The following is a 139,449-nucleotide window of genomic DNA, read 5'->3' on the forward strand; positions in this document are numbered from 1 at the left end:
TTGATACGGTGGCTCTGAAGACAAGAAAGGAAGCAGAGCTGATGATGTTGAGGCGGTCTTTGGGAGACACCAGGACGGATAGGATCAGAAAATGAGTCGTTTAGAGGGACGGCACCGGTTAGATGTGCCGGAGAACCCGGAACATGCAAACTGAAAGGCTTCCGGTGGGAAATCGAACCGGTGACCTTCTTGCTGTGAAGCAGAAGCGCTAACCACTGCATCACCATGTCGCCATCTGACTACTCACAGCATCATTTTCTTTAAAATGTGCAAATTGTAGAAGCACAAAGCTGCAAATCAGGAAGGGATATTTCAAAGTGGAGGGTTATGATCTATCCTATGGAGCCAGAGGTGTTGGCACAGCTGACATAGAATCTAAAAAAAGAAAAAAAGATTATTTTCTACTATTGTTTTGCGTTTTCCTAATCTTGAATTTTGATACCATGAAAGAAGAGAATACTGGAGCAACACAGAGCTGGAGACAAAAATGTACCGCTTGAAGGGTGACATAGTGATATATGAACTCACAACTAAAAACAGAGCAAAATAAATCAACTCAAACTTGTGGAACACAGCCTTTGCAAAAGTGAGGTGAAGTAAACTACCTGAATTTTCCATCTGGTAAAAGGTCTTTCAAAAAACTATGAACAAAAGGTGACCCTACATAGGTCATATACAAATCATGAGTTCTGGCAACAACAGAAGAAGACATTAACATTTAATATTAAAGGGAGTTAAAGGGTTAATTTGATGCTGGAAACAATAAACACCCACCCAACACAGACACACAAAGATTATGGCCATCACAAATTCAGGTCACATGTATCCATTAATCATTTTAGTTAGTTAGTCCTCTTGCAGGAAATGCGTAGAGCCAACCGTGGCTACCAGGTTTCTCCATTGGGGTCTGTCGTTGGCAAGTTGCCGTGCCTGTGCCAGGCTCACACCGCAGGCCCTGAGGTCTTGGGCCACAACATCAAGCCAGCGGGTGCGGGGGGCACCTCTGGGTCTTCTCCATCCGGCTAGCTGGGGATTAAAGGCCAAGATGGAGCTTGTGGGGTGTTCGGCAGGCAAGCGGATGATGTGGCCATACCAACGAACTCGCCGCATTGCTGCGAGGCGAGATGCTGGGGGCTGCTGGGTTCGATCCCTTAGGGTCTTGTTTGTGACATGCTGGGTCCAGCTGATGCCTTCTAATGTCCTCAGGGCCCTGGAGTCAAATCCATCAAGCCTGGCTGCCAGCGTGTTGTTCAGCGGCCAGGTTTCGGAGCCATAGAGGAGGACAGAGATGACTGAGGCATTGTAGACCCGGAGCTTTGTCACCCGGGATATGTGCCGGTGTCGCCACAATGGTCTCCACAGGGACTGCATGACTGACGCCGCAAGGGCACGGCGCCGGTCAATCTCAACTTTGAGATCTCCGGTGTTTGATAGGGTTGAGCCGAGGTACTTGAAGGAGGCGACAAAGTGGACAGGGGTGCCGTCGAAGAGGAGTGGTGGTGGATCAGGTCCCTCTCCTATATGCATAAGCTTGGTTTTTGGCCAGCTTATCTTCAGGCCGAGTTTCCTGGACTCCTCATCAAAAACATGGAGGGCTTCGCGAAGCTGGTCAGCGGTCTCGCTGAACAGCGTGGTGTCGTCTGCGTACTCGAGATCCCTGAGGGTGTAGCTGCCTATGGGGACCCCAGGGATCCGCTCAGAGACTTTTGTCATCAGATGGTCGATGACACAATTAAAAAGTTCTGGCGCAGCGACGCAGCCCTGCCTCACCCCGCTGTTGATGGGGAACCACTCAGAGTCCCGGCCATTCACACGCACACAGCTTTCGGCTCCTTGGTAGAGCTGCCTAAACAGTGTGGTTATTTTGGCCGGGACTCCGAGGGATGTCAGGATGTTCCAGAGAGAGCCGAGGTCCACCGTGTCGAAGGCTGCTTTCAGGTCGATGAAGGCGATGTAAAGGTGCCGATCCTTCCTGAACTCCCGGGCCTTTTCAATTATGAGCAATTTTTAATAAATAAAAATTAATCATTTTAACTCCACTAAAACCGAAGGGGGAAGATCTTAGACGGAAATATCTAAATTTGTCCAAATTGAGAGTGCAATAGAAGTGTAAACTGAAAGGACATGCTCATGGAAAAGAAGAAAAGCACTGTGACGGCCTCCCGCTGCTGGACTGTATAGGATATTAGTGAAGTGGGGGAGTTGCTGAGAGGTGCAGGGAGACGCTGGAGTGTTGACATCATCTGGACCAGACAAAAATGGACAGCGGCAACAAAAACTTTTACCCTCCAGAAGCCAAAAGCAACAATTCAATCAGTTTCCTACTCCCACTTAATGCTTTGCACTCGATCTGTTTGCAAGATGGACAGAGGCAGTGGCTCCCTGCTTCCGTCCCCCGATTTAGCTTCGCCGCTGTTTCCTTCCCTTTTATCTGAGCATAACTGGAAGGTAGAAAAACACACAAAATCCTCTTTTCGCCCAGTTGTTCCGATGGCAATTTATAACCATCCGTGAGCAGTGTTTCCCACTGATAATCTCTACAGGCGGCCCACCGCACTCTAATTTGTCTCTCCGCGGTCCCTATGAATGCACTCAAAAGTGTGCTTTCAACCCAATGAACCCGCATTTCATCACGGCGGGGATCGGAGCTGCGCTTCCAGGTAAAAACACTGCATGTCGTCGATTTGCAGGACACGGAAGTACCCTCTCGTTTGAAAAGTGCACGATATCATGACAGTTTGTCAACAATATTATGCCCCAATGGCCGTTCTTGATGATAAACCTGAGTTCTATCCCCGCCCCCGCACACACGATTTTTCTGGCTGACTGGTAAACACTGACAAAGTCAGATTGTGACATGGGCAGCAGTTGAGGACACAAAAGGGTAAAGTTCTGGCCGTCAAGTAGAACAGAACCGTAATGCAAGGTGGCAGGCACAATGTAACGCACACTGGTCCAAAGGAGGATGTTAATAGATTCTGAAAACAAAAAAATATACAACAAAATTATACATTTCATAGGGTGGCTTTATTAAAATCACTTGATTGATTATACCTAATCCTTGTTTGACAATTTGCACATTTTCTGCAGGACTTTTGGGAACGTGACAGACATCTTCTCCGGTGTTGAAATGAATCCACCTTGTTGCTAGAACACAAACTCTTTCAAATAAAATGTTATATATTCATTTTCAACTGTTTTTTTTTTTTTTGGCAAAGCCCTGCACTTTCTTCATTTTCCAGTGGGGTCAGAGTCAGCTATGACCTCTCCAAGATATAGCCAGTATGGAGCCCGTTCCGCAGAGAAGCTAGACAACCAGCTAGGAAATTAAAGTGGGCCTGAATAATAAGCAACCAGCACAGAATTGTCGGGCGGAGGGCGTATTACAGAATATTCTCACTGTAGACAGTCTACACCAGTGTAGAGCATAATCATGAGGGAGGAATACCTCCCAGCATTTCCTTTGGGCCTTGATTTACTCAAAGTGGCTGCAAGGATGCATTCTCACATACACTTGAGCTAATTGAGAGAAGGCATGGCCATGCTAGCCCTGATGTGATAGAGTGCACAGGGTTGATCGAGATGGAAGAACAGGAATGGAGAAAGCAACTTGAGAATTAACAAGCAAACCGAGATCGTACTTAAGTCAGCTATCACTGGGAAGAAGGGTTCATTTCGATTGAAACACAATTATCTCTGTGTGTGCAGCTGGTCCTGAGATAGTTCTTTGATTAAATTGAAGCACAGCGTCGAGTACATTTGCTCACTTTTTCTTCAATCGATTCATTCGGTAAAACTTCTCGTATCAGGTACGGCATCACATACATCCTGTGCCACTTGTGGTTCACTTTTTTTTTTTCCTTTTAACACGTCCATGATTTTTATACATCTCTTAATGAAAAAGAAATCTATATTTTGAATATTCTATTCAGAACTTCTCAGCACTCAAGGTTGCACAGATGCAACGCCGCACAGCTCGTGGAGTGTTTGGTTCCTGATGATTAAATACAACTTGGATTTAGTCTCTTTAATACCACAGCACGTATTTTATATCCATCTTTGAACTCAAACAGTGAGGGTGCAGGGAGGGGCATCGATGGAATAACAGGTTAGAAAAAGAGGAGGTAATTTTACGCTGCTTAACTCCACAGAGGAGCTTGCTCATCAATTGTCTCTTTAATTGTGTTTTGAGCTTTCATTGATTCAGCACTTGTATCCCTAATCTCATTAGGTGCTGTTTCCTAAAGGACAGTAAAGTAAAAGCATCCCGAGCTGCAACTGTGGTTGGGTTAGGTTTACAACCTTGATGGCCTGAAATCACAAGCCTTATTGAGGCAGTTAAGATTTACTATAAAAACACTGATCAGCAGGGTCGCTTATCTCTGTTTTCCAGTAATTAAAATGCAGCCAAAGTATATTATGTAATGTCTTTGCTTTTTTTTTTTTCATCCCTCTCTGCCCTAGCAATTACCACCTTTCTGCAAAGTACACGCATGAATGTGTCTTCATAAATTATTTACTCACTCTTTCCTCATATTATTTCAGCTCTGATTAAATTATAACTTGCTATCTGACATTTATTAAAAAAATGATTTGGACTGTTCTTTCCAGAGTCCTGCGTGCAAACGGTATCGCTGGGAAAAAAGCTAAAGCTGAAAAAAACAGCAAATAATAACCTGGTAGAGTAACTGACCTAAGGAAAGCAGTGAGTAGCAGCTGCTCTTCTTCACAAAGTGATGCTGATTATCTGTGACATTGAGTATATGAGATTTATAGAGATTCATTGTAAATCTGTGGCACAAATTTGTCATTCTCCTTGCGGCATACAGTAAATTTACTCAGAATGTGATATGGATTCCATGATACACTTATTCCTTCAAACTGATTTAACAAGTCAGATTTGATGATGGTGGCAATCAAGCTAAAACTGCAAACCTCGAGGATGAAACTCTATATCTTCATTTCTCAATATGATGTGCTCATGTTTGCAGCAGGAATAGCTCCAAATATCTGAAGGGATTTTTCATGATCGGTGGCCTTAGGACTGAAACCAAAGTCAATCAGTAGAGTCATATTTAATGTCAAGTTTGACTTAACTGCAGTTTGCATGGAAATCAAGATAGACTAACAGTGGATTTGTATTTAATCCATTTATAAATCAATCCACATGATACGCATCCATATTTAAGAAACAATACCTCACCTACTAAGCATTTCCGAGAACGAACAAGCAAATTCAATGCCTGTGACATAAAGAAAATACATCATAGCCTCACTGGTCTATCTATAGTGATTATATACTTCACACACATATTTCCAGTTATGATGCGCAATCTAAGACAGTTTGCTTGAACCGATGAACTTCTATGTAAGAAAAAAACAAGTGTTCCTAAAACGTTTCGCGTTTTTCTTTTAATATTGTAGCAAGCTCGCACTGCCACCAAAGTGTCATCGCCGGCATCAGCAAAGTAAATGTTTCTGGAGAAAATGCTTTCAACTCCCCTATGTAAAACACGTTGCCAGCAACAAAGAACAAATAGCGCATTTGTACCAAGTGAGCATACTCAGCATTTAGCACCTAAAAGATAAATTCATCTCTCAGGAGTTGGCAAGACCAGAAAAAAAACAATTTGAAGGGAATAAAAGAGAATACTTGATAATCACTCTCTAGGTGGATAGAGGTATTGATGACTTTCACTGGATCATCCAAAACACAAGGGCTGGAAGAGAAAATATACAAGTTTTTTCTGACCTGCTGAAAAAGCATCTTTCAGTGTAAATTATGGGTCATTTTATGTGCAAAAAAAAGTGTTTTTGAAAAATTTTGTACTTTTGTGTAAAGTGCAATGGATAGAAGTTTATGTTATACCATCAGCAGGCTCACCAGTGTCTGGACAGGTAGTTTTTGCCAGTCACAGACAGCTGTACAACTGTGACATCTTTTTTCTTTGTCTTATATATAATAACAAATAACTCTTGTAAAAATAAATCTTATATATATGTATACTTTTTTCATATCGTTTCAAAATCTTCACACAATATATTAAGCCCTAAAACTCCCGCCATTTGATACAACTATCATTTACCGACAATATGTGAAATTCAAAATACTGACTGTAAACGAAATGTAACAATTTGAACCTTCAGGCAGGGTCAAGCATAAAATCCCATTTGAGTGACAAAAATAGACACGATTCTGTGTTACAAAGTGATTCATTCTGTGCCACTCACTCAAACAACACAAATATACAAATACCGACTTGATGCACAAACTCAATGAAACAGCAGTTTTTGCTCCTTAATTTATCAGTCCACTATATTAATTCGATATCTATCTGAGTGCAAAATCCAGATTTATCATCCCATTGTTGTACCCGTGGAGCAACCAGGTGCAGACAATTTGGTGTTGTTTAGCTCACAGCCATTTTTTTGAACTCATCGCTCCAATGCGTGGTTCAACTCTGCGTTTCCCATCGGATCCTGCACTATAGCGACACCTAGTGTTCAAAAACGGTAATGCACCTCCCCAAAATATGTCAACGACATTGTCACGAATGGAGTGACTGATGGAATGAGGAATGTTGGAATGAATGATTGAATGACTACATAATTTCAGGAACTTAATAATGCTTTTAAACATGATTGAAAAAATGTCTCAGTGTTGGAATCAATAAAGTACTCCTTATTCTATTCTATTCATTTCTCCCACAAAGCTGTAATGGACTGCTTATCCTATCTGTATAGGGACAAACGGTCTATGACCGGGTCTGAAGAGACCAATAAAGAGCTGATGGAGCCACTGGGAAATGCAAAACCGGAAAAAAGACAAAAACCCAGAGTTAACAGCTTTGTTGCAGTTGGCAAGGCGCGCCTTTCACACAGCAGAGACATAAGTTATGAAACTGAAATTGGTCAATTGTCAAAGCTTAGATAAGACCCTGGAACATGTAGCATATATAACGACTGCCTCATAGATGTTTTCCAAGCATTTATTTATTCTCTGACCATTTTTCTCTTTGAACATCTCGCTGTTGATTTGAACTATAATCAATTCAGTTACGACAGAGACATGACTTCCAGGTGAACATGGTAATTACAGAGAAAATCCAGCATACAAACACTCCAAACACATGTCACCTATCAAGCGCAGCACAACAGAACAAAAAACATCCTGTTCTTATAAAGTTTGCAGGCTGAACACAGCATGACACGTCTGTGTTAATATGACGTGCAAACAGCACGACGCCACGTCCCACTCGGTAGCTTCCAGCACTCAGAGGAGCACCAACCCGTGGACCCAAAAAGACGTGACAGATCAATTTTCCCATCTGCACGGGGACTAGCAGCCCTTCTCTCCAGCTGGTCTCGAGTCCTCGTAATGCTCAACATGACAGATCGGAGAGCAGAACTGCAATCTCGTGTTCTTGCGGCGGGTGGGGAATGAAAAGTCTACTTTTTTTGCGAATTTACACAGTTGGAAAATAATTTGACGCTGAATTTGTTGTGATAAATGTATCCAGCAGTGCAGTACTGTGCAGACAATAATAAATCACAATGTTTAATTCACAAATTAGATTTTATCTAAGTGATAGCCCCCTCTCAGTATGTATTGCAAATGTTTCCTATTGCTGCAAAATAAGGGGAGGAAATCACATTAGAACTAACGTTTTGTTAAGTAAATTAAAAATCAGAGCCAGTATTTTGGGGATTGTGAAGCGTCTGCAAAAAAAAAAAAAAAAAAACAGTAAAGATGTGGCCTGAGACCACACTGAGCCTTCAGTCAGAAACACAGGAGCGCATCACAACTTACAGCACGCACTGTCACTACCATTCAAAGTATGTAAATATGTGATTAGACAGGGGGAAAGGGTTGCATGGTACAAACCAAACACAGTCATTTTAATTTTAATTCCATGTCATGAAAGCCTGCCTACAGCCTGAGATGGGAAAAAAAACAGGGAAAACAGCGTTTAACATTCATTTTACATTCATTTTCCTGTGTGGGCCAAGCCCTCAATGTTTCCGGCTCCTCTGCCAGAAAGGAGACAAGCACCGAAAAGGGGATGTAAATTCGTACTTGCTGTGCATTTCAGAATCAAGGGATAGAAAATTTTAGATACTAACATTTTCTTAAAATTTGAGATGTAATATTTGGTTCTTTTCCTTTGAAAATAATTAGGTGGTGAGCGGTCCGAGGGTTTTAAAAGCAGACCAGCAAGTAAGGAACTAAATTCCTCCTCGGGTAAAAGGGGGATTCGGTGGAGTGACAGACAAAGTGAAATTCAGGTTAGCAGAGAAGACTGTCAGATCACAAGCCCTGATTTCTCTGCTGTGTGTCAGGCAGACAAGCTGCTGTCCTCCACCTGCAAGATCAAGAGACCAGAAAGGGGCTCTCTGAACGGAGGGAACTCTTTCCTCTCCCTCTGTTCTCTTTATTCGGCGAAGAGCCGGGTTTTCAAACGAAGAAAAAAAAAACTGTCAGAAAAGAGGAGGGGCGGCAGTGGTGGAATCAACTTTCTATTTCATGTTCACATTTCAGAGGGAAGCACTTTTGCCATCAAGAGGTTTTGCACAGGCTTTTACTGCTTTTTTTATTACTATTTAAAACACATAAAGAACTCGATATAAGAAATTAAATGCAATGTTGGTTGTTACTAACAAACAAGAAACATTGTAAAAGCACCAGTGGAGTTTGACAATGACTAATCCATTGGTCCACTTGAAGATGAGTTGTTTTATTTATCAGTAAATATTTCAAATTATAATTTTCCCAGAGTCCCATGGTTCCAGCCAGTGACGTGCGGTGAGGTTCATGGCTGCAGAGGCACTGACGTCATCAGTCAGATTTACAAACATATGAACCCGACGGAGTAGTTTATTCACCATTTTACTGGCAGCAGTTAACGTGTTTTGTTTAAAATATAATATCAGCATTTTTTACACATACAAACTATGGCATCGAAAAAGCACATTAAAAAAAGTTATTATCTCTTACCTTTACTTATAAATGAAGTCCATGCGCCGCTGAGCGGTTTTCCTTTACTTTAGCATTGTGGATGCTAATGTTGAGTCTTTGCTGTTCATTCAAAGCCAAATCTATCCTGGACATCCCGAATGTTTTTAGCGCGATTTGACTTTGAATGTGAGTCGCCGCCCGCTCATGTTTGATTGGGTCTCTTTGCAGATTCTTCAGGTCACAATATCCCATTTGACTCCAGATATTGTCAGAAGTTGAGAAAAGAATGCCGGAAAACCAGAAAAGGTGCTTTCTTACTGGACAGCCACACAGTCAGCCTTTTTGTGTGTACCACTCCGTTTGAAAAGACCGAGTCTTCCGTCTCCTAGTCCGAAGTAAATCCGTTAGCACCGGCGTCGGTCTTCCCTTACTTATTATCTCCTGCTTCCACTGAAAGTCCAGTTTAGAAAATCCTTTCAGTTTAGCTATGTAATCCTCCATTTTGGAAATAAAGCCGAGCAAGAGGAAAAAATGACTGGATGGCTGCACTTGACTTGCTTACTGTTTACAGTAGCTTGCTATTGCAATTCTATTATTCTTTATCCGAGTAGTAAAAAGGCTCCCTGGGATCACCGGTGCCCCCTACCGTGAGGCCCCGTCACTGCGTGCCTCACTTAGTGTGTCTTCGCTGACGCTTTACCCGAGAAACACGTTACAGTTGTTAACGAAAAAATTATACACATCAGCTAAAGTATGGAAATTTAGTTCATATATTAGTGCTTAAAGCGTTTGAAAATTTTAATAGCGACACCCACAGAGACAGCAATACTGTCTCAGCCGCATAACATGGCAGCGCAGTTATTGTGCAATCTATAGCGGACTCCGCTGGCTGCCGCGTCACCGCATGGCTCTTCTTCATATTTAAATGCTTTTTTTTTTTTTTCAGCAATTTTGAAAAAAAACGACCAAAAATTGTGAAGTTAGATGGGAATAACTTTATGGTACAAATCACTGAATAGAACCATTCCATTTATTTTTTCATTTTACATTTTTTTAATTTCCATGATGCCAGGTGAGGCCCGGCCTCACCTGCCTCTACTGACTGTACATCACTGGTTCCAGCCCATTTTATCCATTACACTGATATGAATAATTACATTATTTCGACTGTTGGCTGGGCTATCTCTTTTCAGTTGTTTTTTTTTCCCTGACAAATCAATCTTATTTATTTGAAAAGAAAGTTCACAAAAAGTGTACCATTCTGAATTAGCCATTCAGATTGTAAGGTGTAGTTAATTAAATTCTTCAATGAATGATAGTTGAAATTGTTTGCCTTAGAAAACATACCATTAAAAGGACCCCAGGGCGAGTCAGAGACATAAGATAAGATAAAATAAGATAAGATAAGATAAGATAAGATAAGATAAGATAAGATAAGATAAGATAAGATAAGATAAGATAAGATAAGATTAGGTAGACCTTATTGATCCCAAGATGGGGGAAATTCAATTGTCACAGCAGCATTACAAATAGTGCAAATAGTTGTAAAAAAAAAAAAATGTATATATATACGTATAATGATTACATTTTTTATTGTGTCCAAGATAAGGTTTGACATTCCATGAGATTAAATTTGTGTTGGTTAAAAAGTTGCTCCTCCAAAACATAAACAGTGAGAAAACCTATTACCAGTGTTCAAGTGAGGATACAAAAACACACATTTTAATAAATATTCCAAATCAGTAGGGTACGGTGTTTTTCCCCTCTTAGGGAATGCAATATCCCCCTCGTGTCACCTCTAAAGCAACACAAGGTACAGGTAATTAAAAATAGGTGCCTCAGCCCCACCCACCCATAAATATTGCAGGCTGCACCCACAATGAAACATTAATATGTAAATTGAGGCTGGGGCTGTGATCACAGTGCTTTACTGAACCACTTATTAAATAAATTTCTCTCCAAACAAGCCAAAGGAGCTGCTGAGCTGGTCGTTGGGTTTCCCTTTTATTTGAGCATATTAATGAGCCTTTGACAATTTTACATTCATCGCAGCGGGAGGACAGAGAGGACGACGTATGCCAGTGCGGAAGGTCAACCCAATTTACAGTCTAAGCTTCTCCCTGGGTCTCCAGAGCAACCCCAAGACACAGAAGGGTCTGAATCTCCATCTCATTCTGCCGCCTCCCTCCCCCACCCCGTCAACTAATCTCATCTTTCCGGCTCTCCCTGTGCAGCGGCGCCGTGGAGGTTTGATCAAGTTGTTGCAGTGACAGCAACAGGTGATGTCACACGGCAGCTGAAATGCTGCAGTCTCAGAGGAGCCGCAAAGTCAAAACACTCCACTTCCTAATGAGAGCACTGTGTGCACTCCCAACACGTGCTTTGTGCGAAGCGAAACCAACACATTTCTGAAGGAACAAAGAGTAATCACAGTAAAGGGCCAGCAATTTCAACTGGAATTGCAGCAGGTGGTTTAACTTGAAGAGGGGCAGACTAATAACATCATTTTCATAAATAAGACGGTGTTGATTTTGAGCTTGTCGGGTAAATCCTCAATGATTTGTCACTCCGAGTAGCAATTTGAGCTTTCAAATTGAGATGCTCTTCAGAGATAACACATGCATGTATATGCTCAATCATTCATTCATTATCTATACTGCTCATTCTGCGCTGAGGGTTTCACTCTCATTCACATGTCTGATGAACCTCCTGCATGTTTTTGGTCTGTGGAAGGAATCCAGATAAAACCCACGGTGATACGGGGAGAACGTGCACACCCCAGAGAGAAAGGCCCCCTGTCCGGAACCCAACCGGGCGGAGGCGTGACCTCGCCGCCCAATCAGAAGAAAATTCAGAAAAAAAAAGGCCCTTTTTTTTTTGCATACAACATTACATAGCTGTATATCTTTGGAATAACAAAAAACAAAAAATATGACTGTATGAATATACTTCATTTCACAACTGGAACTGCTCATTTCACACATTTAATAATCTAAAAATCACTTCATTTGACATTTTTGCCCGTTGGTTTTTCATTATTTTTCTAAAGCTGAATCACTAACACTGCATCTTCTTCCACGTGAACCTGCACGCATCGGAAACTCACTCCCAGCTGACTGGTAGATACTAAGCATATTAAAAATAAACCGCAAACTGAAATAGCAAGCCTTCTGGTACCCTCATCTCTGCTCCTCTAGCTGTGGATTATACTTTAATATGCAGATTCTTTCTTACACCAATTTAACGGGCCCCTTAGCTGGATCCTGAGACGGAGCTATATTGAAGAGTCAACCTTACGCAGCTAGTTAGCGGTCATCTAAAATTGATGAGGAGAGGCGAAAATCTGCAGAGTTGGCCTCAGTTTTGCGAACATGATCAGTGCATCAGATACAGTTGATTTCATCAATAATGAAAGTGTTTCCTATCTAAAGGGCACTGCTATTTGTCTGGTGCAGCCCGTCAAATACATGACAAATTTAGAGTCGCAGCCCATGTAGCATTCCCTGCTTCAATATACCAGATACTCTTACTTAAAAGTATCTTATTTTTTTTAAACATTTGCCGGGGAAAGAAAACACTTTGTGAGCAATTTCTTCCTCCGCAATGATTTGACTTTACTATATGCACTAAGGTTTGAGTTATTATTTTGTCGTCCATCAACAGAAAAAAAAGAGAGATTCTACTAGCATCCACATTCTAAAGCAAGTGTCTTTTGTGAGCCAAATCGATACAAGGTAGAGGGAAGCAGGTTTAAAAAAAACATTTCCTCGACACGACACAGTATGTGGGTATGACTGGATTATTTTTCTTCACTTTGTTTTACTTGCTGCTCGCTTAAAGTTATTACGAGGATATCAGAGGTCCACTGCAAGCAATTATGTGCCTCGTGTATACTTCCTATACAGCGGGAGGAAAGGTGACGAGTGAAAAAAAAAAGCAAATAAAAGGCAATCAGGAGAAGGGAACAAATGAAGAGGGCAGGGTGAAAAAAAGAAAAATACAATGTGGCAGAGATGTGGGCTCTTAAGCCTAATTGTAAACACTAGCAAAGAAAAGTCTGGGAACAAAATAGCCTGTGGCTGCTCTTGAGCCCCCGAAATGTGCATTTTCTGCTCCGGTGGAAACATGGATTTCTAATACGCCATCTCTGTCCTCCGAGGCATAAATTTCAAATGGCACTGTGTCGCCGGCGTTGATGCTCATATTGGCAGATGCCATTCGACGAGTCGGCCTGGCAACACGACCGGGCCGAGTCTGGGGCTCGACTGATAAGAGTAAGGTGGGGGAGGTCACCGAGCTCACCGCATTGAGACATAACCGCCGGTCAATTCAATTTCCTTAAGGACACGGGGGTCCAAACCACAATCTGAACATTTCATATCGTACTCGGGTTCCTCTCGCCCTCTCCACACTCTCATCTGGAGAACAACAGAGAGAGCCGGAGGAGTGAGAGAGCGAATTGTGAAAATAAAGTGCGAAAGTATCACGCTCTTCTTGTGAGCAGGGGTCGAGAATTTCAGAGGTTACTGAAATTGCACAGGAACTCTTAATTTCCCGACTGTGTTATTGTAACCAGTCATTATGCTGCGGCCGATCTCACGCGGAGGAGGGTACGAGAAGCGGAGGATCATCAAAGAAAACATTCATAAACAAATTTGGCGCCCAGACAAACAGGCTCGCGCTGTTGCGAAGTCAAGTTGTTTAAAAGAGAAGAATCAGCTTCTCCCCAGCACTTTAATTATTTACATCAGTGTGTTCTTGAGTTTCAGAAGAGACTCCACAATGAGCACAGCGGATCAAAGACCTCGCCGACCGCAGAAGCGGATCCATCCAAAAAAGATGCCGAAAGCCGCCCTCTGATGCAGAGGAAGCGAGAGCTGAGGGAAATATATAAATGGGAAACTAAACCTGGACACCCACTGACGTGGGACATCTTACAGATTTAGCATCAGCTCTGCCTACTTAGAGCGTCGTAGCTTGATGTAGATTTGTTTTTGATCTGCTGTTTATACAGTTTGACTCAGTTGTGGGGCCGCGATGTCGATCGCACCGGGGGATTACGTCTCGGCGGGGGCGCTGGCGGAAGCTCCGGGGCTGAGAAGTCGTTTTTTTTAATGTTGCATCACCGCTGTGGTCTCAAGAAAGGACTCAGCCAATAGGACAAAAGGTACATGGTGAGCGGCGGCGGCGGCGGCCATGGGAGAATTCAATGAAAGGGAGGCATTTGCATTCAGTCAAGAGCAAAGGAGGAATTATAGAGGGATAAAACACAAAGAGCCAGTAATGTTGAGCAGGCAGAGGGATGGAAATAGCCATCTCAGTGGTACACTGTTCATTACAGGAAATAATTCAACAGGTCATTGGGATCTCCAGGCTGGAGCTTGAAAATATATCAGGGTGCAGAGACATAACCGAGGGGATGAAACGTTCACCCGGTCATGTAGGACGGACGGGTCAACCTGACAGATGACTTTGAAAAGCGATGAGCGCTGAGGGAGAATGGAGCCCGAAGACAGGGGTAACAGAAGGAGACCAAGAAGGTCAGCCGGACTTTGGGAGATGCTTTTGAAAGGAACGAGCACAGAGGGACAATAAAAATCTGTGAATGGCGGAAATGCCAACTGGACCGAACTGGATGCCCAAATGATGTTCTCTCTCTCTCTCTCTCTCTCTCTCTCTCTCTCGGCCATTATGTTTTTAACTGACTCAGCGTAGGAGGATCACTCATTTGCAAATCAGTAGAGGAACTCACGTTGGCGCCTCACAGCCAGAAGGATCCCGGTTCGAAGATGCTGACCAGCTGGAGTCTTCGCGTGCGGAGTTTTCATGTTCCCCGCTGGTCGGCACCGATTCTTTTTGAGTCCTCCCGCTTCTTCCCTCGGACCAAAAACAGGCCATCGGGTCAATAAGATTCTACTTTGGGTGAGAACGATTGGACGTCTTTGCATTTTGCCCTTGTGATCAACTGGCGCCCGGTCCAGGGTGCAACCCACCCCTTTCCAAATGTCAGTCCGGGAACGGATCCACCTTAGTCCTCCCCTGCAACGCAAAGTGCTGAATAAGGGATATAGATAATGAATGAACAAAAAAAAATAAAATCAATAGCTTTCGGGACTTTGTCCGATGGCACGGACAAGATGTTCACACAAGTGGGTGATTGAAGTGAAACTAGATGCTGAGACAAGTATAAATAAGTTCTGTGTTGTAGCAGCAAATTCATCAGCGCACAGAGCCAGAGATGAAAGGGATGACAAAAAATAGAGGATGAGTAGCAGACGGAAGAAGAGCGGCTGATTAAATCATTTGTGTTATAAAGTGACGAAAAGCCAAACGCTGACTCATAATCACAGGCCATGGAACCGCATGCGACTGCACAGAAAGCCTGCTAATTTAAAACGATCCAAAGACTCAAACACCGGGAGTGTGAATTTGCAAGGGCCCGAGAAGTGTTTGTGCATAATCTGTTTTCTTTCAAGAGAGCTTTCATTTTGCTCAGCATCGCCAATGTCTGGGGAGAGAGAGAGAGCACAGAGCGGCCACATCCTGTCCCTTTAGACTTTTCCATACAGAATCTGATTGTAAATGACACGTACAGCGACATGAGGGTCAAAGATTGACTTCGGTAAACGTAGGACACCAAATGACTGAAATGATGGGCTTGTCAACTTATTCCTAAAGGGGAAAAACCTGCAAACAACCTCAAAGTGCTCCTGAGAGGCGAATCTCTGGAGCTTTATTACCATCTTCTGCAGCAGCAACACATCTGTGAACCAAAAAAATGCTGTTGAATTTTTTTTTTTTTTTTTTTCGCTCTCATCTGGGCTTGTTTCTCCCCGCGCCCCCATTTCTCCTCCTGCTTGCCTTGTCAAAACTTTTCTCAAATAAATGTGACTCACAATCACCCTATTCACCCCTGCTTGGCCGGCCTCATGACTGTCTGTCTTATTGCACTCTGATGTTGTCAGAAGTGCTGCAACCCTTCTGTGGATCGCTGCTTTCAGGCTGACCTTGTATCCCACGGTCTGACAGATAGAAGAAAAAGGGGGCTGAAATAGGAGGGATACAAAAGTAAAGTGGCCGGCTCGTGAGCAGAGAGGCGAGAACGATAGAAAGTGAGGGAGGTTTTCTGAAAAAAAAAAAAATTAAGAGTCTTGCAAAGGAACCGGCATTTGTAGGACTCAAGAACGAGAAAGCAAGTAAGCCGGTGAAATATAAAAACCCCCAACAGGAGGGCTGCTCTCATACAGCCTTCCATCACACCAAAATGCAGTATCTGACCGCAGCGAGCAGGTTTTCCAGGAGGACACGGAACAGAAAAGCACGCGGTACATGTTTCTCCCAGCATGTCTCACACGAGCACGTTCAAGCATGAAATGGATTTGGAAGCTGGTGAAGTGACAAAAGCAAACTGGAAGCTAAATGAATCATTAAACCGCTGCTGTCATGAAAACATCATTTGGAATTTTGTTTTTTTTTTGTTTTTTTAGGGGGGAGGGGGGGTTGATGTTATTTTGAATCAGCACCAGCTAGTTCGTCATGTGATTATTCAAATCAATGTGTGTGTGTGTGATAACCAGCATTGGAAATGTAAGAAATTATTCACTCCATCCATCCACATGGGAGAGGAAGACAGGCAGGAATATCTGAGTGACATGGGCTTCACAATGCGGGTGGTGAGCTGTTGGGATGAGTGAGAGATTTAGGTTATCTGCATCCTGATCTTTGTTTCAAACTGTCTTTCAAAAGCTGCCACTTCATGAAAGTGAAGCTCCCTATTTAATGACTGTCTCTATCGCCCGCACACATATTTACAGAATCATGACATTATTGGGACAGGCATTCCTGAAAAACCTGACAGGGCGAAATAGGGTGAGACACAACCTTGTTTTTAATCTCAATATCAGCATTCATTGTTATTGGTGAAGGGAGGCAAACACATAGTCACCGTCTTAATTTGATTTTTATTCCTCCTGGCCGGTAAGATAACGGACATGGTAAGTAACATGAGTGAAATTCCATCTTTCAAATTTTTTAGATATAAGTTTGTGCGAAAGAAACAAAATTGGAAAAACTAGCTATAAAACTCCACTCTTTGTTCTGAGTTGTCAATAAAAGCAAAGTATGTTCACACAAGTCAAGGATGTTTTTAAACTGGTTGTGAAAGGTTCCATTTTCCTCAAAAGGGATGTGGGAGATGTTGATGCATAGAATAAAAAAAACTAAGAGTTGTTTGGAGGAAGTAAACTTTACTGAAGTATCACAAACCTTGACCAATCCCAAGAACTGCTTGAATCTGACTAACGTCTTGTGGGGAACATAAATATGGCCGCTCTTCAGAAAAGGACTGAAATCTTTCGGCTTTTACTCGGAGCAGGGCATTCCCGGTCAGATGACTGAAATCCAGGAAAACGAATTTTAAGCGACCCCATTTTAGTCTCTCCAATGGCCCCCCCTTCTATTCTCCCCCCATTCTTCTGCCTCTAAATATATCCCGCTCTCTTCACTTCCATGAATGTTAATTCCCCCTCACACAAATGAACACATGCATTTTCTTCACTAAAAGCGTCCAAACCAAGCAGAAAACTGGGCATGTAAACGTTTGGTCCCTGAACACGTCGAACATTCACACCTCCGTGTTCCATTCAATGAGAGGACGAGTCGATTAAAAAACACACAACTGATGATATTATCTGCTAATTGTGTCATGGTTTTCTAGTGTTTGGTATAGAAATGTTATTATGTTTAACTATCTGTTTTGCTTTTTCTCAATTTTGGAGCAAGGATGCATTTTTTTTTGAAACGTCTGTTCTGGGAGAGAGATAACAAAACTGTGGAAGTGACTATGAACCCCCTTTATTTGATTTTTTTTTGCCGTAATTTATGTCCTCTGAACTGCTCTCAAGCACTCTCACAACAAACTCGGCACACCAGCCAAACAAACTGCGTTGCTGCACTGAAAACTCAGCACTCTAATTATAGACCGTGCTTTTCATTAACACTGCCTCTTCAAATTGGTTTTGTCCCACTTTCTGAACAAATAATACATTTTCTTATGTAAGTATGCCGGAACACACACACACCAGCAGGAACCTGGGTTTCAGAGGAGCAGCATACGCCACCGTAAATGAGATCCGTACATCTGTTCCTCACAGGAGTCGTGGATTTAATTAACCTTCCCGCTGTCCTGTTTATTTCGTGCAAGTCAGCCTGAACACATAAAAGATGAAATGTGATATGAGAGTTTGTATATGTGTGTGTGTTTTTGTGTGTGTGTGTGTGTGTGTGTGTGTGTGTGTGTTGACCTGAACACATGTGCAAGTGGGCAGTCAGTGATGAATCATATCAGGCTTTATACATCTAAACAGAGGGATCCTTTCTGCAATTTAACCCTCATGCAAGTTAGGACTCCTTGGAAAAATCGTTAGTCTACCGGGAAACTTTCAAAGAAAAAAAAAGATCATTATTGCGGTGAGTTTACAAATTGTTTTTATATTCATATAAGATGATGTGCTCGCTTATAATATACATTCATTCATCCCAAATAAAGCCCACAGTGCCATTTCTAACTCAATCCGAACCGTTTTTTTGTGCATCTTTCACGGATTCAAAGTGAACGGTCATATATGACTCATTTTATCATTGTAGCTTATGAAAATCATCACACATTTTATTATGTAATATTTAAATGTATGCACTTGTCACCATATACTAACTTCATGAAAGACTCCTGAACATTATGATGTGTTTTTCATAGTAGGTCAGCGTTGTTGCAGATGTCTGTGTCTTCCAAATTCTGCCTCCCACCCCTGCTAATATGTCATACTTCCGGTTGGGACCCGTGGTAAACATTGATTCACACAGAGTTTTATTTATTCAAACAGCCCAGGGTGAAACAGTGCCTTCCAATATATTGGTGCGGCTAGAACAACTCTAATTAAATCAGAAACACAAAATAATAAGAGGAAAATAAAAATTTTAAAATTGAATATAGAATAAAACTATCTGTGGGAGATGTCAAAAAAAAAAAAAAAACCTCTGGGGGACTGAGTGTCGCTAGGATTAAGGTTAAATTGCTACAGAAAATGAAGATGTAAATTAAGGCAATTCACACTTGAAAAACTGAGAACAAACTGCCTCTTACATGACCGTCCCTCTCGGGGCCTAAAAGCCGCACCATATGCGAATATAATTGAAAGGGTCTGAAAGTAAAGGTGCAGCTATGCAATATGTACCGGTACTTCCTCAGCGGCAAAGCAGAGCTGAACCGCATCTCCGCCCACCCACAATGCATAGTGGGATATACCATAAACCAGACATCTGTATCTATAATTGGGTTCCATATGCCTTTTTTTCCTTGTTCTACGGCAGTGGACTTTAAGGCTCGCTATGAAGCTGTTTGTGCTCGGAGAGGTTTTGATGTCAGCGGAGAATAGCGAGATAATGAATCAGCCCCCCCCGCCCCGAAGTCCGAGCGGGACCGGCCTTCGCCGAGTAATATGGATATTATACTTTCATTTTATCTCATCTTTACTTGCATGTTTGTTTCAAAGATATCCACGTGATGATTTGGCAGAAAAAGGTTTTGTGTTTTTTTTTGGTGCACGCGCAGCTCATTTGAATTTCAATTTGGCGTGGAGGGAAGCAATAAGCGGAAAGGAGAGCGGAAAAATGTTTGGTGGTGAAGGGCAAAGCAGCGCCAATCACTCATAGAAGTGAGTCATTTGTCTCAGTCTGAGGAGCACTCATTCAATTATTTTTAACTGTTCGCTTTGACGGGGAGCAAATATCGATTGATTTCTCTTTACAACAAATCAAGAGAGTAGATGAAACCACGTGAATGGTATTTCCCTCCAAAATCTTAAATAGCAAACTAATACGCAGAGTGTACCCAATAATACAACCCGAAGAATAAGTCCTATTTATCATATATGCTTAAAAAAATCAAATTATAGAGTGGAAAGCCAACTTAAAAGCTGGTTTGATAAGATGCTCATTAACGTGGAAAGCCAATATATAGGTCAGTGGAAACGTCCAAGCCACCAATCACAAAAACTAACAATTGTTAAACACTTTATCGATAATCTGATGTCTTCTGATGGTGGACAAAAATGAAAAAGAAATAAAGGATTTGGTCTCCCTGGTGCTGGCGAGGAGAGAGGGGAGAGTTCAACTAATTTCCCTACACAAATGAATCATGTCAGCGTAGAAGGAGTGTTGAAAGGTGCACTTTCCGGTGTGTTTCCTAAGCGTTTCCCTATATGCACATGAATTATGCATGCTTCCGAGTGTGCGTTCTTCATTCGTTCACCGGTCGTGCACAACCATGAGCAGCAATGCGGTAGAGATAAATGAGTGGAGATGGAGGAAGTGAAAGCCGGTATCGAAGAATTGCAGCGGACTGTTAAAAAGGTGAGAACCGGCTAAATTGCTGACTCACGTCCACAGAACAATTACGCTGTAACACACGCCTATAACACCTGGGAGCTCTCACGCTTTACGCAGCAGTTTTAACGCTCGCTGAGACTATTAGAGGCATTAGGACACCTAAAATGCTGCAGTTTGGTTATTATAACTTTAAACAAAGCGGAGGCTCGTGTTCTATCTCCCTTGGATGTTTCTTGGATCTGTGCCTTGGCCTTCAATGCAGAGAGATGCCGCCGTTTTCTTTTTAAAATTCTTTTTCAAAAAATACTTCACGTCTCACAAAGACCTCTGTTGCTCGTCAAAGGCCAGCAATTCGGAAACTGACGCCAGAATGCAACAAAGGTGTAAAGGTTGTGTGATAGATGGCACCGAAAGGCACGACGGGTCGCAGATGGAATCTCGCAATTAATGAAGAAATGGCCCTGTGAAACTGAAAAACAAACAAAACCGGCACAAAAATAATAATAATGATAAAGTCATGACAGATTCCTGGTCTAGCATTTATACAAAAGCACAACATTAATACTTAAAACCTCTGGCGCAGAAATAGTGGGAATAGACTTTCTTGTGACATCGACCACTTCTACGTAATGTTTAATTTTTAGGACCTCGTCTTATGAATTAAATTTTTTCTGTGACTCCTTTCGCAAACTGAATCAATGTCTCCCTTTGAAATCAAAGTATACCCGTCTGATCCCTTCTAGAACCCCAAAACCATATCGATCTCTCGTCAATTTTTTTTACGGCTTTTTGTGGAACAAATACAAGAACGAATTAAAGATAACCTTAATTATTCCTGCATTTCTAGTATTCTTTCTCTTCTTGCCAGCGCTTGTATTGTGTGTGTTTCCTTCATTAAATCAGCATGCAGAAGTCAAGCCTGCTTGTGCACTAGACCTTCGCTAACACTTTCTCCAACAAACTGTCTTTCATTAATCCAAACAAACAAACTTTTCCATGTCTTCTACTAAGACTTGAAACCTTTGCTTTGTCAATGTTCCCCCTTTCGCCACATAAGCCATCTTTAGCACAACTTTGTTATTCAGGATGGTTGACTTAGCCGTGTTGTAGTGCTTGGCGAGATCTGTAACACAAACACCGCTTTCACGTTTAGCTGTTATTTTTTTCTTCAGATCGACTGTAATTAAAACCATCATCACTAGCACAACACAACTTTTTTGGGAGCCATAATGACGGCTAACTTACCGAAATAAAGCACAAAAAAGCGTTAGAAGAGTAGAACCCGAACGACGCGGAGTAGCGCACACGGCTGCCGCTACTCCACAACGGCAAAACACAGAAAGAGCCTGTGAGTTTGTTTGTTTGTGTGTTCGTGCAATGAGGGCTTGTGCAATCGATTCAAAATTTGATCGAAAACCCTGTTCGTAGGCCGATTTGGTCTGAGGTTCTACTGTATTCTTGAATTATTGGTTTGTCTCTGCAAACTGCAGCCTTTCAGAGAGGGTGAACGGTTTTATGTCTCTATATGGCAAATGAATGACAGGGTGAATGGTAATCGTTATTTATGTCTCAATATGTGGCCCTGTGATGGAGTGGTGACGGCCTCGGGGTGAACTTCGCCTAATATAAGCTGGGATGGGCTTAAACCCTTCCACGACCCTGAGTCCAAGGTTCGGCAGGTAGAGATAATGAATGAATGAACCTCAAAAATGCTTATTTATATATTTTTATCATCTCATCTTACACTGATTAACAGGAAAACAAATACATCTTGAATCTTCGGGGTTCTACTTTATTTGCAAGACAGGCGTCTCTTCAGTTGAGAAACAAAGGATGAGGGTTCATCTAAAACCTGCGCCACGTTGCTGAGATCCCTGACGACATTGAAATAGAAGATTCCACCAACCGGCGGGCAGAATTACAGGCTTTTCCAGCTGCATTCAAGTCTGTGACATAAACTGTCGCCCTGTTTAGAACTGCAGCTTTTAATTAGCAGCTGCTTGGAGCAAAATAAAATTGGCTTTCAGTGTAAAAAAAAAAAAAAAAAAAACCTGGGAAAAGCAGTGGAACTAAGTGATGTGAAAATAACAGATTTTATTAACACACTCCAAGAGCTATTTCAATGTTTAGATATATAAAACAGAGGCACTTTGGTCCGCTGGATGTCAACAAATACCCCGGAGCACCAACTCCGGTGGGGGAGTAGAACGGCATCATAACAATGCATCATAGGTCAGGCAGTAAAATGTCTCCGCATATTGTCCGCGCCGTTGATAAGCAAGCGTTGCAGCGTCACCCGAGATGGAGAGGGATGTAATCTGTTGAATGAGACACAGCCTTCAAATAAAACTCATTTCTTTCCCCTCGGTATCTTGCTTTGTCTGCAAAAAATGAAAATTTGCAGTGACTTCTCAGACACTCAGGGCCACTGGTGAAAAAAAGAAAAAAAGAGTTATTATGCACATCACAGTATACCACACACACACACACGCCGCACATACACTCAGGCACAGGCTCTTGCTCATCCTTTGCTACAGCGCCTGCTCCCGCCTGGTCGTTTATTGGTCCCCGAGCAGCTCCCGGGCTGCGTGGCTACGAGAGGTACAAGTCAGCTTAACAGCCCCTGCACATTCAACCATATTAGAAGGGCAAGATCGCTCAGACAGCGGGTGGGCGAAATCAAATTCAACACCTCTACTTGATTCACTGACTCCTGAGCTTCAGACGTGGCGAAAGCTCGGGGAATATCCACACAGAAGAAGACACAATTAGGTTACAGTCTAAAGCCTCTGATCAGAAAGGCCCCAGTCAAAACTCCCAGTGGCTACAGGGGCTGCGTTATGAAAATGGAATATCACAAATCCATGAAGCTCTTAAATTAGTTTTTGTCCACATGCATCACTGGAAGCCGTGTCAAATGTGCATCATAATTTATCCAATAGCGGACAGTTACCGAGCCATCAAAAAATGAGGCACGTTCACTGTCAGCTCCTGTTTTTGCCATTACAAAGTGAAATATTCGGTCAGAAAAGTACATTTTGAGGAGTATCTTGGGTGCAGGATGATTTAAAAAGTACTGTTTTGCAATTTATGGAGAGCATTTATAGAGTCGCGATATTAAAGCTGATCCTGTTTATGCAGAAATTTGATTTCCATTCAGAGAAAGTGCACAGGCGTCCTCTCTGCAATCACCTCAATTCTTAATCAGTTATAGATAAATGCACGGACCGTCTGGGAAGATGTGAACTTGATCATCTATAGAAGCTTAATGAACTAAGTATAGAATGGTAACTCTCCATAAGCCATCGCAACTGCCAAAGAAGTCGCAACTAAGGGAGTTAAACCATTAAAAAAGGAGGTTCATTTGCATACGGGTTTATGGATTAATTTATGGAATAATTAGGACCTACTTTCAGGATAGGGAGTGTTTAATTAATGTCGAGAGGTTTTTCAGACGTGCTACCATAATTTAAGCTGGACCAATTCGACAGCGGTTCCAATTCCCCCAGGCCTCAGGCCTCCCATATGACTTAAGTCTTTTTCTTATTTATTTTATATTTTTTTTGTGAACACAAGCATAAGAACTGTGACTACAGAGACGAGTCAGTCGGGAGGAAAATACAATCAGAAAAAAATAAATAGTAACAGACATATAAACACACACTCACAAACAAACACTCATATACATATAAATCCATACTGATTGGACGAGACTCAAGCTCTTATGTACTTATGTCCTAGAATCGTTGTTTTGAAATGTTATAATTGTTAAGGCTGCACTATTATTGAATCATTTCAAACTAAGATGACAGGAGTTCAGTTGAATGAGAGGCTAAATGTCAAAGTTCACCTCCCTGTTGAACCGTGGCAGAGATGAGTGGCAATCCTCAGGGACAGGAAAGCAAATAATAATTAAAGCAGAGATTGTGTGCGGGAGTCTGTCTGTCTGTCTGTCTGTCTGTGTGTGTGTCTAAGTGTGTGTGTGTGTTTTTTAGCATAGCATGATGGACCTCATTCGAAACGCAAAATGACAGGCATGTTTAATGTCTTCACAACAGCTAAAGACCGACCACAGTGGATCCACACTGACAAGGTTTTTCATCAGCGGTAAGTGCTTATGATGAACCAACAGACACCAAAGAAGATTTGCATATTCAGTGCTCCATGCAGAAGAGAAAAGATATACCTATCTCTCTATCCATCCATCTCTCTCGCTCTCTCTCTATCTCTATTTACGCTACATGTATATGTATATATATATATATATATACACAGTATATACACATACATACATTTACATAAATACATATGGGAAGGCACGGTGATAAAATGTATTCACTCATTCATTATCCTGCACTCAGGGTGTGGAGCCTGTGCCTGGAAGTACAAGCTCCGTCCCCAAGGTAACAGCCCGGACCGGTCGCTGGTCGATCACAGGGCGCCATATGGAGACATACTGTATATAACCATCCACACTCCCATTCGCACGACATATAGAGACATTCAACCATTCACTCTCACATTGATTTGTCACAAAGAGAGTTACAACCGTTCAGTCTCTCGTTCACATCTGTTCCAGAAATAAACAGCCGTTCGCCGTCTTATGCACGCGTCATATAGAGACATTCAACCTTTCACCATCTCAGAGAGGCCGTGCTACTGATTGGCAGATTAAAAATCAATAATTCAACAACCACTTGCTCATTTATATGCCCGGGCAATGTGAACCTCCTGCATATTTTTGAATCGTGGGAGGAAAACGGAGAAATCAATTTCATTTTTGCGCAAATTTACTAACTAAATAAATATCATAAGCATCAGCAAGTGCCAAATATAGCATATTCTGATATGGTAATATTGTTAGACAAAGGTGTTGTTGCAGATCGCCTCCCGCACCTCCAGAGCGATGCGAAGAAGGGGCGACTTACCGAGTTGCCCTGAGTTCAGCAAACATTGTTAATTCTTCTGCTCACAGTTTTCTGCCGTTCACAACACGGGACTGATCTTTTTATTTTTTCTGAAACTGTGTATGTGAATAGATGAAAGAGTTTCAGCCAAGGAAGATGAGTGTTTATACAGTGGCACACAAGGGAGCACTTCGCTATGCAACCGAAAGCCAAAAAAGCAGCCGGCTTTTTCTCCTTCCTTGTTCTGTCTGCCAAAACAGCATCTCAATCAATCCTGAGCAACAAACTCAAACCTAAACTCTTTCTCCCATCGCTCTTTTCACATCGTGTATCGCGCGTCGGAACAGGAATAGGTGTGTGTTCGCTTGTTTTTTTTTTCAAAAGAGGTCAAAAACCCACAAGTGTTTGTAACAGACAGCCCCTGTGATCGCGAGAAGTCCTCAGCTTGACGTTTATCCTCGGACAAAAGCTCCGGGCAGAATGAAAGAGGAAATTGGAGTGGTTGCTAAAGCTGCTAGGAGGGCCCCTCAGCGAGACACAAATTTGTCGTCGCGCTCTGCGCCGCACAGCCTCGACGTGGCTGAAGCTATACATCAATTATGAGTCACCTCGATGGGGCATCTTCACGGCCGCGCTGCCTTTTCTGGTTTACCGCCAAATTAGCATTGCATTTACTTTGCATCCCAGAAGTCAAGCGGTCGACACTTAATAGGCAGGTGAATTATATATCCGCTGCCCGTCCACGGGAACTAAGTGGCTGCTGACAGGTGCCTTTGGCATCTCGGGAGGTGAGATCGGCGAATCGGAGTGTGAAGCGGCTCGCTCTCTTGACATGCCACTACCTTGCAGGTACGTTTTTTTTTTTTTTTTTCCTTTCTCAGTTTTGTTAAGCCGCTCGAGCCGTTTTGTTGTTTTGTTTTGTGATCGCTCCCGGTGTTCATTAGAGAGGAAACAAATAGCCCCTACACTTTGAATAAGCTCTTACTCCGAAACCCCCCTTTCCAAGAAACAATTTGATTCTGGGCACTCGTCCATCGGAATTTAAGCACAGAGGGAGAGAGAGGGAGAAAGAGAACAAGATCAGCCATTTTGTCCAGCTTGCCTTCGTTTTCTTAGCTGGTTTCCTGCCAGGCCACCCGCTGTCACGCGTGCTGTCTGTGCTCTTACGCTATTTCAGTTTTCCATCGCGTTTATTCTATTCTCTAATTGATCGCAAGCCATATTTGCATTAGGAAACGTTATCGCCGCCTCGAACTTTCATTTAATACCCACCGTCCAAACCACGGGACTGCTGATATTTGATGTTTGAAATGTACGACACAGTTCGTGCCGGGTCGGGGGTTGGATGATAGACGGCTGACTGCTCATGCGTTTATGCAAAGTTGATTCCGTTTTTTTTTTTTTTTCCTTTTTTCCACAATTCTCTGTCAGCCGCAGATCATGTGCTCTCTGTATGTATCATGCATGCTTGCATAGCCATGCATGACGATTATAATGGAACAGCAGCTTGTCTGGGGGTTTGACTGGAGGTGGGAGAGAGTGCCACGCTCGCAGAGAAGCCAATTAGTTCTCCGAGCAATTGCTTGTTGAGCCGGGGTGGTTAGGAGGTCTTTTATAAAGTAGTATACAATTGCAGGCTTGCAAAAACAGCGCCAGTAAGTTTACTTAACATAGAATAATTGAAAAAAAGAATCAGCCTAAAGAGTCAACAAGTGGGCAAGATTGAAAAAGAAAATAGTTAAAGAAGTCTTCCGTAAGCGGTTCTCTGGACTAAATGGGGCCTGATTTGCCACCTCACATTGTCAGGTGTGATGCTTCACCAGAGACCCCTGTTTAATTGCCTCTCGCACGACTATTCACTGAACCCTTTGGAGTATGAAGAGGAAGAGAATTGTCAAAAGACACACTGAAGCACATTCACGCCAACCGGCTCTCGCACAGCTTTGTCTCTCGGTTGAGCGACCCCGCGCGAGGAGAGGAATCTCAGAATTCCGGACCAGATTTATTTTCCTCGCATGCTTCCAAATGCTGAGCGGCACTTCACCTGCCCGGCGGAGAAATGATGAGGGTTCAGAAAAACGGCTGCGCTTGATATCGGGAGGGAAAAGACGTAATCCAGGCGATGCTATCTGCAGAAGTTCTAAATCTTGCCACTTGCATATTTTACTCACAGTTCAGTAGAGTCCGCCTTTGAAAGCAGCATATGTAATGCTGTTTTAAAGGACTGTAATGCATATATTATAACTATCTCGTTAGACGGTCGTATTTTCCCATTTCTGAGCACCAGCCGGAGCAGAAGTGACGAGTGAAACCCGAACCGTGACAGCAGTCTCGGTCTCAGTTTATCAGTTCGAACCGGTGTCACCTTGCGTCCGTCTTTGTTCGGACTGCCGCTCCGTCAATCTGCCTGGTAAAATGATCTGGCCATACATAAAGATTATGTGCGGCGGATGGAGAGCGCACTAATTTGTCTGACCCGTTCTCATTGGAGGGGATTCACTGTATCTTCGGAGAGAGTGAATCTGCTCTAGGGTTGACATTTAATCCATGCCAATTTATCACTACTGCAGCCCACCCTGGAGGAAACTACTGGGTGGCATATTGCTTCAGGGTGGACCTCTGGCACAGACAGAGAGCAAATGGAAGGTGTATTTTTTTTTTCATTTTATGTCTCTATTTTTGTGCAGATTGAGAGCTGCTTGTGCTGCACTGGGGAGAGAGATTGGCTTGTTCATATCTGAATATAAAACTGAGGATGTTCATAAAGGAATCCATTGTTTGCACCTTTTATAGTCGCGTGGAGGACGGCCAAGTTTGCTGTCGTGCAGAGATACAGCAATGAATCTCCACAATAGCCTGAGGATGAAAAAAAAAAAAAATTACAAAGTTTCTTGGGAGATTCATTACCATATATGCTGCAATGCGAGAATATTTGATGATCCCTTTTTCTTTACGCGAGTAAGGCAAATGTCGAAAAGTGCGTGTATGTATGTAGATAAATGTGTGTGTGTGTTTGTGTGCGTGTGCATGTCAAAGAGTCACCTGTCAAGCAGCCTTCAGTGTGATATCCGGCGGACCCCTGCATCTCCCATGATAATAAAAACACAGATTATATTGTCTCATGTCAGTTTCCCTGCGCTCTTTATGCATCACTGCGAGTGAAATTCAGTTAATTTACTGCAGGACAACGTTCAAATACGCATCCGGGAGAGGAGGCGGCGCACCAACAAATTAGAAGACCTTCAATCTCTCTCCTATACAAATCCCACTCTAGGGTGACGCTGACATTCAAGTTCACTGACGTTTTCTCCAATAAAATGAAAGCGCCAGGACTGAATGTAAAACAACACTGAGGCGTGGGAGAATCTGCAGACCCCTCGGCTCGCAGTCACCACATGCAAACACATTTTTCCTCGTAGAGTTGAGCCAGAAAAGAAATGTAATTTTTAAAATATAAATTTGCGTTTGATATTGCAGGCGTGATGTGATTCGAGCCTTCGAATGCTCAGAGGAATCATCTCACCTGAGTTATATTTGCCATGTTGCATTATATCAAGCGCGTCATAAATAATTGCAACGATTCCAAAACGGCTCATCTTCAGGAGTGAGGAGGCCGATGCTATGTTTTTCCAGATAAACGTATCGCGGTGTACATTTTTCCCCCCCATACCCACACCTGGTTCTGCATCCTCATCCTTTCCGCCCCTTATCTACCTTCTAAAACCTATCTCTTGGGTTTCTGAGGCCCATGACCCATCAGTTCTGCTAAGACCTCTAAAGGGTCATTCATCACCGAAGCCGCGCTGTAACCTGGGGATAGATTTCCTCTCCTCTTCCCCGCTCATCAATCACCAGGAGCTACTGTGCATACCCAAGCAGGCTACAGGAGGCACGACGGGCCAGGAAATGTCACTCAGTAAAGGCCTGTTGGCACTTGCACAAGTACAAAATGCACCTGCATTATAATCCTGACAACATAAGTTTTGACATTTGAAACTCATTTGAGAAATAAATCTATAAATTTTGACTCACATTGTCCCAAAGGTCTTGTTTCCCCTAGCTTGCATTTCTGTGCACACATGCACAGTAAGCACTATTACAAAAAAATTGGCATTGCTCGGAGTTCAGGAAGTCATTTATTATGATTGGACGCGTAGCCGTCATTACCTTGCCGGCGGTATCGTATCGTATTAGGGAATCCACAGGAATGTGTTCATTAATTGTATTAATAGAGGTACTCTAAGCAGAAGTGACGCAAAACAATGCAAGGAACAATTGCAGAGACCAAAGAGTGTCTGGTCTATAGGGGAGCTCTAATTACTCCCACTACTGAGGAAAGTAGTGATGATGCAACAGGGTAGAAAGAGCACAAAAAGAAGAAGAGGGGAAAGCAAAACTGGTGTTGGATGAATATATAGAATCAGAGGCACAATCGCATGGTGCAGAGTCTCAGGGACGGAAGATGGTGCTGGTTTTATTTGTCATTTTTGATACAGAGGAGATGGAGCTCAGTGGCTGACGGGACAGCCAGTGCCATATGTCCAGCGGATGGCGGCTCCATTCCTCCAAGAGCCTGGCTTAAAAGAGCGACAGAGATGTAGCCACCGACTCCCCCTCAATTAAACCCGCTCATTAATCACTACTTTTAATAGAAACATGCTAGGAGCGCGCCAAGCAGGGGAAAAAAAAGATAAACCGCACATCTTTCCTCTGACTCACCATTTCTCTGGGCTCCCCTTTGGCATCCCTGCTCTCTCTTCACCGCCACGTTACCCAGCTGTCCCAGAATCAAGGCAAAATGCATCTGAGTAACATGTGCATGTAAATTGTTATTGTTAATTGTCATTACGTTTGAATTTTTATGGCATGGAAGAGAAAATAATGTATGTAAAAAGCACTCAGTGCAAAATATATTAAATTTAAAAAAAAATCATACTTACAGACCCCCTGCACAGAATATAAAGAAAATACATTAAATAGAAACTGTCATCTGCAGACCAGAATTATAATTACTTCCAAAGGAAAGTAGAATTATAAGTGATGTTATAACACAGTAGAGGTAGTTTTATAACTGTACATCCATAGAATGCCACCACCTCAATTAAGATTCAAGAATATATGAATAAGCAATTTTTTTTTTATTTCTCCAGTGAAAAATGTTTCCTTTTTCTCCATAAAGGCCATTCTCCTTTCAAGGCTTGTGGTCTTCAAAGAGTGAATGATGTGTTTCTATGTTAGGTATGAAAGAAGAAAATAAACTGTCTCTGTGTCTCTATGAGGTTTGAACCAAAGTGTGAATGTTGTATGGCTTTATATGACATATACAGGAAGAAGTGAATGATTTTATGTCTGTAAGATACGTGAAGGAAAGTGAATGATGTCAACTGTGTTATTGAAACTCACACATACAGAGCATTGAAATAGCATTACTCTAAGATCCACAGGTCAAACGTACAAAAAATTAAGAAAATATTTGTCAGAAAGACAAAAAACAACTAGTTATGTTGAAGTATTTATGGTTAAAGTGCCATTTACAACTAAATGAGCGAGTGAATGATTGTATAGCTTTCTATGACATGCAAATGAATGAGTGAATGATTATATGTCCGTGTAAGAGATGTGATTGAAAGCGTGAATTATGTTATGTTTCTTATGGTGTTGTGTCTCTTTATGGTGTTTGAATGCTTGTATGTTGTAAATGAATCAGTGAATAGTTGTACGTCTACATCACATGTGTCAAACTCAAGGCCAGCGGGCCAAATGTGGCCCGCCATGCCATTTTATGTGGCCCGCGAGAACGCCTTAAAAGGTCTAAAACTATATTACCCACAATTCATGTTACCTGTGAAGTGATGGCATCCCGCCATTAGATTGCAGTGTATCCACATCGATGCAATTTTCAAGTGGAAATGGAAAATACAAACGACCCCTAAATGTCCAAGAAGAGAAAAGTTGATGCGGATAGAAGGCTGTTTTAAGAAAGATGGGAATGCATATGTATCATTTTGGATTTGAATGAGTAAGACATTCACAGTTATTTAACATTAAGGAGTAGTTACATTGATTTTTCATTACATTTGGTTACATTCACATTGTTTCCGTTACATGTGGCCCTTTGGGGGCAACCATTATGCTGATGGTCTACATAATGTGTGAATGAGTGAATGGTCGTTTCTCCATGTTGGCCTGTGATTGGTCCAGGGGGAACCCCACTCTCATCTAAAGACAGCTATGATAGGCTGCAACCACCCAGCGACCCAAATCGCAGAATGAGCGGTCTAGAAACAAATGAATGAATGATAAACCAGCTGATCAGAAACACTTAAAAGCTTTTCAGTGAGGCCCTTCTGTCCCATCAGGTTCTCCTCAAAACTTCTCTGTAACGTAAATAAGTGAGTGATTGTATGGCTTAATATGACGCGTAAATGAAGGAGTGAAAGGTTGTGTGACGTCTATATGATGTGTGAATGGATGAACGCTGCATAGAGACATACAACCGTTCACCCTCTCATTCACACAGCATATAGAGACATCACAGAAAGACCCCAAGCCGGAATCGAACCAGGAATCTTCTTGCTGAAGGGCAAAGCACCGCGTCCTCCTGCTGCCCAAGATAGATCACAACGTTTTCACAAAGTTCATAAAGTCGCATATTGTACTCTTGAAAACTTGATTCGCTCGTGCTCAACATATTGTCCACAGTTCCCTGCATGAAAAAGATAAAGAAGGAGAACAAGGGTGAAGCATCAAGGGAGAGGAGAAAAAACACACACTCACACACACACGCATACACACACGCAAGAGGGTTTGACCAACGTAACTGGTCGAATTTGTGTCTCCATCCAAGTCAGCCTCCCCGAGCCAACAAATACATTACATCACACTGAGAAACTTCTCAAAAGTGGAGTGTAGGGAATGTATTTTGGTCGTCTGTATTTTCTCCCCGCAAAAAAGCTCATTAGCTTCTCTCGCCCTCGACTGAACCTCCCAGACTGAACTTCCTCACGTGCTGAATACAAATCCTGCTTTTACTACGACTGAAAGATCCGAATCTGGACAATGGTCATAAACCCTGACCCTCTCAAACCTAAATCAAATATTTCCACTTAATTACTTGAACTTTGTGAGCCGCTGCACGGTCGGAAGGGCGCGCTAGAGAACAAGCTTAATTCTGAACAGAAATTTCCCTGTAATGGAAACATGTTTAACTCTGCCATATCTCGGAGAAGAAAGCCGGTAACTTGAAAAAAGGGCCGTTCAGACGGGCCTGCGCGTGGAGAGCTGGGCTCCAGGAACAAACACTGGACTCAAAATGATACAGAAGAAAGCTCGAAGACAGCTAAGAGATCTAGGCGTTCCTTATCACAATAATTACTCCGTTTCATCACTTCTGTTTATTCTTACTATTCTTTTGTCGGACTTTTAAACTTCCCACCGGTGGCCCATTTGGTTAATCTTTTTTTTTTAATTAAACCAACCCCACCCCCACCCCCATGGCATTAATGTGAGATGTGGAGGAGACGAGTGGTTGAATGGCCTCATGTTTTTGTTTTTACCTCGACTCATTTGCCGCTCCCTGTGACTGCGCACAGCTCTATTACTCTATTACAGTGAATTTTTTTCTGATGCTTTGAATACATGGGCAGACTTTCTATTGTGTCTTGATGGTCAGAAGGACACAGGAGGCTCTAGAAAAATGTGTAGTGTGATTTGTTATTTTCTATAGGAACAAATTAGCTGTCGGTTGTATTTTTGTTTAATTTGAAGCTGTGAGTCAAGTTCTGGTAGATGCATAGGTGCGGTTGGTGATGAACGACGACTGGTAAACCAAGTCAAAAACTGCGAATTGCCTTCAATAACAATTTGGATTTTGTCAAGAATCATCATCTGATTAAAATTTAAGAAAAAAAAAAAACTTGGTTTTTGAAAAATTGACTTTTTCAGTTTAGCTCAAACATCTTGAGAATTTCCACAACACTTTTTTAATGACTTTGATCTCAACTTCACTTTCTATTTGATACATATAAAAATAAAAAAACATGATCACGAGTTTCATTAAGCTGCTACAGTAAAATGGAACACGGTACATGATTTGTAACAACAACATAATGATCTAATAATGAAGTTTATTATTGGTATTAGTTCTTGTTACATCTTAAGGACATCGACGACCCGATGAAACCACCCTTTCTGAAAATCCTGAACGACAAATAGCATTTTTTAAGCCTCAAATTCATATTACAGGGGATTTCATTGAAACTACCATAGCTGTTGATACTAGATTGGTAACCACCATGGAAAGCAGCATCTACCACTTGCAGGAGACATGCCAATAACCCCTCAGTCAGCGGGCGTTGGGGGGGCAGCCCGCCTCTGAAATGAGTTTCTTTTATAGGACGGCAGATCCGAATCACTGATCCCCTGCACCGCTCCCTTACCGTGCAGAACACACCCCTCCGATTTTAATAACCCCTCTTTCCCTGCCGCTGCCAGGTGAGGAGCTCAAAGCAAGGATGACTAACTTCATGCTTCCAGGCCCATAATCACTTGTGCTGCTGCAGCTTCACACACATGACTCACTGTCACTTTGCGAACAAAAAAAGGCATCAGGATAGCAGGAGCACAGATCCTTGCTGTGCCTGCAACACACCCTCATCTGCTTTATGATGCTTGCAAAGAGGGACATTGGATGAAAAGTAATTTAAATCCAATATAAATGGAGAGAGGGCTGAAGTTCTTATAATCAAGATTACATAATCCTGTTTTGGCAATTGCAATATTAAATTTGTAAAATCTACCATCCCTCTTCCAGGCGGTGATAATGTTAATTACCATCTATTTATTAGGCGCACCAAACACAGTCTATCACATGATGTGAATTCAAAACAATGTTTTGTTATGACTTCAAGGATCAAACCAGACAGCAGTGTGGTGGTGGTGTTTTGATTTTTTTTTTTTTCTTATTTTCACATTCTGATTTCTTTAGGGGTTGTCTCTCTAATTTAGAAAATTAAATGACACAACTTAATCATTGTTATCTGGTCATGTAGGATTTACTCAGGGACTAATGCGTTAGGTCTAAGTGTTAAAGCAGACCGCTAAGTCTGGAGTTTGTTTACCGCCAGCACCAGCATTGATGGCACCATTAAAATACTTTTGAGTGGTGGAGATTATTACACACTTTCGGATTCACATATCTGCCCGTGTCCTGGAAATGGGCTTCAGCGGAATGACTATCTGAAAAGCGAAGTAATAAACAGACAGAATATTTTCCCTCGAGTTTTGCCCCGGGAAAGAACAACAATTAATCAGAGGGAGCTTTTTTTTTTTTTTTTTTTTTTTAACGTGAAACTAGAAAGTTACAATAAAGAGTGTTTTCAAAGCAGGTGTAAAAGTGAGTTGTTCACAATTCATTAGAAAATCACAAACACTTTGAGTGGTCGCTGCAGAAACTCCAGAAATCCTTTCAATTGTCTTTTTTGTATATAATTGGCAAATACGCTGATTATCAAAAAGAGTAATTGACAAGCTCGGAGATTTCTCTCCATCATTGTTTTGTAGCATGGCAGCAGCCTGAAGCTTGAATTCTAAGTCTTTACACACCCGTGGCGCAGCAGACTGAGAAATAATTGCTTATTTTGTAATGACACCCGCGGTAATAAAGAAGGAATAATATATCACTGAAACTGTCAGGGTGGGGGGGCTGACAAGGAACACATATAACTGTAGCTTGTTTTCAACACAATGGCAGCTACAGGAAGCCTTTGCCAGGAGATGATTACTGGTAGTTTAGTTTTATGTCAGTTCTATCGTAATATTTAACTGACCTAAAATGATAATGCTGCCGGGTCAGGCTGTTGCTCATTAACCTCTCGGTTTTAACAACCAGGTTTTTCTTCTCCCGGCGTGTTAAAAGTGCAGATAATCCAAACGCAACCTTTACTGGACTCTTTTCGAATGTTTCCACCGGAGGATGGGAGAGTAAGTTGTTACGGGTCGGTCATTCATAAAGCAAAATAACCTCAAAACTCTCTTGAGCTACGTGGAAATGTTTTCATTTACCAGTTGTATGAGAGTTGTGGGTGCATTTCTATTAAGAAAGAAATTTGTATTCATTTGGACTTTAAACAGACAAAGACAGATAATATGTATTACTCCTTACATTTCTGTGAGATCATTGAGATCTGATCATCTTTTGGTCTGAGTTGCTAAATATCGGAGAACTTGACCCTCGGGCTGTCAGCCTTCCACTCAAAATGCAAAAAGGGTTAGAGCATTCATTCATTCATTATCAATACTACTTTTCCTTTGTTTCAGTGTAAAGGAGAACAGGTAATTACAAACATCTTTACATGTAATGAACTGTTCCTTTAAAAAATACATGACGAGCATCCTGAGATTCATGGAGAAAAGTAAGTGTAATTTCAACAACTCTATGCTTCAGCTCTATCTTCTCAGTTCTCCGCGCATTTTATTGTGTTTGATTTAATTTCAGACCAGGGGCCACAAAATATTGTTCATGATATTGTAATATTTTGAGATAGGAATTTTGAGTTTTCTTAAGATGTAAGGCATAATCAGCAATATTAAAATAATAAAAGACTTGCAATATATTAGTCGATTTGTAATGAATCCAGAATGTATGAATTTTTTGTTTTTGTAATTGCATTACAGAAGATAAAGAACTTGTTCACAATATTCTATATTTCTGAGACAGTCCTGTATATATATATATATATATATATACAATATATATATATATAATATGTACTATAGTACAACTAAAGTCAGTATATCCTTACTGACCACTTCACCCAAATCAATCTATAGAACAGATAGATGGATAGACAGACAGACAGACAGACAGACAGACAGACAGACAGACAGATAGACAGATAGACAGATAGATAGATAGATAGATAGATAGATAGATAGATAGATAGATAGATAGATAGATAGATAGATAGATAGATAGATAGATAGATAGATAGTCATATGTCAACAAAGGGGCTCTTTGTTTACACAAAGACACATTTGTCACAATGTAAATGTCACATTGTACAAATTAAATCACATTGCTTCTGATGGAGAAGCAAGACAATCCACTGTAATAGTAGATCAGATTATGGGCTTGTGGATGAAGGAGTTGTTGATTTCTAATGTATTGCCAAATGTCATCCGCATACGACGTGATTTTCATGAAGTGAGACTTCGACGTGAAGGCATCATCTAATGCGAGCCCTTAAATGAAAAGCAGCAAAATCCTAGAGGGGTTAATGGGCTTCCTCTGAGTGCCTGTTTGCAGTGAAAATGGATTTGATATTACTCCATCAGATTTTATTGTTATAAGTGGGTAAATTACAAAGTGTACTCATCCAGTTATTGAAACATGGCTGAAATCCAAAGTGATAAAGGGAGGTGAGGAGGGAGTAAAGTTTGGTCGTACTAATTAATTACACAAGATAATAAGTGGCCAAATATTTGGGCCCCTTGTTGAGTTTTGCGATAGTTAGTGTCCTTACTACATGTTTTCAGATATTCAAACTGGAGCAGTGAAAAAAGAGGCCACCATATTTTTTTGTAGAGTGGTGTTTATCTTAATTTACTGTCACAAGGGATTTTGGTAAGTTTTGAACTATCCTTGGGATTGTCAGTTCAGTCCTTCGGGTCTGATGTGTCAAGAATAAATAGAAAAGAGGTAAACAATAAGGATTTAAAAAATAGATGGGTCCTAAATGTAGGTGAATGGAGAGTTCAACGTTTGTTGCTTCAGTTAATTTATTTGGAAATGTGTTGTTTTGTTTTCAAATCCAAATTTCAATATGCAGAACCTTTAGTAATTGATTTAACTATTGAAATTAGTTAGTTTACTTTAAATACAAGTTGGGGTTGGATGTTTTTTTTTCTAAGACAGAAATAAGGGGAGTGATACAGGTATTCATTATTGCTGGGGTTATTAAGTGTCCAAACATCCAGCAGCCTATAAACCGGGGATTGCTGTCTAAAGCAGACAGAGGACGGGTTCGGTTTGGAAAAGTCCAATTAGGTTTCAATTTCCGGTGTGTTTGGTAATTACAGCTCCTGGGTGCCACCATGATGAATCTCTCGTGATGCTACGGCTTTCTTGCTCAGACGTACTGACCTGTCTCCCTGCACCTCTCTCTCCCGCTCTCTCTCTTCTCTCTGTTTTCTTGAACAGCCACATCCGTCGCCAAGGTGTCTTTTGAGGTCGTTGCGCAGGATGCATGTTCCAAACCACTGGAGCAGCGCCAGACTAATCCCTGTCATTAGGTGTAAGATAACAGATGTCACTGACAGGTATAGTAAACTGTGACAACCAGAGTCAAATTATCCCATCTCTCTCTTCTCTGCTTTTAAGACCTAAATGATTAATGACTCCCAAAGGACACGGAGCTGCCATTGTGGGTTTCTGCATCAAAGCTTGATAGTGCTCTTGCCACAGTCCTGTCAGTGAGATTTCTGCAAAGTTTCGCAGCTGATGCGGGTGTGGCCGGGAGTGTAAGTGAGTGAACACACAGCAGATACCACAACATCTGCCGCACCCCCCACTAAATGTGATTCACTGTAAATTTCCCCTTCGCCGTCCCGCCTGGCTCACCCAAGGTGCCAGGATGCAGTCTGTCTCCCATCTGTAGGCAGGCACAAGATGTTGGCTGGACCCAGTAGCCACGCTGAAATGCTGACCTTTAACGTGTCTTGAGAAACTAAAGCTTTGCATACAAATTACCATCCAATCCCTTATCCTACCAGTCATGCTCCCTGAGCAAGGCAAGCCCCATCACCCCCCGCGCACACACACACACACACACACACACACACACACACACATCATCCCCCTAAGCCTCCACCTCCCAAGATCTTCCCATCAAACACAGTTTAAATCTTGTTTTGGCCGAGTTTATTTTCTGTTGTCTTTCTCCTGTGGATAAGGTGAGTGCAAAAGTGGGGCGCATGCCAGTTTGAAGTTATTTAATTAGTCATTATAAACAGTTTGGGTTTGAAGCCATTGCAGTCTAATCAGGTATGCAAATGCATGGCCTATATTGAAAATATAAATATGCAGAAAGAAGTGTATAACAGAAATACTCAAGAAAAAGGAGCAACAGTGCCACCTTCTGAGTTGAAGCTGCACATACCCTGCATGTACTGCATGTACTTGTGATCCACGTAAAAAGAAGAAAAAAAAGTTTATTAAATTCTCATCATGGGCTGATTAGATGGTTTAAATTTCTGCCTTTGGCCTTGTTCCGATTAGTGTTTGATGGGGCATTCCTTAAATACGAAATCAAACAGAAGTTCCGATATTAATTTTGACCCATTAATACAATCTTAACCCCTCTTTTCTAAGTGGAAATTAAGTTACGTGTGCTATGTAAATATAAAAACATTCATTATATTAGACAATAGAAACTGAAATGATTCATTTAAATTCATGAACCGTCTGCAAGAAAAACGGTTATCTTCTAGACTTTAAATGCTCCATCAGTAGCACCTTACAAACATTTTGTAAAATATCTTGGACTTCGGGGTGGCACGGCGGCGCACTTAGATACGACATTTCTGTGTGGAGTTTGCTGACCCCCGTTTGTTCTCCCCGTGTCTGCGTGGGTGTACTGCGGTGTCCTCCCACAGTCCAAAAACATGCAGCAGGTTAATTGGAAAAAAATTGGGGAAATTTGCCCCAAATGAGTCTTTTTTTTTTTTAATGTGGCTCTGCAATTGACTGGCAACCAGTCCAGTGTGAACCCCGCCACTTATGTGATGACAGCTAGGATAGGCTCCAGCACCCCCCATGACCCCGAGTGCTAAGATAGGCAGTAGAAGATGGATGGATCTTTGACATATTTTAAATCGAAGAGAATGGTGATGCAGTTAATACCGAACATCCTATCATTAGCATGATTAGTTTGTTAAGCACATAGGTGTTAATTCCTGAATTCCTCAGTGATTAAAAACAAAGAAAGAAAGAAATAATCCCATTACCTTCATATTTACTGGTGAAATTATCTGAAAATATGCAGGAAGAAAAAAAAGAGAACATTTCAGAATAATTTTATATGATAAAAATTATTGCGACTGTTTAGCATCACCAGAAAGCAGAGGCCTCCTTTTCTCCTTTACTTGGTTTTACAGGAAATGTTTATGTTTTGGTGTTCATACATCATTAATCCGTTTCTAATTCAGAGCAGCGAGGAAAAAAAAAGAAAGAAAAAAAAAAATCCCCCTTATTTGTCCATGTGTAACAGAGCCTCTACCCAACTGCTCCAGACACAGAAATGACTGTTTCTAGATTAAGACACATTCTGACAAGTTCTCAAGGTTCTGGCTTCAGATTGAAGTTCACAAATAATTTGTTGACAGTCTAAATAGGCAAACAATCACGGTCTGAGATCATTTGCCTGGATTGCAGCTTTTTACCGTGGATGAAAATGTTCCTTCAAGAAATAACTTAGGAACCATTAATTCACAAAATCCATCAAGCTTTTATTGTCTAGGTTCAGAAATGACATTACCAATTCTAACTTTGACATGTGCTCTGGGTTTATTAAGTTTTGAAAAAAAAAATAATAATATAATAAAAGAGAGAAAATATCTGATATGCGAAAATGGTACATACACAATGCTTTTAACCAGAAAGGCACCAAAGACAAGTAATTCAAAGACAATTGCTTCTTGCTAGCTGCAAAAACACGATTAAAAACTGCTTGTCAATCAAATTTGAATGGGTGTGAAGTAAATCAAAATTATAAGAAACGTTTTTAGAGACCCTCGGTTTTCTACCGCGATGTAATAATTTTTATTTGAATGGTTAAATAAGACAATAGTGGTGTTGTGTTTGCTAAAACATATCTTATACATTAATACATATTCTTATTGTAGCACATTTTATGTATGGATTTATTTACTCCCTTTTGTGACTACAGGCTCTCCACTAAAGTGTGCAAGGCGGAGGAAAGAAAAAAAAAAACAATGTCCTTTATACAAAGTCCATCTTCTGTCAAACTTGAAAAAATTATCGAAAATACATATTTGTAATAAATTACATTAAGTATACAACTAAACAGTTATGTCCTTGTTACTTTTGCAAGGTGAGAAATCAACTTAAATGATGATATGGCTGTGATTGTCTGAACGATAAAGTGTTTAGCTGTGTGCGTGCACATGTTTTTGTAAAACGACAGACGGGCTGTCGACGCTTTCTCTGCCCTGAACTCGGTCACTCCCTAAAAGACACTCGCGATTACTCTTCCAAGCATAAACGAAATGAAGCTACCGGGCAAAATTGCAGGTGCTATTTAAGCGAGAAAGTGGCACGGTTGACACGAAAGAAAACTGCAACGGAAGCAGATTATGGTCTGTGGTCAGAGCGGGTGAGTTAAAAGTAAACAGGTGAGGTAAATTCCTCCTAGGTATTACTGATACTATCACTCAGTGTAAAGATGGCAGCAGCACTCACTTTTCTCATCCACCTTTACTACCTCCTCTATTCACATTCAGAGGCTATTGCCTTAATAGGCTATGAGACGAGGTGAGCTCTCATACCACGACGATGCCTAAAATCAATGCAAGTCTTGTTAACCAGAACCCAAAAAATGTGGATATGATTTTGAAGTTAAATACCACGACGGTTCAGGGGGCAGGGGTGACTGGGATCACAATAACCCAGGCTGGAGTGGTAAACCATGCTGTCGGCATCAATCTTCTGCCCATGTGAACTTCTCTTTTCAAGAAAAGAAAGCACCCGGTATAGATCCTCTCAGGAAAATAAGTGGTCCCGCCCGAAGTGCTGTGGCTTCTTCAAGATTGGTCCCATGGGAAGACTTGCAAATAGTTTCTGGTGGGGTCACTTCCTCAAGTGTCATTTGTTTAGAGAGATAGTGACATAAGATGTAGGTATGTAGCCTTCATCTCCATTGTTCCTACGGACACGAGTCCAACCGTCCCCTTTGTCTTCCTCAACTACGGCTAGTACTTCTCCTTCCTGCATTGAGATAGTGCCTTCACTGGCTCCTGAAAGACAAAGAATAGGCAAGTAAGCCAATCAGCTTTTCCTATTTCCTGCCTGCAAAATCAAGCAGTCCCCACTTTGGGTTAAAAAAAGGAGAGAACAGATGGGTCGAAAAACATTAAGGCAAAAACAGGAGAAAAAAAAAAAAAAGGAAAACTGATTTTTTTTTTTTTCTACAAAATGGAGCAGCCAGGCTCTTGGTGAATGGCAAGTGTAGCAGTGTGCAAATACAGCAAATGACATACCTGGGAAGTTGTACATGGCCGTGCATTTCCCAATGGGTACAGTCAGTTCCTCGTCCTCAAAGTCGTCATCAAACTCTGCGTAGATGGCTTGTGATGCATCCGGGGTGCTTTCATCGGAGTGAGCTCCGTCGGGGCTGGAGGGTAAAAAAAAATAAATTAAAAAAAATCACAGGTTTTCTGTGCAGATTAGACGACAGCTGGCATGTAGGCAATCATACAGGCCATTAACTGAGTGAAGTCTTACCTGTGTATGTCGTGAGCACCATTGTTATTAAATGCATGAGTTTTGTAGCGCAGCGTTTCCCCTCGGCCTCCTGCTTCAGCCAACCATGTCTATATTGGACATGAGGGTTACGGTGAAAATGTGAGAGGACAGAAATACATACGCACATTATTGTAAAAACGTGTTTTTCTAAATAGCAAATGTATCCAAGTTTTTTATTTGTATTGCTGCATTAAAGTTAAAATGTGCATTGGTGAATACCGGTAGTTAGGGAGGATACGTCCCCTCTAAGATTTTTTTTTTTTTTTTTGTGGCTTTGGGGTAAAGAAATCATGCGATTTAGGAATCATGGGCTAAAAAGTACAGGGAAGAAACAAACTTGAGAAAATCAGCCAGCTTGAAAATAGCACAAGATTTATGTAAAGAAACAGCTGTTATAAATGAATAAACAGCAAATGGGCTAACAATTAGAAATAACAGCTGAGGGCCCAATTACTTACTAGTGTTGCATAACAGAGCCACTATAGTGTGTTTACTTGAAAACAAGGAGCAACTAGTGTCTAATTGCTTCACAGCTAGAATGGCATGCTGTGAGCCAAACAGCACAAAACGTTATAATTAAAAAATGAGACGACAACTTTCTGTAATAGCAAAAGGAAATAATAAAAAACACATGAGCCTAATGCAATGCAGAGGTCAGGATTACCTCATACTTGTTGAGCTCCCCCCTGAGCCGCTCAATGTTCTGAGAGGTCTGGTTGATTTGGGAAGCCAGACTGGCAGGGTCTCCCATCTGAGGATTTTTCTCATAAACATCTTTCATTTTTCCCAGAGCCTCACTGAGGAAAGGATGAAAAGAGGCGGCGGAGGGGAAGGAAGAAGGACGGCGACTTTCAGTGAGAAGTTCGATCCTCGCAGAGCTCAGGGTAAACAATGCACACAGGTACGTCGGGGTTACTAAGGTGGTACTACATGAATATTATATCAACTCTCCCACCTGAGACATTCTAAAGGAGCTTTTTATGTGAGAAAATATACATAAATATTCACCTCGCCTCAGACACACACCCACCTCTGATCTACTTCCTTTTGCAGCTCTTTGCAAATTTCTTCTAATTTCTGTTGTAACCTCTTTCGGCGCTGCTCTGGAGGAAGATGGGCAAAGTCTTCCGTCACCGTGGGCTGTGAAAGTTCACAGGAGGGGAGGATTAGCGCTGAATTTTCAGTAAAAGCGCCGACAGAAGCAGCCACCCCAGCACGTGCACCTTGACTTCAGCTCGGGGTGACTGATTTGCTTATCGTAAATGTTTGAAAAGGGAATTTCAAAATGTCTCATCAGGCATAAATAGCATAATTATTAATATGGTACATAGAACAGTGAGCTGAAGTCAACATGTCAACCAACCACAGAACACACATTCACACACGCCCGGTAGTTTTTCTAATTCTAAACTTCCAGCAAACAAACCTGATCGGAAAATGTGACCCAAGTAAGTGAAGAAATATGAGGATATTTCAAAAATCATGTTTCTCTCAAATTGTACAACCACTTTTTTTGGGTTTCCATCCTGTTCTCCACCACCAGGTGGCCACCTCTTCAATACAAAACGCCAGAGTAGACTTAGGCTTCATTTACATGTTGCCTGATGCTGTCTGCGCTCCAGCGCACACAAACTCCAAAGATTTAGAGGGATTACAATGACTAAAGGACCAATTGCAATGGAAAGGTGGCCACTTGTGTTTCACCAAGTTGAGACCCCCAAACCAGCTATTTCTGTCCATTTTACCGTGATTCTTTCGGGTGTAAACTTCTGGGGGAGAAAGAGACAGAATGTGTGTAGAAAAAGGTTATATTGAAAAAAAATGTAGCTCTTGCCTTTCACTGAGTCGCTGTTTGTGTGTTTATAAGCACATCTAAACAGTTTAAAGTGCCTAAAAGCCATTGTTAGTCCTGAGATCTATGCTACATTTATTAGTCTTGACAAGTCTTGGGAGATAAAGATAATGCAAGGCCTGATGGGTGAAGGTCTCCTGGCTGTCATACCGCCTCTTCTGATGACTCACCGATCTCCTGAGTGTCCGGAAGGAAGAGATTCTGGGTTTCACTGTCTTATTGATCTCCTTCAAACAGTACGACAGGGGGTCCCGGCCAAACTTGGGGGAAGGGGGTCCGTTAGCAGGCGAGGGGGCAGGAGGGGTAGAGAAAGGTGGGAGGGTAGAGGGAGAGAGCTGGAGTGGGTGAGACCAAAGTACCAGGGCCGCAGTATGAGGTATGCGGGTAGGTTGAAGTGCAGGTGGAGTGAGGGCGGGGGGGAGGGGGTTGAAGAGTAAAGAACGAGGGAAGACAAAAAACAAAAGAGGGTGACAAGGGAAAGAAAAACACACCGTCAACACCTTGAAGCACACCAAAAAGCCAAGAAGACAATGCCGCAGCAAACCAGCAGACAGCATGAAAGCACACACGCAGCTGTCCCTTTGAGTCTTGTTGACAAACACACACACACACACACACACACGCTCGCACACAGACACTCACACAAACACCCGCGCGCATACATTCACATGGAAAAAGACAAAGGCCCCAAGAAGACCACAACAAGCAACTTCCCACTGCTTCCTTTCCAACGACATGCCCAAAAACTTTTCGTCAAACTCAAGCAAGGTTCCAAGGCACGCTGCGCCTCTCGAACGGCAGCTGCTCTCTGAGACCAAATTAGACCGCTTTGTGTTTGTTTTGTATTCTTTATAGGTGAAAGACAGGTCTGTGTGTAAACGAGGCATTTCACATTCAATTTACAAAAGGTGTATATAATACAAATAAAGTTTCAGCATCACAGCGTCCCCAGAGTGAAAGTTATCAGGAAATTACTGATAAGGTTTTACAGCCCAAAGAAAATAAAACCCATGAATTGGGAAAATTTAAAAAAAAAAAATTGTATTATCATGCTAATTACGGAGAGGACATTTGATCAGTTTTGAAACATATTCACGACTTACAGTAACAAAATGTCCATGAAATTATCAGTGTATTTTTATATTCGATGCATCACAACTTCTGAATGAAATAATGTGTGCATATATAAATATACATATTTTGTTTTCAAATCTGCCAAATTCATTTTTCAGTATTAATCAAGGTAGCAAAACCTTAGGTTGTTGTTAGCATATTGCTAATTTCAGCAGTATCATTCAAAGGATCACTTTTTTGCATTATCTTCTGATGTTTGGTTTGATGTTTAAAAGTAGCCAATGACCGATCCTTTCAGATAGGGAGGCTAAAACATTATCAGCGATATATCCTCTTCCAAAACAGTATCAACGCATGTGCCGAACATTATTTGTAAATTGAAACATTTGTTTTGAACGGATTGACCATGTTTAACGTGCATAAGGAACTGTTGTGCCCCTTGCTCAACACTGGTTCTCGGAGGCTGCCATCGCTTGAGAGGGACATGTCAGTGCATAGCTTTCAACATCATCCCTGCAAGTTGGCATTTGACACGAGTTCTTGTCTTTCATTCTCTTCCATTTCTATTCAGGATTCGAGGTAAATTTGTGACAAATATTGAGTTTATAAGGTCTGTGAATTACTGTCGTTACACAGGGCACAGTACTGTGAAAGTATCACATTGTGAGTTAGTAGGAATCCCAACCTCAATTTAAAAAACACCAGTCCTTTATTACTGATTTAAGTGCTTTAATTATTGATTTAAGAATTGCAATGAGTGTCTGAATTGATCAAGATTCACAAAGTCTTTGAGGTTGAGATTTATCAGCTTTATTACACAGGAGGCTGCTACCCTCCACAGGCCTGCAACATGGTCTCTTTTCCAAATATCAAGCACTGGACCTACACTATTATTATGTGAATAGTTACAGGGAGGGGTGCTACTTAACTCTAAAAGTTATGGGGATCTAAATACAGGAGAGCAGTTAAGAATGGCAATGTTTCAAAACCAGACATAAACAAGAAGTCCACCGCAAACAATATAGTAACTGCCTCCTATTCATACAGCCCTGTGCCTAATTGGGAGAGCATGACTGATGACACAGAGCCGTGTGCCACACACATACACAGAACAGGGAGAGTGCACTGCAGAGCACAGCCAGTTCAACATGCAGAGAGGTAAGCAAACACTGCAGGGGAGAAAGGGGGGAATGTTAAATGTGGTGAAAAGAAGGGTGTTGGTGGGGGGGGACCATTGGCTGGTTAGTAATCAGCCACTAAAATCACCAGTCTACACCTCAAGATGTGTGTCTTGACTTCGGGTCTATGTCTTCCCATGTATTTACTGTCTCTTAACACTAGGATGTATTCAATTCAATCTATACCACGGATGATGCTGACCCGATGTCATCCCAATTGTTGATACAAAGATTTTATTGTGATGTGAAACATAATGCTGGGGACTGGGCAGTATAATGGAAGCAGTGTGTTTGTGGATGCCTGTAGAGGAAAATTCAATGTTGTTCGGGCCCCGTGCTGACGAAAGCACAAGCACAGCAGAATGCTGACAGCAAGTCGACCTATTGGAAACCACACTGCCGAGAGGGAGGGGGAAAGGTCTATTCACAGTCAAGCACAGTCATGCAAAGAACCTGTTCTGGAAGTGTAGGGGTGCGTGAGTTCAGGTACAATATCATAAAACAGGTGCGTGCATGCATTTCACTGAGCGTCAGTGGTGGCAGGTTTGTGTGGAGGTCTCCTGCATGTGTGAGGCCACAAACACAAGTCTGTCATGAGTACTCTCACTGGAGGGGATTTCCTGGCTCTGAGACACCAAAATGGCCGCTGTTTCACGAAAATCAATCAGTCACCCCGAAATTTGACAGGCATACGGGCTCACTTATGGATTCTCTGCACAGCTTTCCCAATATCAACAGACTAATGCTTTCTCATATTGGCTATGTATCCTTATGGTTCTTTGCAATCACGTCGCATCCTACCTTACTCCTTTTGCTAAAGAGCCAAAAGTTTTTGCTTCTGTTCTTTCCGAGAAGGTCCATGGGGCCCTTAGGTGTGCCCAGGCTGCTGTCAGAGGAGGCCCTGTTGATGCCCTGACTGTAGTCCTCGAACTCCAAGTCTCCGGGACGCTCGAAGCCAGACTTGTTCTGCTCTATTACCACCACAGAGTCCTGCAGTTGTTAGATGTTTAAACAGGCACCAGATGTAAGTTGCAAACATAAAACAAAATTAAAAATAACTGTGGAAAGTGAACATGCTCGGTATGTTAATAACATTGTTGTGACCTACTCACATTTTTCTCATTTACATTAGTGCCGGCTTTAGTGATCCCATCTAAGCACTTGCCAATGATGGGCATCACATGCTTCTCTGTGTCTGAGAACAAGGCGTAACCATGCGCCAACTTCCGTATTCGCTTCTCATCCAGATCCTGCAATTTCTTGTGATCATAAAAGAGGCTGTTACTACCACTAGCAGAGCACGAAGCACTAAGGTCATCTCAATATCAACATCCTTCGCTATCCAGCTCGGATGATTTGAGGGGAACAACTATACATGTTTTCACAATTAAATAAAATACTTTCTTCTAAAAAAAAAAAAACTACATTTGACCATCCTTCAAAAGAACGCTGACAGAAGAAAGGTAAACTGACAATGCTTGAGAAATTCTCTGGCTTTTTACAGACAAGATTTCATGTCGTTTAATGATACTTGAACAACAGCAGTGATGGGTAGATGATTTTCTTTCTATTAATAATCAAAAAACTGCTATTTTGGCATCAGTGATAATGTTAAGCTGCCATTACTAATTCACTTACATTGAATATCTGTGGCATATCATTAAAATAGAACTGGTTCTGCTCCTTGTTGTACTTCTGGAGTTGAGCAGCGTAGTCATTCTTACACTCCTCTGCTACATGTGCTCTCATATGGGCCTGTTGTTTAGCCTAAAACCACACAAGACCAAATAGGTTACACCAATTATTCTGTTGCTTTCATTTTCACATTTCAATATGAAATATTGCTACCTTTTCAACATCTGCCTTCGTGGCATTGATGTCTTGGTCTGTCTTCTCTGCATACTGTGCTGCACGCTCTGCTTCTCGCCATTCTCTCTCAAAGCGCTTTTTGCTCTGGTGTGCAGAAAGAAAGAGAAAGAGAAATATAGAGGAAGAAAAGACTGTGGTCGGTTCATTCAGTCAGTTCAACAGAATGAAACCTGAAGGAACTGCTTCTTTGAGGAAAAACAGCAGTTTTCCAGCTAAGCAACATTCTCCAAATACCACCGAATAGACTTTCCAATGTATCCATCTCTTATTAGTCATATTTCAACCACCTGACCAGCCATGCTGAATGTGTAACCCTTCCCTGAAATAACTTTTTTTTTTCCTAATTGTATGTAATTAACCTATCAAAAGTAAGAATAAACTCAAAGGGACACATGGTGTTTCATATTAAGAGAAAAGTGGCATGGATGAGAAGCATCCCAATCCTTTTTACTGTTAATTTGACACTTTTCTCCAAAGTCTCATGCTTTGGAAAATTACATTTAACAATTTCATTGGCCTGATGCCGCTGGTCAAGCGGATGGCGGCAAGGAGAGGATGATTTAGATGCGTGACGCGATACACTGGAGAGAGTCAACACATTGAGCTTATCAACACCAGCCTCCAGCAAAGGTCAGTGTCCAGCTGAACCCACAAACCAAAATCCTTCCTACAGTGGGATATTTCCTTGTGGACATACCGAATAATTTAGAAATTAACAGAAACCACAAAGATTCGCCAATGTTCCATACAGTTGGTAACTGTGGTGACACTTCCCAACCCCATCAGACGGTTTAAATTGGCTCACACCTCAATGGGAACAGAAGAGACAAACTCGCACTTAAATGTGAGCACAGTCATACAAGAAATACTATACGTGAGAGTGTAAAATGTATAATCATCATGCAGGAATAACAGCACTTACACTGTCAAGCTGCTTGTAGGTACTCTCCAGACTCTGCTGGGCCCTCTTGCCTTCCATCAGATACTGCAGACATTAGTAAAAATAAATAGGGTGAGGAGAGGAGAGGGAAGGCCAAGCGCAGGAACAGGGAGGGGGGGTGAGATGACGCAGAGAAAGACAGCCATGTGTCAGGACAGAACCAGAACAAACGACGACCTCGAAAAAGTCACACAACATAACAGGCAGAACAAATGCCAGAGTCCGTGTTGACACATCATGTCTGCGGTCTGAACAATCCAGAGGGGCTGCGCCAAAACCCTCATGCAACCATTCCTCCCTGACGAGACCAAGTAAGGATTCCTCCCCGCAACAACAAGATCTCCCCTTCTTCACTCTCCTTCTAGCACTCGCACCCCCCCACCCTCGCACCCCCTGCCTTTTGATATGCCGGTTATACTCCAGCTGAATATGAAGCTGTGGGTATTCACTGCTTTACAAGTGCTCTATGCAAAACTTTTGCTTGTTGTGATTTAAAAATAGCACACTGTGATAAATTCAAATTTCTAAGCATTAATGAAACATTTGCAAGTGTCTTTTTCAACATTAAGCATTCATATGCAATTAAATGTCTGCAAAGGATTTCTAACAGAACTGTAGGAGCTTGGACAGTTGTGGCTTTTCAATACAATGACTCGGAAATAAATGTTTGAACATGAAGGTAAACATGAAGGAACGGCTGAAAGAAAAAAAAAATCAATTTTAAAATGTTTGGTTGAATATTTCATTAATAGCTCGTGAAAAAACTGGTTGAACTTTTGTGACTAATAAGGGTTTCCAAGGTTCAAATATCAGTCTAATTTTTAAGAATTTAGATTGCAAAGAATCGTACTATACAGGGCGGTCAGAAATTTAATTTCAAAATTTCAATTTTAATTTCAACCTTGCGTTCGTAACATTTATTTTGACTTGTGAGAGCCGAGGGGAACTTCTGCGCGTATGACGTGCGTTTCATCTGGTCCTCCACGAGTCAGCCTCACCATCTTCCGCTCCTGCTTGAGCTCTTGCAGGTACTTGGTGAGATCAATGCAAATGTTCATCATCATGTTCTCGGCTATTAACTCCCTCTGCCCGGCATAGTCATTCATCTCATTCAGGATGTCCAAAAACGACTGGTAGCTGGAGAACCTACAGTTTAAGACAGAAGGCAGAGAAAGGGCAGAGGGAATATGGAAAAACACGAGTGAGGCCACTGATAAGAAGATCCATACGTGGCCTCAAAGAAATTAACAGCAGGATAAAGCATGATAAGAAACGCCAAAACTTCCTTCTTCCGGCTTTCAACAAAAGATAAAATGAATGGCTGGGACAGCAGCACCACAACAGACAATAACAATGTCATTCTAAACAGTGGGAAGTTTTGATTTGCTTCTAAGGTTCTAAGTATGTGCTTGATAAGCTATGTGACCCTGGCTGACAATCCAAATTACCCTTGTGAGAACTCTTGATGCAAAATTATTGGGGCAAATTCACACAGGAAGTAACGCCAGTTTCGAAGGGAAGGGGCAAAAAAAATGAGAAAAATCGGAAATGTATGGACTCTTGGACTCTTGCCTCCTGTAATTCACTGATTAGTGAACACAAGTGTGGTATTGAGATCATAAGCACGGAGTAACGAAAAAAAAATGTAACCGTGACTTGAATGAAACTTGAAGTGTTTTCCAACCTGGGGTCCAGTTCTCCACATGGAGACATCAGAATGATTGATGGCGAACAATATAATTGAAATGCCGTGCAGAGCAAGAATGCTGAGTTCACTATGTGAACCAGCCACTAGATAAAAAAGTGGGAGCAATTGTACGCGGCACTGCTGAAAGATTTTTTGTTGTTGATGCAGACAGTTTAAAAATTTCACCGGTGCCTGACGAGTTCCGACTTTTTCCGATACTTTTTTGGTCCTGTAACGTTTGAGCATCAGTGAAGCTCACCTGCACTCTGGATCATCTTTGCTGCTCCGCTTCAAATTATATTTCTTTGAAAGGTTCCTATGGGAAGTGAAAGTGATGACAAATGAATGCCTTGGCAGATAGAAACTGTCAAAATGGAAACGAGGGTGAGAAGGGAGGGAATGCAGCTGAAAGGAGCACAAAGTGGAATCACTGGCTGTTTCAAAAAGATGGGAATTAATAACAGAACTCCACAATAAATGTGATAGAATAGCTCCGCTCCTCTTATTCTTCCTCCTTTTACTCTCTTTCTGACCACATCCTGTCTATCATGTGACAGTCTACTCCCGCTTCCTCTCCCCTCTAGCAAGCCTCAGCACTTCGACAGATGTGGGCCCGCGGACCGGGAAACAACTGGGAGAGGGAGCAGCATGGACGGTGAGTGAAGAAGTGAGGGAGAAACATACTGCCACTGGAGAATGAGGCCAGTGTTTGAGAGACAAGTTAGATTCCGTCAGAGTCATAAGACCCCACAAATATTTCATAAACAGCCTTTTAACATGCACTTGCACAGACACAAGCAGGCGCACACACAGGCACGCGCGCGCACACACACACACACAACCAAACACACACATACATACACACACACAGGCCGCTCGGAGCATGCAAACACAAACATTTGAGGCAGCTCGTGCAAGAGAAGGACAAGAACGAGGCCTACCTCAGTTGTTTGGCATAGTTTTGCTCAATCTCTGTCCTCTCCTTCACAAATTTCACATACTTCTCCACCAATTCCAGGCCAGACTGTGTGTGCCTCTCAATGATGTCATATTGGTCCTAGAGAAAAGAGCGGGGGAGACAAATAAGGAAAAGATATTAGGCAGACACACTGCTGGGTATACATCATGCATTAATGTCTGGCTTGTTCCCCCAGTTTCAGGTCAAGGTTCATGAACTGAGGGAAATAAACCACACAAGGTTCACTCCTGTAGGACAGATTCCAGGAATGCTCTTAACATACATGCTGATTGTCCCTAAACGTCCGCCTGCCTTAAATCAGGAGGCCCCCGTGTCACTGCAGAGAAGGCATTTATAGGGGGTCACTCCTCTCATGCAGGAAAAGGAGGTCCTTTTTTACACAGACGTCCTGCTGTATTGTGTGCAGTTCCATATTGAAGACAATCACCTTAAACCAATATGCAGTGCTTTGAATCATAATTAGTTTCAGAGGCTGTGATTGTAGATGTGAAAATATGAATTTACATGAAAAAACTTTGAACAAAGCACGTTTAGTTTTCCTTAGTATATTACCGGCATGCAGGACGTGCGTTCTCCCTTTCTTTTGTTCCTTTTAGGTAGAGCGCTTATGATGCCTTCAAGCTCAGACATGTCTGCTCGGGGCGAGATGGGATCTAAGCCAACCTTTTCACACTACACTCGTAGCTGTCTTTGCTCCCGCTGTTACCAACTCTAGTAATGAGGAGCGGGTGATATGAAAAGGGCTTCCTGACTAGTTGGGTCAAGTTCTTCTGTGTCCTCCCTGCTGTTGAGGCATAACAATAGAGCCAAAAGACAAATGAATGACACACTGTTCAGTCTAACTACGGAGCACAGTTGAAAGTTAAGACGGAGGCCTGCGATCTATCATGGAAGCAACAGTCATGAAACATTCAATCACCTCCGTTTTCTACCCAGAGCTAAAGATCAGCATGAAGACTCTCAATGGGGCTATGAAAGGAACTGGGAAAGACAGGAGTAAAGTTAATGGCATATATGTTTGACCTAATAACTATTAAAAGATGGAGCTCTGTGACGTATTATAGAATGTAAAGGAAGTTCTATACACATTTTGGCCGTGTTTTGCATGGGTAGGACAATATTTGCATGACCAACTGCGGACTCCTGATAAGCCTCTGGAAGAGTGCAAATGAATTGAAAAGGAGAACTGCAACAGTGGAAAATACAGCACAAATGTGACAACCACTTGGGATCCCACTCCAGGTTGCAGCCAATATTGTGCCAATATTTACATTTCTTTGAACGACACCCCTTTATGTCCCTCGGAGCAAATAAGAGAGATCGGGCCGGATATGCCTGACAATGTGTTAACACAATGTCATCAGAGCTCCTCTTTAACTCGTGTCCTTTCATTCTGGCTCTCTTGATAGCCAGAATTATGTTGCAGAATTATGTTGTAGAAATTCTAAAGCAAAGGCAAGTTCTGTATCACAAGGACAAATTCATTATTAACTTGGTTGTCTTTTAAAAAAGCAAGTAACTATTAGTGCTGAAAGAGGATTAACAGGTCTCTGTGTCAACAGTGGTTTCTCAGACCTAGCATGGCGTTGAGGGTCTGTATTCTAATAGACAACTCATTGTAAGCAGAAAAACAAAGGGTAATCATTCACCATCATTAAAATGAACGATGTAAAGTCAAAATTTTCTATCTCGGTAAATGATCTGCTCATTGAAATATACATGGACAAATGCATAAATATGGATAAATTAATATGTCATTTTTCAAGCTGTGTTACAAAAGTATTTAAAGCAAATTGAGAATAAATATAGAGAACATAATTGAAACTGACAACTATACTGAGTTGCAAACTCATTCTCAAGTGCATTTATCACCGAATACAACAAAAGGGCAGGTCACATCCAAGTGTTTGTGCTTTACAGATCATTTTGCTCACTACAACCGCTATAACACAGATTTTATAATGTATTATACAATTTTATATTCTAATATAGTAACAGCTGCACTATCATTATATAATGTGTTTTTATAGACTCTAGTAATAAAAACCAACTGCAGAGCTGCAGTTAATGGATGTCTTAATAAACTAAATTAAAATCTCAGTAACAATTTAATGTGAGATCAAAATCTAATGATTACTGTGTCGCATTCCATTTCATGGTGATTTACGCATTGTGACAGAAATAGGGGGTTACATGAAAAAGAACAACAACCAGGCACAATATTTTCAGTGTAAGTATGCTTAATTGTCTCTGATCAAAACAAAAAACAAATTGATTGTAATTTTATGATGTTACTAATAAAATTATAGATTGATAATCATTTTCAGCTCAACCAAATCTTAAAGGATTCTAATAGTATGAAATTTAGCCCATCAGCACTTGTTTAGATATAAAAACAAATTGACTGTATGGATAAAGGGACACATTAGTGATCTTTAACTAAGTGCATTAAAATGAAAAAGTGTCCCATAATGAAAATATTTTATTACCCTGAAAAGTCAGTGCATAAATTAAATAAAGAACTGAATTTTATCTTGGATTTTATACAGATACTGTATTAAAATTGCAGTAGCTCACACAGTAACTAAGTTGCTGGTTTGCTTTGCAAGATTGAAGGACTGGCATTGAAAAGAAAATACCAGCTGAATTGTAGGTATTAGCGGGAACAGGGATGAAGAAAACAGCTAATCCTTTATAGAAAACACTAAAAATTGCCATATAACAGCATGCAGCACTTGTGAATCCTACATAAAAATGAAAGTAAAAGAACTATTTGATGTAATTTCACTTGCACTGTCAGCACATCCATTTAAGTAAATGCAAGCACAAGAGTGTGGAAACTTCATTTTGGGGGTTTAAGGTCAAAACGGCTGATTTGGATCCCCCTCATGAATGCACACCGGACTGCTGCCATGTAACTTTCAAGCCCGCAGCTCATTTGATGGAAAGTTTTCTTGGTTTAACCCTTTTCATATGTACCAGTCGGGCTGTGCACGAATGTGTACAAGTGAATACCTCGTGGCGAGTACAGCCTAACTGGAAAAGAAAGCACTTTGGACAATCTCGCTGTGCTCTTTCTTCTGACTTGCACGCAATGTCAGAAGTTTTTTGCCACCGTATGATTTATAATGACAGCGGCCCCATATGAAAAGAGCCAACCTCATTATTACTGACTTTAGACACTTCAAAATGTTTGACAGAACATAATCGGTGTCTCCTCGCACATCAACATCTGTCACAGCAATGCGATTGATGACAACCTGTAACCGCTGTCGTCTAATTGGCTTTGTGGCACCCCACGGACTCTTTAAATATTCAAATACCTATGACATACACCATTGACTGAATAACAAAGGTCTAGTTTAGATTAGCCTAACCCCCCTCCAATGTCATTATTTTAGCTGTTTTTTAAATATATTCCAACAATAGCTACATGCAATGTAGTATGAGTAAATTGAAGATGCAAAGCTTGGTCCCTATTGAATTGATCAAACAGACATTAGTCACTAAAAGCCCCACCCACACGTCTAACGTAGTTTGACAAAGAGATTTTCCTTAACACTGCTACCAAGTATCTATTAGACAAAGAACGAAGGACCAGATTAACGGATATAAATGGCCTACTGATTAAGCTGCCAAGATTTTTGTCTATTGACTATCAAAATCAGTTGCCATCTGCTCAGACAACCTATTATTCATTTTTTAATGAAAAGTGTCAACATTTTCAGTGTTGTTCTATGTTCTCTTCAGCTTCAGTTTATGACGTGATTAAGGGATGTGGGCAAAAGTGCGACATTCAACGATGCCTCCCAGGGTCAAAATTTGATTAGCAGATTAGCTGATAATGAAGAAAGTTAGGATGGAAAGAAACGATAGGTAAGACTAAAGAGGGAACATAAATATGTAAAGAAGAGCTGTAATTCAAAGACAGTAATTATATCACCAGTCCTTAAAAATATATGGTGATATTTTTTTTCTACTCCATTGATGGCAACATCGGGGGCAGTCATAAAAGGAATTAAAAAAAAAACAATCCAACACCAACTACTCATACCAGAGTGAAAACAGGCACCGAGGGATTGCCGCATTTCTACCCAGGAAGTCACCAGGAGAATCAGCATCCTCCGAGGCTTGGGCGCATGTTTCAGCCCTGAGTCACCCTGTCTTCTAGAAAACTGGTAGCCTGTCCGTGCCACATCTGCCGCAGTGAAGCTCTCAGTGCAGCCTGCACTCACTATCACGGCTTTTGCAGAGACACCCATCTTGCACACTGCTTCTGTGCGCCTTAAAATAACCACAGGATTAACGACAATCAGGGGACAGATGCCATTGAGCTGACTTGGCTCCTGGGACGACTCTCCAGCCACATATTAACAGAACCAATTATGCCCGGGGGACATTTGCGAACCTGCCAGGAGAGGGTTGTAGCCAGAGAAACTAAACTCGATAAACAAACAATGAAGTATTTATGCGGTATTGAATGAAATAATGTGACCAGGAGAGAGCTTTGTGTTGACGGTTTCCTCTGAAAATCAGTAAAAACCACATCATGTTCTAAACAGGAACCTGTACCTCTGTTCCCGAACCTCTGATTAATACTGCGGTGTTTCTCTGACTCAAACAAAGTAGGGCAAAACTAATTAGGCTGTTGCACCAGCATGCAGGATACAAAAACGGGACAGGAGAAGGAGGCCTCGGGGGAAACTTCATAATGAGGTCGAAACCTCCCAATCCTCATCTTTGATACGTTCCACTTTACATTTTGTGGTTATGGTTCCGATTTTACCCGAGTGAAAATTTGCAAATGGGTACTTTTCGGTGCGGTGCTGTATGCGGGCACGAAAACATTTATTGCCATTTATCAATTAGTAGAAGTGAAATCTTACATGATGGTATATTTTAAAATAAGGTTCCACAAAGAATGACCTTGTCGTTTCCCCATTTTTATTCTCTTGACTAACATTTCAAACACCCGACTTTCCGGGCGCTGTCTGTAACAGCCGAGCTGGAGCAAATGACAGTCACCAGACTAAGTGATAAATACGTTTGCTTTTCAAGGAGTCATAATAAATTTGTATATACCTGTATGACTGTTTAAGTGTAATTCCTCCCGACAAAATGGGACTAATAAAGGAATATTTCACCTTGCTAACAATCAACTTATTTACTTTCTAAGAAAAAATACATTACTGCAAGGTATATCACCCACAAACTGACAGGACCATTTGGATAGTTACACGATCCATATTTAATTTCAGGTATAAATAGTAATTGATTTTAAGGGAACAAGACAGGCTTTCAATAAATTTCAGGAACAAAGACTGTAAGGATCAACTAGGTTTAACACAAAGTATGAGAATGATTACTAATTAAAGGATCTATTCATTAAAATGTGAAGGGGGAAATGTTAAAAATCGACATGTTGGCCCACATTTCTTGGACAATTAACATTGATTGAGTAAATGACATTAAAAACACTGCATGTTTTTCTATCCACACCCTTTAAGTCAGGATTGTTGTCAAGACAAATCATGGCATGTTATTTCACCTCTATGGCAGCAAGGTGTGCAAGGCCTTGAGGAGGAGGAGGGGGCTCTGACGTGCATGTTTGATGGATTTTTAAAATAAGATAAACATTGAGAATCTTCTCTAGGATAAGTTCCATCTCTTGGGGAGGATCCTGAATCATCTAAGGTTGGAAATGTTTATAGCCTGGTCTTTGTTGGTTCTGATCCAGTGCTTGATAACAGGTAGGTGAGCACCGAGGCAACTGACTCGATAAACAATTGTAACTTTATTTAGGAGTTTTTATTACTTTGTGCACCTTATATTAAATGGACATGATGTAAATAAAAGTCAAACGTCGGAGTTCCGCAAAGCAGCTCGTAAGTGACGATATCGAGCCGGGTCAAAGGGAGCCGGCCGCCTTGCAGGAACCGTGGCGGGGTTTCCGGACTTGTGGCGGAGAAAACCTCGGCCGGCTAACCCCTTGGACCGAGAGGCTGTCACGGCCGACGGGTGACCGCTGCCGAGGCCGTGTCGACGGACTCACCCAAAGCTCCGTGCCCCAGTCCATGTTCGGCTCGTCGGCCGAAGCTTCCCCGACTCTCCCGATTACAAAAGAACTTCTTCCAAAGTTGTCCCGGCGGGAGGGAGGGAGCGGAACCCCGAGGGCGGACGAGTCAGTCGGAAGCGCCGAGGTCGAACTTCCTTGGAGAAATATCGTTAACCTGTAGCATAATTAGCAATTAGCCAGTCGGTTGTTAGTCTTGGTTGTCCAAATATTTTTCATAGCGGGAGGAAAGAAGGATAAACTAGCTTTCATATCCGCGTCACTCCCAAATCCTAAATCTTAAAGGGGCAGTGCGACGAGCCTTCGCTCCGGCCGCGGCCTGCGGAGCCCCTCCGCCCGGCGCTTCTCGCTTTAAATGCCCGCTACTTTTTCACCAACTGGGCGCTTTTTTTCCTCTCTCTCCCTGATAAATGTGCCAAGTCTCCTCGGTCGAGACACGGAGGTCCGAGCGCCGCTCCCTCGGTGTTGCGGAACTGCGACCCCGCGGCGGCCGTCAGTCAGCGGCGGTGCCGGGACACTGTGGATTATCCCTCCCCGTGTGGGACGGAGGCGGCGGGTGAATAAACAAGGCTTTTGTCACAACTTTATTCACAAAAAAAAAACAATGTATAAACTGTATTGGTGATGGGTAGGCGGTTACTTTCTCTCATTTTTTTTCCCAAGTTTATTACACTAGCGAGTAATAAGACCCACCCACCCAATCCTGAATACTCAAATACTGAAAACTGTTGAGTCTCCTGGACCCTAGGATGCCCACGGATGAGAGAGACGTCTTGAAAATAGCAAACTGATGAGTTTCCACTGTATTAACAATACGATTGGTTTTTTTAAGCCACAAAATAACCAAATTGGCCATTAAGATGAATCTTAAACAGATTAAAAGATCGGATTTAAGATTGTTGAGTGCAACACATACACATGATGGCAACATTAAATTATGCAAGAACAGTCTTGCAAACACAAGACTTTTTCAGTTAAATAATAATGAAAATGCCTTTAAAAAAATCTTCATATTGTGCTTCATCGCGCTTTATGTGTCTGAAGCTTCCACTTCCGGTGGCAACTTGTATTCAGCTGATCTATTTCCCGCAACATTAAATACTCTGTTCTTAACTCCGAGCGGTCCTCAGTGGGATGTCTGCGTTGTCGTTGTTTCTAATGAAACTATATTGTCCGTATTTTTTCTTGCTCACGTTGGCAATGAGCAGAACGAGCACCACCAGCAACGCAACCCCGAGTGTGGAGATGACCGCTATGGTGACTGCGCTGAGTCTACCTGCAAGGCACAAAGGAGGAAAATTGACCCAATGTGCGCTGGTGGTGAGAATGTAACGCAACTCTGCATTAACATCAGAAAGCAATTCCCTGCATGCGCTCTCAGCAGGCTGCGGAGTCAATAATAATACCTTTCATGATCAGTGTGACGGATTTTGAAACGCTCCCAACTTTATTCGTGGCAATGCAGTCGTAAACACCGGCGTTGGTAGACGTGGCTCCCGTGACGCTGATGCTGTTCTTGCGCCCCCCAGTGGTCTCCCCCACGTTCCCCGCGGACGCGTACTTCCACGAGATGTTGGGGGGAGGGTTGCCCTCGGCGCTGCAGTCCAAGGTGAAGTTCTCACCCGGCCTTACCTCCTTGCTGTAGTTTTTCATCGTCAACACGGGTGGGTCTGCGTGGAAAAGATGTCAGAAATAGGATCTGTAGTATTGATCATTAAAACGCCGAGACGCTGCTGATATTTAACACCGACTTACACAAAACATCGATCTGCACTGTGTGGTTGGCGGTTCCGTGTTTGTTGACGGCTCTGAGAAAGTATTCCCCACTGTCATGCTTTGACCATCTCTCCGGGGGAGTCATCTCTTTTCCATCTTTATACCAGGTCGTGACAGGGGACGGTAACCCCTCCGCTTCACACATCCGGAGTTGACCATGTTCGGGCACATCGTAGTACTTCTTGCAATTGAAAGATGGCCTGTCTGTTAACATAGAACGAGATGTCGTGAATTCATTCATTATCTATACTGCTTATCATGCACTCAGGGTTGCAGGATTGCTGGAGCCTATCTCGCTGTTGCCAGAGGTGGGGTACACCACCCCACGGGGCCCCATTCGGAGACAGACAACCATTTGTCTTGGCAATTTGGAGTCTCCAGTGAGCCTACTGCATATTTTTAGACTGCAGCAGGAGGCAGGAGAACCCGAAGGAAATCCACACAGGCACAGGGTCAAACTCCACAAAGACCCCCTAGTCGAAACCAACCGGGGACCTACTTGCTTTGTGCCGTAGCCCCAACTGCGCCGCCCAATCAGAAGACAATTTAGAATAAAATGTTGATAAACAAAAAGAAAGGCCTTTTTTTTTTGCATGCAAAATTATATCCTTAGAATACCAAAAAATAAAAGTATGACTATACGAATATGTTATACTTCACAACTAGAACTGCTACCGAATGTCCCTTTTTAATAATTTTGTGACAGGGACTTAAAATGATTTATTACGGTACATTTTGCATTATAGAAATTAATGGGGTGTGTCATATAAACAGAAATATGCAGCGGAGCGGCTCTGATGCACTCACATTCAATCGTGATATCAACAGAGGTGCTGCTATTGCCGAGGTCATTTACCGCCTCAGCCGTATACTCTCCTGAGTGAGACCTGGTGAGAGGCTTCGACCCATTGATCAGTTCACCCCGATTGTACCAAAAAATGACTGGTTTTGGGTTCCCGTCAGCTTCGCAGGGCATCTTACTCAGACTGAATTCATGCTCTGCACCGCTGTAGCTGTCTGGACAGGCAAGGATCCGTGGCTTGTCTATAATGAAATTCAATCATGCATTCATTTGAACCCAGTCAAATCTCTTTTAAGGAAATAAAAATGAAATCAACCAATTGTAGAACTCACAGTGCACGGTGGAAATATAAGACGTGGAGGACACGGCAGCAGGTTGAACAGATTCAAAGAGCAGCTGAGCTTCGCATCTGAAATGAGCTCCATCGTAATCTTTGTCAGGTGTCAAAATCAAGGAATGGGACACGTTCTCAGGGGTCACAGTGGTGCTGTGAAATGTGTGATTGTGCACGCTCTCGTTGCCTCTGTACCACTTCACTGTGAGATTTTGCACAGGAGCCACATTAGTGATGATGCAATCCAGCGTGTATTCTTTGCCCTCTTCCATTGGGCCTTCATTTGGCAAAGAGAGTGACACGGTGTCTGGAGTTTCTGAAATGACACAAAGCAATTGGTGTGGAGGACATATATATCAACACCCCCCTAATGTAGGAGCACTAATTAGATATTAACATCATTTATAGATGTTTCCATAGATAGTTTCCAAACAACTCACTGTAAATTGTGATGGCTGGAGACACACTGCACCGGTAATCATCCCGGAAAATGGTATAACAGCTTGGCTTTATGGTCCAGGCTTGCAGTTTGTCAACAGTCCAATTCACAGAAAATTGCTCATGGACGTTACGTTCATGTGAAACATTCCAGGACAGTTCTAAAGCATCTCTTGCTGATGTCCTGCATTCAACTGAAACTTTATCTTCAAATCTCACCACAATGTCACTGGGCCTCAGCGTTAAAGGGCAACCTGTCATTCAAAATGAAATTGTCCGTTTTTCTTTTATGGTGGTACAAAACGGACAGGAAGGAACACAACACGTACCTCTTAGATATGGTGTCGGTGTGGTGGGGATGAGGGCTCCGCGGGCTTTCGGTGTGGTACTTTTCATCACATGAACATAAATATGTGTAGTTTGGTTCCCCAGTTTATTGATAGCTGTGCAACTGTAGGTTGCACTGCTTTTTAAGAGAGTAATATACACACTACTGCTATTCTTTAAAATCTCCACATCATCTTGGGTCCAGATGTAGAAAGGAGTAGGATTCCCGTCCATGTTGCAGTGCAGGGTGATATTGTCACCCTCCTCCACTTTGATAATGTCACTGTGGTTTTTGAGTTCCGGTGCATCTGGAAATCAAAAAGCACATTCATTTTGATATCACAGAAATATAAACGCTGATGGAGAATGTAGATAGTAAACAATTTATATGAAAGCATCAGTCGTGTCTTGTTTCTTTACTTACAGAGCACAGAAATACTGAGAATGTCAGAAGAAATTGGAGGCGGCCGTAGCTCATTTTTTCCAAAGTCTAGCTGAGCCACACATTTAATCTTAGCTCCATCGTCCTCTCTGCTGACGTCCAGAAAGAAAGTCCGATTCGCTGGTGTGCGGGTTTTGCTGTTGTCACTTTCCTCCGCCAAGAGCACATCGCCTTTGTACCATCTCACGATGAGATTTCGAACAGGAGCAACATTAGTGACATCACACTTAAGTGTGTTCTGTAGTACAGTGATTTCACCGTTTGTAGGATATAGGGAAACTCTGTCTGGATTTTCTACGAGGAACAAAAATAAACAACAAAGCAAATGTACTCTCTTGTTCTCTCAAAATCACCCAGTATATTAAACACATTATATATTGTCTGATTTTGATATACACTTACTGTATACAATTATCACAAGGTCTTTGCCGTATTCATTTCCTCCTTCCCTAATTTTGCACTGGGCCCTGACATCCCAGTCTGACAGTGACACTGTCCAGGGGATGAAGTTCAATTGGTCTTCCTCGGTGGACATTTTATTTCCATCCGTCCAGTGCATCCCATTATGATCATCACAGTTGCTTGTGCAGTTGACTATCACCAGCTCTCCATATTTTCCTATAATCTTTGGAGGATCCAGGGTAAGAGGGCTGGACCCAATTGGACAGGTGCTTTCTGAAACTGGTGAAATTTGTCGTCATCTGACATGAATACTGACGTTCTTAACCGGTCAACAGCTACACCAAGTGTATTTGAAGTTCTGTCCAGCCCATCAAACTGAAATACTGAGCATCCATCCATAGTCTGCTGCTTATCCTGCACTCAGGGTCGCGAGGGATGCTGGAGCTTATCCATGCTACCCAGTTAATCAATCGGAGGGCCACATATACAGACAGATAACATTCACTCACCCACTCATTTGGGACAAATTTCCCATTTTTTCCAATTAAACTGCTGTATGCTGTATGTGAGGAAACTAGAGAACCTGGAGGAAACATGCAGACTCCACACAGAAGGGTCCCTGTGTCGGAACTGAACCAGGGTCCTTCATGCTGTGAGGCCAAAGCGCTAAACCGTGCGCCACCATTCCGCCAATACGGAACATGTTACAAATTCAAAAAAAGGTCTTTTTGCATGAGGCGCTACTTAGGCGCTAGTATTGTAAAACAAAAACTTCTGAATGGACTGCGGCGAAGCATGTACGCACACACACACACACACATACACACACAATATACCCACATGTGTACATAGGATGGAGTTGTTAACCAAGGCAGAAAAAAAACATCAGATCTTAATTTTCCACCAACAAATCTTTACTTTAACCAGGTAAGTTCTGGAAGTAAAATGCAGCCTCCTCAGTTAGAGGAGAAGGAGAAGTTCTGGAATGAGTTAAATGAAGTGATGCAGAATATCCCCAGAGGTAAGAGAGTGGTAGTTGGCGCAGACTCCAGTGGACATGTTGGTGCAGGCAACAGAGATGATGAAGAAGTGATGGGCAGGTTTGGTATCCAGGATAGGAATGCAGAGTGACAGATGGTGATAGACTTTGCGAAAAGGATAGAAACGGCTGTAATTAATACTTAAGTAATACTACAGAAAAAGCAGGAACATAGGGTAATTTATAAGAGCGGAGGTAGGCGCACACAGGTAGACAACAACTTGTATAGATCATATAATCTGAAGGACTGCAAAGTAGTGGTAGATGAGAGTGTAGCCAGATGGTATAGGATGGCGATTTGTTGAATGAATCTGGTGACAAAAAAAGATGAAGAGGACAAAGGCAGACCAGAGTAGACAACATGGCGGAAGCTGAAAAGGGAGATGTGTTGTATGGTTTTCAGGGAAGAGTTGAGAAAGTTAGGGAGATCTCCCAGATGGCTGGACAACAGGGAGACAGGTAGAAGAGTACTTGTTGTGTCGTCTGGAAGGAAAGTAGATAAGGAGACTTGTTGGTGGAATGAAGAAGTGCGGGAATATACGCTGAGAAAGAGGTTAGCAAAGAAGAAGTGGGACTCTGAGGGGACTGAAAAGAGCAGACCGGGGGACAGAGAGATGCAACATAAGGTAGACGTAGCAAAGGCCAAACAAGGGGCATACTATTACCTGTAGGATAGGTTGAAAAGTAAGGAGGGAGAGAATGATTTATACAGGTTGTCAAAACAGAGTGATAGAAGGGAAGGACGTGCAGTAGGTTCAGGTAATTAAGGCGACAGGGAGATTCGTATTGACATGTGCCAGACAACTGACGGAAAGATGGAAGGAGTCATTTGAGGGGCTGATAAATGAGGAAAATGAAAGAGAGTGATAGGTAGAGGAGATGAATAGCAGAGATTAGTAAAAGTGAAGCGAGGAGGGCATTGAAGAGAATAAAGCGTGGAGAGGCAGTTGGTCCTGACGATATACCCGTGGAGGTATGGAAATGTCTGGGAGAGACAAAAGTAGAGCTCATGGTTAGATTATTCAAGAGGATCGATGAGGCGCCTGAGGAATGAAGAAGTGCGAGCGAACTCATTTTCAAGAACCGGGGAGATGTGCAGAATTTGTTAAAGTTAAGATTTTGAGGTTCTTTTTGGGAGTGACGAGAACGGATAGGACCAGGAGTCCATCAGAGGGACAGCGCATGTTAGATGTTTTGGAGAGAAGATCAGAGAAGCTAGACTGAAATGGTTGGGTCATGAACAGCAGAGGGATAGTGAATATATTGGTAGACGGATGCTGGAATTAGAGCTGCCAGGCAGGAGGTCTAGAGGAAGACCAAAGAGATGAATATGAAGTTAGTTGGTGTGAGAGAGGAGGGTTCAGAGAATAGGGTTAGATGGAGAAGGTTGATTCGCTGTGGCGACCCCTGAATGTAAAAGCTGAAAGGAAAAGAAGAAGAAGGAATAAAGTTGATGAGGAATACAATGAAGTTATGGGAAAGAGTTATGGAAACTATCCTGAGAGCAGAAGTCAGCATTTGTGAGTAGCAGTACGGTTTCATGCCTAGAAAGAGTACTCCAGATGCAATATTTTGTTTTAAGAATGCTGGTTAGAAGTACAGGACCGGCTGCAGAGAGAGTAACTGTGGTACTGCACCATGATGTTTGCAGATGACATTGTGATCTGTAGTGAGAGCAGGACCAGGTGGAGGAAAATCTAGAGAAGTGAAGGTATGCCCATGAAAGGAGGGGAATGAAGGTTGGCCGCAGCAAGACAGAATACGTGTGTGTGAATTAGAGGGACCCAATGGGAACTGTGAGGCTACTCCCAAAAAGAGGTGAAGAAGCACATTCAAGCAGGTTGGAATGGGTGAAAGGAAAGGTGTATAAGGCATGGGTGAACCCAACGATGCTCAATAGTTTTGCATGTTAGGTGTTTTGGAGGTAAGGTCAAGCAAGCCAGACGGAGATTTGGTCATCCACAGGGGAGGGATAGTGAATATATTGGCAAAAGGATGCTGGGGTTGGGACTGCCAAGCAGGAGGCCCCGAGACCAAAAGAAGATTTATGGATGTGGGGAAAAAGGACATGAAGTTAGTTGGTCTGAGAGAAGAGGATACGATGGAGGAAGTTGATTCACTTTGGCGATCCCTGGGGCGTAGAAGAGGTAAGTTCCCTAAGTCAACCTCTTGCAATTTATCATTAAAATAAAAGTTCACACACAGAATTTTCTTTTATCGTGGTTATCCATGATAGAACATCACAAATAGTCCATTTTTTTCAACATCACTTATTTCATTTTAATTTTTTTAGAATTATTTTAGTTATTATTATTTCAATACTTATATTGTTACTTAATTATGTATAAAAAATTTCATCTTTTTTTTTTGTTGAAACCGCTGCCAGTGTTAGGCCATGGATTATTAGAAAGTATTCAAAAGCAAGACATTTCCTCACTAATTTCAAATACTGCAACCCGAGAGATGACATGAAATAGTATAAAACAATTCAGCCCTGGGAGATAATGCAGAACATCATTATCACTCACCGTGCAGCAAAATCATAAGCATGAGTAGGCCCAACATCCTAGGAGACAGCATGCTTAACCATCCAGACAGGAGGAAAGGATGAACAAGGCTATGTGTGAATATGGATGTTTAAAGGATCTCCTGCATCAGCACCTGCAACGCCTTAGATCTGGCCTTGCCTGGAAATAATGTGTAGGTACTGCCCGCACCACAAGATGTTGAAAAGAAAAAAAGAGGAAATTCACAAGGCCGGTAAATAGGAACTTGTCAAAAAGAAAGGAAATGTGTCATCATAACAAAAGTAACCGTTATTTTCTGCGGAAACCACAAGTGATTCAGAGTGTGGTAGATAATGTTTATCATTTATTGACCGATACATTTGTCACATGAAAACATCAGCTTTGACAAGGCACCCATGTGAGCTGGATGCACGCCACTTAATGACTGCGAAAATACTTTATCGGAGCAGTAATTATACAGACTGGCTCCAAACTGTGCGCTGGGATTTATACACAAGCTTATTTTTCAAAATTGCGTATGCTTCTAAAAGCATAAATTGCTATTCCTTCTCATGCATTCATTATCCAAATGTATCATATGGGTTTAATCATCATGGATACTTTTTTTAGAGAGTAGGACCCCCCATGAAACTCTGCCCAGTAGACCCCATCCTGGTAACGGCTGCGGTAGTGTCCGCCCCGATACCACACCCCATTGAGATTGGAGTGTGCACACATGTGGTACCACCAGCCGCCTTTCTGGTAATGAGCGCAATTTCCTGATGATGACACAGCAAAAAGCAGTGTAACTGTCACAATAAGTAACCACAACAACATGTTGAACAACGGAAAATTTCAGGAAGAGGAAGGAGAACCTGTGTAGCTGTCCTTGTCTCGATCCAGAGTGGTAAACGCCTTATTGTTGTGCCATGAGAGGGAATCCCCAGCACTGCCGCTGTACTGTCCCAACCGCAGGCGATACCAGTCGCTCTCTGGCTCCACGTAGAAACTGTTATATTCAGCAAACACCTGCCGGCCCTGCCAGTCCTCCAGAGCAACTCGGAGCTTATATTGGGTTTGTTTGGTCAGCCAGTAGAGGTGCTCCAAGCCCAGCCAGTACTCTCCATCTAGATTCCCAAAGCCTTGCTGAAATACGCCAACAAGCCCAGATCAAGGGGAACAATTATGCTTTATGTCATTATGTTTGATAATCTAGGTTTTCAACTCTCATTCAAAAAAACATTCAAAACATCTTTTTTTTGTTCTTGCCTGTAGTGTTATTCATTTTAGGAGTTTATGTTTTGAGAAGGAATCAGTTCATTTAAACAAACCAAATTCCTAATCCTGCACAGATCACATTGCACAGATCAGGATCAGTGAATAATATTATTGAATTGAGCGCTAAAATTTGAGATTCCTGTTCTTTTTTATTATTTTTTTTAAATGCTTCATGTTCCTTTGTGCACTGAGAGAAATGTGTTTGATACTTCTACCATCACTGTCAGTAAATTTCAGCAACATTTGTGAAAATCGTCCAAATGATTAAGTTAGGGTCTTTTAAATCCACTTCACATCACCTTATACTGTTCCCAAGCCCTGAAGAAGTTGACCGACCCATCTTGTCTCCTCTGGATGACAGTCCAACCTCCCTCACCCTGATTCTGCTCACACCAGGCCTGTAGGAGTCGGTTGTCACTCTGCGGGCGCAGCAAGTAAATCCCGCTGGCTGTCTCCCCCGAGTCCAACACATGCTTGCAGTCTCGCCACGGCCCTGAGTTGGAACACAAGTAAAATCAAGAGTATTTAAAAAAAAAAAAAAAAACTTCAGGACAATTAGAGATGCACGACAACTTCAAATTGCATTTTTCCAGTTGGAGAATTTTTCCCTTGCATATGTTCACCGTCTCCTGTTTCGGTGATAAGACACTGAGTGGAGGAATCTGCAAAAAGAACATATGTACTTCGAGACATGTTTTCTACTCTGAGAGTTAATATGTCATTGTCATGATACAGAGGCACCCTAAAAGCCAAGTGCTTTATTAACAAGGCATTTTAGGAGGTGTTAAGTCACACACACACTCCTCGTTTTTGGGTATGTGAAAAAAAATCTGCGTTTTGTAATTTCGAACTCTCAAGTAAAGAGCAAAGAGAGCATAGACACTCTGGGAACTGCTTTGAATCATATGTGTTTACATGACTTTCCTCAGTCACTCTGCTCTGATAAGAGGTCCGACTGTGTGCTTGACATTGTTTAGGCATTCCTGGAGCGATAAGCCTCCTACCACTAGGTCACTGACTCCGTCTGTGACGGCTACTAATTGAACTGCACTGAAACAATTCTTTAAGAAAACGTACTCATTTGTGCATGCTCTTTTCCCATAAGCTTTAATCAAATGTACCTGGAGTTTTTGTGACAGGGAAACTAATGAAAGGATGGTCTGTAGGAGTGCTGGCTTGGGTGGTGGGGAGTAAATGAACCCCCACAGTATTTTCTTGCTGCTTTGGTGAAACACTTTGGTCTCTTTGAACGTCGTTGATCATTTTGTGGGCTTCCGAGCTGTAATTAGGATGCACATTAGACTGTCTTTTTGGTGTTTCAGTTGCCACCTGTGCAGACCAAGGGGGAAAAAAACAGAACAGCATTCTTAGCTCTTCAATTCAAATCCACTTGAATATCCAACAAAAAAGACTGCAGATTGTTCCCTACCAGAGGGGACTGGGTGGAGTCCCTACACTGGCACTGCTTCTCCAGGCGGGCAATAAACTGGTTCTGAGAGCTCATCATGGAGGTGAGGGCTCTGTATTTCTTTTCCAGCTCCCTGTAATTACTGGACACCTGTAGTGCCTGAGATTTTCCACAAGCCAAAGTAGACATTGGTAAATATTTAAGAAAAGGTGTAGTGCAGCTGCAGTGTGAAAGATCATCATGAGCTCAAAGTATCTACTAACCTGCGTTGTAGCATTTAGCAGGATGTTTTCCACCCTTCTCTGTTCCAAGGCCTGGTCTTTTTTGTGAATGACTTCCTGCAGTAGTTCAGCATAGAGCTGGGCAATGCGAGAATTCATAGTGTTGCTCTCTTTGCGCAGGGTTCTCACCTCCGTGCCGAGGGCCCCCTCCTGCTCCAGCTGGCCCTGCAACTTCTGGAGCTGCTCCTGCTGCCTTTTCAGCTCCATTCGTAACGCTGCCACCTCTGACTGATTAGTGGTACCAGACTGTGTGTTCAAACACAATGCTCCAGATAGTTTCTGCTGGGGAACTATGAAAGTGTAGGAGCACCGGCCTGGAGAACGTGACGAAGTTTTCTGAGTATACCCGCCATGGGCTTCATCTTTGTTTCCCCCAGCTTCAGGTATGTCCCAACAGAGTATTAAGAAAAGAGTCCGACCAATTGTTGTTAGTGTCTTCCCCATGAATTATCAATGCCTGTGGACACTCTGGAGGAGAGGACAGGATTATTATTTCCATAATAATTAAAAAGAAAACAGATCTCCAGTTTAACAGCTGATTCTCATGAAAAATGTCAAGCATACTGATTTTGTTTTCAAGGTAAACATGGGCTTGTTGGCACTACTGGCACCCACATGTTCCCTGGAGAAGTGGAGATAAACACTTTTCCTCCTCGGCTGGAATTTATTGTCAAGTCAACACAGAGGGAACAACAATCAACACAAACCAGGCAGAATCAACACATCTCCATCTCACACTGGGTTGAATCCTTTTAGAGTCAGAGCCCCATTCCACCACAACACTAATGGCCAGCGCCATAAATGCATCAGTCAAATATTGACAAATGCACAAACAAAACCCTCAGTGGACCGCTTGACTGCCACCAGTTGTAAATGTCTATCATTTAAATAGCAATTAAATAAGTTACCGGATGGTCTATTTTATTATATGATATTACTTTTCTGCTGATAAGTATAATGGGTTAAACTAAATATGTTTTGTTAGTGATTAAAAAAACTTACTGTGGTGGTTCTAAATGGTTTCTTCAGACGTCTGAAACGATCCAGACTACGATTCCCCCTCCAAAGGCAAAAAGTTAAAAAAAATACAAAAAAGTTGTAAAATTTAAAACTAGAAAAATGTTACTATACATAACCCAAGCTCCTTAAGAGTCCAATAAACAAGCCACTTCTAGGCTTCGTGTCTGCATTAATGAATATGACTGGAAAAAAAAAGGGAAAATGAGTAACGTGAAGAAGTAGGATGTCATCCAAGTTTGTCGGGCGCGAGTTCATCCCTTCCTCTTCAGAAGCAGTGTGTATAAGAACTTCTGGAGGAGCACAACTAATTACAAACTGTCCTAATGACACCTCCTCCCTGTTTAGGTCTATGGCTAGTGGAGGAATCCTGGAATGTCTCCTCCCTTGATTGTTTAACAGCTCTCCAAAATAAATACCCTTACTATATAAAGCCAATTTCATAATGAATATTAGTGTTTAAACATACCAATATATGAAGTGTGAGCTGTGCTTTTACATGGTTTAAAATCTCTGAAACACATTTTACTGTCATTTCTGGGCATTTATTTGAACTTTTTTGTTGAAGCATTGTCGCAAGTGTGATACTCTAGTAACCAAAAACAATGTTATGTCTGTCATGTATGCAACATAAAATAGTTCTTAACATTAATTTCTACATAAAAGTAATGCACCCTCTTGGCCTGGAGAATGATATTTTATTGTGATATGAACTTTTATTTCAATGCAATTTGAGCACCTCACATTGAAAGTGACACTGCAGGCTATTTGCTATCCCTGCTAACCAATCATAAGACTTTAGCTACCATTTATCTGCTGAACTGCAGAAATCTAATCCAATTTACTTACACTAGCAGTGCTGACATCATGGAGTCAGAGCACACTCTACTGGACAGCCCACCTCACACCTTTTTGTAATTCCGCCAGGTTATGGTTTGCTCTGTTGTAGGGACTGTAAAATATTTGTTTCCATGTCAGCACATACAGTATAAGCAAGTATACATTCCTGTCTCCATATCAATAGGTCTTGCTTAGGCCCACAACTCCCGTTAATATTGTCACGCTGTCATTTTAGTCTGGGAGTATCTAGATGGGGGTAGTAACTAACTATACATAACTTGGATCTGATCAGTCGATGATGGCATTTCCCCTCGATTATCAGAGTGAAAATCAATTTTATTCTATAAAAATATTAACCCATTAATTTGAATAAATTTTCAACATTGATTCCTCACCCAGGTCTTACATGGCTAAGACCAAGGTACAATGAAGTGGGACCTGATAGTGGGCATTGGCAAGGTCCTCTTTTACATTAAAACTACATTACATTACATTAAAAAGGAACTAATAAAAAAAAGGACCAAACTGCAGACGGAGCATAAAAATTTAAATTGTGGAAAAGAGGGATAGGAGAGGAGCAATCGCAATTTGATGAAATCTAGAGGATGAAATCTTAGGAGGACGAACTGTCACTGAAATCAAATGGCAACAGGCTGTTTTTTTTTTCTTTCTAAAAAAAGGACAAATAAAACAAAGATTCGGTGCTGCTATATTCTTGTTTTTGTGTGTATTTTGTATTTTAGATCATGTCCTCCTCCAGGTTATATAAATTGAGGAAGTATTTAAATATTGGTGGTGTATGCAAAGGAAATCTATGATGTGAATGGTGTAGAAGAGAAAAACATAACATAATTAACTTGGGATTCCAGGACACATATTAGACTATCAGGTGAGCAAGTTTATGTTTTGGAGGAAAATAAATTTGGATAAAAATAAAACTGGTGTGACTGGATAGCATTGAAGATAGGGATGGGTAAGAGAGTCAGCATAAGATGTTACTTTGATTTCCCAATATTAAAAAGACTATTTGAATGAGATAGGCACTCACTATTCATGAACTATACATATGGGGAACAAAAAAAGGGAATAGAGCATAAAGATTTTTTTTCTGGTAGACTTGTAGTAAAAATATTGAGAGAAAGTGAATAATTTCAAAATGTAGGTATGCATCCCAATGTGGGTTCCTTAAATTACAGAAGTAAGCACTATTATTTCCGTATCTAGACCAAATAACCATACTAGGAACTGCTGTAATCCGTGCTAGATTACATACACGGACATGTTAGTGTGTGACACCAACGGTGGACCCATGTGGACGGCACGTCCGTGACGTTGTATTGGAGGTGGTGAGGGAGTTATAGTTGAAGAAAACAGGAGGCGATGATCCCGTTTTCTCTCGCCAGCATCGATATAGCACATCACCGGTTGATGTTTTTAATCGATTGACTTCGCCGTTCCTGCGTCTCTTTAAGTAATGGGGAAATCGAAGGTAAGAAACAGCGTGTGCCTGCACATTAGCCTCCGAGTTAGCATGACCGTCTTTGAAAACAACTGTTCGGCTACTCGTGTATTTACTGATCACCACGATAGCGTCTAAAATTGATGTATTCAATCTATAGTTTTTACTCATAAAGGTCTGGTTGGTTTTTCACGTTATTTTTGTGTTTGGTGTTTCAGACTAAGAACCAGAAGAAGGCCCGAGCGACAGCCAACCATGTGGCCGAAGAGTCGTACGGCGCTATCCCGCACTCCTTCGTGTTCAACCGCGGCCAGATTGGCAAAAACCTCGGTCAGCTCATTTCGGACGTACGAAAAGTGATGGAGCCATATACTGCCGAGAACCTAAAGGTCTGAACCGTCCTAAAATGACTTTTTATTCTGGCAACATCAACGCTGCGACAATCGAAAAGTTTCACTCAGTTTACCTCTGATTTTTTTTTTCTTCCCACTGTGTATTTTAGTGTTTGCTGATGTTCATTTTTTTTCCCCTAATCTCACTTTTTGTTCCAATAACAGTTTATCTAAATACTTTGACTGTAAGATCATATTGAAATCGTTCATTTAAATAGTGGTCATGTCTTTATATCTACTTGAGACATTTTTAGAATCTAAAGTTCAAATACTGGTAGTTCAGTACTTGTTAACTTGGTTTGTTTTTGTATCAGGTCCGGAAGAAGAATGTACTGAAGGACTTTGTCGCGATAGCGGGGCCTCTGGGAGTCACTCATTTCGTCATTTTCAGCAAGACACTCAGCAACATCAATATGGTGAGTCTACACAACACCTTGAGAAATGAGGTCTCGGGATAAACATCCTAACGTTAGCTGATGTATTTATTTTTTTCAGAGACTGGCTCGGCTTCCCAAAGGCCCCATGCTTCATTTCAGAGTTGTCAAGGTAACCACCATCACTTGTAGTGAAAACCTCATGAAACTGATTTTGTGGGTATAGGTGATGAAGCTTGAACAATTGATTTTAAAGTGATACTTTTCAAAGTAAACGCACTGATCGTCCCACACCATAAACACAACTTTACTGTCAGGCGACTCTGCTTCAACTAAAAACTTGATTTTTTTTTTGTCATTCCTCAGTACGCTCTTATCAAAGATGTGGTTTCGTCCCTAAAGAAGCACAGGATGCACGAGCAGCAGTTCACGCACCATCCACTACTTATCCTCAATAACTTTGGAGTTGATGGAATGCAGGTCAAACTAATGGCCACCATGTTTCAAAACATGTTTCCCTCCATCAATGTGCACAAGGTATGGTTTAGCCAGCTAACTGATTGTGATACTGAGTCTATGGTGTCCTGTCGGTTAATTTGATGAAAGTATAGTCTTCCGAGTTCCCCTGTGACGATTTTGTCAAAAGTAAACGCTTTCTGATTGCCCGGTCATGTACTCCTCATTGACAGCTGAACCCAAAGTTTCAGTGTGAATGAATGTTCCCATGTTTCCCAGGTCAGCCTCAATAATATTAAGAGGTGTGTGCTGCTCAACTACAATCCGAAGTCCCAGGAAATAGAATTTCGGCATTAGTAAGTAAACATTTTAGTCAAATGCTGTGACTGCTCGTGTTAGAGTTGGAACAATTCATGCATAAACATTAAATGGATATCTTTTTATGATAACTGGAATACAAATGTGGTTATTATGGATGTTAAACATTAAATAAATAACAGAAATTGGGCTCAGGTGATGACAAATTGGGACTTGAGTGTTCAGTGATGCTTGTTCAAAGTAAACGCACTGATGAGCCCCTCAGAAACACCTGGCTGTTCATCACTTGTGGTTTTGATTCATGCATCCAACTGACGTGTGTTTTTTTTTTTTTTTTATTTAACTACAGCAGCCTGAAGGTGGTCCCGGTGGGAATGAGTCGTGGCGTCAAGAAGCTGATGCAAGAGAAGTTTCCAAACATGAGCAAATTAGAAGATATAAGTGAGCTGCTGATCAAGTAAGTGATGTTGCATCTGCTTCTATCCTGGGGCTGGCTGCTGTATTTTTTTCTTTTTGTTTGACTTACAGCAACTTGGTAACTGTCTGTTCCGCTGTTCTTCCTCGTAACCCACAGGGGAGCCAACCTATCGGAAAGCGAGGCTGAACAAGACGGAGACCACAATATCACCGAGCTGCCACAGGTCTACTCGGGTCGCGGCAACATGGCATCTCAGCAGAGTGCTGTGCGTTTGACCGAGGTATGTGCACTTTATGATTTTTCAGATCCAAAATACCAGGTGTTTGCGTGGTTGCTAAACGGTCTGTTGCATTTTTGGCAGATTGGTCCTCGAATGACCCTGCAGTTGGTGAAGATACAAGAAGGCATGGGAGATGGAAATGTCCTTTATCATCGGATAAGTAAGTACAGCGTACAGTTTCTCCACTGTATTATGAACCCTCGGATGTACATGATGACACTGTCAGTATGATATCTATGATTTCTCTCTAAAAGTAAACGCTTACTGATGCATCCAAAGTTTTCCTTTTTCATGTGTGTAGAGTGACTGACAGTTTTGCTTTTTAATAAGTACTTTTCCACACACTTTCTGTTTAGTCTCCAAGACAGAAGACGAAATACGGGACATCCTGACGCGAAAAGAGGCCCAGCTGAAGGAGCGGGAGGAACGGCGAAAACAGCAGGAGCAAAATGTCGCCCGAAAGAAAACAATACGGGATGAGAATAAGTGCGTTTGTTAATTTTCGGGTGTTTTTTTTTTTTTTTGTTTGGACAATGTGTGAAGATTTCCCCCCCTCATTTAAACAGGAAAAAGAGCCTAGAAGGAATTAAGAGAAAGAAAGACGCTGATGAGCATGACAGTGAAGTTGAAGATCCAGGAAGTCAGGGGGATCTAGCAGCTGCTGAGGAATCTGATGATGAGGCAGAGTACTACAGGCAGGCTGTGGGAGAAGAGCCAGATGAAGGTTTGTATTAAGTTCCTTATTAATAACCACATTTTGTGTTTTTTTTATATGATTCACTAAGAAAATACTTTGTGCGCAGGTATGTTCTCTGGGGCCAGGAAGAGGAGGCACCCGGGGAAATCTCAAGGCCCTGCCAAGAAAAGGAAGCTGTCATCTAATGAATCCAGTAAAGACAGCAGTGCAAAGTCCCCCAAAACATATGGTCCAGGAGGAAAAGCGAGAGCCAAGGCAGGAGCCAGGCAACTTAGCAAAGGACAGAAAACACCGGGGGATAGACCGAAACCATTTGGGAAGAAAACATCCCCTGGAAGCAAGATGTTTGGAGCCAAGAAACACGGCGATAATAAATTTGATAGGAAGAATAAATTTGAAGGCAAAAAATTTGGAAATAAAAGTAGAGACAAACAGTTTAAACCCAAGGGCCAAAAAGGGAATCTGGGCACAAAGAGGAAAGGAGCCGGAGCAAAACAGGGCTTCAAACAGAGGAAGGGGAAAGGCTGAAGCTCTTCTCTCCTAGACCAGATGTCAGATGCAGTAGTGTGCTGGAGAACTGGATGGCAATGAGCATCCACTATTGCTCTGTGTTCCAGCCTCTCAGGGCCTTTGGAGCGAATGCTGGTTCATTGCAACACTTGATGGCTGAAGATGAACCACCGAACTGAAACCAGCCTGTGTTATTTTCACACCATAAGAACTTATACTGAAAGATATTTAGCTGCTGACATTGGAGAAAAAATGGTGTACATTCTTTACAAGTGTCAGCTTCTTAAAGTTTCATGATCAATTCTGACATTATTTGTTCTGTACTTTGGAGCCCATATGATTGTATGCTCAAGGTTACTTGTCTACAAGTTATTCTTTTATATTAACCTGTTCTGTTGATCCAAATTGTCAGACAAAAATGTTTTGCCAGCAACATCAGCTTATTGTTTTGTTTTGTTTTTTTTATTTATGGGATCGGGAAGGAGGGGTTGCAATTCTTTTGTTTGAAATCCACAGAATTCTTCACTTCACATTCTCCTTGATGTGCTACTTCCAGATTAAAATGTGTAGTTTGAACACCCCAAATCACAAAGGGAGATTTGAGCATTATTTCTTGCCTTATTTGAACTTGCTGATGGACCGAGCCGCCCTTCACCACCACCCATATGGAAGGACGGTGGGATTGTCTTGGTAATCTATAAAGTCAATAACCGTCATTTGTTCAGAAAAAAAAAAGTAAACACTGCATCGCTCACAATCAGATTATGGAGGTTTCTCTGGGGAGATAGGCTGATAGTTGCACACTAACTTGAGCTAAGAAGCAATACAACATTAACATCAAAAAAAAGGATACATTGCATATGTTTTACATCTACAGTTACCCATCCTTGTAAATGGAGAAGTTTGTGTAAATCAATTCAAAGCTTCAATAAAGGTTTTTTCAAGTAGATGGACTGAGGAGTTTGTGAAATCACAAGTATTTTGGAAGTAAACCCCAGCCCTGGTACCCAGCAAATCTGAGTCTGGTCTAGAATCAAAGACTTTCAAGTCACAAAAACGGATAATGCAGCTCCTGTGTACTATGTGAACTTCTGCACTGACAAGATCATCCCGACCACAGCGATGCATTGTTTCTCAAACAATAAACCCTGGGTGACTAAGGTCATAAAGGACACTGAACAGGAAGAAGGCCGTATTCAGGAGCGGAGACAAAGAGGAGCTGAAGGTGCAGACTGAGCTGAGGGAGAAGATCACAGAGGGCAAGGACAGTTGCAGGAGAGAGCTGGAGAGCAAACTCCAGCTGAACAACATGAGGGAGGTGTGGAGTGGGTTGAAAACCATCACTGGCCATGGAAAACAACATCTCTTCAACCTGAGCCTGATCCAGATGGTTGTCCCTGACTGCTGGAAAACCTCATGCTTGGTCCCAGTGCCCAAGAAGAAGCATCCCAGCACACACAGCGACAACAGACCAGTGGCCATGACATCACACGTCATGAAGTCACTTGGAGAGGCTCATCCTGAGGCACCTTCGCACAGTCGTCGGACCTTCGCTGGACCCCCTGCAGTTCGCATACCAGCCCCGGATAGGAGTGGAAGACGCCATCATCTTCCTGCTGCACAGAGTCTACACCCATCTGGGGGAGGCAGGAAGCACTTTGAGAGTTATGTTCTTCAACTTCTCCAGTGCTTTTAACACCATTTGACCTGCCCTGCTGAACAGGAAGCTTCTGGACATGCAGGTGGATGCTCCACTCGTGGCCTGGATCGACAACTACCTCACAGGCCGGCTGCAGTACGTGAGGCTGGGGAACATCACGTCGGACACTATTGTGAGCAGCACGGGGGCGTTGCAGGGGACGGCCGTGTCTCCCTACCTGTTTACGCTCTACACCTCTTGGACTTCAGGTTATCCCCGCAGTCCTACCACCTGCAGAAATTCTCAGATGACTCTGCCATCGTGGGCTGCATCAACAGAGGCCAGGAGGAGGAGTACAGGAGCATGGTGAACAGGTTTGTGGAGTGGTGTGGACTGAACCACCTGCAGCTCAATGTCACAAAGACAAAGGAGCTAGTGGTGGATTTCAGGAAACAGAGGACCCACCTGAACCCGGTCACCATCAGGGGTACAGAAGTGGACATTGTGGACTTGGACAATAAACTGGTCCGGACTATAAACACCAACGCCATCTTCAAGAAGGGTCAGAGCCGCCTGTTCTTCCTCAGGAGGCTCAGATCTTTCAAAGTCTGCAGGACTGTGCTGCAGATGTTTAACCACTTGGTGGTGTCCAGCGTCATCTTCTACGCTGTTGTGTGCAGGGGCAGCAGGCTCAAGACAGCTGATACTAACAGACTCAAGAAGCCCATCAAGAGAGCTGGACCTGTCCTGGAAGTGGAGCTGGAGTTTGTTGTGCAGATGTCAGTGCTCCTCAGCATCATGGACAATGTTCATCACCCCCTGAATGCCACAGTGACGTCCTGTCAGAGCTCTTTCAGCCGTAGACTGATACCACCGAGGAGCTCCACTGAACGCCATAGGAGGTCTTTCCTACCGGAGGCTATCAGACTTTTTAATTCCTCTCCCTTCAGCCACAGGGAATCTTAAAATCTTAAAACCAAAAAAGGAAAAAAAACAAACAATTACTGTAAATTTTAATAATTTATCTGTATATATGTTCATAACTGCAGTATTTCATAACAGCTACATGTACAATATTTTTTCATACTCTTGTGCAATCCTTATCTTTCACTTGTTACTTAAGACCTTAAGACACTTTATAGTTTTCACTTGTGACTTAAGACACTTTATAGTTTATTTGTATTTTCTTTTTCCTTTTTACAGTTTATAGAATTTTCTACTATTATTAATTATTGTTGTATTTTTCTTGTAACTGGCACAACAATTTCCTTCGAGATAAATAAAGTTATTCTTATTCTTATCCTAATTATGTTGGAAGAAAGTTGTGTCAGTGCAAGTTATTGTGCTGAAACTGAAGTATATATCGATTACAAAAATACTTTCTCTGGCTTTTATAGGGAATAGAGATATTAATAATGCATTGCGAGGGAAAAATTGAAGCTTCAATAGTGCTTTTACAAAAGAACCGCCAGGGGACAAATAGTTTTTTGAATTTCAATTTGTGTGAGGTTTCAAATTGCGTGACTGCTCCATGTTGAATGGACCTGGGGTTTTATCATTACCATACAAAAGACCTATGCCCTGCAGCAGCTTTTGGTTGTAGAGAAGTGGCAAGCTATCTGGGTTTTCATCTACCTTGGCCCGACTGCGTCCTTTTGAATGTCCTCTCTTGGCCTTAGTCAATCATCTGCATTTTCTTGTCTACACATCACCAACAGATTTCTGAAAATCACTATATTATAGCAATAATGGTCAACAACATGTTTCCCTTCTTTGATCTGAACCCTCATATTGAGGCTAACTGTCAAAATCATAGGAATCATTCCAGCTTCCCTTGCTGTTGTCTGTGGTATTATTTATAAATTTTGTACTTTTGCACATGGGTCTAAGAGAAAGGCTATTTTTATTTCTCTGTATCTGTGAAACATGGCAGAACTGACAACAAAGTTGACTTTTACTTTATTTCATTAGAACCTCTTTTTTGTTCAAAATATCAATAGCATATTACACGAGTTTTTGTGCAACCATGTTGGTGAGTGTTTGTTTCTGCACTGATTTGTTGGAGCAAAAAACAGTGACGTGTAAAGAGGCTGGTGAGGCACACACACACGCACACGCAATACAAAATGGTTTCAAACACTACTAATTTTTATACTGTTAATTTTTTTGTTGTTTTTTAAAAATTTCAAATTCTGGTGCTTTAATCAATTTCAATGCAAGTTGCTTATCAAGACGATGACAAGAAAAAATGGAACTTGTTTTTTTACTGTTTTTTTTTTAATCAGTCTCATCTCACCCCCCCCCCCCCCCCCAACACACACAAAGAAAACCACTTGTCATCTTACCTTTACTTGTATACGAAGTCAATAATTCTGTCCTTCTCCACATAAAAATCTGATACTTTGGTAAAAATCCTTCTTGTTTTTCACTTTCTAACCTCAGCAGAGATAATAGCCAAAGATGGAAGGCAATGAAAGCTACACAGCAACAAAGCTAATACTGTTTCGTGTGGGAAAAAGCGAATTATCTTCTTTCTCCTAGTTTGAAGCAAACAATTTAGCTCCGACATTGGTTTTGCATTGGTTTTTACCCTCTGTTTTGATTGAAAGACCAATTTTGAGACATTATAAAGCTTTGATATATTATCCTCCATCAGGTGAGTCAGACGAAACGCAGCATAAAAATGGACAAACGTTGACTCATTGACTCAAGCTAAATGATTGCTGCGTCGATTGCTAATCGATTGCTAAATCGATTGCTAACCTGTCAGCTCACGTACACCCCATTCAGGCTGCGGCAGAATACTGTCTGCCTCACCTTATGACTTCAAGAAAGTCATGTCGTTTCATAATTTTTTTACTTAATCAAATGTTTATAATCATTTGAATCATACAGAAAATACATGCATGACACAGATCAATGGGCACATGTTAATATTTATCTTATGCTATCGTTATTAGATGCTCTGGCTCCCCATCGGCCTAATTGCTTGCACTAACCCGAATGGCAGTATTTGGTCCTGACATACAATCAACTCTTAAATGAAGTCTCTATCTGTACAGTATTGGTAAGAGTGTTTGTATTAGGTTATATTTTTAATATCAATGAGTTAATATCAATAGAACACGCACATCCGGTGCCCAGTTAGGGATGGGTGCAAAAATACACACTTTTGATCCATATTCCATATTTTTTGATAGCAAAAATTATTCTCAAAACGTGAATTTAAAAATTGAAATTAAGATTTTTTGATTGCACTCTTATTGTGAAATCACGTTACCGGAACTTCATGTTTCTGGCGGTTGGGCTTCGGTCTCGTCGTTCCACTCTGCGGTCCCGGGGGTTAGCTTAGCGGAGAGGATGCCGTCGACTGAGTACGACGAGTGAGTATTTTGACATCTTTACTCTGTATTTTGCATCCTCGAATACTGTTGCTTTCATATAAGTGTGTTTTGATCTTCCTTAGCTCAAAGCCCAGCTGGGCCGACCAAGTCGAAGAAGGAGATGAAGGTAAATAGCTAGTTAGCATTGTTAGCTTAGACTAGCACATCCCTTTTAGTATGGTGGAAAGGCCGGTCAGACGGTTTGCGGTTACACGTGGTTCCTTGATATTTTATTAGAAATTGAATTTACAGATGGCCGAGAGAACGGTTCACTTTTCATCTTAAAATCGTTGAGAATATGGTTATATGGCTTGCATGTACAGAAATACTTTTTATCAACTAATGTGGCCAATGCTTCTGCTCATTGAAATGACGTAGGCTGTATCACTCACCCAGCCCAGTTAATCGCTAGCAAGCTAAGCAAGTGTTAACATAAAATGTGAAAAATAGTATTATTTGGTTTTTAATTGCGAAAATTTAGTTGAGCAATGCCAAGCTAAATTTGAAGATAATGTTGACGGGTTATGGTCGTAAACCGGTAATAATCAGTGTATCGTGATCACTATTTCTGTTGTCAGTGTCCTAAACTTAACTTTTCAACATGTCATCTCTGAAATCTGCATTACGTTATATCAATTACATAGCTTTATCATTTTTCTGTTATTTAAAGGGTGCGCTCTTTGTATATGTCGCCTCTACGTCCAAAATAACTGACTCAATAGTATCTTTTTCACAGGGACGCTTCCTTCACCTAAGGAAACCATCAAAGGAAATATTAAAACAATCACAGAATACAAAATTGATGATGATGGAAAGAAGTTCAAGGTAACATGATCTTTTCCTAGGTAAAAGCCATCGATGCCTAATACAGGCGCTCTGGCCTTTAATAAATGATTGAACCATTGTGTGCTGTCATTTTGTAATTTTTTTTTTTTCAACTCTAGATTGTCCGAACATTCAAGATTGAGACAAGGAAAGCCTCCAAAGCAGTTGCAAGGAGAAAGGTTGGTTGTTAAGCAGTCAAAGCTTTGAAATAAGACAGAACAGACCCTGAATATTTTAGGGTTAAGGCTGTCGTCATGTGATGTATTCCTCTATTCTGTCAGAACTGGAAGAAATTTGGCAACTCTGAGTTCGATGCACCAGGTCCCAATGTTGCCACCACCACGGTCAGCGATGACGTCTTCATGACTTTCATTTCCAGCAAGGAGGTGAAGATTGACCTTAGACTGTTGCTACTCATTGTTTTACAGCATTTCACAAAATGTCCGGGTACATATGGCCTTACGTTTCACTTTGTGCCTTTTTTTCTTAAAGGATTTGAATGCCCAAGACCAGGATGAGGATCCTATGAGCAAACTTAAAGGACAGAAGATTGTGTCTTGCCGTATTTGCAAAGGTGACCATTGGACCACTCGCTGTCCTTATAAGGATACTCTGGGCCCAATGCAGAAGGAGCTGGCAGAACAGCTTGGGCTTTCCACCGGGGACAAAGAGAAGCCTGCTGGCTCTGGTACCAACATTGCACTCTTCTCTTTATTTCAACATAGCCGTGGGCATTTTTCAGAAAGTGTAACAACTGCTTTCCTGTTTTCCTTTTATTTCCGCCAGCAGAACCAGAGCCTGCACAGCCTGCTCAGAGCAAGACTGGCAAATATGTGCCGCCAAGTCTGAGGGATGGAGGCACACGAAGAGGGGAGTCCATGCAGCCTAACCGCAGAGGTGAGATTTAGGCAATCTACACGAATGAGAATGCATGAACATTTAAATACTACATAAACATTTCGTCTGCTGGAAATGTTTCCATACGCTTTCCGGCTGACACCTGGGACCCATGTTTCAGTTCTCCTGCCATCCTGTTTCATATGTTTAACTGCAATACCCCACCCTCCCAACAGCGGATGACAATGCCACCATCCGTGTGACCAATCTGTCTGAGGACACCCGTGAGACAGACTTGCAGGAGCTCTTCAGACCCTTTGGCTCTATTTCAAGAATCTATCTGGCCAAAGACAAGAACACCGGACAGTCGAAGGTCAGAACTCATTGTACAAAAGCATGTCAGGCTAGAAATGCAGAGGAGCGGTAATGCTATTAGGTTTCTGTGTTTCTAATCATGATCTATGTAGTTAGCTATGCTACTGATTCCATATATTTGTCTGAAACTTAATATAATAGGCTGCTTGCCTCATCTTTCTAAAGCCACTTATTCCAAATCAGAGTTCAAAACACTGATTGATAGGATGGGTCAGAAATGACATTTCTTAATTTAGCAATGGAAAGTATATGGGGGAATGTTTCATACTTATACTGTGTAGAATAAATTAAAAAAAGATACTCAAGGTTGAGATTTATACTTAGAAATTAATCAATTATGTAACCCCTAAACTTTGAGAGGCAATGTTTAAATTGCACAAATGTTTCGTATTGACTGAGAGAAGTGCCTCTTCATTGGTCTGATTAAGCATAACGACAGAAGGTTGAAGAAACAAGGCACGACATGTAATTGTTTGCATTTGATTAGACTCATAAGCAAAGTGTTGAAGGAAACTTGTCTTCTGGTGTCAAGTACATAACAGATGTGCTGTTTCACATCTTGTCTTATTCAGTTGAGCTTTAATAATTCCCTCTGTGGTGCTTTTCCTGGACATGCAGCTCTTCTACAAAGGCATCAATGTTGGAACAGTATTTCAGATTAAATATAGTGTGTATAATTTGTAAGTGGTGAGTTTCATCTGTTTTTAAGTGGATTTGTTTAATGAAGTTCACTTTGATCTCTGTAGGGCTTTGCCTTTATCAGCTTCCACCGTCGGGAGGATGCAGCCAGAGCCATCGCAGGAGTGTCAGGATTTGGATATGACCATCTTATTCTTAATGTTGAATGGGCCAAGTAAGTAATAGCCTCGTAACACAAAATTGGAAGATTTCATCCTCAACTGTATAGATAACTGTTAATTTTCTTTCCATTTTAACACTTTGCAGGCCATCAAACAACTAAGGAATCCAGATTATTCCTTATGCCATATTTTATGGGTTTTGTAAAATGTGGCTGTGAGCTAAATAAAGAAATTCCATGTTGTCAGTTTGATTTAGTTTTTTTTTTTTTATTCAACAGTCTTTGACTGAAAACGTGATGTCAAGTTGAAGTCCTGTGATAACCGATGAGCAATGTACAATTTCTAAATAACTCAAGTGTTAACATCAACAATTGCGGTTGGAAAACTTAAAGATACATTTGTGTGATTATCTACAATGATTTTTTTTTTTTTCTAAATCTAGTTTTTATCTGACAAGGTTCAAAACATTTCATCCAATGCTTTAAATTGATGTCTAAAATGTTTAAGTAAAACAACTTTGTCAGTGTTCCCACATCCTAAGAGTCTTGAGTTAAAGCATTTAATAACTTTCTCCTGAGGAAGGCAGGTCATTGTTTTTGTTTTCCATTAAATGTGTCCACTCATTCACAGCAATACTTGATTACAAAACTACATCGATAGCTGCAGCCCCGATGAACCAGACTAGGCACATCTAGAGCAAAAATGATATCCAAGACAACCTCTTGGCTTTAAAAATGTCCATGAACCAGTGTGTAATAGGAACTAAATGTCCTTATTACTTTAATGACTTGAAGAATCACCCAATTAACAGCATTTCAAACAAGATTAGAATAATATTCACTGCAGTGAAGTAAAATGCCTTTAATTTCAAATTTAGTGTAATCAACAGCTTGGTCCCCTCAACTATGAAGGAATAAACAAATCTATGTACATGACATAAGGGCTTTATTTGAAATATTACATATAAAACTACATACAATTTAAAAGTGGGCATATATTCCCCCATTGTAATGATTAAAAGCACATTTAAAAACACAAAACATGGAATGGCACTTAACAGAGTGTCCATGGTGACCACTGCATGCCAGCTGTGTTTTCCTCAGACGGACATATCAGTGTTAGAATCGACGGGACAGCTCAGCTGAAGGAGGAATTACTCTGAGATCTCCATCTTCTCCTGTTTGATGTCTATGGGAGACAGATGCATGAGTCCCTAGCTGAACTATCAAGTTCCTCAATTTGATATTCAAACAGAGGAGTTACCTGATCCTTGTTCATCCTTGATCCTCTCCATTACACACTTCTTTATCTCCCGACCGATTGCCCTGGAGAGAGGAGGGGGCACAGCGTTTCCAACCTGAAAGGAAGAATAAGGAAGTTGTGATTTGACAGCCCTCATTTTTTGGGAATATTCTAATACAAAAAGGGCAAGAACTTGCACTTGTGACTTATATATTTGGTTACCTGTCTGTGCTTGTCCAGTATGTTTCCAAAGAAGCGATAAGTGTCAGGAAATCCCTGAGACCGTGCACATTCCCTCACACTGACCACTCTGTGTTGCTCAGGGTGTAAAACACGGCCCTGAAATTTAAACAAGAGTTAATATATAAATATATATATATATATATATATATTAATATATAAAATTGTATAAAATTTTAGGAGTTTCTATCATCCGTGATTTCTTTTTTTATTAAATAAGACTTCAAATCAGTTATACAGCGTGGTGCTTAAGGTGTCTTACTGAAGAGAATCAGTGCCTAATGGCTCATTATTCAACAGTTATATACCTGCTTTCCCATTGGCTCAGGATTAGTGACAGTTGTGCTGAAGAAGCCATCCCACTCCAATCTGCCATAGAGCCCAGCCCAGTGATTGTGGCGGTTCCCGGTGTGAGGCAGACACCAGGGGATTAGGGTGTTAAATTGCCTGTCTGCAGGGTCACAAGGTTTTCCTGCAACACAGCAAAAGTTACATGATTTATCCTCTTACAAATGACTCAGTTACATTCATTCAAGCGCTTAAAAAAAACAAACTTGCGTACCTCCAGCACAAGTGCACACACCCCTGAGAGCACCAGTGCTACTGCGTCCGTTCTTTTTATCGGGATGGGCGTACCGCAATTTCTTAGTCATTGTACCATCTTTAAGGCGAACCTCGATGTTTGGCAGATCCCTCCAATCAGAACCTGGAGCCAGAGGGATGTGACGCATTCGACCTTCAACCAGAGCGCTCATGTCCTGAAATCCCAACAACAAAGCATCACGTCAGACAGTTACCTCTTGATCAGTTAAAGCAGAGGGGAATGTGTTTTTCTTTCATAAAAGAAACTATTAAGGCACTCACCTTACAGATGTGATCTCTGAGGATTGGCTGATACTGTGTGCCCCTAATCTGCCTCTGGAACCAAGATTGAGGTTCCCCGTTATAGGAAATTTCCAATGCAGCTGCACCATTGCGGATTTCTGGTAGATCAGACATGGTGTCTCTGACAGTGATGGTTCGGTAGATTCCTCCATTACCACTATATGGGGGGGGAGAAAATGTTTTTTTTTTCCATGTGCACAGACAAATTATTCAGATTTGTTGGAGGACTGCTTTTTGCTGAAAAAACAGGAGCCTATAAAGGAACAGACTTCAATTACCGTGTGACATTAGTGACGTATTTCTTTTCATCCACAACAACGCTCAGGGAGCAAGCTCTGGGAGCGAACACATGCAGAGGCTCGGGGAAATGTGGCAGCTTCTCTCCCGGAGCAGCAGCAAGAATGATTGCCCTGCGGCGGGTCTGAGCAACACCATACTGACCAGCCTGAATGAGAGAAGCATAATGAATGTTAGTAGCTCTGAATAGTAGAAACCAATCTGAAAACTTGTGTACATCTATTTTTAAATGAACAGCTAAGAATTGGCAAGCGGTAAATGTCCAGAATCCAAGAAGATAGAGCTGATACTGAGAATTTGTTAATCATGACTAATGTATCTGAAAAATGTCCTACAAACTTGACTGCAGCATTAAACCAAATTATACTGCAGCCACTTGAGGCACTGAGATTAATCATTTAAGACTATTAAACACAAACAGAAAATAGTTGACCTATGATGGAACATCCTGCTTTGACTTTACCCGGAGCTTTGTTTAAAATACTCAACTCCCTGATCCCGCTGCCTCTCAGTAGGTTATTTGTGTGAATTGATAAATGTAGTGTAGAAAAGCAATGGTAGGTGGCTTTTGAGATAAGATTGTGATATAAACCTGAATTCTAAGGAATTTTAGGATTAATGCAACTACATAGTGTTTCACCTTGCTGAGAGTTCTTGAAGGTACAACTGACGTTCTCACACCAGAAATTTGATTCTGAAATAAATAAATAAAAACTAAACAGCAAAAATGGAGGATTTTCCTCAGACCAACCTGAAGGACGCCAAAAGTACACTGGTAGCCCATTCTCACAAGACAACGCAGAGTTAATTTCAGGACCATGGAGCTTTTGAATGAAACAAAATTCCTGACATTTTCAAGCAAGAAGAACTTGGGTCTGTAGTAATCACAGTAACTGCGGAAGAAAAGAAAGGTTACTTAAATTTTGCACTTACTTGAGAATTTGCCACACTATGAAGATTAGTTAATACAAGTATGATCAAAATATCCACATAGTATGGCTATGTATACTTATTTACTAATAATAATGTAATACTTCATTACTAACATCGAGCAGCTAACAAAAAATAATCACCTGAGATAGGAGACCACCAGTGAGTTCTTGAATTTTGAGTAAGTGCGTGAGTTGAAGCGGTTCATTCCACTGAACCCTTGACAAGGAGGTCCTCCACAAAGCATCTCCACATCACCTTTCTGAGGAAGCTTCTGTCCAAGAGAGTTTGTCTTCTCACCAGACATGACCAGCTTCAGCAGGACGTTGCAGTCTTCCGTGAACACTGTAGTACCGGGATTGTTGAGCCGAAAGGCCTGAGCTGCGGGCTCCCACATCTCGATGGCCCACTCGGTCTCCGAAATACCTAAAAACAGTTGTTCTTTCAGTACGAATTTTATTTCTATGCAGATAACTACTGAACAAGTACCTACCAGCCTGATGAAAGCCTTCAGAAAGTCCTCCACAGCCAGAGAACACATCCAGTGTACGATACTTGGGCACTTTAGGTGCCTGTGGTTCATTCTGATTGTCCTGAGTTTCCGGGGCTGTTGAGGATTTCCCTTTGCCCTTGCCTTGTAGAATATAGACAATAAAAACAAAAACAGATGGTGTAAACATCCCAGGGAAACTAACAGGAGTCTGCATATTCAAATTTCTTCATGGCAGTGATTTACCTTTCCCTTTACCCTTTCCTTTGCCTTTATGTACAGAAGACCGTGCATGATTTGGAGGGTCTTCAAAGCTCTTTGATTTGGCATTGTAAGCCTGAGAGATGAGATTGAGTATGAAAATGAGAAAAATCATTAGGATTTATAGTGAAAATTAAGAGCCTTATTTGATCCACTGTGATGTAAAAATGACTGTTCCACAGTACTGCTGGCATCCTTACCTCCAGGAAATAGAAGCGGTCAGGTCCACCACTAGAATATTCTTGAACAGATTCATTCAGGTCTTCTCCATATTCTACTTGACAGCGGCCAAGCACCTCAGACATGCTTACAGTTACCTCTTCGTCACTCCAGTACAACTGATTAATGTCTGTGTGGTAACTAGCTTTCACGCCTTTGTGAGTGTTCTCAGGCCTGATGAGAAAGACAAGATGGTCGCGTCGAGAATTCAGATGGTTTTCTGTTACAACATTCAGTGAAAAACAACATTTTTACCTGTAGAACTTGTAGAGTCGCAGCTTGACATCTGACATGTCCGGTTTCTTGTTGCTACGCCGGTGACAAAAGATTTCCTTGATGCGTCCAATGCGGAAGGGCTCTGGAGCATCGAGGTTTGACCCCTTGATGTAGTCCGATGACTTTCTGTAATATTCTGGATACAGATCCTCATCTACGTCCTCTTTGCGATGGGAGCGTTTCACAGGACTAGCTGGTTTTACACTGAAATAAGGACAAGGGATGAGTTACGTGTGTCTCCATTCTATAAACCTTGGTAAAAGTAAACTCCATAAAATAATTCACCTGTGGTTAAATGCCTCCGGAGGCAGATAGACGCCGTCTCCCACCCGGAACTGTTCCCCTTTGAAGCAGGCAAGAGCGAAGAGAGACTTTGTGTCATCTTCTTCATCTAGGGCTTCAAATGCACCTGGCTTTTCCCGTTCGTCTCTCTCTTTATTCCTGGCACAGCTGCCGCAAAATCTTTAAACCGGCATGAAAAACGTCCAAAGAGAACAAAAGTTTAGAGAGAACTTTTTTTCACATTAATTGCTAAGAACAAACACACTAGTGGCTGATGCTCACTTGAACTTGCAATTCTCCAACGGATTGCTCGTGGGTGGCGTTTCAAAGCGGGCAAATTCGGTGTCATAGCAAAACTGGTAGAAGAAACTCTTCCCGTCATCATCAATGACCTTGATGTCAACATCCATGCCACCCTGAAATACAAAAGCAATGGTGAATATTGGGAGTAAAATAAAATTATTCGCTATTTATGTTGACATACCTCCATAGACCAGTTGTTAGACGGGGCCTTATACGTAACATTCACTTTGCCCTGTACATAATTGAGCAGCATGTCTTCACACTCATCCACAATAACAAGCTCCAGTGGGTCCGATGACTCCCCCAGCACTGTATCAATGCCACGAAGGAACCAGTGGGCATGAAACATCTTTCCATTGTTGTCTTCCCAAAGGGATGTGATCCTGGTTGTTTAAAATTTCAAGTCAATACAAGTCGGTCAGTATATACACATGGGTTATTTTGGCCAGAATTTAAAAAAATAAATAAAATTAAAAAAACAAAACAAAAAAAAAAACAAAAAAACAAATCATACCTTGCTAGGTAAAGAGGAATGGATGGATCTTCTGATGAAACTGAGACACAGTCTCCCACTTCCACCACTTCATCATTTACACTGACCTTGTTGTAATACTGCTTCTTACCCTCACACTGAAGGAATTGGGGGATGGGGAAGGAGAAATCAATTGTACCAGCTCACCTCATCATGAAAGACAGGAAAAAGGAGGGCAAGGGAATGTACCTGAACTGGTTCACCAATCCATGTCAGTTTGATTTCAGTCTGCTTCTTCCTCTTGGCATGAGACAGCTTTTTGGCCTTCTCAACAGGCATATCATCCTCTTCAATATTCTCATCATCTTCAGCCTCTTTTACAGCAAGGTTTGGGCATCTAGACAAGGTTTTATCCCATAGAAATAAGAAGCACTTGAAATTCTGGTCTTGGGAAAGAGGGGTGGGCTCCGACCAGAACATTCGGTAAATGCGTTAAGGCCACAAAACACACTTCACAGGCAGCAGACATCTCCAAACTAATTCTCACCTCCTTTGCTTGCAAGCCTGCTTGCTTTTGCCACCTCCTCCAAACTTGATCATATCTTTACAAGCAACACACTTGCCACAGTCAGGAGACTGGCACACCTGGGAAAAGAGGGAACGGTTATTACGCTATCATGAGAATTTTCAGAGGTTGCAAAGACCAATTTCTTAATGGGTGGAGTTAAGCAATTTCCAGTTGAGATCCAATTCCAAACACTGCAGTCATACACCCACGACAAATATGGACTCCTCATCCTCTTCCACTGACCTCACAGACACCACAGCGCTGTCTTTTGAGCCCACCACTCTCCTTATCATTCTGCTCAATCTGATCGGAGAAGAAGGTATCAAAGATCTGGTAGACCAGCTTGGTGGTTGTCGCTTTGGTTGGCCCCTTGCTGTCCTTTTCAATCTTGGTTGGGTGACGAATAGCCTGTCTCCTGGCAGCTCTCCTGTCAAAAACAGAAAAGGCTGCCATCAGATGGGACAAATACCAGGGGATGTTTGGTGCAATTTCATCACAAAGCCTCTGGCTGTCAACACACCACAGCATCAGGCCATGCAATAACAGTAAACAAGCAACCAAAATAGGCACAGTAAAGATGTACAATGCAGAGTTCCTTTTCGATGAGGACAGCACAATTATTTTGGCAATTCTAGTCATTAAAGAAGTGTTCAAATTTCAATCTGAATCTTTTGCAGTTATTTTTTAACCAAACCTTGGCAACCATGTTTTTCTTTCAATATGCCAATTGCTTACATTGGACATCTTTCAAGGCCACTTCAGCCTGATCTTAAGACTTGAGTCAAAGAATGCCTTTTGGGCAAGCTTAATTTGTTACAAGCTGTTCATGTCTCCAAATTTAGAGAATCATTTCTTCAAATAATGAATTGAATCATAGCCACTATACATCAGTGCTGTAACATTTTCTTTGTTCAGAGTTCTGCCCACTTTCCCTCGACACCTCAAGGTTATTAATCCATACAGGTAATATTGCCACCTTGGTACAACATTTAAGGGACTAAAAGTTCTCAACTCTGGAAATCTTAAAAATGGCATGGTTATTTTCAATTTTATTTGTACAAATAAGTGAGTACTTTTGCTCATAACGCCTTGAGAGAAATAGTGCTTTATTGGATCGAAGCTGACTGGCTGTTGAAAAATTTGGTCAAAATGACCACGGGCATAGGTCCTTACAAATAAGAATCAAATATGCCACAATGTAAAAGCCAAAAATAAATAAATAAAACCAGCAAGAACTCTGGTATGGTGTTTATCCGTATAAATTTAGGATGCTTCTCACATCACACCACCGTACAAGCTGAAGATGCATTCACAAGTCCTACCTACCAGTACAGCAGCATGCTGCATTAGGAAATGTCAAAGGAATGTTAGACATTGAGGAAAAGGAGCAGCAATACAAGCAAAAAAACACAACTGATAAGATCCTGAGCTGCAAAGAAAATTGAAACAAAAATCTAAATGAACCAGCATATTCGCTCTGCACCTGTTATCAATGGAGTCTGTCGAATCTATAAAACACTCATGTTCACGGATAGCGGAATAAGCATTATTTCAAGCTGTTTGAGGGATACTTCAGATTTCAAAGCATGAGACAATCCAGGCTCACATAACAGGAGGCCAACCTGCCACTTTTGTTTAATTTAATGAAATCATATGATGCATTTGTTAACATGAACATTTTAACATGCACACTATTCCACAAGTGCCTTACGCATTAAAGTATGCTGGTTGCAGCTACTTCCAGACATGAACTGACCAAAAGAGGGCCGTGTGCTACAAACGTACCTCTTCCCAAGTGTGACTCCTGCAAGCTTGATCAGGTCCCTCATGCAGGGTGTGACAATGATTGGCTGCTCATCAGAGTCACCGGCCTCATCATAGCTTTCCACCTGCTCCACCACAAACTGAGCGTGACGCAGCAGCGTGTCCTCAGTGAAACAGTTGAAATTTAGCCCTGCAGGAGGCACCGTTGTCTAGGCCCCAAAGCAAACAGAAATTGGTTAGTCTAATGGCTTAATGTTATATTGTAAGACAAGGCTGAAAGGGCCCCCTTCACTTCATTCATCAATGAGGATTTTAAAAGAGCCATGGTGTTCTAATTGTTCACACCAATTAGGGGTCAAAGACAAATCCAATTCCAAAGTCCTCACCTCAATCTTGTTGAGCAGGTCTTCATAAGACACGTCGGGATTTTTCTGGAGAAATTCTACCACAATCTTGCTCATATAAATTTTCTCCTGCATCAGCGCAAAGATGGGGGCATACTCCTCACTGGGATGCATCAGGATGTAATCAGCAAAAGCTAGATATTTGAGAAATCAGCTGTTAGTTACATAAGGACACTTTAATTTGGTAAATTTAAAAGTTTTAACAGTTACCTGTTGTGAAACCAATCAAAGCTTTCTCTCCACCATCAAATCCAGTGATCCACCAGGCATTAATGGGTCCAAGTTTCTTGGCAGGGACACCACCTAGAAACAGAACAAACGTAGGTAGATAGTTGGCCTCAGGAAAACTGAGATTGATAAGCTTCAGGTTCCTATTCTCTAAGTTGCGATACATCATTTTATATTGTAAAATATGGAAGTAGGAATCCTGACAAAAAAAAGCCTCACTGAATCTTCAAGGTGAAAATCTGTTTAAGTTGGCAAGGTGGAAAAAAGTGCATTTCTAAATCGTATTGTTGCTTGCACCAACTGGCTGTGTTAATAACCAACAGCTGACATTTTACTTCAGCCTACAAGTAGAAGACGCTTCACACTGGTATTCTTACCATCTAAGCAGGGGTTGTCATCGTAGATGGGTTTGACGACACAACTGAAATATAGCTCTACATTCTTCTCAATCAGCCCAGAGTCAAATGGGCAAAGATGACCACGCTTGTCATATACACTGCAAGCCAAAATAAGCAGAGGCTTAATTAATAGTTCAGGAAGTACAAAAACATAAAGAAGGCAAACTATTCTATACAAGTATCCAAAGTAATAAGGACTAACTGAAACTGGGCCCAGGCATGGGTTAATCTTGGAATCCTCACCTGAAGTTTGTGATCTTATGCTGCGGCAGATCCTCATAGCTCTCAAATCCATCCTCATTTGAGTCAAACAGAGAGAGGCGCTCATCTGTTAACATTTCCGGTTCATCCAGCTAAAAGGGAGTATCAAATTTAAGTAGTGCTTCTGGTGAATATTTGCCTCACGAACCCTTTTACTTTTTCACGTTCTCACCGCATTATCAGGATCGCCTTGAAAGAACTTGAGATCAGAGTCATCCAAATACTGTCTGCAGTCTGGACATTTTGGAGGTGGGGTCTACAAAGAGAACAAAAAAAGTGTTTTATGGCCTTTCAAAAATGGTTTAGTGTTAATGAATGGAATAATCCAGTGCATTACCTTTGCTGCGCCAACAGCCTTAATCTCAGTCTTTGATTCTTCCGGAGCACCACTGTGTACAGAGAAGTATGAGGAAATGCACTCATGGAAAGGTCATCATAAATGTTTCGAAAGCATATAGTTACTTGTCATCGGAGTCCACTTTAAGGCGTTTCTCCTCACGAGACTACAATAGGGGAGGAAAAAAAAAAAAAAAAAAAGAAAGAAATTTGAAACTGGTATCTTCATAATGGCTCTAATACTAAACACTAAACAACAAGCCTCACAGGTCAATCACAAATTAATTACCTCGTCAGCATCTTCCTCTTTCTTCAGTTCCGCTTGCCCATTTGTGGCTTCTCCATTTAAGTCTTCAGACTTACGCTTCTGACTGCAATAAAAACAATTCAAAGGAATTAAGACACTGGGAATTCAAGGAAATCGTTCCTAATGAAGAATGAAAATTTGGAAAAAAAAAAAAACCTGATACACGCACACTTTGGCAGAGAACACGGACAAGATGGTTGGTTGTTTTCCACCATTTCTGGTAACTCTGGAAGTAGCTGGAGACTCTGTAAGACGGTAAGCCCATTTAATTGACTTTTTTATGGGGGGGGGGGGGGGGGGACTTTAGTTTGTATTAACAGATAGAGTATCATGAACTGACTTTTGGCATCACAGCTCTGCTTGCTCTTTCGTCCACCTTTCCCTTTTATAGTCGGTGACTTTAAACCCTCATCTTCCTCTTGTACATCCATGGATAATTCTTCGTCTTCAATTTTATCTTTGTGGGAGCCATTTGTGAAGCCGTTAGTTTTCCCCTTCTGTTCAGTACCATCAGCATTTGAGCAATTTTCAAGATGAAGCTCATTTCCCAGCAAGGCTTTGACTTTGGAAATGTAGAGTTCCTGCAAGAGTACACCACTGAACACATGGCTTGTACTTAAAAAACAAAAAACTACATAATTTGTCACTTACCATTGAGATCTCAGAGCTTTTCATCTTTTCCTCTAAGCTTGTCAGCATATCCTGTGTCTCAACATGCAGGAAGTCCTGCACCAACCTGAGCTTCTCCTTCACATGATCCTGGAATGGCATTTTATGGTACATGCTAGTTTGTTCGCTTTTGCAAAGAAAAATTATGCTTAGGAATGGGAGGCCTTTCACGGTTGCAAAAAAACACCTATAACTTTATTTTATTTTTTTAAATATGCAAAGCCGAGAAAAAATGTAAACCCCAAACTAAAAATGCACAACATTGTATGTTTTTGTGACCTGTTGAGCGAATGACATCTTGACAAATAAGTGATAAACATACAATATCAGTAACAGGCCCTCGGACGGTCAGGATTAGCTTTATTTCATTCCTATATCGTCGTTGGAGATACATCACCTGCAGCTGCAGGAAATCAACGCGCAGGCAACTCGGAAACTAACAGAAACCTAACTCACCTCGTCTGTAAATTCGTCCGCGTCCAGCACCTGCAGCCTGTTAAACAAAGAACCAAACGCTATGGTAAGTTAGCATGACTACAAAGGGGAAATAACCCATAAAGAACATGTTTTCGATCGGAGGTGGCGTTTAAACTGGTAAAACTTCCCCACTGGCGCCAAATCCCCCAAGCGTTGTTCCATGCATTGACAGACGAGGAGAGCTAGCGCCCACAGCTCGAGCCATGGGGCTAATGTTAATGGTGTACTGCATTGGTCCCGATTGTCAGGTGGCATCATGCTAACGCTAGCTGCAGCGGCTTAGTAGGAGCACAAGGCAAAGTCGCTAACGGGTAACCATCACGACGCATGCAGGTGGTTAGCGTAGTTTCATTGTAGCTAGTTGAGCGAAGAAAACCAGCTACGTTCGTGCTACATAATTGGAACACTTTAGCATTCGGGTTATCAACGACACCGTACCTTTTCCTGACATCCTCCGGCAGTGACAGGGAAGTCCTGGTCGGCATGCTTGGCAGCTACGAAAACGTGTAAGACCGAATAATTCGATTTAAAAACAGTTAAAACAAGGTAAAAGCCGCCACCGCTGAGAAACACTGTAGCTGTGACAAAGCGCGTGCTGTTTCGTGGAATGGACGCTATAAGCGAATCGCGCGGGCGGGCCGTCTTTTCGCGCGGAAACCCGGGTGTTGTGGACTCTACCATTACGGAGATCAATGTGTAAAAACTCGTCAGACTCGAAACATGTTCTATCATGGCTAATGTATTTTAGATTAATTTAAACACACATTATGCAGTAAATTATGTTTTGAATAAGCTTTATTGTCACAGGCCCGTAAATTCCCGATAGTTTACTCTGGTGAAGTCACAAAAGCAGGTGAGGTCACCCCCCTTTTTTCTTCCACATGTAGTAGACAACTGACCAAGCGGAAGGAATCTAAGCGTTGTTTACTAGTGGCAATTTCAGCAATTAAGGCGCGTTTGAATTGAATCGGAGTTTCAGTTTTGAGGTTTTGAAATGTTGTTTTGCAATTTGTTTCTGAATTCATTCGGTGCATGACACTACGTTTGAAAACACCTCGCAATGTCATTGTGTCTGTGCACAGAAACAGCAGGAAATGACCTCCAGTTTTGAGTTCATTTATGATCCAGAGCTTGGCTTTGTGTCCTCCAGAATGCGTCGAATCACAGCCAGACGACTATAGATACATTGGAGGAAACCAAAATCATGCTGCTTTGAGAAGGCAGAACACCCTGCCCTCTGCATCTCATTTAAATAATTGTGCAAATTGTCTTCTGATTATTAAGTATGAGTTTTGTCAGTTCGAGGTTTCAGTGAGTCGAGATCTCATCATCTTAGCTCTTGTCAAACTAAACCATGCACCCACCACCTGTGTCCTGTGGATGGGGGTGTTGTATCCTTATAAAGATCATTTCCATCGCGATCGGAATGCCTCTTCACGATGAAATGAATGTGATCCGTTGGTAAAACTTTGTTTTATTGTCAGCGATCTTTATCACGAATCGACGAAAACGACTCTGAAAATGTCATCAAAATGCGATCTGCATCCCAATGGAGCCACATTACCTTTAACTAAATTCTACAAATACAGTACTCTTAAAAGTACTCTACTTTTTTCAGTTACTTGTTCACACATGCAGATGTATAAAACCGGTCTCTTTCATTAGAAATATTGGTACATTTCATTGATATTTTTTTATTTTATTTTACAATATATCACATTTAATCAATACACATTTGGCTGTGTATTTTTCACCCTCACTGTTCCTTGATGTTGCCCATTGTTATCCCTGATGTTGTTGCTGCTGTTGTTGTCGTTGTCTGCTGTCTATTTATCTGCTGTCCATTTATTCGTGCATGCCTTGCTATCTGTTTCTTCTGCCTTTCTATGTCCATTTATATTCATATTTATTTTCCTTTTTTGATATTATAACTGTTACGCTGCTGTGGCAAATGAACTTCCTCTATGGGGATCAATTAAGTTTATTTCATCTTATCTATCTTATCTTATTTCACTAAATCAATATGAAGACCATTTTCAGGGTTGCTTGTTCTCAATACCAGATCTCCGCATCATTTGTGATGTCTTACTTGTTGGTCTTGTAGACCAACAAGAATACGATGTAGAATACAATGTTAATTGAGCACAAAAAAACATTTTCATCAATTCATGTGGAAACATGTTGAGATTTTCATTTTACAAATCCAACCATTGAAATGAAGATTCTATATCCCTATACCCTTCTCTATGGGATTAATAAGGTCTATCTATCTATCTATCTATCTATCTATCTATCTATCTATCTATCTATCTATCTATCTATCTATCTATCTATCTATCTATCTATCTATCTATCTATCTATCTATCTATCTATCTATCTATCTATCTATCTAATCTAGCCATCTATCTTATTTTAACACCAGGTGGCACTATGACCCTAGTCTGAGTGGCCTGGCTGGCTTTCTAAGGTTAATCAATAATTTGATACTTGAGCTGTACATTTTTCATAACTGCCACATTCAGAAAGATGTCAACTGAAAAGTGGTTCATTTTGACAGTTTGTCTTTGTTGGTAATTCTTTATTGACATTATGACGACTCTGTTACAGGAGAACTCTTATGTAGGAATGTATGCACAAAATTTACATAGTCAAGTGTCAACAGTGGTCTGTATTTGCTTTTTCAAATTATAATTGAAGTAATTTAAGACTGCTTTGAGTGCGGTCTACTGTAAATATTTTTATGTGTGCAACTTCACCTACAGGTTTCTTAGTCCGATGTCATATCCTGCAAGGCGCTGGAAAGACTTGGCTAACTTCCCAGCAGCACAGCCTCCTGGGGCTGATTCAGCCAATGTTCCCACCCAGGAATCCTGGACGTCTGACAGGAAACAGGCCCAACTCTCCCAAGGCCACTATAAGTCAGTCTCTCCCCTCACAAGTCTCCCCCTACCCGAAAACCTCTCCCAGGGCCTTTTTTATCCTTCTCTCAGACAATCTTACAAACAAATTCTTCTTCATCACTCCCCAAATCTACTCTCTAACCTCTATTGAGGTTTCTGTGCAAGCCTTGTCATTCTTTTAAATCAAATTTAAGAAGGAGCCATGACTAATGACCAAACAGCTGTCTCAGGTACAATTTCAGACTTTCATGTTGCAGCTGTAGAACTTTTCTTACTTTGGCAGGATACATTTCCATTATGTGCTCTACAAACGTCTCTGTTCGAGAATTACAGGATTGAATGGTTCAGTGATAAGTATTTTTACTTTGTTGTAAAATCAAACTAATTTTCTTGGACTGGACACGATACACATTACATACACACACACACACACACACATATATATATATATATATATATATATATATATAGTCACCATACATATATTTCAGGTCCTATAGAAAATCTCAAAGCGAGTTAGAAGTAAAACACAAGACATATCTTTTCAATATTTATTTTATAAAAAGGGAATGTAATTAACAAAATGTTTATGTACCTACATTAGTGTTTCAGATTGTACCGATTGAACACAGGCAGCGTGCTACTGGACACACAAGGCTATTGCACACAGGACATTTTTACAACACAAATCATACAAACTGTACAAAGATACATACATACATACATACATACTTACAAACATAGTTATTCATATATTTATCATAAAAAATAGTTGCAATGAACTGATAGGTACACAGATTAAAAAACCTCTCCATCTAAAAACAATGAGGGAAAGCAAACATCACTGAAGCTGCCAAAGTGCTTTTCACCATTTTTACTTGGACATCTAAATGAAAAAAAAAAAAAAAAAAAATAGAAAAATGTGTGTCAACAGTAGGAAGGCTAGTGGGACCTTGAACAACAGGAAACAATGAAAAAACTTAAACCAGGACTTCCTTCTTATGGCTGAAGGAAGTTGTGTGTTGCTGGATGTTTGAGCATGAGGATGAAGCTGACCTCCCTGGGGAGGGGAAGATCCCTCCGCGGCACCTTTGAAACCAGATCTTCTCCCAATTTGTAGGGGAGGTGTTGGTCTTTGGAAAGATGAGACACGTTTGCATCTTTAGTTGCACAGGACATATGTCTCACAAATGAAACCAAGATGTTCATGATAAATTCTTGTTCATGGTGCTTTTTGAGTTCACAGTCAGAGTGACATACCCTGTTCATCCCACTCTCTGCTTGTCAATGCTGACTAATTCTAAAAATGATGATCAATAATACTGTCAATAATGGAGCATCTGCCCCAAACACTTCATACATACATTCAGCCAATTTCCTAAAGAGGAAGGCGCAAACAGAAACAGCACATTGCTACTACGTTGCTACAACACTGTTATTTAAAGCTGCCGAACAGCTATGACAGAGTGAAATTCATCAGTGCCTAATCACTTCAAGAAATGTGCTTTCTGGTTAGGTCTTCCTCACAGCAAACTTTTAAGATACAAAAGACAACAGTTAAAGCAAGAAGAAGAGATTATGGGCACCAATGAAGTAAAGGGTGTTAATGATGGATATTGGAGTGTGAATATAATTATACATATTAGCACTAACAAATGAGCAAGAGTTTCATGCATTAAATGTAAGCAGGCTACGTATGTTTGATTTAGTTACTCAAATGATTTTAAGCAAGGTTATTTCAAGAATATATTGCCCTGGATTTATTGATGGATCTCTCATAGTAATTTGGCCATGGAGTGCAATATAATGCGAAATGTCTCCCCGTCTCCGGCTGTCTGTACTGCACATAATCCAAAATGTACGTATAGAAGTGAGTTACATGGTTAATTTTTAGCAAGAGAAAACTGTTGAAATCTACAAAGTGCAATTCTGCAAGCTTTGCATTGCTGCTGGCTTCAAAAGGAACAGGAAAACGCACCATAGATGTGATATTAGCAACGTACATATTTGTTTTTGGCTTCTAATAAAGGCTTACATGTATATGAAAAACACAAAATGACAGGTATACATATGTAAATGGTTTTTCACTCCATAGAAAACTCAGTACCCCACAAAAGCTATTTTCACATTTCCAAAATTCTCACCCAAGATTTTGTTTCTCGGTTATGATGGTTCCCACTTTTCTTTTATTCATATCCCAGCACAGGTGACCTGATTGTGAAGTCACATAATTTAGATTGCAAAATAAATCTGCGGAACATGTCAACAGAACACTGTGTCCCATCCTTTTCCATACATCTCAGACAAGGGTGAGCTGTCTTTGTCTTATCACAGCCTAGATTTGATCTCATTCACATATAAACACTTGCGCTAGACATGCACACCAACGGACACGCACGCACACACACATGCACGCACGCACGCACGCACACACACACACACACACACACACACATACACACACACACACACACACACACACACACACACACACAAACAAACACAAGGATTTTGATTTAATGCCACCACATCAGACACAAGTGGTGCAATCCTGCATGATTGGGGTGGTCTGGTGTTCGTGTTTGTTCGTGCAGTGTTCCAGAGAGCTGGAGCTCTTCAGAGGGACCAGACAGCGGTCAGCAGGTCGGCCACTGTGTAACACCCCCCAGCAACATAGCACGCGTAGAAACTCTTTTCTCATGTCTTTGCTGCGTAGCGTGTAGATCAGTGGATTAAGTGCTGAGTTCAGAGTGGCAATGCCAAAAAAGATGTTTGCTTGTGACAAGATTGGGCAGAACTGTATCCTGCAGGATGAATCTAGGAGAAGGATGGTAAAAGCAGGCAGCCAGCACATGATGAAGACCCCCAGTACGATTGTGACTGTTTTTAAAAGGGCATAGGCTGGGGAATTAGTTGCCTCCTGGTGACTAGAGCGTACAATCAAGTAGATCTTTACATAAAGGATGACAATGGAGAGTAGAATGAGGCTAAAAATGGTGACCACAAAAAGAATATACTTCTTTGAGTACAGTGGCAGTACGGCTGAGCATTCAGGGAGGTTGTTTATGCAGTTCCATCCGATGATAGGAAGTCCTCCAAGCAGGATGGAGGTAACCCAGCAAGCTCCTATAAGCAGGAACATGCGGCACGTTTTCGTGGAGCCATACACCTTGACCTTGGTGATGGCAATGTAGCGCTCGATAGCTATCGCCAGCAAGCTGAAGACTGAAGCGGCCAGGGCGATGAATGCGGTGCCCTCTCGGATGAACCAATGCACAGGCATCAATTTAAAGGTCCTTGACCCTGATAGAAAAATGTTGGCTATGTAGGCAGAGCCTGCCAGCAGATCAGAAAATGCCAAATTTCCGATGAAGAAAAACATTGCAGAATGGAACTTCTTGTTGCGGAAAACTGCAATGAGCACCAGCAGATTCTCCAGAATGATGATGGTGCATATTACTACGATGATAATATTGAGGTTGGTGAGCGCTTTTTTACCCTCAGCTTGTGTACCCAGCTCGTCCTTGGTCATGTTCTTAGCAAACGCATAGTAGGAGCGGATAAGACTACTGTTGTAGTAGTGGGAGTACTTGCTCTTCATGGTGATGCGGGGAGCAGAGCGCAGTGGCTTCACAGCAAAGATTCACTCACAGGCTTGTGTTGGGCATCTAAGCAGATAGTCATTGCCTTTGCGTAGGGACAGGAAGGAGGCCAGAGGGTGGGAGGGAAACGGCCTGTCCTACAGTCACGTCTCAGGAGCTCTATGTGGGTCACCTGCAACAAACGAAGAGACAAGAGGCTGCGTTACAGAGATGACGTTGTTCGAGAAAAGAGAAGAAACTGTGACCAGCAGACATGTGTTTTTAATAAAGCTAAACACTTGCCAAAGTCAAAATGAGTCTGACAAGAGAAGTATGTAGGCAACACCTGCTCTACAGCCTTCTTTTCTACCACCTGCTGGAGTGGCAATGGAAATAGAAATAAATATTATCCTCAGGTGTTTAAACAATGACAAAACCAGTCACTTTTATGTTAACTCTAAGACCACAAGGTGACACTGCACTGTGCCATTCTAGTACATCCTCAATTCAAGATAATTCTCCAAGTCCCGCAGCAGGAAGAATGCATTTAACTTGCATTCTAAGTTACATGGGCGGGTGAGTTTCATTCAGTAATAAATGGAATGTGACAATCCAGTGGATGACTGGATTACATGGTTGCATGTCATCATAAACAGAACTCGTCGGGGAAACGTTGCATGTACTCTGAATATTAGCATTCAAATTTTGGACAATGATCCCATACGGGATAGAAATCCTCACCAGGTGGGACAATAAATGCATTATCAGGGAAAGTATGGGCATGTAGACAAAGGGCTCCTCTCGGAAACTGAGGGGGACATTCCAGTAACCCTGTTCGAGCACTCTGCTGTCAACACAGAGCATTGTTGTGGGGGGAAAAACCATTCCACTCCAGTGAGTTATCTCTTGAAACTTCAGCATAACTTGAGGATCAGCCAGTCTCTTCGGTCGGTCCACAAACACAGCGGCCAATTTTTCTTTCATTCCGACTCCTACTTTTCCAGTACCGTGGTGCATTCAAAACCAATTTTACAAGCCATATACATATTATATATATATATGTAACACAATAATAGTTTACACATGGCTTTTGCTTTATGTGTGAAGTGTCGTATCCAATTACAGAGGTCAGAGACAGGCTCACCAGCTTTAAATCTAAGCAGAAAACCTTTGACCTAATTAGTTGCACACACTGGAAACCATTGTTGTGGGTAAAAATGACTAAGATTAGTTAAAGGGAGAAACCTGTAAACAATAAAAAAATAAAATGAAATTAACTCAAGCAATGGGGATGAAGACAGAAAGTTGGAGGCTTTGCAAATTATATTAGATGTGGGAATAGTGTCTTAAACCTGTCAAAAGTAACAGGATCCCTCTGCGGACCAACTCCGGACGAAATTCAACACCGACGCATCAATGTCTGTCTTCCAGACTACGACCGGATGGCTAAAGCAGCTCTTAGCTGGAAAGCTGTTGTGGAAACTGGACGGAGCTGAACCTCTGCTCTGTTCTGCAGGGCTTTGACTCCAGCCCAGAGAGCCTGAAGGATGGAGAGTCACAAAGCCAGACAGAGAGCATGCATGTGGAACGGCATCTGGACACAAAGGGAGGAATCTGAAACATGGCTATGATGAGTCTGCACACACATGCACACAAACACACGCACATACATGCACATGCGCGCAATTGCACATGCCATTTGATGAGTTGCGCCATTCAAAGCCTTAGATACGTATACAAGTCTTCTTTCACAGATGTTTGTGGCAGTCATGTATTAAGGCATCTTTCTACACACACGAGCAAGCTCCAAACACTGTTTGATCGGTTGCCAGAGATGACAACTGTCTCCAAGAGCTAAAACAAAGAACAATTGTCTCCTTCAGTGTGGAGCGCCGTGCCCGTCATACTTGTTAATGGGAGTGCACACTGAAATTTGTGCGCCACATCCGTATCGGTACAGAAATATATTTATTTGAGCACTCCTTTATCACCCTTGCAGTTTCCTTCATCCTTTTAGCTCCATTAATAGATGCAAATTGGAGGCTTGAGGGTGAGCACATTTGCCAGCACAGACAGCATAATAACATTAGGTCTCATTACCGCTGCCTGTCATGATTTTATTCACGGAAAGTCAGCTGATATAGTCCGACTTCTGTATCTCTGCAGTCTCCAGTCAGCCAAGATAAATTTGCACTGGGTTTTTAATCCTCTCAGCTCTGCCAGTTCTATTGTTTATATAGTCTAGGCATCTCAAGGTCCCCCTGTCACCAAGGAGTCCTTGGCATCTGTCATCGAGAGATTTCACTGTGTGCACAGACCTGAAACCTGATGGGCTGGTTTGCTGGCAGCCATGCCCCCCCCTCCTCCCCACCACCACCGCCCTGTCCCTCTACCTGCCATGTGTCATTCAGATGTTTCCATGGTGACTGGTCGACAGGAGAGCAGACTTCCTGCTATTCAACACCTCTCTTTAGAGCACCCGACAAAGTGTTGCCCCGTGTTTGACCCAGACACCAATGTAACACTATAGTACGACAGACGCAACCAAATAAAAAATACCAGGTAATTTATTTTTCTCAAATGAGCACAATGGATTGCATTGTAGTATTTAAGAAATATTCACATTTTGCTAGTTTTGACAATTTCCTGGATGTATTTTTTGTTGTGATATTTTCCACACATTTGTCTATTAGTGTCAAAACACGTAGTAACAAACTGTCCCAGTAGTTTTTTCGACTGTACCACTTGTTGAACGGCAAAATAAATATATATATACATGCAGCGAAATATTTTTGCGATGCAAGCGAGCTGACAAGGTTGCCTGTTTGGACTGAGAGAGGGTCTTTTAAAGAATGCGTTGAACATTCTGATATGAAACAAACACTTCACAGTGAAAACACCACTGCTTCTTTGCTGGTGATTTACTTAAGTTTTGTGTTTTTATCTGTATTTCTAATCATCTGCTCAGGTTTTTAGTACATGGCCCTTTTCATACATCTCATCTTGGAGCACACATGCATGGGTACGCCAACTTGCTACTCATTGCAAAATAACATGATGCTGACATAAATGTTAATCTGATATCAGTGTTTCCTCCAAATGACCAGCTTTAGAGCCTCTCTCTTGTCAAAAGACATATTTTGTCCCTAAACTCAGTAAACTTACATCCATATTTTATTTCCGACCTTTCAGTTTGATTAATTGCATCTAATGTTTTCTCAGGCACATATTTAACATTCCTATACCCTGTGGAATATTTGCAGATATATAATTTATTATAATTGAAATAAAGTCGGACATGCTGCACTCCCCTGAGTTCCATTCTATATGACATGTTTTCAGGATAATCCTGACTGTGTTTTTACCTGTATTTAAACAATCACAACCCCCTGACTTTTCTGCCTAACTTTTCTAACTCTTTCAAGAAACCTCTCTGAATTTGTTGTTTCTCAACTTCTGTCTTCACTTCCTTGAAGTAATTTTCCATCCAGTTGTAATAGCGTTTTTGCATTTTTAACAACCTCCACTACCACACCGTCCTGCAACAGTGTGTTAATGTTCTAAGTTGAATTTATTGATTTATTTGTTTGTTTGTTTGTTTTTTTCTCCAGTGTCACTTCCTTTAAGCAGTTTTCCATCCAATTGTCACTGCATTTTTGACAACCTTCTCTGTCCTGTAATAGTGTGTTTAAGATGGATTTTTTTTAAACCCCCAATCTTACACAACTCTCACCGCTATCTTTGGCAATATTGACTTTAGGTAACTCTCATCACCCTCTCTTCTCTCACTATCCAAATTCAAAAAAACAAAGCTAAATTACCAATCTTCTATTACACTTACTGGCCTCCTTATTTTTTCCCCATTTATCTATCCTCCTTAGAAAACTCCATCTTTATAGCCATCCGTCTCCTTTTTTAGCATCCGGCTTGGTTCCTCTATGAAAGTTTCAAGAATGTCTATTTATCAGATGTATAAAAGGTAACATCGGTTAAACGATTTTCCAGAGGCCCCGTGGCACGCCTAAGGCAGTAAGTCTTAAATTCAGGTAGAAAACGAGCAGGCTGAGAGGAATTGCACCGCCTAATGAGGACAGCAAGAGTGACCCGCCGACGGCTCAGCCGAGCAGGAGACAACGCCAGCGGCCATCACCTTAAAGAGTTTTAAGATGTTGACTCAGTTATCAATGACTATATATGCAACTTACGGAAAGCACTGCTGGAGTTTCAAACCACAACCACCTCACCAGTGAAACTGGGCAGAAAGGTCCCCTGAAAAAAAAAAGGGTTGATACCCGGGTGTTGTTGAATGATGAATGGAAAGGAGAAATAAATTAAAAGAAGGTGACAAAGACTAGACGGGTCGCCAGGCCTTCGGATGATCCTTATCCTCTACAATCAATGACGACAGGAAGCGCTGGATTCACACGTTCACTCAGCCAACACATCTACACATCCGCCAAATTTTCATAGCAATACTTTCATAGTTGAATTGCGCACCTCAGCTACTTGCGTACACACACACACACACACACATACACACACCCCACAGATTTCTTTGCAATCAGTAGAGTGCCAAAATTATTATCAATTCACTGCTGAAAGCTGACTCTCCTCTCCTAATCCGAGCTCCACCTCTCCATCCCGACAGTGAAGGTTTTACAAAAGCTTCAGGTATTTTTTTTTTTTTTACCCAACACCTGATAAGCCTCAATTAGCTGAGTGTCTGCTAAACGAAAACCAAAGCAAGACGGTCCTGACGCGCCACCTGTTACCTGTCACACTCTATTCAAACCCAGCCCTGCTTTCTCTGGGGAAAAACCCAAAGAACAAACAAAGAGAGCTTAGACACATCAATTTTTCATCCCCGGTTGAACAATCTAAGGAGCATCCTGTAAAACATATGAGTGCAAACATGTAGCAGCAGTGTTGGACGCAAGTTAAACAACTTGATTCTAGTTGGAAGTTTCAAGGAGTCGAGTATTTATTTAAAACACCGGACTTCTTTTTAATAAATCACAAATAGGATTAAGAGTGTTGAAGATTACAGAAAGCAAGGAATTCACAATAGTGGCCTTGTCATAAGATCCTTAGACCATTTTCCATATGATGGTAACATTTATTTTATCATTAAAATTCATATTTACTTTAGTTTCCTATGTGCTGCTTCTTTTGGTCAACTAGGAGCACATTACCTGTGGAATAACTTGACTTGATTTTCTTGACTCGTGAATCTTCTAACCAAAGCTAAAGCCAAAAATACGACACGATACTTTAAATGCCGTGATTGTCACGACAACGGTGTAAAAATAGAAAAACGGAGGCACAGACCTACACCACTGCGTTATCAACTCAAGGGATGCAATCCAACTACCTTGCAAAAGTCACACTTAAGGCAAAATGAAAGTTTCTATACACAAACAGGATATGCTCAGAGAAATACTTTTGTTTTTATAGAGCGAATGCAATTCTGCAGAATGAAAGTATGGGAGAGAAACTACAGGTTGAAGTGACGGGGAAAGTACAGGCAAAATAGTGCAACGTCATCGCAGTGTTTTATTCCCTCAAGTTTCGAAATGCTTTGACGCAGAACACAAAACCAAGCACTATTACAGTAAATCTTATGAGCTATCCCAGGAGCTCCACTTCTGAAGAAATAAACAATGAAATATGCAACCTTTTAGGGACACAGTGTGTATCTCCTCTGTTTGGGATACATTATTGGCTGCCTCCTAATATTAACAGAGACAGCGAAGCACTCTTGTACACAGTCACAAGCCACTGCACGCATGGAGCCATGAATGCAAGCCCGTTTGACTGGAGCGTCCGCGCGCAGACCAGAAAACATAGGGAAGGACTGTGTCTGCTGGCAGGTGGCTCCAGTGTCTCTCTGCCATTCTGGCCATCACTGAGCCCCGGGGGCTCTGTGTGTGGAATCTTTTCACATCAGCACAACATAACTATTGATCGTCCACGGTCAATTTCCGGGAAAGAAAGCAGTAATGTTTCCAGGAGCGCTGTAACTGAGGGACAGAGGTTTTGCATTTCTGCTGCGACATGATCGAGCTGCTGATTCTTCAAATGACCTTGGCCATAACAAGGGCAGCGATGAAGAACAGTAACTCGTTCTCTTTTAAATAAGGTCAGAATAACAGGTCCTACATCCTTTATCTATCTGCTTGATCTTAAGCTTGTCTGCCTCATAGCAGACAAGCTTCCTGATAAACCGACAGGATAAACAATAGTCATAGAGTTACTGACAGCAAAACAGTCTTTAAGCAACGCTGGAGGATCAAGTCAAAGTCACTGTATCAGCAACTCTATGGGACTAGATATAGAATTTGTCACCCATGCGTATTGCACCTCAAAAACCTCAAGACTGAACTTTCTTCTAGTTTGGGCAACATTTGGGTTAAATCCCCACAGCTGTTCCCCTTTTTACAGGCTAAAACACATGACTAAATCTGTTTGCTCTTACTTTCCAAACACTGAGGAACAGTAGCGGGATCCTAAAAAACAGTTGAGAGTAAATTCAAACTGCAGACTAGTAAACCTGCCACGCATATAGAACTTTGACAGGTGAACGTCCGTACACCAACATCCCATGCATCAGCATCTCCTGTTATTGTTTTGTGAAATAATAAATACATAGTGGTAAATGCAAAGGCACTGGATTGAAAGGAGCTAAAAAGTTCCTCTTTTTAAATTCATGGGACAGTTCCTTCTCATTTTAAGTACATCTTTTTCCTTCCATTGTACGCTCATTGAGTGATGCTTTAATAAAATTATGCATAAGCTGGGAGGGAGTGTCCCCAATACCGTGGGCTGCGTCATATAATTAGGGATTACCCTTTCGCTTGTCAAACAGTTTGACAGTTTGGGTACAGACTCCTCGGGGGGTCCAGTCTGTCAACACAGTTCAGACAGGAACAGAAAGCGGTTCTTACTTTTGTTTTGCAGTGACTTATGCTGTTCACTGTTGCCGCTTCATCTCTGCAACTTCGCAAAGCTTTATTTATAACAGATGTTCATGTGCTGTGGGGGTCTTAGTGCAGGAGTGAGGAGAGCTGGAAACAAAGAGCTGCATAAAGAAGGGCATCATGGAGCCTCAGGACTCATAACCCACATGACCGGCAGACAACCCCCACAGTCTGCCCCGCTCGGGAGTCGGGGATCTACAAAGGTGGCGCCTCAGAGACAATTACTGTAATATCTTCACTGCATGACCATTTCTGTCAACTTAGTGTTGCAGGCTTCCAAATTAATCATATTTTACAGGGCCGTATTTGCATATTTCTCCTTTAAAGCTGCTCCCTGATACTACATTATCCTCCTTCTAATGCCCCCTCCCCCCCTTATATATGTTAAACTTTAACACACATCAAAAAATAGACCACAAAGAGGTGATTAAATGCACATCAAGATGGATTTATTTAGCACACATCTGGGTCAGCCATGTTCTTACGGCCCCCGCTACAAGACTTCATTAAAAAGTGTTTTTAGGTTTGAAAAGCATCAAGGTTTTTTTCAGTAATATCTTGCAATTTTGTTAGACTTTTGACTCGAGTAAGATTGCTTTACTATTTTTTTATATATCATTTGAAACAGGACATTCTTATTTTTTTTTCAATCACACTTGTGTCAACTCTCAGGGGTAACCTTGATCTTCAGAAGGACACGTAACCGACTTTGTAGATGAGCAAGATTTTGGATGAGCATCCAACTTTGTGCTGAAAAAGCAGACAACCAGCAGACAACCGGAAAAAGAAGAGATCCTGTGTTACGCTTCACATGAAAACAACTACATAGGTGTTAACCACCATCAGCCATGTGACAAAGAAGAGATGTGGGGCCAAATTTGGCCAACCCTCGTCGGAAACCTTCCAGTGATTTTTCGTGATTCAAGTTTCAGCTGCTCTTCTCACACCTTACACTGTTCTTGTCATTACAATAGGGTTTTGAATCATGAATAGCTCTGAACCCCCTTTTTATGTCTCTTTTGTCCTGGATATCTGCTCCTATTCTACTATGTTGCCAGACCTTGAACTCCACCCCTTCTCATGTTCTTTTGGCTTGTTGGAAAAAAAACAGCTGTTGTGAGGGCACTTTTTTTGAACTTAATCATCTATTTATTTTGTTGCATGTTTCGCCAAAGGCATAAGAGATAACAACATGTGATTGTGTACGCCAGTTGTTCCACAGATGTTGGAATTCCCGGTGCATTAAGCACCGTGACAAACATTCCCGTGCCTGGATGCCAAAATCAAGGATACATATGGAGGTGAGCAGCCAATGTGCTGGCAACAAAGCAAACCATTGCAAAACAGAAAAAGATAGCATCTACGCAGAGGGACTGACTGCCTCTGCAGAAAGTATAGTGATAAGCTGATGAATTGAAAGACCTCCATCAGCTTCATGGTCCAGCATAGGAAAACAGGCCCAGAATTCTCAGGCGAACACAGATCCATTAAACCTGGGTCTGTTGTGGAAAAAAAAACATGGTTGCCGGGAGAGGGAACCTTGTTATGTCCTCATTACCCACAGTTGTTTCTCTGAATCTTTCACTATTTAAGAAATTTGGGCTTTGAAGAGCAAACTCATTCATTCATTACTTGAACCTTTTCTTGAGGTGATTTTTTTCATGAACATCTCAACTGGATGAGTTTAGCATAGAGCCAACGTTGAATTTAGTAGCCTGTGAATCTGACTCAAAGTTTTGAGGTCACTGCAAGCGGACTGTGTGGAGAGATACGGTATCGTTTTATTTCTTGGTAACCAACTCTAGGTACAGTTTTCAAAAAAACTAACCCCTTGGTTATTTTTCGCTGCGGCTTTTCAGAGTTCCATGCCAACTTTGGGAAGAGCAGCATGCCAATTTTGCACCAATAGATGGCCAGAAAGAGTAGTTGCTGTAAGCAGCTACTTGACATTGACCCAAATGAGGCCTTTGAAAACGACATGTGTGAGGAGCCATCATATTAGTCTGAAGTAAACAGTGTTCACTTCCACTCAGTCCATCTGTTCCAGTGGAGCAGTCTGACCTTTAGCATGACCCAGCATGTGTTTGACTGGAAGCTAATTTCACCATTACTTGAAATTTGGAAAAACTAAAGCTTAGGCATTTGCAGGATAAATAATCCTAATAGCTATTTCTCCCAAAAGAGGTTCTCTGAAATAGCAGTAATTTTTAAAAAACATTCTAAGTACGACTGGCAGAGACGTTATCTCCTTTTGAAAAAAAAAAAAAAAAAAAAAAAAGAAGAAAAAATTGCTTCCGCAGGCATCTTAGACCAATAAGCTCCAACTGGCTGTATGGGATGATTCAAAGTCCAAGAAAAATGTCTCAAGCTTACTTCTGGATCTGGGGAGGTGATGTGTTGAAGTAATCCTGTGGAGTTCTCCAGCTGCACAAACAAAGCTGCCAGGATAACAAAGGCTTCCAGAGGGAGAAAGAAACAGGAGGAGGTCCTCCGAAATCACAGCATCTCCGCATCTACCTGCACATGGTTGTCTCTCGACTGCAGAGCTGACAATAAGCAGAGGCAGGAAACCATGACATAACCACACCAATTAAGGCAGCTGCTGCAGTAGTCAGTTTGAAATTTTCCCTGCTCAGTTCATAAATCACACTGCAATCGCGAGAGAAGATGTCAAGTGCTGTCAGTCCCGTACAAAGCCACAGCACAAACTAGAAATCTTGAATTCACAGCGCTTGTCAATTGTCTCTAAGAGACGACGTGTTCTTTCACCGCTGTTAAACGCCCGACAGAACGCGTTCATTATCATTTTCAAACGCCGTCGGTTTACACAAGTCTGTCTGAGCTTGAAATGTGACAAGAGAAGCCATATCTCTGCTCAAGACAGCGTCAGGAAATCCTGGCATGCTGCTACAAGCATCAGGGCCTGGTCATGAGGGGGTCTTATAGTTTGTCCAAGTCCCTCAAGTGGAAAAGGAATGTAACAGGAGATGCTAATGGATTTTTCCCCATCAGGTTAAAAACCTTCCAATCCACTTTTCTCTCAATCAAATTTAAACTTGCGTAAACTTTAAAGTGCTCTGACCGCTATATCTGTATCCCTCTGCAGCTCACAGGGGTTCGAGGCTGGATATTGTTCTCTTTGTAAGCAAGGATTTTCTTAGGTGGCATCCGATTCACGACTGTTATTAAAAAAACAAATGCCCACCACACACACATCCACACCCACACACACACGCACACACATGTATTTCCCAGATTCGGGAGGCTCCCAGCTGTTGGCTGTGAGTCAGAAAGCAACTCGCTGCAAAAGCGTGTGTGTTGTGTGTTGTGACTTGTGCTCCGGCAGCTTGCGAGCAGAAGGCGCTGACATTACTCCAGCTGCCACACCCAAGGAAAGTGTTTTTCAGGCTGAGAGGGAGCACTAACCAGAACTATGAGCCTGTAGGACAGAGATGGCCGTCCGCACAATACTATTAATATCACTGAGAGAAAAGCCCTAAAGCAATTGACACAAACTTCCATTGTTCCATGTGAAACGACAGGGCTGCTCTCTTGCATTTTAAAGTTCTGTGTTGACTTCCGGTTTCACTTAACCAGGTAAAAGGCCTCTGGCAGAGCACCGCTCTGATCTCTCAGCGTTGTTAGCCCTCAAACGGAGCGAAGTGAAGTGGTTCTGCGGATAACAAAAGAGAAGACATTCTCCCAAAGGAAAAGCGTTTCTCACTGCATCCTATTACTGGGCCGCTCCCAGGACCTGAGCTGAAACCCGAGCATCCTTCAGGGACTGACGCCACCCACCCGCCGCCCATCCCTCGTCCTAACCCCCAGTGACCTGTTCCGATAAAAAAAAAGACCCGCAAATTCAGTTCCCACCGCTGAAATACCCTTAATTTATTTGTCCATCCGTGCACTTATACATCGATTTATTTGTTTAACTAATTTGTTTGTTTATAATTCTCACGCTAACCTCGGTAGTTTCCTCTCGAGGAGGATATCGCCGCAGGGCTGTAGAGGAAAACGGGGCCGCCGAGCGCAGGAAGCCGGGTCAGCGACACAAAGATCTTCTGCTCATGATGTCATTGAGCTGCAAGAGCGAGACGATGCTTCTTTACCAAAAAGAAACATATTTGAGTTTATCCTATTGAGATGAACACCAGGCGCCTGCGGACAGACTGGCAAGGGAAGACCGCGCCAAGGTGTCTTTTTGCGCGGAGAGGCCGGTGTAATGAACCGCGCCGTCACAAGAGCGGCGCAGACGGCCGTCCGGCTCGATCGTATCCTTCACGCAGCCGGAAGGAGGCCCGGCGGGGAAGCACCTGAGGCGGCAGCGCCCGTGTACACCCCAAACAAACCGAGCGGGTCTGGCACAACCGGCATGGACGAACCTGTCAATCGAGCTATCGACGCTTGATAAGTCTTGGCTAAATGGAGCCGAGGGTATTTCCTCCTCACTCCGCACTCGTGATCTTATCACACCAAGTTGTTTGCTGCTTCGAATCTAAATGACTGCGTTGCGTTTGTGTGCTTTTGAAAGTTCAGTTGCTCGCCAAACGATTTCCTCTGATGCTGCAGATAATGTCACCCCGAGCCCGTCTGTTTCCAGACAGCCTGCTAATGAACTCCACGGCGTGAAGCCTGAACCAGAACAACCACAGGACGGAGGCTGACGAATTGAGGCTTTTATCTGGGCAATAAACAAAAATTACACCACTTTATCATCTTATCTCCCTCCGTGAAGGTAATTCTCCTGCGACAGGATGCTCCACAACTGGACTGCAGACACCTCTGCTTCCCTCGGTGCAAGGGGACTATTTGCACTTTCAAGTCCGTATGACCTTTACGGCGTCGATAAGGTCATTAAGCCGCTGGGCGACAGATTGTACACACACTTCTGTGGGGATTCCTACCTCATTCACTAACATGTATTAGTCATTCAGACTGATTTTGATTCAGTCTTGGTCCCTGACTCGTGACATAATCTGCCTGATTGGTAGACCTTTGGGGATTTCTGGCCAGCGCATCTCTGAAACCAGGAGATTTGGTCCAGTGCAGTGGGGGATGAGTGGTAATGGGGGGGCTTTTGTCTTATTAATACATCCTTTCATTACAATGCCTTCGTTAGAGTGAAGGATGAACAAGCCTTAACAACATCGCGGGGGTCATGAGGTGGAGGGGGGGGACACACACAGCAGGCGTCGCAACGGAATTAAGTGCGCGTGTGTGAGAGTGTGTGTGTGTGTGTGTGTGGTTACACCACACATTATGCAGCAGATTGCATGCACACTACTGTTAATGCGTGCGTGAGAGACAGAGAGTGGTGTGTGTGTGCGTTAATTTTTAACACCACAATGTTATTCATTAAAACACACAATGTGGATGAGACGCGCCAGCAGCGGTTCAGACTTGTGCCAAGTATACACGCTGCCCGCACCCCAGATGTGTTTGCGGCACATTTCAAATAAATAATTAGAATAAAGACCTCTAATGCGACAAAAAGAGACCTCGTGGCGTGTCGACGCAGAAATGTGCGGTTTAAAAAGTTCTGCGTAAAAATGTGACTTCGCGATTACATCTATTGTTAAGCGCGGTGTTTTGGAGAAGTTGCCATTACTCACCCCATGGGAGAAATTATTAAAAATAAAAGGTGAAAATGAACAACGGTGGAGCAGCGAGGAGGCGCCGTGGTTCGCGTCCCGGCGTCCTCACATGTGGCCGGATCGCTCGACGAATACCGCGCCCGGTGTCCGGCGCTCCGGCGCTCCGGTCGGCGGACGAACGGCGGCGATCAAAAGTTGTGCGGCGGCACTTCTGGTCCGGACTCGGGTAAATCCATACCGGTCCGAAGGGCCACGGTTAAACCCGGACAAAAGACCCGCGCAGAGTCGGTGGAGGGAGAAAACAAAACAAACCAAAAAAAGAAAGGGGAAGCGTGATGAGACTCTGGGCTTGTTTTGTGATCTCACTCTCCCTCCTGTGGCTCCGATTGTCCCGCCTGTCTGTGCGGGCTGCTCGGCTCGGGAGCGCGGCGCGCATGCACAACCACACACCCCCACACATGCACACGCACAAAAATGCGTGTGTGTATGTGTGTGTGTTTGTGCAGCCGTGGCCGCAAAGAGCGGGTGTCAGCGCGCAGAGATGATGATGATGATGGAGATGACGATGACGAAGAGGAAGATATTGGGTTTATGGAAAGCAATTAATACGGAAAAAAATAGTATTTCTGGACCCCGTGTTTCCGCGCGCAAATGAAGTCCAGATGTTCCTCCTCCTCACTTCCTCTCCACCGGCAGAGCAGCAGGAACCGGAGTCCACGCTTGTAGTGCCTTTGTCGGTGGCCAGATGGACTGAACTCCGGAGGAAGGAGGAACAATCAAACATCTGCATGAGAGCCTGCAGCGCTCCTTTGCTTTGGATAGATAGATAGATAGATAGATAGATAGATAGATAGATAGATAGATAGATAGATAGATAGATAGATAGATAGATAGATAGATAGATAGATAGATAGATATAGGAATTTCGAATTCCGAAGCCATAATCAGTAATATTAAAATAATAAAAGGCTTGCAATATTTTAGTCGATTTGTGATGAATCCAGAATGTATGACATTTTTGTTTTTGTAATTGCATTACAGAAGATAAAGAACTTTTTCCACAACATTATATTATATATTACATTATATATTATAATTTTCTGAGACAGCCTTGTATATATATATATATATATATACATATATATATGAATTACACACACACATATATATAATATGTGCTATAGTACAACTAAAGTCAATATATCCTTAATGACCACTTCACCCAAATCAATCTGTAGAATAGATAGATAGATAGATAGATAGATAGATAGATAGATAGATAGATAGATAGATAGATAGATAGATAGATAGATAGATAGATAGATAGATAGATAGATAGATAGATAGATAGATAGATAGATAGATAGATAGATGGATAGATAGATAGATAGATAAGCCAAGAAAGCAAGAATTAAGTCCTCTGTTGCTCTCTGTGGCAACAGGACTCGTGGAAAAGGGGAGGCTGTGTCTCCAGTGTGTTTCGTCATCCTGCCAGCATTTCTGCTCTTATGTGTGTGTGTGTGTGTTTGTCCGGGAGACCAAAGCTGAGTAGATGAATTTCTCATTGCATGTCTCTCAGCCGCAATTTCCACTTTTGCCCATCGGGCACTAGTATGGGTGCGATAAAGAGGGTGAGGTCATGGTAAGTCAGGATTTGTTAGTCATCTGCCCCGCTGTTGCCCAAAGAGTAGGGCAGGTGCTGGTTCCTGTAAGAATAAACCTCCCGCCATCCCCAAAGGAGGTAATAATGTTTTCATAATCATCACACTGAGATCTAAAATCATCCCAAGTGGCGATGACATCATGAAGCGCCGTATCTGTGAGGCCTTTGAATAGTCTTTTTTGTTTTTTTTTTCACTGCAGCTTATTTTGTTACATATGGAAGCAATGGTTTTTGTGCTAAGGCTGCGTGTTTAAGTATGAAAACCAATCATCTCAGCCGGGTTTATATATCATTAGGGATTTTCAATTCACACCTGAACCCTAAATGACAGAGTGACTGCAAAAGGAACGACAGATGATTGTTTGCGCTCCTGTAAAAAGCATTCGTTTGAACTTCATGCTAAACTCATACCTGCTCTAAATGACATCAGAGCACCAACACCAGGAAACCGTCCATTTCTGGGAAACTCAAAAGTCTAATGAGTCTTGATTTATTTCAACGGCTATGACTTATGCTGTGTCTGCTGGTTAACTGAGGCAGAAAAGATCTAGATTTTGCAATCCTTTCTCGTGGCACTCATCTGTGCCGCCCCCGCAGGATCTGGTATGTGGAAAGCAGTCGTTCTAAGAGAGAAGACAGAAAAAAAAATGCAGTTTTTTTCTTTTTGTGTGTGTGTGGGGGGGGATCTGCATCTTTGCTTTCTGTTTACAAAATCATACAAAAGCTGGCAGTTAAGGACATGAATTGCACCTCCTTGTTTTTACTTTTCACACACTCAGCAGTCAGGTTGAAATAAAAGGCGGCGTGTGGAGGGACGGGGATGTGGCGCAGACAGTCTTTATGGACTAAGTGCTCACTGTCAATGGTTTATGATGGGACACTTTCAGAAGCTGCTTCGCCGGAGCTGCCCCACTGCTGTGTCTCCCACTAAGTTTAAGGGAGGGGTCAAGAGCCCTGACCTCACTTCCTGTTGGGGCTCCTCACAAGCATTCCATTGTCTGTGAGAATGTGCACGGGCTCGGGGGACTCTGCACATCTGGCAGCTGTTATTAGCAACCTCCGTACTCGCCCCTCACCCCCTAAGGAAGATTACTTCATGTGCTAGTTGATGTACACCTCAAACGGCACCTCAAAATAAACTTTCTGGTATTGTTTCCCAAGTCCCTGCTCAGGCCTTATTTTTCTATTTAAAATGTTTGCTTATGATCTTCCTGTCTGCACAGTCCCCGGAGCATGTAGTAGATTTTTAAAGCGCTAGCAGAGGAGCGAACATGAAGTTAAAGTTAATCATTTTGAGAATGAGGCTTAATTTGTAGCACTTTTGTAGACTTTGTGCCATGTGTGCTTTGCTCATTTACAACCTATTCCCCTTCAACTTTAAGTCTTCAGAATTCATTCATTCAATTTGTTGTTTGCTTTCATTATTACAAATAGAAACATCAAAATGAGGCAAATGATAGTGATAAAAAAGAAGCAAACAAAAACTGTCTCTTTATGAAGGAGCTGGGTGTTGCTCTTTGGGGTGTAGACTGACAAAATGGAATATTGTGATCATAATTATGTCTCATCTGTAAACACCTGTTAGTCAGGTGTTGGTCAGAGTACGAGTTCTCGAATGGTTTGAGTCATCGTTGCACGAGAAAAGAAAAACAACGGGCTGCTTTGATTTTGCAAAGGTCAATATCTACCTGGAAACTTGAGCAAAGCACTACACATTGGAGAATCAGCATGGCCTTGCAGAAATGTAATCTCTGGCAGGTTGTTTTTAAGAACACTTTGATTTCTCTTTTAGCATGGACAGTGAAACTTTAATGAAATAGGAGCTCCCCTGTACATGTCCAAACCATCTCGATCTGACTTTATCTCCAAAACATCTAATATGTGCTGTTCCTCTTAAGGCTTAATTCCTGATCCATCCCTCTCACTCCCAAAGAAAACCTCAACATCTTCATCTCTGCTGCCTCCAGCTCTGCCACCTGTCTTTCCCCCAAGGCCATTGTCCCTCAAACACGATGTCTCACTACCTTTTTGTACACCTTTACACCTTTACTTTCATTCTGGCTGATACTCTTGTCACAGATGTCACCCATTCCAACCTGCTAGCACATATTTCTCCACCTCTTTAGTACACTCTCCATTGCTCTAGACCAGGGGTGGGCAAACTACGGCCTGCGGGCCACATCCGGCCTGTTGGTCTTTTTAATCCGTCCCGCCAAAGATTGGAACAAAATTCATACTTGATATGAATGATTGGATCAATGAATGTTGGAGCTCCAAGAGGAGCTTATTTCATTTTTGGAGCTACTTGAAAACACTTGAGAATTATCCTGAGTTGAATGACACAGATTGGCTTTGTGATTTTACCTTTACTGTGGACATACTGACACACATGCATGAGCTGGATGTGAAGCTACAAGGGAAAAACCGGTTTGTGCGTGAAATGCAAGCAAACGTCAGAGCCTTCAAAAGCAAGCTGGTTTTATTCTTAAAGCAAATGTCAGACAAGTTTGATGTGTACTGTGAAAAACTGTGCTCTTTTTTATATTTTTCATATCTTGTGGTGACCCGGCCCGTCTGTCAAATTTTAAAAGTCAATGTGGCCCCTGTGCTAAAAAGTTTGCCCATCCCTGCTCTAAACCGTTGACCCTAAGTACTTAAAATCCGCCCCTTTCTCTATCCGTAGTCCTTGTGGAATCACCGTTCCACTTGGGTCCCCCTCATTGACATACAGTTATTCTGTCTTGCTGTGGCTAACCTTCATTCCTCTCCTTCAGTCTTCATTCCTCTATCAAGATTTTCCTCCACCTGCTTCTGCTCTCACCCCGGATCCAATGTCATCTGCAAACATCATGGACAGGAGTTTCCTGTCTATCCTCATCTGTCAGCCTGACCATCACCGCAGACAATCAGAAGGGGCTCAGAGCGAATCCCTGATGCATCCCCACCTCCACAGTGAAACTCCCCTGTCATATCTGTGACACACCTCACCCCTGTCTTACGGCTCTCATTCATGCCCTGGAGAACCCTGCAATAGTTTTCTGCCACTCCAGACTTCCTCATACGATACCTCAGTTCCTCTTTCTGTACCCTGCCGTATGCTTTTTGTGGATCTACAAAGACACTGTACTACTCTTTCTTGGCATGAAACCGCACTGCTTCTTACAAATACTTACTTCTGCCCTTGGTCTAGCTTATGCTACTCGTTCCTTCCCATTATTAGTAGCAGAAATAAGATCATTGTATGTCTCAGATTGCATTTCTTGGAGTACCATGCCAAACAGTTCCATACCTATCAATGGCTACAAACATGAGGCTTACACGTTGCCAAATAATTGGTGTCGTTTCCCCCTAAACCATTCTTAACGTTAGGTTTTATTGACTTTTCCCTTTATAGCGAGTGCATCCTTTTCATCAGAGCCTCGGCGTGTCTGAGAAATGCTTGCCATCACAAAAGGCCGAATAGAAGAGAAAGAAGGGGTTTTGAAATCTGTTCAGCTACGTTGTTTCCTGTGGTTATGTCTGTGGGGCACTGTAGAATTTCCAACATGTTTGGAGAGTTTACTGCAATCTCCATGCAAATGCTTGGAATAAAATCACAAAAATCATGTTATCTCAAAGGAAACGATACTCTAAACCATTAAACATAATTTGATAGCCATCACTAAAATGTTTTTGTTCCTAAAGAGCTTAACTTTGTTGACACATCCATAAAAATGGTTACTGCAATCAGCAGTGTATGTATTCATGGACTTTAGTAGTGCAGGGTTAGCATGACTAATTTGTGGATTTTTTCAACATTGTAAAATTACTAAGATTTTTGATTCATATGCAGGATACAAAATTTGAAAACGGGAAATCTGCCAATTTAATTCAAAATTGGATGTAGATATTTTATTAAAACTGCAGATTTTCTCATCTTTTGACTCAATTTCAGTTGTTTGATGAGCACTACAAATGTTCAAGCGCCCATGACAAAAGACAATACTACTCAATACTACAAAAAGACAATACAAAAGACAATACTACTTGTAGGAGCAAAGAGTTTTGGTTCCCTTCTCCGGCACAGTCAGTGTTCATATTCTGTCAAAGTTGGAGACAACAAAACTGAAAGTGCGTGGCTGAATTTTTGGAGAGAAAAATCCAAATAATGATAAAGCGGAGGAACAGTTCAGTACATTGCACAATATCTAAAACAAAGCTTAGTTTTAATTTGTTGCTAGTGCAAATGATGTGGTAGATACTAATATGTAATCCTTAGGCACAACAGAAAGCTAATTTTGTCACTGATAGCAAATCTGACAGAATTTGTGGTGATAAACAGATCAGCTGCAACAAAGTTTGGACCAGGATGTTGCATATGAATTTTAAAAGATGTTATTGTACCTTGAATGCATGTACGTGACTGGGGGACAGGCGGGAATCACCGGCCCCAGATGTGCATTTTAAGACAACCTGCAGGTTTAAGAAAGGTGCAGGAACAAGAACTCCTGATAGCAGATCAGATTATCAAAGAAAGATATCGTCCATCCCCGTCCACTGAAATACAAAAAAGAAGGCAATCTTGAAATATTGGCAAAATATTCCATGAGTCTACTTTTGCTTACCAGATTATGGGAAAGTCTTTCAAGTGAAAGAATTGTTCTCAAGCATTGCATTCTCTGATCGGGGAAATCACCCCCTCCCCCGATCCCCAACCCCCGGCCACATTTCTATAGATGTAACTGTAAATGGGTTTCAGCAAACCCACTCTTTGTTCCTCGGTGTAATGATATGAGTCACTTGTGTACTTTTCACGTACAGCCATCCACTCAGACAAAACAAATGTGACGATAACAAACTGTTTCACTTGAGAAACCAAAGAACCCACATGGTAAATGAGCTATGAGGGGGGAAGCGCACCCATCACTTCCTCCTCAGACTGAAAACATTCCTATTTGTTCAAATTCTCTGTGGAAACTTTCCTCTTTTCTGGACGGATGCAAGAGCTGAAGTTAAATGTGTATTTTTGGACCTGCGGCTGTTGTTACGGTCACGTGCATCAGAAGTTGTCAGACGTGATTTGATCGGAAATGTAAGATTCTCAGGGGAGTGCATGTCATTAGAGTAAGAGATTTACATGTGCTGAAACTCCTATCCGCCCCCAGTACCGAAATGTGAAGGTTTAAGGTGCAATGTAGACATTTTTAGCAATCGAACATTGTTGGTGAAATCTGTCACCAGGTAGCGCAGAGTGTGTTTGCAAGAAGTAGAACATTTTAGTTTCTCCCCAGTTCTGACTTTAAAAAGTTGTGCCTCGAGTCAGGACGACTTATCTCCCTCTGCAACCCAGACAGGAGCTTTAGTGCTTCCCAAACCGCATACCTTTGCTTTTCACAGGTTCTGAAAAAGAAGAAAACAAATCTGTCCGTCCTGCGTTCACCCACTGGAAGCCGGTTATCTTTCATGTCATCAGAGGACCGTCTAGCACCTTTATTTTCCAGAACAAAAAGACTTCAATTTCTTTTTTTGATATTTTGTCTCTTGTAAGCTTAAAGACAAAGTCTCTTCACTGTACACGTTCACATGGCGTATGAGTCACTTACCTATTTGGGATTAAAAACATCCAAATTCAAATTCTCTTCTTTGATTTTCCATATCTAACATGAGAAACACATTTTTTTGAACCTAATTTAGAAATGTTCTTCCGATATCTCTGACTACAGTTGATTCACTCAACTTTTAAAGCCAGGCTTTAATAAAAGCCTCCTGTCTGCTCCTGTATATGTGACAGTAACTTCACTCAGCACTGGTTGTCATATGACTGTTTTCTGATCCACTGAAGCGAAGCAGGCTCATAGATAGTAAACTGGGGCCTCCGCGTGGTCTGAGCTGAGTTATGACTTTTGTGGGTTCCTGGAGATTAGGCAGTGTCAATAGAGCCTTGCTTAAGTACCCCTGGCAAAACAAATAATAATCCACGCATCCATTGTGTGAGTCCTTTCCAGTATTGTTATCGCTGATGTTCTGTATTTGTAGCAGAAGCTGTTGTAGGAGAAGTGAGGCAATTCCTTTCAGCTTTGTGGTCAACAGTCATTTAGTGGTTGGAAATGTGTCTTTTCTCTGTCACAGAAACGCTAAAGGCTCCAAGTTTCGTGTTCACCAAAGGTTCAAGTCGGGTCCCCGTCAACTATCGTCGTGGGCATCAAAAATGATGCGGCTAATTCTTTTTTTTTCATCGAAAAGCAGTTGGTATTTGTGTCACATCTGCTAGAACTATAGAACATCTGGTCTCATTCCCTGACCTCCGTTTTCCTGACCTGAAGGAGTTTCAACAGCGCTACGTGTCTGTTGAGGTAAGAGAGAATTAGTTAACAGATGTTGCACAGCAATCGCTCCGCACAACAAGAAAACAGATCTATCTTTTGTGGTGTGTTCATGAAAAAGTCATTCTGTGAGAGAAGAAATAAATTGTACTTGCAGAGCACAACTGTATTGGCGTTAAAAGTGAATAGAAAAGAGATGTATGTTTGTAGAAATGGAGGTGAAGTTGATCATTAATGGGTTTTCGTGTGTGCATGTGATGGATTTTTGGCCAAAGAAGCTACATGCCGACTGTTCATTTGACTCTGAAGATGGGTGTTTTTCCTTGAGGAAAACCATTCAGTATGTGTTTGCTGGAGCGATTTCACAAAAGACTGTTTTTGCAAAAAAATACGTCAAAGGTACATATTTTCCTCCCTTAGCAGGCTTTCCCCGGTTCCCAAAGGGAGACTGGCATTTGACAGCTGGGGTCAATGTTGGGGTCATCAGATAAGAAGGATCAGGGTCAGGCCATTACTTTAATCCAAATCTTGTCTTCTTTTTTTTACACCACACTGTCTAATGACCAGGCCTTTTCTCCATGTCTGTAAAAAACAAGCACTCACAAAGTGTTACCAGTTGTCCTGTCAGAGTGGTAAAACATAATAAAAAGAAACAGACAAAGAGTGTGAGAAGTGATGGGAAATGGGCGGCACTGTCTAAAAATCACACTGTTCTGACAAAGCCTGGAGCCAAGCGCAAAGACACACACATACACACATCAACAAGATGCACATAGACAATTTGCCTGAATGAAAACAAAAGAGCTGAAATAATATCAAGAAATAGAAGGCATTTTGAATTTCTCCAACTGAGTTGATTTTCCAGCCAGCAGGAGGTCTAAGCAGGTTAATAATTCAGCTTTTGAGAAAACAAATAGAAGTCACTTGGAAATCTTTGAGAAAACTGCCGGCTCTATCAACTGCATAATGTTACCTCCCTCGTCGCAAAGCATAACATGCCACCCGCAAAGTTTCATGCTTTGATCATCACACCGCACACATTAGCCTTCAGAGTGTTTATTATTGGCTACAGCTGGAACACCTCCTGCCACCGAGACCCTGCTCCGCCAAGGTCGCGCCGACAAAATCCTTCTGCACGAAGCTGCAACAATTCCCCCATGTTTGACTTCAATCTAGGCTAATATACGCATCCGTGGCAGCACAACAGAAAGCTACTGTTTGTTTGTGACCTGGTCGCTATATTGCATGTCATGGCAGATCATATTTTTCTACCCTGTTTAAACCTGGTTTCCTCTTCCTCCTGCTAAATAAAAACATTTTCCTGTTTCTATGACCCTTGACCTCTTTGTGTGAAGGACAGCAGTGACATGCACAGCAACAACAACACTCCTCAAGTATTATACACAATTGACAGAAAGATGACATAAATGATATTTAGTCAGTAATTATGGCTTTTCTACAAACCCAAGTTGATAAAAAGAGCGGTTCATTTAAATGTTTTTGTTTTTAGTGAATACTGCCATCAGGCCATGTTGGCTCACCAACGAAAATGGTTTTATAAAAGATGAAATATGTATGAAACCAACATTGATCTTTCCATAGAAATTTTGGGCTGCGGCTAATTTCCTTACCAAAAAGTGTTATTATTAGACATTTTTAAAATAAGTCGGCCCTGTCTTTTTATCGAGATTAGAACATTCGGAGAGGCGAAACCGGTAAAACCAACAAACGCGAACAGGGGTTAAGATATAGAAATTACAGTATATGCAACATGTTGCTAATGTATGAACACATGGATTTGTAGGGAAATGCCAAAAATATATGTACATTTTTTTTCAAAAGACATCTTCAGAGGTTGTTACAACAAGTTATTTTCTAGGGCAATGCAAGCACATTCACACCCTTTTTCCAGCCCTAAGTATTTCACCTGTGAGTAAATTGTAATATCTGGAGAGAACCCATGGTCTACCACTGGATTTGAACCCAGAGTCTTTTAATGCTATGAGGAGATAGATATCGTTGCTGGCTGGGCCTGCAACCGTTTTTAGAGGATAAGGAAGATTTCAGCTATACACCAAGAAGTATTTATGTAGAAATCAAAATCAAAACAATGCATAAAAAGACAAATAGCATTCTATGGACATATCATCCCGTCACCAAATCATCAAGTCTGCTTCCCTGTTTCCCTCCGGCTGAAATCTACAAAGAACCACAGTGACTAAAGTGCTCCGCCTAGTAGGTTTCTCACCAAATACGTTTTTTGGGAGCTCGCAAGTCACTGGCTCAGTCGGCTCTGGATACGCACATCTGTGCGTGAGGTTTTCACAGGATGATGACTGTCAGCTCATGCAGCCGCCTCCCAGCTGGGAAGGTTCTGCTTGAAGATTTGTTAGTCATACATTACAGCTTAAAGTCTGTCCGGTTGAACAAAGACACTGCTGTATCATTATATCTGTTAGGGCTTGTACACGGGTGAATGAGATCCCCTTCCAGCTATAAAATGCAGGAGTCGGGGTGACATAGGTGTGCTCTTACAGGCGTTTATCTGCCTGAGTTACGGTCCCTGCTAAAAACATTGGAGCCTGAAATGCAGAATTTGGCAGTCTTGCAGCTGGCAGAAAGAATGCTCCATAAATTGACGAACACCATGGCTGGATAGCAAGAAAGTAATCTGGCTATAATTAACAGCTCGCACATATTTTTCTTTGCTGGCAGTGAGCTCACAAACTTTAAACAGGCCCAGACATTCTTCCTTATGCTAGAGCAGCAAGGGGATCTGTTTCTTCTGATGTTGCACACATGTCACTATTTCTACATTTTTTTATTTTTATTTTTTTTTGCAGCGACTGTGGAGAATGGATTTTACACTTCTCCCAGTGGAAAAAGAGACACGGGGTCTCTGCAGGCCTTTGTGGTTAAGAGGCTTGCCCTTCTTTCTCAGTGCAAGTTCAAGTCATGACTTTGCACCATTTACTCTAAAAGTTACAATAACATGACTGAATTGTTGGATTCCGGTTTGGAGAAACACCGGTTTGGACCACTGGAGACCCACATGGGCCTGAATTGTCAGAGAAACTTGCTGGAAAATGGAAAAGATGTTTATTAGATTGGTTCTTTGAGGATGCAAATTGATTTAGAAGCCCCGGTCTCACCTTCAGCCCCAAATTCCAGAGAAACATTTAAACAAAGTTCTGGCTTCTATTAATCACAGTTCTAGTCCTTTGCCACTCCCTGCAGAGCACTAAGGAGAAACATCATCCCCTTCCCTTTCACTGACCCCCTACAAATGCCCCTCTTCTCCATCCCCCCTCCTGTTTTACAGCAGTGTAGACTCACAGATGAGAAGTTCCCCATCATTTTACCACAACCTCAACAGGTTTCTGTTTTACAGTGAGCCACTCACTGTGTGTCCAGATCTTCACCGTCCCATCGGCCGCAACACCACCGTCAAAAGTCGAGCCGAGCGCCTTGTTACTTTTACCTGTTGTTGTTAAGGCATGGGGTTGTGGCTCTATTGGGGTTTTGTTATCTACAATCAACCACCAAGACTGGTTCTGGACTGTGGGAGGAAAACGTACGTATGATTGTGTTTAAGCAGACGGTGAAGGAGCAAACATGAAAAAACATGACACAACAAGAGCTATTTTGCATGTTTTCCGCACAAAAACCGACAAGAGAAGGCCAACTAAATTCATGCGAGGTGAAAGGATTCATGATGAAATACACTAATGGAAAAAATATGTGTTGCATAAGCACTGTTTACAAGGCTAGTGGAAAAGCTTTTTATTGATTGACCTGTGATTATGCCTCAAAGGAGTGTATGACTGAAGCACTGCGGCCCAACCCATGTGAATGATAAACCTGTCTTTGCATGCCCATTAGAACAGGCGAGCTGATTAAAACACAGCGTCAGGTTTGCATACAAATGATATATCGATCACGCGGTGGGAGAGGCCGGCCCGGCACGCTGACAGGAACCCTAGTTGCAGCTCTCACGAATAGCATATAAACACTGAACATCCGTAAACAGTTTAGAGGACCCATTTGGACTTCGTCCCGGGGGGTGTGGGGCGCAGACCGGGACAGGAGGGTTTAGAGAGTGAAACGCTGCAGCTGATATTCCCTCAAAAGCAGCCAAATTGGGAGGAGTAAGATCAAGCTGCCTCTGTTCTCCTTCGGGACGATCTGCCTGTACAAACAAACCGATCCAGGGCCTCCGGTCTAATGGGAACCAGACTCGCTTATGGACCAAATCCCTTCTTCCCTTTTCTACTTCTCCCCTCTTCTTCTCTCTCACCCTCTCGCCATGGCCGGCCCTCTGCCGACACACACTCCAGCTGAGGGACTCACTTCAATTATCCCAAACAGACCTGAAAATATTCCCCTGTTCCTTTTCCCAGCTTTCCCACACAAGAGTTCACGACGTTCCACGTTTCTACATGTGCGCTGACCTTCCGAGCCACAGAGCAGCCAGACTTCGGAGACCCCCGCTTATCTCAACATACAAACTTTCTCTCACTTTCAAACGCTTCCTCTGTCACTCCACTTTTCTCCCATTCTTTTTCTTGCTATTTTTACATCTCAAATGTAAACAACAAGCTTTCAATTGATTCATGTTGATACTCCCGACCTTTTCGTGTCACATGTACTCCAATCCGTGGTGAAATGTATAACTTTTCTGCGTTTCGTAAGTCGATTAGGTGCAGCTTCAGATATGACGGGAAAATTCCCGCTGGATTTAGGGGCACCGGGGTGCTGGGTGTCGATTGAGAGTTACTCATCTTCAGCTACAAAGTCTGAATGTTGTCATTGTTTGGGTTCAGAGTTTATCGGTGAATGTCCTCCCAGTCTCAATACAGTCTTTTTTTTTTTTTTCGAATGTTATCTGAATGTTCTTTTTCACTAAAGTATGATTATTGGCACAGAGTCAGTCGGACACAGCAGAGAAAGCTCTTAAAACATGGAGCCTCCATGTTGCCTCAGTGCCTGATACAGAGAAGCTGATTGTGATACAGCCTGGTGACAGTGGGCCTCACAGACATGTGGTCCCGCTTAAATTGTACAACGTTATCACTGCATTCTTTTCCGGAGCGATAAATTCAAGACATAATACACATTCACACTTCCTTCACTAACTCTTTTTACAGTTTTTTACAGACTAACCTCGGCATGTACTTATCTTTGTAAACAGCACACTAATGCAGTTGCAATTCTGAACAGATGGGTTTCCGGGATTGGGTGTATACTAAGAACTATGAGGCATACCCTTGTCAAAGCCAAAAAATCTCTTATTTACATGTATTTTGAGTCCCAGATGCCAAGGAGGCTGCCTGGAAGTATGGCATCTTTATAAAAAAAAACAAAAAACAGGCACATTGACCAATACTGGATGGTTCTGGATTACTCCCACACATCCTGGCACAAATTCATCCATGTTCCCATCATCGCAGATCTGTTATGTCATTTCCCACTTCATTATTTCACATATCATTATTTCACATTATCAGCCCCTCCCCATACACCAGTTTGACTTTGCCCGATGTTGTCGTCCATTCTCCGGGGGTTCTCCATTCCTCTTTCTCTGCTGTGGATTCTGGGAGTGGCCAAGCTCAGATGGATCCCTTTAGAATGGAAAAGGTTTTTTTCTGCTGCTTCAGCAAGAACAAGCTTGGTGGTATCAGACGTGTTTCAACTTACTCAGGTTGGCCACCTGAAAGATTGCGAGGTGTGTCCAAGACACATTCATCATAAATGTGTTTTTTTAAATGCTCGGGAAAAGATGTTTTTATAACCGTGTGTTTGTGTGTCGGCTTCGGGAAATTAGGCAATCAATAGATCCATTGTTAAAAAAAAAAAAAAGGTCATCATGCCGCCGGATACAATTAAAATTGATCAGCGCAATGGCACAAAAACAAAATGAAGCAATTCCCATACTATCATATAGTCTCAGCACAACTTGAAACGTAGCCATGCAGAAATAACATTATGTAGCCTTGATAGGACCTGATGGGTGTGTCTAGCCAAGTAGAATCCTTGTTGGTTTAGATTCCCACTGATGTCATGTGCTGAGGCAACAGAGCTTCGGCAGGAAAGGACCAACAAACGGTCAAGGTCATTGACCCACTTCAGGGAAAAAGCCACCAATCAGCTGTGTGTCCTTGATGTTTCAAATTAATGATTATTCCCTCATGTAAGACTCCAGATAGCGAACAGAGTTGTCTTTGTCTATTAAAGGTCATATAAACACTACATCTCTTGTCTAGTTATGGTTAAATATTCTCAGAATCTCTCAGAATTGGTTAAATGTTCCTTCCTCCTCAGCCCTTCTATTTTCTCGCACCGTATTGTCCCACTGGCAACAATTTACAACTCAGGAAATACAGACACCTGGTTCCATCCAGTTTTCCTCTGAGGTTTTTGTAGTTTTGTTCTAGCCCAAACCATAGCCTATTGTTATGCTATGACAATAATGATGTGGCAAGCTCCGATTGTGAGAATGGGGTCTACACACCCCCTCACGTTTACCCCCCATCCTGAGTCAAATATACAGAGATGTGTGGGACTGCTCTCGCTGGAGGAACTTGAACCCTCTGACTTCCTGCCCACTGATGAGGTCATCGGTCTCAGCGGGATCATCAGTACAATTCCCGTTCAGTAACAACCGACTGGCTGCAGGGCACAGCGGGATGAAGGAGACGGACATTTCGCAGGGACAGTAAATGAAATTGAATGATCTTTTTAGTGTGAGAATGGAAGTGAAAGAGATGGGGGAAGGGGGTCGGGTTTAGGGGCAATAGCGTCCACTGCTCCGTCTCCTCCGAGCCCCGGGGCGGTTATTGAGAGAACAACATGTGCTCTCGCTATAAAGAACGCTCTAGAATTTTGACCGAGTGAGTGGGATTGAGAAAGTGCGGAAAATCTCACAAATTTCCTGAGACGCCTGACAACGTTTTGTTTTTCATTAATCTCATATGAGCTCCCTGGCTTGTTTTTATCTCTCCATTTTTGGGTTCACATCGGGACTCCATATGCTCCGATGCTGTGCTTTACCCCGAGGCCGGTCTCATTTATGACCGACAAATGAGGCTGTCGTCCACCCTTTTGAAAGCTCGCCCTCTACCCCGTTTACTACCTGCACAACGTCTAATAGGTAGTTTTGTTCAGCTCAGCGGTATCACGCGCTGCTCTTTCCCAGCTGCTCGGCCTCAAACCAGCTCCTGGCTGATGCCAGAGCACATATGATGAAAGAGATTGCCCAGTGAAGGTCAAATTGCGCTGAGGTTGCTTCGGCTTTCTTTAAGCAGCCGCCCCCGAGCCACTGTTAGGATGGTGAGGTAGGGAACCTCGTGCACAATGCCTGAGGCTGCAGCCCTATAGGTAGGAGTGAGGGGAAGGAAGGGAGGGGCAGGATGATGATTCCACATACAAAGACAGCTTGTTTTATGCCGGACTCAGATGGAGCTGCTCCACTGCCAGAGGTTCATGGCTCTACATCCTGCTGCCCAGTGAAAGACCCAGTCTTCAAACGAGTTGCGCGAACAAAGAGCCATACAGTCTACAGTGTGCCGTGCCTTACGCCTCCCCTCCATCAGTTACATAAAGAGTACATTGTACTTCACTATCTCCCCTTATCTTTATAATTGCAGATGCCCAATTATCAGTATTTCTTTCAAGTCTCTTGTGGTTTTGAAAACTAACTATTTTTGAAAAACAGTGCAATTAAGTACTTGTGTGTAAAAAACACACAGCATGGTGAAAACACACCAACTCCCCAGCCACTATTTCTCCTATGATTCACCTGAAGGCAGCAGGAAAGTAATGCCTTCCATATGTGCAGATGCTGTACTCTTCAGTTTTACTGAACCATGAGAGTCAGCGGCCCTCCCTTCTGGTGTTAATATTACCCACGGGTTCTCTTGGGGGGGAGAAGGGTACATGATCTTTGAAGCTCAAAGATGACCTCTTTAAATGCTGATCCATCTCAGCAGCTTTCTAATGTGTCATTTTCTTTTACTTTTTTTTTTCATTTTTAAAGGTGTGCGTACAAATAACGGTCATCAGCTGTCACCCCTCCAGATGGTCAGCGCCGGTTATCACTATTAGGTTTCCTTTGACTGCATCAGCGGGATGAGCCTCCAGGTATCTTGTGTCAATTGCTGTTCGTCAACTTATGTCAAACCAACCTGTTCTCCCTCCTCGTCCTCTGTGCAGCTTTTATGAACCTCGAGTATAAAAAAAGATATTTTGGTTAGATTCTCAAGCGCTGGCTTCACAGCCTCCCCTTTTCTTGAGCTTGTGTCACGCTTACAGATTTATTGTCACTACAATATTCCATGTTGTGTCCCAATAATTCTGTAAACGGGACAGTTGTTTTGATTTCAAAATAAAAACTGTTCAAATAAAATACAGACAGGGTCTGCTTTTCATAAAGCCTATCTCCTCTTCAACGCCGGGCTTGTTGTATGCTTTTGTACATGTCACATTACGAGCATAAAGAATGAGAGCATTCAGATGATAAAATGTAACCATCACTGACAGAAGAAGGCTTTCAGGATAGATTTGGGGTTTTTTCACCGTGTCAGCAACAGCAGCGAGCAGCGAGAGCGAGGACAGATCATTCAACATATATAAGCCTGGCTGCTGCAAAGGGTCGTGACGCAAGACGACACAATAACATTTCGCCCGCCTAATGGATCCACAGAGGCTGTGACTGATCCCCTGATCCAAAGAAGAGCTCGGGGAGAAAAAGCTCCAGACTGAGGACCACTGTGAGAAAGTGTCCATCTGCAGCACTTTTTGGAGACAGCCCAAAACAAACAAGTTAAAATTAAGCCACAAAAAGATATCCGAACTCTGTTTTTAAAGTCCTTACAAAAAGTGGATTACTATGTGAAAAGTCTGAGAGACGGTCAGGTTTGCGGTTTAGCTCACCACATTACAACCAATAATCTCTGCCGGCAGTGAAGCTGATGCACAGCTGGTTGCCAAAAAAATGAAGTGAGCAACTACTGTCGGCAACCATTGAATGTTTAACAAGAAAATTATAATTCTTGCATAATTTTTCAAGTGAAATACATTTGTCGTGTGTAACAAGTCTTGTGTTATGCTTGATAAACAAAAAAATAGCGGTTTCCTTTCCGCAGTCAAATGACCTATTTCAACAGTCATACACACAAACGCATATAAGATTTTTTTTTTAAATTGTAAAACACATCTTTGAAAAAAGAAATTTTATCCAAACATTTGAAGACCAAATTGTTGTTCGCATTGTATGTGTTGAACCAGACCATAATCAGTCGGACCCGGGTCACGCAGATTCGAGCTCACTCAATGTGAACAGTAGCAAAATCGTTGTTTGAATTATGTTTCGTTGTCAGTGTGTGGAGGTAAAACTGCTGACATGTCAAGCTGATGTTATGCCGTCATTGCTGTCATGATGCCAGAACGATTTCGCAACAATTCTTGCGCCAATTTGGCAAAGTATAGAAAAATAAAACACCCATTCAGTGTTGTGGCACATCAAGATCATGAAAATTTATACATACTGAATTATTTAAAAAAAAAATTATCTTTCATGGGTTGAATATCCAAGCATGTTTGAATAACATGGCCACATAACATTATTGTTTCAAAAAAATGTACTACTCCATCATCATCATGATCATCATCTACAAATAACACTAAAGTATCTGAGCATACCGAAGAACGAACAAAGCGGTAAAATGAACCCTAGAAGCTCGTTCTGGGTTTACCCTGCTGACTGATTTCTCCAAGGATTTTTGTTATGGCCCCAGAGTGGGTGTACTGCACTTGGTTGCCATGGTTACCAAATACAGATGATATCTACTTGCAACGTTCCCTCTTTTGCCTTTTTAGTCACAGCTGGAACTTCCAGCGACTGAGTAAGAGAGGGGGCAGGGGGCTTCGTGTTCAGTTCCAGTGAGTGTTTTCACAATTATTTGAAGCTATGGTGCTATCTAGTGGTCACAAACAGTTTTCAAATGTGGCTTTGTGAGAATGACATATTTGTGAAGCTCAAAAAGGCATCATCAATTCTCCCCAACTCACAAGGATGGCCACATTTTCAGATGATTCATTTGTCACTTTCACAATACATTGTTATTATGATATTTTAAACAAGAGGAAAAAAATATTTGAAAACACTTACAAATAAAAGCATAGCTGAAAAGCAGAGGATAGTCATCAGTCAACTCAGTGATGTTAAGTGCAACATTCTGGGAATATTGAATGACATGGTGACCTGTGTGTGTGTGTGTGGGGGGGGGGGGGGTCACTTTTTAATGGTCATATGGTTCTGGTTATAGTTGCATATTGTACTTTGGAAGCGCTTTGGTGAAGTCAACATTTGGTGGAGCCAGAGCCCAATAGTATAGTTCATGGACTTGTGCAGACGCATCGCCAGCAAATGCTCCAAAGTGTTGCCCAAGGGACAGATCATAAAGTAAGAAGCCAAAACATTATGCACTGACTTGTTTTGTTTATTGTGTGAGAAAACCAGATGTTGGTTGTCAGTGAGTTGCTTTAGTATCTGCATTGCGATCTTGTTTTGTAAGCTAAACTGTCTGTCCATGGGCCACATGATAAAACACAATTAAAACTAATATTTATTCTTCCTCTTCTCTTTTTGGCTTTTCCCTTCAGGGGTCACCACGGCAAATCAATCTTCTCCATCTAACCCTGTTCTCTGTATCCTCCTCTCTCACACCAAATACCTTCATATCCTCTCTCACTCCATCCATAAATCTTCTCTTTGGTCTTCCTCAAGACCTCCTGCCTGGCAACTCCAATCCAGCATCTGTCTACCAATATATTCACTATCTGTCCTCTGCACATGATCGAACCATCTCAGTCTGGCTTTTCTGACCTTCGCTCTAAAACATCGGACATGTGCTGTTCCTCTGATAGACTCATTCCTGATCCTATCCATCCTGGTCGCTCCCAAAGAGAACCTCAACATCTTCATCTCTGTAACCTCTAGCTCTGCCTCCTGTCTTTTGTCATTGTAACTGTCTGTAGTCCATACAGCATCACTGGTCTCATCAGTGTCTTGTATGCCTTTCCTTTCATTCTGGCTAATAGTCTTCTATCACATAGTACCCCTGACACTTTTCTCCACCCATTCCAACCTGCTTGAACCCGTTTCTTCACCTCTTTTCCACACTCTCTGCTGATCTGGACTTTTGACCCCAAGTACCAGAAATCCTCCAACTTCCTGATTTCCTCTCCCTGTAGCCTCAACATCCCACCGGCGTTCCTCTCATTCACACACATACTCTTTATTGCTGCGACCAACCTTCACTCCTCTCTTTTCCAGCGCATACCTTCACCTCCACCCAGATTTTCCTCAACCTGCTCTCTGCACTCACTACAGATCACAATGTCATCAACAAACATCATGGTCCAAGGAGATTCCTGTCTTACCTCATCTGTCAGCCTGTCCATCACAACTGCAAACAAGAGGATGGTTCACTTGTTTGGTTTTATGCCCTTCCTCACGCAACCCTCTGCATTTATCCAGGCTTGGGACCGGCTCAGGGAGACACTGGCCCGTGCCGCCCTGAGGCTGCATAAATAAAAACTATTTGGAACCACCAAATACAGAAAACCAAACTTTCTAATTTGCCAAAACACTTTTGAATTCATATTAATGTATATTTAATCTAATATTTACTTGATATCTTGGACAAGTTTTCTCTGATAAATTTTTTCAATTGCATATCTGTTAAATCAAACAAAAAGATATGGCTCAGAGAGTTTGGTGATTTCAAGATGGTATCTCCTTAGAGCCATTGCATACAGAGTATTCAAGTTATTTTTTGCAGCTCTGCTATTAACATATTACAGGCTATTAGACCCTAGATACATGACATAATCATCAAAATCTTGTCACGCAGGATTTGTCCCTCCCAATTCTGTGTTTCACACCATTTGCAGATGATATACCTCAAACTGAAAATGATCGAATTAAAAATGTCATTACGGACACTGGTTTAGAATTAATTTATAATGCATTAAAATACATTTCCAAAAGCCAACATTCAGGCCTCCAAACATTACAATCTGACTATAATGTCCCACTCTGTGTTGCGATGATCCCCCGGTTGAAATGAAAAGTTCTGGCTCCCCCAAACCAGGGTTCCAGGGATCCATATTTACATAGTTTGAATTTCGCCAAGATTTTTCTGATCAAGCTAAGTGGAGTAAGGTATGTATATGGTGAAGGCACAATACTCTATGTCAGTGGTCCCCAAACTACGGCCCCGGGGCCGGATACAACCTGCCTCCACATTTTTCCCGGCCCCTTAACAATACCAGAGATGCATTGTGATTTTTTTTTATCATTCTGGCCACGTAATCGTGACTCGTACATGCATATAACATAACATTCTATTCCACCCTTCTGCAGTCTGTGCCTAAACCCCCCCCCACAAAAAAAAAAAAAAAAAAAATCCTGGACACGCCCCTGTCAAATAACACAGAATAATGGCGAAAACATGGATTCAGAATGCAGGGTATATTACCTGCAGTGGATAAACGATTCTTTTTTTTGTTCAATTCAAAGAAAAGGTTGTTTGTCTAATCTGTCAAGAGATGAGACAAACACATTATTCATAAATAATGGTTTTTTGTTTTTTTTTCCTGTCAAGATCCCATTTCTGGTTATGCGTGGCTTTCTGGAAAACAATAAATGTTAACGTTTAGACACCTCTGCGATCGTCACATTTTTCGTTAAAAACCGTCCCGGCCCCCCCCCCGTCAGAGAAGGGAAAAGTTATTTGGCCCTCGCAGGAAAAAGTTTGGGGACCCCTGCTCTATGTTCTCTGCAGGATCTCTGGACCACCATCCTACTCAGTTTGCAGTAACACCAAGGGAAGGCGGAGATGTCTAACTGTTGTTGGAGAGACCCGCCACTCAGCTGGACAAGAGTAAGCATCTCACAAACAATGTCACAATGCAATTAAATTACAATGACAGTGTCATCTGATCCCGGGTATCCACTGGGATTCATGTCATTCATGTCAAAATAGAGGGAGCTGTTGCATTTCAATGGAGACAAGACAAAGGAGCATGCTCAATGTATAACGTGGAAAGAAAGCTCCAGTCAAGAGAGGAGAAACATGAGATTGAAAGTACCAACTCTTTATATTTCACAAACTGACAGGATCGAGTATGGATACATGTAAATGTGATGATGTGCAGGCTATGTTAAATAATAAATATCAGGAACTGAGACAAACAGAAGTGGGATGTGATTTATTTGAATATCAAACTAGTGGCAGACAGTAAGGGGCAAGGCCTCTCGCCCCATGGGACTCGGGTTTGTTGTTGTTGGTGTTTGATGAATACAGTTAGAACTCGCCTTTATCTCTGCAATCCTTCCTTCACACACCCACACCTCTACTCTTGCAGAGGAAAGTGAAGGTTAGCACTAGAATGTGAAGAAGTAAATTGCAAGAAAAAGACATCATTTATAGCGGATGAACAGCATCCTAATGTTTTAACATCAACATCTGGTTGCACAACCACTGTTTTTGTTAACTAGTGACAATTTCAAAAAAGCTAAAGCTGTTTTGCAAGTGTCATCAGTTTACAGTGAAATATTCATGAAAACACAACCAATGCACCATAAGTTATCAAGCAAAGACAACATTTTGATTACATATTTACTTTTAAGGAAGTCATATAACCATCAAAATATACCGTAATATAAAATACGCCATGACCAAATCATATCAAATTGTTGTATTGTGACCCCCTTGCCAGATACCTAACTGTGCCATTGCTTGGTCAAACAATGTATGTACTTGTGAATCTGAGGGTAAATGTTTGTGTTTGTGTTTTCGTGGGTCGTAGTTTTGTGGTTACCTTGTGGCCACACAACCACATATGCTACACTTTGCTCTGTATGGATAGCCACTGGGAACATCTGTCAAGCACTGCTCCCTTGGTCCCATCAACTAACCTGCTTTGACATGTTCAGATGGTTCGTTCAGAGGTGTGTACAGCGACAGTTATCAGAAGTGATGTAAAGAAAGTCTCACACCTTTACCTCCCCGGAACGAAATGGCAGCGAGGACAGCGAGGAGGTGGTCCTCAGTCAAACCCATCACCCTCTGCCAAGTGAGCCGGCAGCGTAGACCCTGCCCATTTTTCAAAGACTGTTTTCATGAAAACAAATGTGCTTTGTTTTTAATAGAATATTTTCTTGACAAGTATCCAGAAGAGGACCCTCCTCTTTTAATGATCAATGAAAAGAGTGTTGCACCCTTGACTGGAGAATTAATCCTAAAAACCTCACTGTAAAAATATAATACAATAGGGATTTGAATAGGTATTTTGGTATTTTCCTGTTTATCCATTTTTCTATCTATCATCAAGGGATTTGAAATGAAAGAGTGTGGTCCACTTGTGGGAGGGTCACGAGAGTGGCCGAAATGGGTTTTCTCCGCAGGGTGCCCATACTCTCCCTTCGAGTTAGGATGAGAGGTTTGGTAATCCGGAGGGAATCCAGAGTAGAACCACTGCTCCTCCGCATAGAGAGGAGTCAGATGAGGTGGCTCTGGCATCTAGTCAAGGGAGGTATTCCGGGCATCTCCATCTGGGAGGAGACCCTGGGAAGACTCAGGACACGTTGGGGTATCTCTAGGGTGTCCTGGGAACACCTTGGGGTCCCCCCAGAAAAGCTGGACGTTGTGTTGGGGGGAGAAGGAGTTTCTGGGCCTCACTGCCCGGGCCCCCACGATCCGACTCTGGATAAGTGGTGGGAGATGGATGGATGGATATATATACAGTGGGGCGAAAAAGTATTTAGTCAGCCACCAACTGTGCAAGTTCTCCCACTTAAAAAGATGAGAGAGGCCTGTATCATCATAAGTACACTTCAACCATGAGAGACAGAATAGGGGGAAGGAATCCAGGAAATCACATTGTAGGATTTTTTTTTATGAATAAATTGGTAAATTCTTTAGTAAAATAAAAATTTGGTCACCTATAAACAAGCAAGATTTCTGGCTCTCACAGACTTCTTCTTTAAGAGGCTCTTCTGTCCTCCACATGTTACCCGTATCAATGGGACCTGTTTGAACCGGCTCCAGATAAGCAGGGGAAAGCGCCAGGCCTTAACCACACCTTTCACTTTGTGTTTTCAGTCCTGGCGCTTGTGCAGAGAGGAAGCGGGAAAGTTACAGGCACAGTGCCGCTTTCATTGTATTGTTGATTCTATTTATCTTTATTTACATGCTACTGGCACAATCAGTCCTACAGTGATGGGGTGCATTCCCATATTCATGGTCTTTTCAAAAAGGAAGTGGAAAGTTTTTGTGCCTGTACGTCTGAAATACAACAGCCACATGACTCGTGATTTAGTTTTTTTTTTAGCATTGCAACATCTAAACCATTTGTGAATGTGTGTGTTTGTGTGGGTAGCATTCTTATTGCATTTAATTTTCGTATGATTAAATGCTCCCTGGCTCACGTATACAAACATCTTAGCACAAGCAAAACTAATGAGCCAAAGCTGCTTCAAAGTCGACTGAAATTCGTTTGAAATCTCTTCTTGCATGTCCTTGTTTGACATCCTCCACATCACTTGTTGTGACATTGTTATCAGAAAGCACATCCAGAACTTTTCAAATATGTGATAAAGAAGTTTGGAGAGAGCCTGCATACAGTATGTAGATACTTTAAGGGGAGAGTCATCTCATACAACATTTGTCTCAAACTAGTCAGCTTGTTAAATAAATATACAACTCACCTCTTAAAATATTTTGTCTCAAACCACCAAAGGACCTTTTTGTATATTGTACAATAACCGAATCTAACCTAATAATCTCATACCAGATCGGTCGAGGTTAACAATTACTGCCATTGATAGCGATGACCTACAGGGTACAAGTGGAAATTAGGCTACTGTGGGTTGAAGAAGGAGAGGAGGAAGGTGTGTGTTCGGAAGCATAGAGAGAAGAGGAAAGGCAAGAGTCTGAGGACTGAGAGTAGGGGCTTTGAATATCAGGACTATGACAAGAAATAGTAGAGTTGGTCGACATGACGCGGGGAAGGAAGGTGGATATACTGTGTGTCCAGGAGACCAGGGGGAAAGGTAGTAAGGCTTGGAGCTTGAGAGCAGGCTTGAAGTTGTACTATCATGGTACTGACAAGAAGAGAAATGGAGTAGGAGTTAATAAATAAATTATCCTTTATTAATTCCCAAGGGGAAATGCATTCTCTGCAATTAACCCATCATTAGCAGTAGGCGGCTGTCCATCCGGCTGTCCATTACTTGAAACTCTGGAACAACAATTTCCTTGGGATAAATAAAGTTGTTCTTATTCTTATTCTTATCAGTGCCAGGGGAGCAGTGGCTTGCTCAACAACACTTCAACACAATAGAAAGAGCCTGGAATCGAATCAGGAATGTTTGTTTCCAAAGACGATTGCTCTACCTCCTGCGCCGCACCGCAAGGAAAGGAAAGGTGTACAAGACAGTGGTAAGACCAGTGATGCTGTTTGACCTAGAAGCAGTAACAAGTGAAAACATTGGTAGACAGATGCTGGGATTGGAGCTGCCAGGCAGGAGGTCTTGAGGAAGACCGAAGAGAAGATTTATGGATGGAGTGAGAGAGGATATGAAGGTAGTTGGTGTGAGAGAGGATACAGAGAATAGGGTTAGATGGTGAAGATTGATTTGCTGCGGCGACCCCTGAAGGGAAAAGCCAAAAGGAGAAGAAGAAGAAGAAGAAGAAGAAGAAGAAGAAGAAGAAGAAGAAGAAGAAGAAGAAGAAGAAGTACGAAAATATAGTCACCCTAACAATGGGTACCCTATGAAACATGCTGGTGCAGCTATGGAGCAAAGGAAGCTTTTGTATCTCAGTGCGTAAATTATGGTGATAAATTACACAATTCAAGGATTATTGTTGGGAATATGATGTTAATATGATAATTGTGGGGCCTCAAGGCCTCTTTTTGGTGGCCCTTTTGCTGATTAGGGTTAGGGTCAGAAGTCTCCCAAAAAGAATTTAAATAGTTAAATTTTTCAAATGCTGACTTGTGAGTAAACTTGAAACCCTCTGTTGAGGGGAGATTGCAGAGTAATGGGAGGGGTTTCAGGAAATTATTTACTGGAATCTCAAAGCTCAGTTTCTTATCACTGCCATGTTATGTAATTTTCCACCATATCCTTCTTCCATCACATTGGTTTCCTCAAATTGTGACTATAAGTGAATCAAAAATGAAACTCTTTTGTAGCTGTTTATTATCCCCATTTCAACTCTATTGTTTTCAGACATACACACAAGGGTCTGATCTCAGAATTTGAAATGTATGTGGTGTGATTTCTTGCAAAAGTAATCAGTTGTCCATTGTTTATTAAATGCATCTCCTGAACTTTTAGCCCCAAGGTGAATTTGTCATTCCTGTACCTCATGTAACAGGGCTGAGATGTTCTCCAGTGACCAGATATCCTGTACATCCTTCAGCACTGATCCAAACAGGACATATGGAGCAATATCTGGAAATCCCACACTTCACTATTGTCTCTCATTGACAGTGTGGGTGGATGTTTTGCTTGCATGCAAACAATCTTTGCTTTCCTAAATTGTTTTCATTGTTTTCAGGACACTGGTGAAAGGGGTTTCAGCTTTCTAACATGACTTCACAAATGTCATTGATAATTTTGATAATTGATAATAACACTTGGTCTATTTGTCTATTTCCAAATATGGGTGCATGGGTGTGAATACATACTTACCCGAGCTTCAGAAGTGCAGTGCAGTGGTGCCGAACATGATCTATCCATCACAATGATCAAATAATGTTTCTGAAGCACAAATTGAAAGTGAGTTTGTGTGATTGACAGGCTACTTCAAATACCATATTTGATTAAACAGGAATAGTGGTTCATTTAAATCTTCTTTTCCTTTCTGACGTTCCATACAAGTGTCACCACAGCAAATCATCTGTCATAGGGCAAAAGGCGCAGACACCCTGAAACGGTCGTAGGTTGATC

The 139,449-nt window shown here is 41.9% G+C and overlaps 7 protein-coding genes across 11 annotated transcripts; 2 read left to right on the top strand and 5 right to left on the bottom strand.

The window, feature by feature from the left end:
- Positions 1 to 39,285: 39,285 nt before the first annotated feature.
- Positions 39,286 to 57,978, bottom strand: trip10a (thyroid hormone receptor interactor 10a). 2 transcript variants are annotated; one of them, XM_086175915.1, is made up of 15 exons: positions 57,420 to 57,978; positions 51,330 to 51,445; positions 50,648 to 50,704; positions 49,700 to 49,847; positions 48,684 to 48,746; positions 47,741 to 47,845; positions 47,531 to 47,659; positions 47,005 to 47,151; positions 46,694 to 46,882; positions 43,811 to 43,975; positions 42,819 to 42,928; positions 42,453 to 42,585; positions 41,768 to 41,856; positions 41,524 to 41,657; positions 39,286 to 41,280 (listed from the first exon to the last, which is right to left on the bottom strand). In XM_086175915.1, exons 1-15 carry the CDS (start codon positions 57,441 to 57,443, stop codon positions 41,129 to 41,131), a joined length of 1,761 nt encoding a protein of 586 aa, XP_086032041.1. In that variant the 5' UTR covers positions 57,444 to 57,978; the 3' UTR covers positions 39,286 to 41,128. The 2 variants fall into 2 exon arrangements, with proteins under 2 accessions (XP_086032041.1, XP_086032042.1); XM_086175916.1 differs by lacking the exon at positions 43,811 to 43,975 and having other exon boundaries at positions 39,290 to 41,280; positions 57,420 to 57,977.
- A 28-nt stretch (positions 57,979 to 58,006) lies between these two features.
- On the bottom strand, positions 58,007 to 65,743 carry LOC147217289 (intercellular adhesion molecule 5). The gene is made up of 10 exons (XM_086175914.1): positions 65,529 to 65,743; positions 61,962 to 62,240; positions 61,542 to 61,853; positions 61,120 to 61,425; positions 60,793 to 61,044; positions 60,351 to 60,668; positions 60,024 to 60,260; positions 59,196 to 59,420; positions 58,847 to 59,110; positions 58,007 to 58,716 (listed from the first exon to the last, which is right to left on the bottom strand). The coding sequence occupies exons 1-10, from the start codon at positions 65,578 to 65,580 to the stop codon at positions 58,550 to 58,552; spliced, it is 2,412 nt and encodes an 803-aa protein (XP_086032040.1). The 5' UTR covers positions 65,581 to 65,743; the 3' UTR covers positions 58,007 to 58,549.
- Positions 65,744 to 65,851: 108 nt separating this feature from the next.
- angptl6 (angiopoietin-like 6) lies at positions 65,852 to 69,616 on the bottom strand. The gene is made up of 7 exons (XM_086176402.1): positions 69,477 to 69,616; positions 68,457 to 68,942; positions 68,215 to 68,352; positions 67,907 to 68,114; positions 67,085 to 67,278; positions 66,383 to 66,653; positions 65,852 to 66,286 (listed from the first exon to the last, which is right to left on the bottom strand). Exons 2-7 carry the CDS (start codon positions 68,916 to 68,918, stop codon positions 66,102 to 66,104), a joined length of 1,458 nt encoding a protein of 485 aa, XP_086032528.1. The 5' UTR covers positions 68,919 to 68,942; positions 69,477 to 69,616; the 3' UTR covers positions 65,852 to 66,101.
- Positions 69,617 to 71,616: 2,000 nt separating this feature from the next.
- On the top strand, positions 71,617 to 76,179 carry ppan (peter pan homolog). Its single transcript, XM_086176401.1, has 12 exons — positions 71,617 to 71,820; positions 72,009 to 72,179; positions 72,497 to 72,598; positions 72,678 to 72,728; positions 72,923 to 73,093; positions 73,292 to 73,368; positions 73,680 to 73,787; positions 73,905 to 74,028; positions 74,110 to 74,188; positions 74,385 to 74,514; positions 74,595 to 74,752; positions 74,832 to 76,179. The coding sequence occupies exons 1-12, from the start codon at positions 71,806 to 71,808 to the stop codon at positions 75,251 to 75,253; spliced, it is 1,608 nt and encodes a 535-aa protein (XP_086032527.1). The 5' UTR covers positions 71,617 to 71,805; the 3' UTR covers positions 75,254 to 76,179.
- A 3,964-nt stretch (positions 76,180 to 80,143) lies between these two features.
- On the top strand, positions 80,144 to 83,335 carry eif3g (eukaryotic translation initiation factor 3, subunit G). 2 transcript variants are annotated; one of them, XM_086176405.1, is made up of 10 exons: positions 80,144 to 80,257; positions 80,341 to 80,384; positions 80,994 to 81,082; positions 81,202 to 81,261; positions 81,364 to 81,468; positions 81,575 to 81,770; positions 81,869 to 81,979; positions 82,156 to 82,292; positions 83,041 to 83,147; positions 83,240 to 83,335. In XM_086176405.1, the coding sequence occupies exons 1-10, from the start codon at positions 80,235 to 80,237 to the stop codon at positions 83,253 to 83,255; spliced, it is 888 nt and encodes a 295-aa protein (XP_086032531.1). In that variant the 5' UTR covers positions 80,144 to 80,234; the 3' UTR covers positions 83,256 to 83,335. The 2 variants fall into 2 exon arrangements, with proteins under 2 accessions (XP_086032531.1, XP_086032533.1); XM_086176407.1 differs by having other exon boundaries at positions 80,145 to 80,257; positions 81,872 to 81,979.
- Positions 83,336 to 83,637: 302 nt separating this feature from the next.
- Positions 83,638 to 95,011, bottom strand: dnmt1 (DNA (cytosine-5-)-methyltransferase 1). Of its 2 annotated transcripts, XM_086176403.1 has the most exons (35): positions 94,842 to 95,011; positions 94,383 to 94,419; positions 93,909 to 94,016; positions 93,598 to 93,838; positions 93,427 to 93,502; positions 93,240 to 93,321; positions 93,077 to 93,117; positions 92,952 to 93,003; positions 92,787 to 92,870; positions 92,597 to 92,706; positions 92,333 to 92,451; positions 91,938 to 92,030; positions 91,710 to 91,861; positions 91,345 to 91,532; positions 90,886 to 90,900; positions 89,803 to 89,986; positions 89,539 to 89,636; positions 89,241 to 89,388; positions 89,034 to 89,149; positions 88,701 to 88,902; positions 88,499 to 88,632; positions 88,220 to 88,396; positions 87,914 to 88,138; positions 87,640 to 87,832; positions 87,425 to 87,515; positions 87,182 to 87,322; positions 86,832 to 87,114; positions 86,510 to 86,651; positions 85,740 to 85,906; positions 85,441 to 85,618; positions 85,139 to 85,334; positions 84,885 to 85,048; positions 84,559 to 84,675; positions 84,358 to 84,451; positions 83,638 to 84,282 (listed from the first exon to the last, which is right to left on the bottom strand). In XM_086176403.1, exons 1-35 carry the CDS (start codon positions 94,886 to 94,888, stop codon positions 84,248 to 84,250), a joined length of 4,530 nt encoding a protein of 1,509 aa, XP_086032529.1. In that variant the 5' UTR covers positions 94,889 to 95,011; the 3' UTR covers positions 83,638 to 84,247. The 2 variants fall into 2 exon arrangements, with proteins under 2 accessions (XP_086032529.1, XP_086032530.1); XM_086176404.1 differs by lacking the exon at positions 90,886 to 90,900.
- A 2,832-nt stretch (positions 95,012 to 97,843) lies between these two features.
- On the bottom strand, positions 97,844 to 113,888 carry s1pr2 (sphingosine-1-phosphate receptor 2). Of its 2 annotated transcripts, XR_015108997.1 has the most exons (3): positions 113,478 to 113,888; positions 100,956 to 101,078; positions 97,844 to 98,437 (listed from the first exon to the last, which is right to left on the bottom strand). XR_015108997.1 is itself a non-coding variant. In XM_086176408.1 (2 exons), exon 1 carries the CDS (start codon positions 100,903 to 100,905, stop codon positions 99,835 to 99,837), a length of 1,071 nt encoding a protein of 356 aa, XP_086032534.1. In that variant the 5' UTR covers positions 100,906 to 100,947; the 3' UTR covers positions 97,844 to 98,437; positions 99,449 to 99,834. The 2 variants fall into 2 exon arrangements, 1 of the variants encoding a protein (XP_086032534.1); XM_086176408.1 differs by lacking the exons at positions 100,956 to 101,078; positions 113,478 to 113,888 and adding an exon at positions 99,449 to 100,947.
- Between the last annotated feature and the right edge of the window lie 25,561 nt (positions 113,889 to 139,449).

The sequence above is a fragment of the Fistularia commersonii genome, chromosome 28 (assembly GCF_037954325.1).
Source record: "Fistularia commersonii isolate RoL2024-O1a breed Wild chromosome 28, RoL_Fcom_v1.0, whole genome shotgun sequence".
Classification (NCBI taxonomy): domain Eukaryota; kingdom Metazoa; phylum Chordata; class Actinopteri; order Syngnathiformes; family Fistulariidae; genus Fistularia; species Fistularia commersonii.

Excerpts from the sequence above, each read along its gene's own strand:
- dnmt1 (XM_086176403.1), bottom strand. The coding sequence starts at position 94,888 with ATGCCGACCAGGACTTCCCTGTCACTGCCGGAGGATGTCAGGAAAAG. Across the intron at positions 92,452-92,596 it reads CATAAGATCACAAACTTCAG|TGTATATGACAAGCGTGGTC; the intron begins GTGAGGATTCCA and ends TTTGGCTTGCAG. Across the intron at positions 89,389-89,538 it reads CAGGCTTGCAAGCAAAGGAG|ATGCCCAAACCTTGCTGTAA; the intron begins GTGAGAATTAGT and ends AACCTTGTCTAG.
- ppan (XM_086176401.1), top strand. Across the intron at positions 72,180-72,496 it reads ATACTGCCGAGAACCTAAAG|GTCCGGAAGAAGAATGTACT; the intron begins GTCTGAACCGTC and ends TTTTTGTATCAG. Across the intron at positions 72,729-72,922 it reads TTCATTTCAGAGTTGTCAAG|TACGCTCTTATCAAAGATGT; the intron begins GTAACCACCATC and ends GTCATTCCTCAG.
- trip10a (XM_086175915.1), bottom strand. The coding sequence starts at position 57,443 with ATGGACTGGGGCACGGAGCTTTGG. Across the intron at positions 42,929-43,810 it reads TCCGGACACTCAGGAGATCG|CCCACGGTGACGGAAGACTT; the intron begins GTGAGTCATCAG and ends GAACTTTCACAG. Across the intron at positions 41,281-41,523 it reads GGCCATGTACAACTTCCCAG|GAGCCAGTGAAGGCACTATC; the intron begins GTATGTCATTTG and ends TTTGTCTTTCAG.
- LOC147217289 (XM_086175914.1), bottom strand. The coding sequence starts at position 65,580 with ATGCTGTCTCCTAGGATGTTGGGCCTACTCATGCTTATGATTTTGCTG. Across the intron at positions 61,854-61,961 it reads CCTTGTGATAATTGTATACA|AAAATCCAGACAGAGTTTCC; the intron begins GTAAGTGTATAT and ends TGTTCCTCGTAG. Across the intron at positions 58,717-58,846 it reads CGTCACACTGATCATGAAAG|GTAGACTCAGCGCAGTCACC; the intron begins GTATTATTATTG and ends TGTGCCTTGCAG.
- angptl6 (XM_086176402.1), bottom strand. The coding sequence starts at position 68,918 with ATGGGGAAGACACTAACAACAATTGGTCGGACTCTTTTCTTAATACTC. Across the intron at positions 68,353-68,456 it reads TGCTAAATGCTACAACGCAG|GCACTACAGGTGTCCAGTAA; the intron begins GTTAGTAGATAC and ends GGAAAATCTCAG. Across the intron at positions 67,279-67,906 it reads CCCTGTCACAAAAACTCCAG|GGCCGTGGCGAGACTGCAAG; the intron begins GTACATTTGATT and ends GTTCCAACTCAG.
- eif3g (XM_086176405.1), top strand. The coding sequence starts at position 80,235 with ATGCCGTCGACTGAGTACGACGA. Across the intron at positions 80,258-80,340 it reads CCGTCGACTGAGTACGACGA|CTCAAAGCCCAGCTGGGCCG; the intron begins GTGAGTATTTTG and ends GATCTTCCTTAG. Across the intron at positions 80,385-80,993 it reads AGTCGAAGAAGGAGATGAAG|GGACGCTTCCTTCACCTAAG; the intron begins GTAAATAGCTAG and ends TCTTTTTCACAG.
- s1pr2 (XM_086176408.1), bottom strand. The coding sequence starts at position 100,905 with ATGAAGAGCAAGTACTCCCACTACTACAACAGTAGTCTTATCCGCTCC.